This window comes from Rana temporaria, chromosome 3 (genome assembly GCF_905171775.1).
Source record: "Rana temporaria chromosome 3, aRanTem1.1, whole genome shotgun sequence".
NCBI lineage: Eukaryota > Metazoa > Chordata > Amphibia > Anura > Ranidae > Rana > Rana temporaria.
Genome location: NC_053491.1, coordinates 460,343,624 through 460,466,708, shown reverse-complemented (window position 1 = coordinate 460,466,708; position 123,085 = coordinate 460,343,624). Strand labels below are relative to the sequence as shown.

General features: G+C 45.8%; 2 protein-coding genes and 2 non-coding genes across 6 annotated transcripts; 3 read left to right on the top strand and 1 right to left on the bottom strand.

The window, feature by feature from the left end:
* Positions 1-12,178: 12,178 nt before the first annotated feature.
* TRNAP-CGG lies at positions 12,179-12,250 on the bottom strand. Its single transcript has one exon. It is a non-coding gene; the product is annotated as a tRNA-Pro (tRNA).
* An 11,405-nt stretch (positions 12,251-23,655) lies between these two features.
* On the top strand, positions 23,656-23,737 carry TRNAL-AAG. Its single transcript has one exon. It is a non-coding gene; the product is annotated as a tRNA-Leu (tRNA).
* An 861-nt stretch (positions 23,738-24,598) lies between these two features.
* SNAPC2 (small nuclear RNA activating complex polypeptide 2) lies at positions 24,599-35,812 on the top strand. The gene is made up of 6 exons (XM_040346764.1): positions 24,599-24,622; positions 28,052-28,255; positions 30,163-30,282; positions 30,381-30,449; positions 32,870-33,143; positions 35,363-35,812. The coding sequence occupies exons 2-6, from the start codon at positions 28,067-28,069 to the stop codon at positions 35,599-35,601; spliced, it is 891 nt and encodes a 296-aa protein (XP_040202698.1). The 5' UTR covers positions 24,599-24,622; positions 28,052-28,066; the 3' UTR covers positions 35,602-35,812.
* Positions 35,813-46,450: 10,638 nt separating this feature from the next.
* LOC120933518 (flavin-containing monooxygenase FMO GS-OX-like 2) lies at positions 46,451-101,153 on the top strand. Of its 3 annotated transcripts, none has more exons than XM_040346761.1 (8): positions 46,451-46,589; positions 63,359-63,448; positions 64,735-64,874; positions 66,757-66,968; positions 70,367-70,505; positions 73,252-73,391; positions 76,873-76,925; positions 99,823-101,153. In XM_040346761.1, the coding sequence occupies exons 4-8, from the start codon at positions 66,766-66,768 to the stop codon at positions 100,785-100,787; spliced, it is 1,500 nt and encodes a 499-aa protein (XP_040202695.1). In that variant the 5' UTR covers positions 46,451-46,589; positions 63,359-63,448; positions 64,735-64,874; positions 66,757-66,765; the 3' UTR covers positions 100,788-101,153. The 3 variants fall into 3 exon arrangements, with proteins under 3 accessions (XP_040202695.1, XP_040202696.1, XP_040202697.1); XM_040346763.1 differs by lacking the exon at positions 99,823-101,153 and adding an exon at positions 82,877-83,956 and having other exon boundaries at positions 46,461-46,589; XM_040346762.1 differs by lacking the exon at positions 64,735-64,874.
* Positions 101,154-123,085: the final 21,932 nt, after the last annotated feature.

Genomic DNA, 123,085 nt, shown 5'->3' with positions numbered 1-123,085 from the left:
AGGGCCTGATGGAGCACACGGGATTACTATAACAACCCCACTCCTAACACAGGAATTTAGTGGTAATCTATATATATAAAACTCAACGTGTGTGTGTGCATAAATGTATGTATGTATGTATGTATGTTCCAGCATCACGTACAAACGGCTAAAGATATTTATATGAAACTTGGCACACAGGTTACTTATATGTCAGCCACAAACATAGGATAGGTGGTTTAAACCTTACCCACCCCCACTTGCCATGGTCGGGGTTTTTCTTTAAAGTCCCATGCAAAGCAATGGGAAAATTATGTTCCCACATAACTTCTGTGTTCCTGTCTGCTGCCCCATGTCTTTTTTCAACAGTACTATGAATACCTTGGCCGGTGGTGATATATGTTAGCACAACATGGCATCTTGGTTAACAACATCTGACCTTACATGAATTACATATGACCTTACATAACTGTCACCAAAGGAGCTGCGGTGGCTCCACGCGATTGCCACTGCACTGACAACTGATTCACCTCTGCAGCTAGGGGTTCGGATCCCGCTCTCGGCTACCTGTGAATTGAGTTTGGTGGTCTCAGCCCCGCCACTGGTGGGTGTGCTATGCGAGGTTGGGTTGGGAGGACCCCCTCACACCCGCCATTGCCAACCGGGGCATGGAGAAAGGTGGCAGATTGCCTCTGGGGGAGGCCTCCCAACTCCTGCAGGCCGGCTCCTCTCTCTTTCGAGTTCACGCACAAAATACACTTTTTTAAAAAAAAACATAACTGTCAACAATAACTTACCTGGATGATATTTAGCCCGAAGACGTCTGACATTACCCATTTGGCGCCTCTTGAGGTCAGACCACTTCTTAACAATGGCCTTGTGGTCATGTTGGCCGCCAAAGTCAGCGATTAGGGCGCTGACCACAGCCCTTTTCTGTGGCTGCCGCCGCAGGTCATCATATCCTGTTTCCAGGAACTTCTGCAAGATGAAGAACAAAGTATATTGTAATACTTCTGTTGACAGCCTTATGGATATATGACGTAAATGTATGCTATTCAACAATTGGAAGCATTCTCGCCTTATTAATCAATGACAGGGGTAACATGAAAGATTTTATATCCTGCCATTTCGGTCGCCACCTTTTTTGCATAAATATAGCAGCCATTATCATTTGCATAATTATGAATATATTATTAACAACACAGGATACACGTATAGGGGAGATATGCGTTGCTAACTCTTTTCCCTGTCAGGAGCCTAACGCCCCGGGGGGTCAGAGACGGGACCTTTTTCGGAGGACCACTGACGTATGTACCAGTCGCAGTTTTTTGTGATGTCACTCTTTAGGTGTGTGCACATTTTTCACTGCATCCGGGTGGAGTTTTTGGGTTGTGTTTTGCACGCCACAGGCTTTTCAACAGGAAAAAAACAGCTGGAGGCAGAATGGTTGCAAAACACTACGTGTTTGTTACTTAACTCTGGGTTTCAAGACCAGTCCACCTCCAGCTGTTGCAAAACTACTACTCCCATCAGCCACGGTCTGTCAGTGCATGCTAAGAATTTTACTTTTGCTGCATTTAGGGTGCCACAGTTTAGAGACCCGTGCATAAAGGCCTGAAAAATGGGGGCCTGCAGAACTTACAATACTAGAAGTGCCAGCATTCCCAGGCATGCTGGAAGTTGTAGTTCTGCAACATCTAAAGGGCAATATGTATTCGAACGTCCTTGGGCCTTGAGGACACTGAAGTCAGGACGTTCGCATACGTCCTATGTCCAAAAAAATGTTAAATTCATTATGCTAAATAACAAGGAAAAGTGCCTAAATACACATTTACCAACCAGGGTGTCTGCAGCTGTCCAGGCATGCTGGGACTTGTAGTTTTGTAAAAGCAGGAGACACATTTTTTGTGAAATACTAATATATGATCATATATACTAACTTTTAAACTAGACTTAAATGCTGGGCTGGGCTGGGACTTGTAGTTTTGTAAAAGCAGGAGACACATTTTTGGTTAAATACTAATATCTGATCATATATACTAACTTTTAAACTAGACTTAAATGCAGTTGAAGATGATGAAATAACAGTGGTCAAAATACTTACACAAATCAGCAACTTTTCCTCAGACTTAGTGAAATTGCTTCCAACCATGTTGCTGTGTGATTGCGCTGCGATCATAAGTTGGAAACTGGCAAGGCTCCAGGAAATGGTCGCGTGTTGTTCGCGTGTTGATTGCGCTGCTTGGACCGAGATGGGTCCATATGGCTTCGGCTGTATGGACCACAGTAACTCTTTTCCCTGTCAGGAGCCTAGGAGCCTAACGCCCCGGGGGGTCAGAGACGGGACCTTTTCGGAGGACCACTGACGTATGCAACCGTCGCAGTTTTTTGTGATGTCACTCTTTAGGTGTGTGCAAATTTTTCCTTGCACCGGGTGGAGTTTTTGGGTTGTGTTTTGCACGCCACAGGCTTTTCAACAGAAAATAACCAGCTGGAGGCAGAATGGTTGCAAAACACTACGGGTTTGTTACCTAACTCTGGGTTTCAAGACCAGTCCACCTCCAGCTGTTGCAAAACTACTACTCCCATCAGCCACGGTCTTTCAGTGCATGCTAAGAATTTTACTTTTGCTGCATCTAGGGTGCCACAGTTTAGAGACCCGTGCATAAAGGCCTGAAAAATGTGGGCCTGCAGAACTTACAATACTAGAAGTGCCAGCATTCCCAGGCATGCTGGAAGTTGTAGTTCTGCAACATCTAAAGGGCAATATGTATTCGAACGTCCTTGGGCCTTGAGGACACTGAAGTCAGGACGTTCGCATACGTCCTATGTCCAAAAAAATTTTAAATTCATTATGCTAAATAACAAGGAAAAGTGCCTAAATACACATTTGCCAACCAGGGTGTCTGCAGCTGTCCAGGCATGCTGGGACTTGTAGTTTTGTAAAAGCAGGAGACACATTTTTGGTTAAATACTAATATCTGATCATATATACTAACTTTTAAACTAGACTTAAATGCAGTTGAAGATGATGAAATAACAGTGGTCAAAATACTTACACAAATCAGCAACTTTTCCTCAGACTTTGAGAAATTGCTTCCCACCATGTTGCTGTAATATTGGGAAACTGGCAAGGCTCCAGGAAATGGTCGCGTGTTGTTCGCGCAATTGCGCATGCGCGATCGAAAAATCGCAATCGCAATATGTATTTTGGTTAAAATATCATACATATTCGATTTCAGAGTGCTGCTACAGCAGTTTTCGAAATATCTGCAATAAATTTCGCATTCGCATGTTGCGATATTTCGATAAAATATCAGGAATATTCTGAGCCAATCAGAGCGCTCCTCCAGCATATCTCGAAATTGCGCAATAAATATCGCATTCGCATGTTGCGATATTTCGATAAAATATCACGAATATTCTGAGCCAATCAGAGCGCTCCTCCAGCATATCTCGAAATTGCGCAATAAATATCGCATTCGCATGTTGCGATATTTCGATAAAATATCACGAATATTCTGAGCCAATCAGAGCGCTCCTCCAGCATATCTCGAAATTGCGCAATAAATATCGCATTCGCATGTTGCGATATTTCGATAAAATATCACGAATATTCTAAGCCAATCATAGCGCTCCTACCGCAGTTATTAAAAAATCGCAATTATTTTCGCATTCGCAATAGCGAAAAATCGCATTCAATTAATTTCGATAAAATATCACGAATATTCGAATTTAGCGAATATATCTCGAATATTCGAATATATATTCGAGATATATCGCGAAATCGAATATGGCATATTCTGCTCAACACTAGTCTTAAGGGCTTTCTTATCTTTTTTAGTCAAGGGCGGGTGAGGAGGGGTCACTCCACCATATCTTAATCTCTTACGGGTAGAAATAGTCCCTGGGGTACTTAGGGGTCGTGTGCCACTAGTCTGGGAGGCCATGGAGGAAATTGATGAGTCAGATTCAACTTCGGTATTAAGGTTACCGGGATGTCTATTACGGTTCGGATTTCTCCTACCGGTTGGGCCGGAGGCCCACTTATAGGCATATCCCTCGGTATAAGCGGTCTTGTCTTTGTTGAACTTGGTCTGTTTTTGGCAGATAATTTCTTTGTTTAGAGTTTCCAAACGCAGTTTTAATTCTTTCCACTTATCGGCAAAAGCTTGATTGCCATTTAGGTGTGAAGATTGTATGTTCATGCCCTCAATTTCCTTGTCCAAAGTAGTCATATCTTGGGTGTATTGTGTCACTATGTCACTTACGGTAGTGTTTGATAAGAGCCAGGTCCCCTTTTTGGACCTGACTGTCATCAAACAGGCGGATGGCACACTATATACTGATCTTTACAGGAAGCCGACAGCGGGAAACACCCTCTTATGTGCCTCGAGTGCCCACCCTAGGCCCCTCATCCGAAGTATCCCATTTGCCCAATACTTACGACTGCGGAGGAATTGTACAATACCTACAGATTTTAAGAGACAGGCAGATGAATTACGAGATCGTCTCCTTGCTCGTGGATACACCCACACTAATCTGAAAAAGGCCTACAACAGGGCGTGCCTTCGACCTAGGCAATCCTTGCTGTATGATCCCTCTAAAAATATTAAAAAACGTATACATGAATCAGTACGATTCATCACAACGTACTCTGCACATCATAATGAATTACGCAACATATTGCAAGCTAACTGGCACATCCTCGCTGAAAACAATATTCTGAAGAAATATGTTAAACAACAACCCGAATTGGTATTTCGTCGGGCTTATTCATTACGCGACCGACTGACCAATAGTCATTACACTACGGAAGATACAACACACACATCACCCAGGGGCACCTACAGATGTGGCAGCTGTTCAAGATGCCCATGGGTGATGGAGGGCGATCATTTTCTGTTACCCAATGGCAAGGACTTTTACCCCCCCTTCTCTGCCAATTGTGGCACGAAGGGTATTGTCTATCTCATGATTTGTATCTGTGGAGCCTTTTATATAGGCAAGACCTTTAGAGAATTTCGGCAACGTATGGGTGATCACCTTTATGATTCAAATGTAGGGAAATTAACAACAGTAGGGCGTCATATTGGACTATATCATAGATATGACCTTTCTGTCGTAAGGTTTTTTATCTTGGAAATAATTCCACAACACCCACGGGGTGGAGACTGGAATAGGACTATTTTACAGAAAGAATGTCTGTGGATCGAGCATCTCGATGCCACAACCTTTCCAGGATTAAATGAAATGAACTCCTACAAATCTTTCTTACGCTAATATTGAGATCCTTTTCCAGCCCCCTAGATGGCGGCCCCTCTCCCCTTCCCCCCCCCTCCCCCTATCCCCTTTTCCCGTGTCTTTCCTTCCCTTTGGAAAAACACACTGATGTCCTAATTGCCAATTATCCCTAAATAGGTTGTGGCATTAATGCGGAGGCGTTTATCTGCCCCCAAAAAATATATACATACATATATGGACATTAGAGGGTAATTATGTGACGTTATCTCCATACCCTACTTTGGCAAAAAAGACCCTTAACTCTGAACTAACAGCCAAGCATTGTGATGGGGTAATCCCACGCTATTTATATATATTTAGTATTGAATATGTGTATCATTTTACATGCAATGCAAATGTCTATGTATTTTTGTTTACAATGCAGCGAATTTTCGGAGCTCAGACACCCTGGCTGGTTGATTGGGCCGTGCACCTGGTTTCCTTCCCTTCCTATTGGCGCGTGGTGTGTCGTCCCCGGCTGTGAGCACCAATTGGACCTCTCAGTTTGTAGCCTATGACCTGGCGCATTGCCATTGGGTCAGCAGCTACACACCCACGCACTCACGTGCAGGGGTTGGTGGGACGTTGGACGGCGGCGGCGTCGCAATCCGATGACGTCACACGCCGTCCAGGGATACCTACAAAAGCGGCTGACACAGCCGCTTCTGTGAGTTAGCACGGACGCTCTCCCTGGGGACACATGTGGATGTCCTGTATTCGAGGTGAGTAGACTTGATGCCTGTCACTAAGGCTGCTCTACCTTTGACCTGGTAATTGCTTCTATGGATAAAATATCTCCTCTTTTGGACTCCTCAGTTGGACCGACTGTATAGCGATTGCCCTTATCCTGGCAATGTAAGGCTATTACATAAGGCTGATTCTACCTTATTCCTTGTGCCCCAGTAATCTGCGTACTATTAATGTAGTGATGGTAAGGCCCCTTTGGGGAACTTTCCTATAATTGATTGGTTATCCTGGTGATGGGCGCTTTTAACCTTAGTAAGGTGCTTGGTGATAGATCCTTTTAATTTACCACTTTTTTACTGAATTTTTATTTTCCACAATCTTTCATGCAACACCGCACTCTTGGTGCGTATATGTTGGTGCTTCCCACTGGCCCCCCATTCTCCCTTTTCCTTCCCCTCCCTTTTAAGTTTCTTTTCCCCTTTTAATCTTTCTAATCCCCGATCACAGTCTAATCCCCCCTCTTTTTCCCCCCCAGCTCTCTCCCCCCCTTTTCACCTTTTTTACCTTCCTTACCCTTCACATCTCACCAATACTTTTGCTTTCTTTTTCCCCCTTCCCTTTCCCCTACATTCCCCTTTTTTTGGTCATTGCCTACCTCTCCCTTTTCAACCAATATCCTCTTGTTCCTTCACCACTCTTCCCCCCCCCCCCCTCCCCCTCTTTTCTTCTCTTCTTTCCCTCTCCTTTCCACTAATAACCCCTCTTTCCTCTCCCCCTCCCCCCCCTCTTCCCACTTCCCCTTTTCTCCCTCTCCCGTTCCAAAACTTCTTTCCCGTCCCTCTTTTTGTCCTCCCCCCCCTCCCTTACTTTCCCCTTTTCCCTTTCCCATTTCCCCCTCCCCCTTCCCTTTTTCCTTTCCCCATATCCCCCCCCTGCCCCCCTTTCTCCCCTTTCAACGTCACCCCAACCCCATACTAATATAAAGTCACTCCCAATCCATGGATGCTCCCCTTCCCTCTCCTTCTGGTCCCCCTTTTCTCCTAATTTTTCTTGTCTATTCCTTACCTCATTGACCTCCCCACTCAATCCTTCTCTCCCCCCAGTCTTTCTCCCCCCCCCCCCCTCCTTTCTTTTTCTTTTTTCTTCTTTTTTCCTTCCTTCTTCCTCCTTCCTTCCTCCTTCTTTCTTCATTCCCCTCCCCTTCTTTGTCCTCTTTGTCCTGTTTGGTCACTTACACACCTTCTTCACCCCCTGGTGACCCACACCTCAATAATTAACCGACCATCCCCTATACATATTACTCATTCTATTCCTTACCCCAATAGAACCCGTCTAAATAAAATATCCCCCTCCACGCGCCACAGAAGGCTTTTACCAGGCTCCACGTCTGATCATATGACCAACCTGGGTGAGTGCTTTGCTCCACTATACAATGCGCTGTTTTGAATTATACACAATGTATACATATTTTGTATATTCTGCTTGTTTATTCATCTGTTTATACATACCTTTTAGAACATAATCTCCTCCTGAAGAAGCGGTAAAACCGCGAAACCGGTCGAGGTCATCGACTCCACTAAGACACAGTCTGTTAATTACTTTCTGATGTATAATGTGGGGATTGTTCTTAAATTGTCTTTCGTATTATATTTGTATTTTCTTTGTTAAATAAATATCGATACCTTTTACCAGATTGTTTGTATCAGTGCCGCGAAAAGTCCCCCCCAAAATCCCTTTCCCCCCAACCCCTGACCCAAATATTGACCTTCATTGGCCCCAAGCACCTAAAAGTTGTCAAATTTTTGTGGTCATATCATTTTCTATATTCAATGGGATGTAGGCACACTTTTTACTCCTTGTACCCCTATTTTAAAAGAGGCGACACTCTCCCCTTTTTTCAAGTAGGTGGACATGGCCTTCTGGCTTAGTTCACTTGCTCTCATGGGGTCTCCCTTCGGGGGAGCCCCACCTAGTACTGGGAGGGTTCTGTTTCGGCAGTCCCTCCGAGGTAGTTGGGTCCGTGTCGGCTTCGGTTGCTCAGACCACAGTACCTCAGTCCCCAACTGGAGCCTAACGCCCCGGGGGATCAGGGTTTGGGTCCCTCTTCACAGGAGGACCACTTGACGTTGCACGTTTTTGTGAACACTCTTTATGTGTGTACACATTTTTTCTGCACCGGGTGGAGTTTTTGGGTGTGTTCACACGCCATAGGCAGTTATCGCTTCTCTTTCTCTTCAGAACGAAGGAAATCTTCTCGGCCCTTTAGCTAAGATCAATTGTTGTACCTGTTCTTATCAGTTGCCAGTAGGTGGTGCTATGCTGATCGTCCATAGTACTCTGCGAGGGGGAAAGGGATGGCGGTCTGCAGATGCTAAGCCTGCTGGCGTGGAGGTGAAAGCCTTCTGATTGGGACAGAAAAGCATGAGGTCGAAGCTGGAGGGTTGGGTCCCTGGCCTCTGGTCTGGTATTGGTGGTGCCTGCCCCAGTCAGTTGTTCGGGAGAGAACCCTTGCTCCTCTTTTCGCCGGGAGGAGCGGGTAGTATTTCCCGAATGTGATTAGGTGGGAGGGATGGGGGTTGTGGGTAGTAGCCTGCTTAGGTGGGCTCTCCCCGACCTCTTCTCCTACCTTCCTGGCTGGGAAGGGTGCTGCTGGTCCAGACCGTGGGTCAGGGACCGTTGAAAAGCCTGTGGAGATAGTGCCCCTGGAGTGCCATACATTGCACGAGTGTGTGAGGGGCACTCATTGTTTGGCACCATGGTCACGATCTCCACAAACACACTTTTTAACACCTGCCTCTAGGGCCGAGCCTTTTGGCTAGGACCAGAGGAATTTTTGTTCCTGGCCGGAGGGCCAGCCATCGTATTGCACGGTGTCCACTCACCATTCCCACCTTCCTTTTCCCCCACTTTCTTTTTTATTTTACCCCTGTTTGTCACGTTTTGTCTTCTTTTTGCTTGGTGCACTGCACTTTTAGTGTGATGAGTAGGGTGCTGGTCCCCGGGCCTGCTCTGAAAGTCTTGGGAGTGGGTGGACATGGCCTTCTGGCTTAGTTCACCTGCTCTCATGGGGTCTCCCTTGGGGGGAGCCTCACCAAGGAGGGTTCTGTTTCGGCAGTCCCTCCGAGGATGTTGGGTCTTTGTGGCTTCGGCTGCTTGGGCCAAGGTGGGTCTATGTGGCTTTGGCTGCATGGACCGCAGTTTACACTTTTCCCTGCCAGGAGCCTAACGCCCCGGGGGATCAGAGCTGGGCCCTTTTCAGAGGGCCACTTGACAATGCACCCATCACAGTTTTTTTGTGTTTCACTCTTTATGTGTGTGCACATTTTTTCCTGCACCGGGTGGAGTTTTTGGGTTGTGTTATGCATGCCACAGGCTTTTCAATTGAGCAGTTATTGCTTCTCCCATGTGACTCATGACACTGTTTCGTTGTCCATGGCCGTAGGGGCTCTTCACCATGAGATAATCCAATTCCAAGTTATTTCCTCACCTAAGTTTCCCCTGGTTATTGGTTATCCTTGGTTACAGAGGCACAACCCCTCTTTTGATTGGCTCCGTGCTGAGGTTCTGCCCTGGTCTCCACAGTGCATGCGAGCACACGGGGACAGGGGCGCTTTAAAAAAAATAAAGAATGTAAGAAAGTGTAGCGCTTAAACAATATATATCATGACAATAAACATTTAATATGTAATAATAAGATACTACATAAAATATTTATGTGTAACAAATATAATAAATATGAATATAGTCCATATGAATGAAGATTTCACCCAGTGATTAAGTGAAGAATGATCCTTCATTTCTATTGGTGGCGGGTCATCACCATACACGGAAAAAGTCAGCATTCCTATTATTTGATCATTCTTCACTTTTTCACTGGGTGGAATCTTCATTCATATGGACTTTGTTCATATTCATTATATTTGTTACACATAAATATTTTATGTAGTATCTTATTATCACATATTCAATGTTTATTGTCATGATATATATTGTTTAAGCACTACACTTTCTTACATTCTTTGCTTTTTGCTCTTTTATTCATAAAATTGTCGTGTTAGCAGCTGCACTTTCCAATGGCAGCGCAGTGTACACCACATTTAAAAAAAAATAAAAAAATGTATTGTTCATTTTACTTTATTTTAGGTTGACATCGAATTTCCATCGGACGAATTTGTGGATTTTTGTCCGGAGGGCGTTGTCTGTGAACTTGTTCTGCATACAGAGGGCAGAACTTTTTCAGCCAACAAACACAAAACTACGTGTTTTTTCAGCTCTTTAGCACCAGCCTTTGGGCAACTTCTGCTAATGTTGTGTTATGGTTAGCATTGGTTCGGAGCATACGGGTTTGTACTTTGGATTTTAGTCCAATGGATTTGTGTACACGCGATCGGATAATCCGACGGAACACATTTGTTGGGGGACAATTTGAGAGCATGGCTATCCAACATTTGTTGTCGGAAATTCCTACAACAATTGTCCGATGGAGCATACAGACAATTGTTGTCGGAATATCTGATCGTGTGTCCGGGCCTTAAGATTACTGGAACCTTCTCACCCCCTCGGATCACTAATCTTAATGCATTTGATCACAACAAATCCTTCCATTTCCAGGTGAACTGACATGCCTTCTCATCACCTTAGTATGTGCAAAAAATTATATTCAATTAGGCGAAAGCCTGTCCATGCAAATATTTGTACTTTCCTTTAGCGAAGCGAGCAAATAGAGCGAAAAGATTCTTCAAATGTACCGCGCTTGGCTGGATAAAACCGCTCCTCCTTACTGCCTCCGTGTACATCCAAATGCAGGATAAAAATAGGATCAAAATAGATAAAAAAGATAATAGAAAAGCAAACTCAGCTCTTTGGATCGCACACCTTTTAATAAATAAAATAGATTTAAAGAGCACAATAAATAATAAAATATATAATATATATAAAATAGATTTGAATAGCACAAAAAAATTATATAATATATATATATAATAGATTTAAAGAGCACTTACTTTTTTATTATATATAATAAATATATAAATAATAATAAATAAAAAAAAAGTGGATAAAAAGCTAAAAAGACACAGTAACAAATGATGAAATAGAAAAAAAGATAATAGAAAGGCAAACTCAGCTCTTTGGATCGCACACCTTTTAATAAATAAAATAGATTTAAAGAGCACAATAAATAATAAAATATATAATATATATAAAATAGATTTGAATAGCACAAAAAAATTATATAATATATATATATAATAGATTTAAAGAGCACTTACTTTTTTATTATATATAATAAATATATAAATAATAATAAATAAATAAAAGTGGATAAAAAGCTGAAAGACACAGTAACAAATGATGAAATAGAAAAAAGATAATAGAAAGGCAAACTCAGCTCTTTGGATCGCACACCTTTTAATAAATAAAATAGATTTAAAGAGCACAATAAATAAAAAAAAAAAAAAATATATATATATATATATATATATATATATATATATATATATATATATATATATATATATATATATATATATATATATATATATTAGATTTAAATAGTACAATAAATAATATAATATATAATATAAATAAAATAGATTTAAAGAGCACTTACTTTTTTATTATATTATATATAATAAATATATAAAAAATAATAAATTAATTCAAGTGGATAAAAAGCTGAAAGACACAGTAACAAATGATGAAATGGATAAAAAAGATAGTAGAAAGGCAAACTCAGCTCTTTGGATCGCACACCTTTTAATAAATAAAATAGATTTAAAGAGCACAATAAATAATATATATACATATATATATAAAATAGATTTAAATAGTACAATAAATAATATAATATATAATATAAATAAAATTGATTTAATATGTATATATATATATATATATAAATAGATTTAAAGAGCACTTACTTTTTTATTATATTATATATAATAAATATATAAATAATAATAAATAAATTAAAGTGGATAAAAAGTTGAAAGACACAGTAACAAATGATGAAATAGATTATATATTTTTTTTCTATTGGCTAATAAAATAACGCCAAAGCTCAAAAATACGCTGAACAAAAACACAAAAATCAGATGTGAATGTAGCTTTATATATACAGTATGCGATACAATTGTAGTAGATGAGCAGTGTGTTACAATGTAACCTGCTGTAGGAGAACATAGTTCGTATGTTGTCTGTATAAGTTGCACACAACTTACCAAAAGCAGGGCTCGTCCGGGATTTGAACCCGGGACCTCTCGCACCCGAAGCGAGAATCATACCCCTAGACCAACGAGCCATGTGACTATTGGCTCTGACACCTCATTACATAGATAACACGTCACACTGCTGAGATCACCAAGAGGCTTTCATCTCAGTACTGACATCTCCCTGCTATAGAGAGATGATTGTTCTGTGCGATCTATTGTATCCTATATAGAGAGATATGTTGTATCCTGTATAGAGACATCTACTGTATCCTGTATAGAGACATCTACTGTATCCTGTATAGAGACATCTACTGTATTCTGTATAAAGAGATCTATTGTATCCTGTACAGAGAGATCTGTTGTATCCTGTACGGAGAGATCTATTGTATCCTATATAGAGAGATGTATTGTAACCTGTATATAGATCTATTGTATCCTGTATAGAGAGATCTGTACATTGTCATCACACACAGTGCAGCTGCTGGATTCATATCATAAAGACACAGACCATTGTATGATCATTTTATAGATTGCAGTTGCATTATTCAGAGTGAATATCGTGTTCTTATAATACGGGACTGCCTTGCAGAGTTCAGGATCTGTGGTTGTTATACAGAAGGTGGATTATGATCATTTATTCTATAACAAAATAGAAAAAAAAGACCAAAAACAAGGAAAACCACTGCGCTAGATAATTGTCAAAGTGAAAATTCCCACAGTGATAATGGGATATACAGCTGCCAATACCAAAAAAAATTAAAATACCAAATTTTAGACAATAAATGAAACAAGGTACAACGCTACACAAATAAGCAATGACAAATCTAAAGTGCATCTAAATACTCAAAACCAAACGGTGATGAAAAAAAGAAGAAAAAATGAAAATTGAATAATGAAATGGAGAAAAAATAGTCCCACATTAATGATCGATAAACCATAAAAAAAGCAATCCTTGTAGTGTGATTCATAAAGGTGCACAAGGTTGAGTTTGTGAAAAGAGGAATCTTCTTCCACCAATGAGACACCCAATTAGTGGTATTGTAGTCTCCTTACCAAAAGTAGGTGACCGCTATCATGGCAGTCTCTCTAAGCACAGGGATTTAAAGTCTCCCAACACACTCACTGCAGATGATTTTCAAGCACAGGATGGTGTCTTAATGTCTCAAGAAATGAAAAACAGAAAGAGACCCCATAGCGTAATACTGCATATCAAAATGTTTAATCTGCTAAAAGTATTGCACTTACAATTTGGCTGTTAAAAATTTGCGATGGATTAAACATAAAGAGGCGCAATGACTTTGAATCGGCTGGCCACACCTATGCGTTTCGTCATCAAAAGGACGTCGTCTGGGATGATGACGAAACGCGTAGGTGTGGCCAGCCGATTCAACGTCATTACTCCTCTTTACACAGACTTACACTGATACGGAGCTTAACAGACAGGAGAAGCCTCGAGGAGACTCCGCGTCCCTCTATGTTTAATCCATCGCAAATTTTTAACAGCCAAATTGTAAGTGCAATACTTTTAGCAGATTAAACATTTTGTTAAGCAGTATTACGCTATGGGGTCTCTTTCTGTTTTTCATTTCTTGAGACATTAAGACACCATCCTGTGCTTGCAAATCATCTGCAGTGAGTCTGTTGGGAGACTTTAAACCCCTGTGCTTAAAGAGACCGCCGTGATAGCGGTCACCTACTTTTGGTAAGGAGACTACAATACCACTACTTGGGTGTCTTATTGGTGGAAGAAGATTCCTCTTTTCACAAACTCAACCTTGTGCACCATTATGAATCACACTACAAAGATTGCTTTTTTTTATGGTTTATCGATTCAATCATTAATGTGGGACTATTTATTCACCATTTCATTATTCAATTTTCATTTTTTCTTCTTTTTTTCATTACCGTTTGGTTTTGAGTATTTAGATGCACTTTAGATTTGTGCACTTTATTATTCTAAACACATTTATACTATACACCTGTGTTTACTTATCAGGTTTGCCATTGCTTATTTGTGTAGCGCTGTACCTTGTTTCAATTATTCTATAACACAGACAGGCGATAGAGGAATAATGATTGCGTTTATTTGCAGAAATCCACACTTAGCCCCCCACCGTTCACATTGACTTCATCTGAAATCGTACCATTTCAAAGCCGCATATCACTGCGACTTCAGGTGCAACTTGGAAAACATCTGTGCAGCTTCATGCACAAGATGTCTATGCAAGTTGCACCTGAAATCGCAAAAAGCAGTACAGGAACTACTTTGAACAGTGCGATTGCCGGCAAAAGGCTGTTACATTAGTTACATTGTGCTGTTTTTTTGGCCTAAAATGTGTGGCCTAAAATGTGTTACCACTTGTAGACCAGGCCTTTTTGCTCACATATAAAAATCTGTATTTTTTTGCTAGAAAATTTAAAAAAACACAGCATTATATATTTTTTAGCAGAGGCCCTAGACCTAGAATATGGGTGCTCAACCTTTGGCCCTCCAGCTGCTGCAGAACTACAAGTCCCATCATGCCTCTGCCCTTGGGAGACTACAAGTCCCACCATGCCTCGGCCTTTGGGAGACTACAAGTCCCACCATGCCTCAGCCTTTGGGAGACTTTTTTTTTTTTTTTTGAAAAGCCTATGGCGTGTGAACACACCCAAAAAACTCCACCCGGTGCAGAAAAAATGTGCACACACATAAAGAGTGTTCACAAAAACGTGCAGACGGGTGCAACGTCAAGTGGTCCTCCTGTGAAGAGGGACCCAAACCCTGTTCCCCCGGGGCGTTAGGCTCCAGACGGGGACTGAGGTACTGTGGTCCGAGCAACCGAAGCCGACACAGACCCAACTTCCTCGGAGGGACTGCCGAAACAGAACCCTCCCAGTACTAGGTGGGGCTCCCCCGAAGGGAGACCCCATGAGAGCAGGCGAACTAAGCCAGAAGGCCATGTCCACCCACTCCCAAGACGTTCAGGGCTGGCCCGAGGACCCGCACCCTACTAATCACACAGTGACAAAACGTGCACAACAAAAAAAGACAAAAAAGTGACAAACACAGGCTTAAATAAAATAAAGTGGGGGAAGGGATAGTGGAGAGAAGAGTGAAAGAAGTGGCCATTGTGGTGAAACAATGACCAGGCCCTCCGGCCAGGAATAAAAAATTCCTCCGGTCCTAGCCAAAAGGCCCGGCCCAGGAGGCAGGTGCTAAAAAAAGCGTGTATCTGGTGCAGTGACCGTGGTATCTTAAATTTTTGTAGACTACAAGTCCCACCATGCCTCTGCCTTTGGTAGACTACACGTCCCATCATGCCTCTGCCTTTGGGAGATTACACGTCCCATCATGCCTCTGCCTTTGGGAGACTACACGTCCCATCATGCCTCTGCCTTTGGGAGACTACACGTCCCATCATGCCTCTGCCTTTGGGAGACTACACGTCCCATCATGCCTCTGCCTTTGGGAGACTACACGTCCCATCATGCCTCTGCCTTTGGTAGACTACACGTCCCACCATGCCTCTGCCTTTGGTAGACTACACATCCCACCATGCCTCTGCCTTTGGGAGACAACAAGTCCCACCATGCCTCTGCCTTTGGTAGACTACACGTCCCACCATGCCTCTGCCTTTGGTAGACTACACGTCCCACCATGCCTCAGCCTTTGGGAGACTACAAGTCCCACCATGCCTCTGCCTTTGGGAGACAACAAGTCCCACCATGCCTCTGCCTTTGGTAGACTACACGTCCCATCATGCCTCTGCCTTTGGGAGAGTACACGTCCCATCATGCCTCTGCCTTTGGGAGACTACACGTCCCATCATGCCTCGGCCTTTGGGAGACTACACGTCCCATCATGCCTCTGCCTTTGGGAGATTACACGTCCCATCATGCCTCTGCCTTTGGGAGACTACATGTCCCATCATGCCTCTGCCTTTGGGAGACTACACGTCCCATCATGCCTCTGCCTTTGGGAGACTACACGTCCCATCATGCCTCTGCCTTTGGGAGATTACACGTCCCATCATGCCTCTGCCTTTGGGAGACTACACGTCCCATCATGCCTCTGCCTTTGGGAGACTACACGTCCCATCATGCCTCAGCCTTTGGGAGACTACACGTCCCATCATGCCTCTGCCTTTGGTAGACTACACGTCCCATCATGCCTCTGCCTTTGGGAGATTACAATATTACGGTATTTAAAAATCTCCATAGGTGTCGGTTTAAAATCCTTTATAGGTTACAGATGTGCGTAGTTCAAAATTAATCATTGGAGTTTGTTATAAACCACCCAATGTTAATGAGGAGGTGGAGACTCAGCTCCTTGCACAGATGGAAAGGGCTGCAAGGTCTGGGACGGTGATAATAATGGGGGATTTTAACTACCCAGAAATTGACTGGATTAATGGCACTTCTGGGACAGTTAAAGGACAAAAATTTAAAAACCTATTGCAGGACAATTTTATGGTGCAGTTTATTGAGGCGCCAACTAGGAATGATGCCCTGTTGGACCTGATAATTTCAAACCATGCAGAGCTTATTACTAATGTTCAGATAAAGGAACACCTGGGTAGCAGTGATCATAACATGATTTCATTTAATGTTAACTATAAGCAAGAAATACATACAGGAAATATTAAAACACTAAATTTTAAGAGAGCAAATTTTCCAAGGATGAGGGCTGCTCTCCAGGACTTGGACTGGGAGGGACTATTGGCACATATGAACACAGAACAGAAATGGGAATTCTTCAAAAAGACTGTGTGGAACCTCACTGCAAAGTATGTTCCCATGGGCAATAAGTTTAAAAGGCTAAAAATAAAACCTATGTGGCTCACGGTCAAAGTTAAAAAAGCTATAAACAATAAGAAAGTAGCTTTTAAAAAATATAAAAATGAAGGAACACTAGTGTTGTTTAAATGTTACAAAGAATATAACAGGATATGCAAAAAGGAAATCAAGGATGCAAAAATTCAAAACGAACGACAGATTGCAAAAGATAGTAGGACAAACCCCAAAAAATTATTTAAATATATTAATAGTAAAAAGGTGAAGTCTGAGCATGTAGGCCCCTTACAAAATAATCTAGAGTGGGTGACTGGGGACAAAGAGAAGGCAAATTTATTAAATGTTTTCTTCAGCTCTGTGTATACAATGGAGCATGGGGGAGCTCATGTCCAAAATGGGGGTGGGAGTGACACAGCCCCAAATCCACAATGGCTCAAAAGTGATATGGTCCAGAAATATTTAGACAGAATAAAGGTGGATAAAGCACCTGGACCTGATGGCATCCACCCACGGATCCTAGGTGAGTTGAGCTCTGTCATTTCAAAGCCACTGTATCTAATATTTAGGGACTCATTAAAGACAGGAATAGTACCACTGGATTGGCGCAGGGCCAATGTGGTGCCCATATTTAAAAAGGGAACAAAGTCTTTACCAAGTAACTATAGACCTGTTAGTTTAACTTCTATAGTTGGGAAGATACTGGAACGTTTAATAAAAGACCACATGGATGAGTTCTTGCTGGAAAAAAACTATTTAAGCAGCAGTCAACATGGATTCATGAAAGACAGAAGTTGTCAGACAAACCTGATTTCCTTTTATGAAGAGGTAAGTAAAACCCTGGACAGAGGCGTGGCTGTGGACGTGATATATTTGGATTTTGCAAAAGCGTTCGATACAGTTCCGCACACACAGCTCATGTGTAAGGTAAGGTCTACAGGATTGGATATATCAGTTTGTAAATGGATAGAAAACTGGCTGAAAGCCAGAATTCAGAGAGTCGTGGTTAATGATTCTTACTCTGAATGGTCCAATGTTATCAGTGGTGTACCCCAAGGTTCAGTGCTGGGACCCTTACTTTTCAATATATTTATAAATGATATTGGGTCTGAGATCAAAAGTAAAATTTCTGTCTTTGCAGATGACACCAAGCTATGCAGTGGAATAACGTCCTTACAGGATGTGTCCAATTTACAAGCCGACCTCAATGCTCTGTCTGATTGGGCGACTAAGTGGCAGATGAGGTTTAATGTAGATAAATGTAAAGTTATGCACTTGGGGGCTAAGAATATGCATGCATCATACATACTAGGGGGAGTACAACTGGGGGGGTCTGTAGTGGAGAAAGATCTGGGGGTTTTAGTTGATCATAAGCTCAATAATGGCATGCAATGCCAAGCTGCGGTTTCCAAAGCGAGCAAAGTCCTTTCTTGTATTAAGAGAGGTATGGACTCCAGAGACAGAGATATCATTTTGCCCCTGTACAAATCATTAGTAAGACCTCATCTGGAATATGCAGTTCAGTTTTGGGCACCAGTTCTCAAAAAGGATATCGGAGAACTGGAGAAAGTGCAGAGAAGAGCAACCAAACTGATAAGAGGCATGGAGGAGCTCAGCTATGAGGAAAGATTAGAGGAACTAGATTTATTCACTCTTGAGAAGAGGAGAATAAGGGGGGATATGATCAACATGTACAAATATATAAGAGGTCCATACAGTGAACTTGGTGTTGAGTTATTCACTTTACGGTCATCACTGAGGACAAGGGGGCACTCTTTACGTCTAGAGGAAAAGAGATTTCACCTCCAAATACGGAAAGGTTTTTTCACAGTAAGAGCTGTGAAAATGTGGAACAGACTCCCTCCAGAGGTGGTTCTGGCCAGATCAGTAGATTGCTTTAAGAAAGGTCTGGATTCTTTCCTAAATGTACAGAATATAACTGAGTACTAAGGCCGGGTACACACGGACAAACATGTATGGTGAAAGCGGTCCGTCGGACCGTTTTCACCATACATGTCTGCCAGAGGGCTTCTGTACGATGGTTGTACACACCATCGTACAGAAGTCCGCGCGTAAACAATACGCGGGGCGTGTCCGCGGTGTCGCCGCGTCGATGACGCGGTGTCGCCGCGACAATGACGCGGCGACGTGGGCGGCCCGCCTTTAAAATGCTTCCACGCATGCGTCGAAGTCATTCGACGCATGCGAGGCACGGCGGGCGGCTGGACATGTACGGTAGGTCTGTACTGACGACCGTACATGTCCGAGCGGGCTGAATTCCAGCGGGCTGTTTTAAAACAAGTCCAGGAATATTTGTCTGCTGGGAAAAGGCCCGGCGGGCAAATGTTTGCTGGAATTCGGCCCGCTCGCGCCCACACACGACCAAACATGTCTGCTGAAACTGGCCTGCGGGCCAGTTTCAGCAGACATGTTTGCTCGTGAGTATGGGGCCTAAGATTTGTAGGTAAAGTTGATCCAGGGTAAATCCGATTGCCTCTCGGGGGATCAGGAAGGAATTTTTTCCCCTGCTGTAGCAAATTGGATCATGCTCCGCTGGGGTTTTTTGCCTTCCTCTGGATCAACTGTGGGTATGAAGTTGGGTGTATAGGATTTTACTGTGTTTTTTTATTTTGTTTTTTGTGGTTGAACTGGATGGACTTGTGTCTTTTTTCAACCTGACTAACTATGTAACTATGTTACATGTTTAGAGTTACACAGGAGGTCTGGTGCTAGAATTATTGCTCTCGCTCTGACGTTCTTGTCGATATCTCACGCGTGTAGTGGTGCAATCACCGTTTACATATGTGTGCAGGACCAACGCGTGAGCACGGTGGAACGAGGGTACTTTAAAATGTCCTTATCTTTTATTATTAAGTGTTCTTGCATAGCAAGACCACTTACTGTTAGCTCACATATATTAAAGCGGTTGCCTTACACCTGCAAGGCAAAAGCCATAATGAGCTAGTATGCACCGCATACTAGCTCATTATGAAATACTTACCTCGGAACGAGGTGAAGAGAACCTACCTGGTCCACGCCGAGCGAGATATCATCTTGCCTGGCATGTCTTCCGGGTGTCTCCCGCGTGTCTTCCGGGTGTCTCCCGCGCGACATCGCCGCTCCAGCCAATCACAGCGCTGGAGCGGCGATGTCGCGCGGGAGATTTCATTCCGGCAAGGTCCAGCGGCTGCCGGCCCTTTCGCCGAGGATCCCCCCTGCGCATGCGCCGCTGCAATCAGCGGTGCATTGCGAGGGGAATATCTCCTAAACCATACAGGCTTACCTGTAGGTAAAAGTGGTAGTATAGAATAAACTACCACTTTAAGTGTTCTTGCATAGCAAGACCACTTACTGTTACCTCACATATATATTATTCTTATTATAGCCAAATTTACCACCCCCACAGTTTTTACACTACATAGACAAGTAATATACCGAAAAGTGCGGATTGTTCCCGATTGGTTTTTGGAACGTTTCGCCGAATCGTTCACAAAATATCGTTGTTTTCGCGGCAAAATTTTTCCCATAGGAATGACTGTCCCCCCCATATGCAGCCATGTCCCACCCATATGCAGCCATGTCCCCCCCATATGCAGCCATGTCCCCCCCATATGCAGCCATGTCCCCACACATATGCAGCCATGTCCCCACACATATGCAGCCATGTCCCCCCATATATGCAGCCATGTCCCCCATATCCCCCATATATGCAGCCATGTCCCCCATATATGCAGCCATTTCCCCCCCATATATGCAGCCATGTCCCCCATATCCCCCATATATGCAGCCATGTCCCCCCATATATGCAGCCATGCCCCCCCCATTTTCTGCAGGAAATGCATAGCAAGACCACTTACTGTTATCTCACATATATATTATTATTCTTATTATAGCCAAATTTACCACCCTAACTCCTCCCACAGCTTTTGCATTACATAGACAAGTAATATACCGTGCGGATTGTTCCCAATTGGTGTGCTATTTTTGGAACGTTTCGCCAAATTTGTCCCATAGGAATGAATGGCAAAACGGGAATGTGAGTTGACAAAAGCTGAAAAATCAGCACATGATTTCTAAACTGCCACCACTCCCTCATTTTCAAGCCCACATACACAATACACATCTTATATCAAAACGTTCAGCTATCCCTGCTGCCACTACACATGTCCACGGCTAAGCCATAGTCCTGATAGTTTTCACAATATGACCATTTGTTTGCAACTCACGCCATCCATTGACATTCATTGAAACTCCATTGTAGCCACTCCATAAAGTTACTCTGCCCAGTCCAACCTTTCCACAGTTACTCCAGTCACTCCAACCACACAATAGTTACTCAAGCCACTCCACCCAGTTACTCCACCCACTCCAGTTGTAGACTACTGGTGGAGGCAAGAACACTTCACACAATTTCCCCAGAAATTGTAGCTTTTCTATTTTATTTTATTTTTACACTGTTTCTTTCTGTTCTTTTTTAATCACTTTTATTGCTGTCACAAGGAATGTAAACCTCTCCTGTGACAGTAGTAGGCGGTGACAGGTACTCTTTATGGAGAGTTGTGGAGTTTATTAGATCCCAGATGTCTCCACTGCCCTTAAAAGCATCTGATCACACCAGGATCGGTTTGATCAGATGATTTTACTATTTAAAAAACAGCGCAGTGTACATCTGGGGAAACTGGAAGTGACAAAATACCTGTCGCTTCCGATTTCCTATACTATAAAGGTGATTGGTGACGTTTCGATCCTCAATCTGCTCTATGGTAAGCCGGGGGAACAGCCAGGACAGGAGAGTCCAAAGAGGCACTGATGGGTGTCGGGAGGAGGAGGAAACCTGTAAAAGCAATACAGCGGCTAATTAGCTGCTAGGATGGCTTTTACAAAAAATAAATAAATACTGGGATGATGCCTGTAGCTGCAGACACCATCCTGGTATACCACCGACGTACATGTATGTTAGGCAGTCTTCAATTCAAGTGGAACTTCACTCATTTAAGAAGCTCCTCTCTCTTACCTCCCTCCCCCATCTCACATTTGTTGAAAGAAAATATAAAAAAAAAAAAAAAAACTTCATTAAAAATACATTTTGTCTGTGTAAAAACTGGGGGCTTCCCTCAAGCATGACCCATGGTATCACCAAAGGGTGCAGACGTGTTACAAAAGATGGTCAGATGCTATAGGCATTCTACAGGAGATAGAGACTGGACACATACTACAGTAGAATCAGTAGATGGTCAGAGACTGCAGACATGATACTGGAGATGGTCAGAGACTGCAGACATGATACAGAAGATGGTCAGAGACCGCAGACATGATACAGAAGATGGTCAGAGACTGCAGACATGATACAGGAGATGGCCAGAGACTGCAGACATGATACTGGAGATGGTCAGAGACTGCAGACATGATACAGAAGATGGTCAGAGACTGCAGACATGATACAGAAGATGGTCAGAGACTGCAGACATGATACAGAAGATGGTCAGAGACTGCAGACATGATACAGAAGATGGTCAGAGACTGCAGACATGATACAGAAGATGGTCAGAGACTGCAGACATGATACAGGAGATGGCCAGAGACTGCAGACATGATACTGGAGATGGTCAGAGACTGCAGACATGATACAGAAGATGGTCAGAGACTGCAGACATGATACAGAAGATGGTCAGAGACTGCAGACATGATACAGAAGATGGTCAGAGACTGCAGACATGATACAGGAGATGGCCAGAGACTGCAGACATGATACAGGAGATGGTCAGAGACCGCAGACATGATAGAGGAGATGGTCAGAGACTGCAGACATGATACAAGAGATGGTCATAGACTGAGGACATGATACTTAAGATGGGCAGAGACTGCAGACATAATACAGGAGATGGTCAGAGACTGCAGACATGATACAGAAGATGGTCAGAGACTGCAGACATGATACAGGAGATGGCCAGAGACTGCAGACATGATACAGGAGATGGTCAGAGACCGCAGTCATGATAGAGGAGAAGGTCAGAGACTGCAGACATGATACAAGAGATGGTCATAGACTGAGGACATGATACTTAAGATGGGCAGAGACTGCAGACATAATACAGGAGATGGTCAGAGACTGCAGACATGATACAGGAGATGGTCAGTGACTGCAGACATGATACAGGAGATGGTCAGAGACTGAGGACATGATAAAGGAGATGGTCAGAGACTGCAGACATGATATAGGACAGGAGACTGTTAGAGAGCACAGCTGGTGTAGACGAATGCCCTGTAGACACGTCCGGTTTTCCCGTCGGAATAAACTCCAACGTTTTTTCCGACAGAATTCTGCTCAAGCTGTCTTGTATACACACGGTCACACTAAAATCTGACCGTCAAGAACGCAGTGACGTAAAACACTACGACGAACCGACAAAATTAAGTTCTATGCTTCCGAGCATGCGTCAAATTGTTTTCCGAGCATGCATGGTTTTTAGTCTGTCGGAATTGCATCCAGATGAACGGACATTCTCGATCTCTATGTTCTCTATCTAATTCCGTTGGAATTTCCGATGGAAAAAGTCAGATGGGGCATACCCATGGACGGAATATCCGATGAAAAGCTTCTGTATGAGTTTTTCCCGTCGGAAATTCTGCTCGTGTGTACGCGGCATTACAGGTGAATGTTCTCATTACTTGTCCACACTACACAATTGGTAGGTATGGTAACCAACTCAATGGAACAACAGGTAGCGTGGCCGAGCGGTCTAAGGCGCTGGATTAAGGCTCCAGTCTCTTCGGAGGCGTGGGTTCAAATCCCACCGCTGCCAGTTATTTTTTATTCCCACTGATCACATGATATATTCATTTATTCCCACTGACAGACCACATCATATATTCATATATCCTCCCATGTGCACACCTTATTCTCCGCGTAATAGTATTTCTAATGAGTGAAGACCGACTCACACCGCTGTTCTGACAATATGGGTCCCCTATCAGATAGTGCCCGGCCTGCAGTGCGCAAGCGCAATCGGAGATCACGGAAATCTCAGAGAATGAGTATCTGTTCCATCAGCTGAAGTTGGAGCATGCGCAGTTAACACGCCGCTCGCTCTGGGACCCATCAGGATAGAACAGCGCTGGCCGCGCTGAAATACAGCAAGCGGCGGATGTTTTTTTTCTAAGGGGCGGGTCTATTATGCTTATCCACGCCCCTCGCTGATAGAACAGCGCTGGCCGCGCTCACTTACATACAGCAAGGGGCGGATGGTTTTATCAAAGGGGCGGATATGATTATAAGAGGCCGCGCTCCCTGAATAAGCATAATACACCCGCCCCTTAGAAAAAAACATCCGCCCCATTGCTGTTCTATACTGATGGGTCCCCCATCTGATAAAGCGAGCGGCGTGTTAACTACGATAGGATACCGCCTCTCCAGTTCAACTTCCGCCCTCAGCTTTTCAGGCTTCCTTACCCTTCCTTGACGTCACATCGAGCGCCGTACAGGAGAAGAGGACCCGTTCTCCTCAGGAGGGAGGATCCTTGGAAGAAATACATGCTGGGTGAGGCTAGGGACTGTGTGTGATGGAGGTGGGGGCTGGGCATACGCTGTGTATCCTGTCATAGGGGGGAGCGTGTAGGACTACAATATTCAGCATGTCCATGGAGGAGGAGCTCTTAGTGTGGGGCTGGAGGTGACATCACATGTGTCTGTATGTATGACTGTATAGTGAGGAGGAGGAGAGCTGAGCATCCTGATATGTATACAGAGGAGGAACGCTCTCCATACATCCCACCAACCCAATTATACCATGTCATCCTCTCTCTCCCCCCTCTTCTCATCTCCTCCCCCCTCTTCTCATCTCCTCCCCCCTCTTCTCATCTCCTCCCCCCTCTTCTCATCTCCTCCCCCCTCTTCTCATCTCCTCCCCCCTCTTTTCATCTCCCCCTCTTTTCATCTCCCCCTCTTCTCATCTCCCCCTTTTCTCATCTCCCCCTTTTCTCATCTCCCCCTCTTCTCATCTCCCCCTCTTCTCATCTCCCCCTCTTCTCATCTCCCCCTCTTCTCATCTCCCCCTCTTCTCATCTCCCCCTCTTCTCATCTCCCCCTCTTCTCATCTCTCCCCCCCCTCTTCTTCTCCCCCCCCCTCTTCTCATCTCTCCTCCCCCCCCTCTTCTTCTCATCTCCCCCCCCCCCTCTTCTTCTCATCTCTCTTCCCCCCCCCCTCTTCTTCTCATCTCTCCTCCCCCCCTCTTCTTCTCATCTCTCCCCCCCCTCTTCTTCTCATCTCTCCCCCCCACTCTTCTTCTCATCTCTCCTCCCCCCCTCTTCTTCTCATCTCTCCTCCCCCCCTCTTCTTCTCATCTCTCCTCCCCCCCTCTTCTTCTCATCTCTCCTCCCCCCCTCTTCTTCTCATCTCTCCTCCCCCCCTCTTCTTCTCATCTCTCCTCCCCCCCTCTTCTTCTCATCTCTCCTCCCCCCCTTCTTCTTCTCATCTCCCCCCCCCCCCTCTTCTTCTCACCCCCCCTCTTCTCATCTCTCCTCCCCCCCTCTTCTTCTCATCTCTCCTCCCCCCCTCTTCTTCTCATCTCTCCTCCCCCTTCTTCTTCTCATCTCCCCCCCCCCTCTTCTTCTCACCCCCCCTCTTCTCATCTCTCCTCCCCCCCTCTTCTTCTCATCTCTCCTCCCCCCCTCTTCTTCTCATCTCTCCTCCCCCCCTCTTCTCATCTCTCCTCCTCATCTCCCCCCCCCTCCTTCTTCTCGTCCCCCCCCCTCTTCTTCTCATCCCCCCCCCCTCTTCTTCTCATCTCTCCTCCCCCCCCCTCTTCTTCTCATCTCTCCTCCCCCCCTCTTCTTCTCATCTCCCCCCCCCTCTTCTTCTCATCTCTCCTCCCCCCCCACTTCTCATCTCTCCTCCCCCCCCCCTCTTCTTCTCATCTCTCCTCCCCCCCCTCTTCTTCTCATCTCTCCTCTCCCCCCCTCTTCTTCTCATCTCTCCTCTCCCCCCTCTTCTTCTCATCTCTCCTCTCCCCCCCTCTTCTTCTCATCTCCCCCCCCCTCTTCTTCTCATCTCTCCCCCCCTCTTCTTCTCATCTCTCTCTCTCTCTCTCTCTCTCTCCCCCCTCTTCTTCTCATCTCTCCTCCCCCCTCTTCTTCTCATCTCTCCTCCCCCCCTCTTCTTCTCATCTCTCCTCCCCCCCTCTTCTCATCTCTCCCCCCCCCCCTCTTCTTCTCATCTCTCCTCTCCCCCCCTCTTCTTCTCATCTCTCCTCTCCCCCCCTCTTCTTCTCATCTCTCCTCTCCCCCCCTCTTCTTCTCATCTCTCCTCTCCCCCCCTCTTCTTCTCATCTCTCCTCTCCCCCCCTCTTCTTCTCATCTCTCCCCCCCTCTTCTTCTCATCTCTCCCCCCCTCTTCTTCTCATCTCTCCCCCCCTCTTCTTCTCATCTCTCCCCCCCTCTTCTTCTCATCTCTATCTCTCTCTCTCTCTCTCTCTCTCTCTCTCTCTCTCTCTCTCTCTCTCCCCCCTCTTCTTCTCATCTCTCCTCCCCCCCTCTTCTTCTCATCTCTCCTCCCCCCCTCTTCTTCTCATCTCTCCTCCCCCCCTCTTCTTCTCATCTCTCCTCCCCCCCTCTTCTTCTCATCTCTCCTCCCCCCCCCTCTTCTTCTCATCTCTCCTCCCCCCCCTCTTCTTCTCATCTCTCCTCCCCCCCCCTCTTCTTCTCATCTCTCCTCCCCCCCCCTCTTCTTCTCATCTCTCCTCCCCCCCCCTCTTCTTCTCATCTCCCCCCCCCCCCCCTCTTCTTCTCATCTCTCCTCCCCCCCTCCTCTTCTCATCTCTCCTCCCCCCCTCCTCTTCTCATCTCTCCTCCCCCCCCCTCTTCTTCTCATCTCTCCTCCCCCCCCTCTTCTTCTCATCTCTCCTCCCCCCCCTCTTCTTCTCATCTCTCCTCCCCCCCCTCTTCTTCTCATCTCTCCTCCCCCCCCCTCTTCTTCTCATCTCTCCTCCCCCCCCCTCTTCTTCTCATCTCTCCTCCCCCCCCTCTTCTTCTCATCTCTCCTCCCCCCCTCTTCTTCTCATCTCTCCTCCCCCCCCTCTTCTTCTCATCTCTCCTCCCCCCCCTCTTCTTCTCATCTCTCCCCCCCCCCCTCTTCTTCTCATCTCTCCTCCCCCCCCTCTTCTTCTCCTCTCTCCTCCCCCCCCCCCTCTTCTTCTCATCTCTCCTCCCCCCCTCTTCTTCTCATCTCTCCCCCCCTCCTTCTTCTCATCTCTCCTCCTCATCTCTCCCCCCCTCCTCTTCTCATCTCTCCCCCCCTCCTTCTTCTCATCTCTCCTCCTCATCTCTCCTCCCCCCCCCCTCTTCTTCTCATCTCTCCTCCCCCCCCCCTCTTCTTCCCATCTCTCCTCCCCCCCCCCCTCTTCTTCTCATCTCTCCTCCCCCCCTCTTCTTCTCATCTCCCCCCCCCTCCTCTTCTCATCTCTCCCCCCCTCCTTCTTCTCATCTCTCCTCCTCATCTCTCCCCCCCTCCTTCTTCTCATCTCTCCTCCCCCCCCCCTCTTCTTCTCATCTCTCCTCCCCCCCCCTCTTCTTCTCATCTCTCCTCCCTCTTCTTCTCTTCCCCCCCCCCCCCCCCCCTCTTCTTCTCTTCTCTCCCCCCCCCCTCCCTCCCTTTCTTCTTCTCTTTCCCCCTCCCCCTTTTTTTTTTTTTTTGTGTGAAAAGGGAACTTACCCTTTAAGCCTTCCAAAGTATATTAGGCACGAAAAGAGGTACCGATGGGTGCTGCATACTTTCCCGGTGAAACATTCAGTAGACTGGAATCCCAGAGAGCTCTATTATATACAGATCTAGACCAGCCAGAGGAAGTGGTCAGGCTCCAATGCTTGTTATTGGTTCATACCTTTTGATGGATGGCCTCCCTTACCAGTAGCATGGAGAGGGCGGGCCCAAGTAGTCTATAACTGTGGCTGGTCAAGATTTGCATAATGGAGCACCCAAGGTTTAGGAGCCCGCGAGCTGACATAAGAACACTGGCAATTGCCAGCTATCACCAGAGCAGTGGGTTAAGCCCAGCTTTAAGGGATTGCAGTACATTTTAACTGGAGACCCCCATTAAAATAAACATGATGTTCTTTATGGCAGGATCCACCCAGAAAAATGAAGCCCCCTGTGCGCAGACGCACTGCTCCCCAACGCTTTGTGGTGTTGGACTCTGCCCCAGCCCGTGTGGCCCCGATACGCCTGGCGTGGCTATGCAAGGAGAAAATGGAACTTCTGAGAGGTCTCAAGGCCCAGGTGGGCCAAAAAGTCCCTGACCCGCCGGTCCAAGGGCGGAGCAAATCAGAGGTCAGTATCTGTTGACATTCTCTTCGTCATTGGTTGGTATTCTGTATCCGTATCTCTAGGTGTCCCCTTATTTCAAAGGAACGCAGCAGAGCAGAATATTAAACTTTCCATGTTCTTCCTCCCGAAGCAATGTCCAGATTAGGACGTTCAAGTCATCTGACCCAAGAGTGCTGCACAGTACAACTTCTCTTGTCCTATATGCAATTCTCAGTATCTCTTATTCTGTATGTATGGACTCTGCACAGTACAACTTCTCTTGTCCTATATGCAATTCTCAGTATCTCTTATTCTGTATGTATGGACTCTGCACAGTACTACTTCTCTTGTCCTATATGCAATTCTCAGTGGGCTGGATTCAGATACATTGGCGTATCTGTCCGCCCGGCGTAACGTATCTGAGATAAGTTATGCTGCTCTAACTTTGGGCGCGAGTTCTTTATTCAGATAGAACTTGCGCCCTTAGTTAGAGCGGCATAGCGTATGTGTTGCGGCGTAAGGCCGCGTAATACAAATGGGGATGTAGGGGACGTGTTTTATTAACATTTTTGTTGACCCCGCGTTTTTTACGTTTTGTTTGAACGACACATGCGCCGTCCGTAAAATATCCCAGTGTGCATTGCTCTAAATGACGTCGCAAGGACGTCATGGGTTTCGACGTGAGCGTAAATTACGTCCAGCCGTATTCGCGAACGACTTACGCAAACGACGTAAAATTTCAAAACTTGGCGCGGGAATGACGGCCATACTTAACATTAGCTACCCCTCATATAGCAGGGGTAACTATACGCCGGAAAAAGCCGAACGCAAATGACGTAAAAACAATGCACCGGGCGGTCGTTCGTTTCTGAATCGGCGTAACTCCTCATTTGCATATTCCTCGCGTAAAAGATACAGAAGCGCCACCTAGCGGCCAGCCTGGAATTGCAGCCTAAGATCCGACGGTGTAAAACGCTTACACCTGGCGGATCTTAGGGATATCTATGCGTAACTGATTCTCTGAATCAGTCGCATAGATACGACCGTCGGAACTCAGAGATACGACGGCGTATCAGGAGATACGCCGTCGTATCTCTTTCCGAATCCGGCCCAGTATCTCTTCTTCTGTATGTATGGACTCTGCACAGTACCACTTCTCTTGTCTTGTATGTCGGGTGTAATTCTCAGTATCTGTTCTTATTCTGTATGTATGAACTCTGCACAATACTACTTCTTCTCTTGTCCTGTATGGGTAATTCTCGATATCTGTTCTTATTCTGTATGTATGGACTCTGCACAGTACCACTTCTCTTGTCCTGTATGGGTAATTCTCGATATCTGTTCTTATTCTGTATGTATGAACTCCTCTTGTCCTGTATGGGTAATTCTCGATATCTGTTCTTATTCTGTATGTATGAACTCTGCACAGTACCACTTCTCTTGTCCTGTATGGGTAATTCTCGATATCTGTTCTTATTCTGTATGTATGAACTCTGCACAGTACCACTTCTCTTGTCCTGTATGTTGGGTGAAATTCTCAGTCTGTTCCTATTCTGTACGTATGCCCTCTGCATTAGTGGACTAAGTACACAATGCACACCACGTCCTTATGCAACCATGAAGTGATCTTTCTGTGTTGCGCTCCTGGCCCTGCCACCTCCTGTGCGTCAATATTGGCCCATTGTGATGGGAAACCTCACTGTCCAATAGCTAGGCTTAGGAGGTGTGGCCTGGTGCCCATGGGACACGGGTGTTGTGGCACAGGAAGGACTGAGAGAGAATCTGACGGCTGGAGGTGTCTGTTATGGGAGACAGGACTGGCTCAGGTAAGTATATTCCACATCGGGGTCTGCAGCCTCTACATACCAGGCACAGCGCACTCCATATTTAGTGTTTCCGGATCTTCATATAGCTTCTCTGTCCTCCCTCAGGTATCCTCGTATATAGCTTGGTTGCGTAGCCGCGCTGCCCGGGAGGCCGTCCAGACCGTCTACGAGAAATGGGTGCAGGACAGGAAGGCTGAAGAGGCCGAAACCCCGGTGCCCATTGAGGTAAAAGGAGGAGGCCTCATATACAGCTTCCAGAAATGTGGTTATCGTCTTGATCTGTAATATTAATACATATATTATTTTCTCTTTTATGTTTCAAGTTATGGACGGATTTAGTGTACCGGATGTCCAAGCCAACAGAAGAAGCCTTGACTGCTGCCTTCTCACAGGTAATCGAATCTGATCTGTGTTTTGTAGGAGGCACCATAAACCCTCTGGCCCCGTACACACGTCCGAGGAACTCAACGTGCCAAACACATCGAGTTCCTCGTCGAGTTCAGTGTTGAAGCCGCCGAGGATCTCGGCGAGCCAACTTTCCTCATTGAACAACGAGGAAATAGAGAACATGTTCCTCGTCGGCTTCCTCGCTAAAAAGTGTACACACGACCGAGTTTCTCGGCAGAATCCAGCTCCGATCGAGTTTCTGGCTGAATTCTGCCGAGAAACTCGGTCGTGTGTACGGGGCCTAACTAGGAACTCGACGAGGAACTCGATGTGTTTGGCCCGTCGAGTTACTCGGTCGTGTGTACGGGGCCTCAGTGACATTCAATACCCTCTCTGCCCCAATCTACCATTAGAGTAATACAATTCTAGTGCAAGTGTGGCCCTTGACATTGCTGTGTGGCCCCCACACAATATTGAGTCAGTTATGCAACAGAAAGTTGTCAGAGACTGCAGGCATGGGCTCGCTACACTAGATGGCCACCGATCATGGACTTACTACAAAAATGGCCACAGGGAGTGGGCTCGCTACCGTAGATGGCCACAGGCAGTGGGCTCGCTACCGTAGATGGCCACAGGCAGTGGGCTCGCTACCGTAGATGGCCACAGGCAGTGGGCTCGCTACCGTAGCTGGCCACAGGCAGTGGGCTCGCTACCGTAGCTGGCCACAGGCAGTGGGCTCGCTACCGTAGATGGCCAAAGGGCAGTGGGCTCGCTACCGTAGATGGCCACAGGCAGTGGGCTCGCTACCGTAGATGGCCACAGGCAGTGGGCTCGCTACCGTAGCTGGCCACAGGCAGTGGGCTCGCTACCGTAGCTGGCCACAGGCAGTGGGCTCGCTACCGTAGCTGGCCACAGGCAGTGGGCTCGCTACCGTAGCTGGCCACAGGCAGTGGGCTCGCTACCGTAGCTGGCCACAGGGAGTGGGCTCGCTACAGTAGCTGGCCACAGGGAGTGGGCTCGCTACCGTAGCTGGCCACAGGGAGTGGGCTCGCTACCGTAGCTGGCCACAGGGAGTGGGCTCGCTACCGTAGCTGGCCACAGGGAGTGGGCTCGCTACCGTAGCTGGCCACAGGGAGTGGGCTCGCTACCGTAGCTGGCCACAGGGAGTGGGCTCGCTACCCTAGCTGGCCACAGGGAGTGGGCTCGCTACCGTAGCTGGCCACAGGGAGTGGGCTCGCTACCGTAGCTGGCCGTGGGCTGGCTACCGTAGCTGTCCGCGGGCTCGCTACCCTTAGCTGTGCGCGGGCTCGCTACTGTAGCTGGCCACGGCCCGTGGGCTCGCTACCGTAGATGGATAGTGCTGAGTAAGCTCCTTCCCCCTCTTGTGAATGGCTGCTATTCATTTATACTTAATCCACAAACTAAACTATACTATATATGCCTGTTGCTTGGTGTCACCTTGAGAAAGATTCATTACGGATTTGAAATGTTGGTGAATTTTTTGTTTGGTTTATTTCCTTTTTTTTTTTTTGTATTATGACTTTATTAAATATTTGATGTTCATTGTCAGTATGTTGGCTCTTTTGGTTGATCTGAGACTTATTGTGATTTCCCCACACTTACCATCCAAGGTATAGTTATTCCTGTGACAGGAAGTGAGGGGAAATCTTCCTAAGGGGTGTATGGACAACGATCTTTTGAAAGTCCCCTATTGCTTCATGGCTGTGATGTCAATCCACTGGCTTCCAATATTTTTTTTGAACCTCTGAAACAAGGAACCCCTTCGGATTGCGAGTAATGCGGTTAACAAGCGTTTCCCAATACAAGCACTGTATTTTTTACAAATCCTGGCTCCGTTTGCGAGTGTTGTCTCGCAAAACAAGCAGGATTCAAGCCACAGCGGTGTGCAGTACCGCGTTTGGCCAGAGGTGGGGGGGCAGAGCAGATCTGATCGGAGCCGTTCGGAAAAAATGCTCGGAAAACTTCTGAAATACTCAGTTCCCGAGCCTTTCTGAGGTTTTCCAAGTTCAGCTGAGCTGTCCTCTTTTTTTTTTCGAGTGTTTGCGAGGTTCTCCAGCGCACCCCCACCTCTGGCCACATGCGGTATTGCGTGCCATTGAAGTTGAGGCGCAATTAATTATTTTTGTTTCCATTGACCTCTATGGGGAAACTTGCTTTGATATGCGAGTGCTTTGGATTACAAGCATTCTCCTGGAATGGATTATGCTCGTAATCCAAGGTTCCACTGTACCCAGATCAGAAAAGTCAGTACAAACCCCTAATCTGTAAATTTTTTATGGGCCTGTCACAAAAATTGCATTGAGACCAATGGATTAGGTTGTAGTAAACCAAATGCAGTATTTCTGTATTTGGGATCTGTTAGTCCATGTACTAAATATATAGTTTGCCTTTTGAAAAATTTCAGATGTTGACGATCGCGTCCACGGAACCGTTGACTCTCCGGCATTCCATACCCTGTAAAGAGCCCCGGAAGCGCGCTTCCCGCTCCAATAGCCCTGCCATGAACAGCTCTCAGCAGGAAAAGCCCTCAGGGGAGGGGCCTGCTCCCTCGGGGGTTGAGCCAGTGGCTGTGGAGGAGGCGGCTGATGGTCGGTGGAAGAAACTAGACTTTGAGAAGATTTATAAATACCTTTCTAAGGCATCTATGGGGGAGACCCTTCCGAAGCTGTCTGAATGTGGTAGGTAAAGCAGCTTAGTAGAGTGGGGAATATAGTTTTTAGTTTTAGGGATTTTTTCTCACTTCCTGTTCATGTGACACTCATACAGGAAACTCAGGGTGGTACGGGTGTCACCAGGACATGCAAGAGAACCTTGTCAGAAGATGTAACCCGTCCCAGTTCTACCAAAAGAAAATGTTTTTTTTTTGGGGGTTGTGTACTCTGGAGAGATTTCCTATAACATTCAACCTGTGATCCTTCCCCACCCTATCCAAAGCAACAATCAATTTCTTTTTTTACTGGAGTTGGGCTTGATGGTTGCACTTTTATGTACCTGAGATAGTTTAACCACTTCAATACCGGGCTTTAAAACCCACCTCTATACTGGGCCTATTCTGGCACTTCTCTCCTACATGTACACATCATCATTCTTTTGCTAGAAAACTACTCAGAACCCCCAAACATTATATATGTTTTTTTAGCAGACACCCTAGGGAATAAAATGGCGATCATTGCAACTTTTTATCTTGCACGGTATTTGCGCAATAATTTGCACACGCTCTAACGCAAGCGGCGACACCTCACATGTGTGGTTTGAACGACGTGTACATACATGGGCGGGACTTACGTGTGCGTTCGCTTCTGAGCGTGAGCTACCGGGGACAGGGGCGTTTTAATTTTTGATTTTAATTTTTTGTTTTGTTTTTTTTACACTTTTTGACTTTTTTTTTTTTTATTCGATCGCTTTTATTCCTATTACAAGGGATGTAAACATCCCTTGGAATAGGAATAGTGTGTGACAGGTCCTCTTTAAGGAGAGTTGCGGGGTCAATAAGACCCCACATCTCTTCTCCAGGCTGGAAAGGATGAGATTGTGAAAAAAAATTCACAAATCTCATTCTTACAAGCTGCAATTGCGGTTTGTTTACTTATGGGTACCCGGGCGTGACGTCATCACATCACGCCTCGGCCTCCGACGGTCATAGAGATGACTGGTGACCATCTGGTCACCAGTCATCTCTATGCTGCACATCCGGCGGACGGCGATCATCTCTCTGGCCCCCGATGGGACGGGAGAGCCCGGAGAAGCACCGGATGGCGGCGGGAGGGGGGGGATCAAGCGGCAGAACCACCGCTATGATCGTTCTTACGGTGCGCAGGATCACCACTGGAACAAAATGATATCTGAATGATGCCTCTGGGTGCAGGCATCATTCTGATATCACCGCACCAGTAGATACGCCGTCGTAACCCTCAATCTACGCCGATGTAAATTTAAGCATATTCTGGAAACCAGATGCGCTTAAATTAGGCTAAGATACGAGCGGCGTAAGTCTCCTACGCCATGGTATCTTAGGGTGCATATTTACGCTGGCCGCTAGGTGGCGCTTCCGTTGAGTTCATGGTAGAATATGCAAATGACTAGATACGCCGATTCACGAACGTACGTGCGCCCGTCGCAGTAAAGATACGCCGTTTACGTAAGGCGTTTTCCGGCGTAAAGTTATTCCAACAAATAGCTGGCCTAGCCAATGTTAAGTATGGCCGTCAATCACGCAATAATATTTGAAAATTTTATGTCGTTTGCGTAAGTCGTCCGTGAATGGGGCTGGACGTAATTTACGTTCACATCAAAACCAATAAGTCCTTGCGGCGTACTTTGGAGCAATGCACACTGGGATATGTACACGGACGGCGCATGCGCCGTTCGTAAAAAACGTCAATCACGTCGGGTCACCAATCATTTACATAAAACACGCCCCCCTCATCCTCATTTGAATTAGGCGCGCTTACGCCGGCCCCATTTACGCTACGCCGCAGTAACTTAGGAGGCAAGTGCTTTGTGAATACAGCACTTGCCTCTCTGACTTACGGCGGCGTAGCGTAAATACGATGTGCTACGCCGCCTGAAAGATGCGCCGCCCTACCTGAATCTAGCTATTAGTGTGAGATTTGTCCTCCGCAATGTCGCCGTCCCGCTTTAAGTTGCTGATCGCCACCATTACTAGTAAAAAACAATAAAAAATTATAAAAAGTTAATCTAAAATATCCCATAGTTTGTAGACGTGATAATTTTTTCGCAAACCAATCAATATATGCTTATTGGGATTTTTTTTACCAAACACATGTAGCAGAATACATATTTGGCCTAAATTGATGAAGATTTTTTTTTTTTATTATTATTGGATGTGTTTTATAGCAGAAACTAAAATATATATATATTTCTTGTGTCTTTTCAGAATCGGCAGTCGTCCTTAATCTCCTGTACTGCATCCCAGGCCAGCTACAGACTCTGAATGCTCAGGCTTTATGCGACGCTCTGCGTGATACCTACACAGATATGAACAAGCCAACCAAATCGGAGAATTCAGAGCAGGAAAGTGCCGCGCTGGGCTCACAGGCGGCGGACTGGAAAGAATTGGGCTTTTGCCCCTTAAATCCTTTAATGCTGCCTCTTGAAGTTTTGAAACCTAAATAGGAAACTGTGGCGCCTCCTTGAAACTCGGCTCTCTGGTTTGAGAGTGTTTTGCAAGACGAGCAACATTTTTTTTTTTTTTATAAATTTGGACTTGATATACAAGCGATGTTTTGATATGTTTTGGTATGTTTTGATATGAGTAGCGTCATGTCACAACTGAGTATAAAGAGAAGAGAGGCGCCTCTAAGTGTAGCAATATGGTTACATTTAATGAAGGTACAACATTTAGCAACTCACATGGTTGATGATTAAAACGGGCAGATCTAAGTATGCTGGGATCCGGGGTAAAGCCGTCCACATTGATCGTCCTCCTCACCGCCATTGATGTCGTCCCTTCCACGAGCGGTTCAAGCCTCGCTTTCAGATCCCTCTACGGTGAGAGCTGGCAGTGCGGAGGACTGTCTATGTGGATTGCTTTACCCCGGATGCCTGCATACTTCGATGTGCCTCTTTTAATCATCAACCATGTGAGTTGCTAAATGTTGTACCTTCATTAAATGTAACCATATTGCTACACTTAGAGGCTCCTCTCTTCTTTTTTATATCCTGTAGCTCCTGCTGGAGTTTGCGTCTAATCCCCTTGTGGAGGATTCCATTTGTGGATGGACATTTTATGGTTACACAACTTATCACATTGCTATAATCTTTAAACTGAAGGACTTGTCAATAAATGGTTGTGGAACGAATCATTTGAGTTTCCATTATTTCTTATGGGAAAATTCACTTTGATATGCAAGTGCTTTTGGATTACAAGCATTTTTCCGGAACGAATTATGCTCGCAATCCAAGGTTTGACTGTATTTAACCACTTAAGACCCGAACCTTTAGGCAGCTAAAGGACCTGGCCAGTTTTTGCGATTCGGCACTGCGTCGCTTTAACTGACAATTGCGCGATGTGGCTCCCAAACAAAATTGGCGTCCTTTTTTTTCACAAATAGAGCTTTCTTTTGGTGGTATTTGATCACCTCTGCAGTTTTTATTTTTTGCGCTATAAACAAAAATGGAGTGACAATTTTGAAAAAAAATCAATATTTTTTACTTTTTGCTATAATAAATATCCCCCAAAAATATATAAAAAAAAAATGTTTCCTCAGTTTAGGCCGATACGTATTCTTCTACCTATTTTTGGTAAATAAAATCGCAATAAGCGTTTAACGATTGGTCTGCGCAAAATGTATAGCGTTTACAAAATAGGGGATAGTTTTATTGCATTTTTATTAATTTTATTTTTTTTTTTCTTGACTGCGACATTATGGCGGACACTTCGGACAATTTTGACACATTTTTGGGACCATTGTCATTTTCACAGCAAAAAATGCATTAAAAATGCATTGTTTACGGTGAAAATGACAATTGCAGTTTGGGAGTTAACAAGGGGGCGCTGAAGGGGTTAGGTGTGACCTCATTTGTGTTTCTAACTGTAGGGGGGTGTGGCTGTAGGTGTGACGTCATCGATCGTGTGTTCCCTTTTATAGGGAAACACAATCAATGATGGCACCACAGTGAAGAACGGGGAAGCTGTGTTTACACACAGCTCTCCCAGTTCTTCAGCTGCGGGGACCGATCGCGGGACTCCAGCAGTGATCTGGTCCGCGGTCACTGAGCTTCGGACCAGGTCGCGGGCGCGCACCCATGACCCATGGCTGGGCACTTAAAGAGGACGTACCTGTACGTGCTTGTGCCCAGCCGTGCCATTCTGCCGACGTATATGTGCAGGAGGCGGTCCTTAAGTGGTTAACACATCACCATTTTTCCTAGGCAAATGAATTTCTAAAGGTGCTATTGACATGAAATATTCACCACATATCGGTACCAACCCATGTAATCCATACATACAAAGACACCAAATAAGTTCAGAAATGAAGTTCTGTGTAATAAAATGGAAGGACACAGGGAAAAAGTATTGAACACGCCAACTGAAATGTATTTAATACTCCATACAAAATCCTTTGTTGGTAATGACGACCTGAAGACGCCTCCTGTATGGAGAAACTAGTCGCATTCGTTGCTCGGCTGGGATTTTGGCCCATTTCTTCCACACAAACCTTCTTCAAATCTTGAAAGTTCCATGGACCTCTTCTATGAACTCTGATCTTTTAGTTCATTCCATAGATTTTTCTATTGGATTTAAGTCAAGTGATTGGCTGGGCCATTCTAGCAGCTTTATTTTCTTTCTTTGAAACCAATTGAGAGTTTCCTTGGCTTTGTGTTTGGGATCATTGTCTGGCTGAAATGTCCTCCCTCATTTCATCTTCATCACCCTGGTAGATGGCAGCAGACCCACACATAGTTACATAGTTAGTCAGGTTGAAAAAAGACACAAGTCCATCCAGTTCAACCACAAAAAATAAAAAAACAAAATAAAAAACACAGTAAAATCCCATACACCCAACTCCATACCCACAGTTGATCCAGAGGAAGGCAAAAAACCCCAGCAAAGCATGATTCAATTTGCTACAGCAGGGGAAAAAATTCCTTCCTGATCCCCCGAGAGGCAATCGGATTTACCCTGGATCAACTTTACCTACAAATCTTAGTACTCAGTTATGTTATGTACATTTAGGAAATAATCCAGGCCTTTCTTAAATCAATCTACTGAGCTGGCCAGAACCACCTCTGGAGGGAGTCTGTTCCACATTTTCACAGCTCTTACTGTGAAAAAACCTTTCCGTATTTGGAGTTGAAATCTCTTTTCCTCTAGACGTAAAGAGTGCCCCCTTGTCCTCAGTGTTGACCGTAAAGTGAATAACTCAACACCAAGTACACTATATGGACCCCTTATATATTTGTACATGTTGATCATACCCCCCCTTATTCTCCTCTTCTCAAGAGTGAATAAATGTAGTTCTTCTAATCTTTCCTCATAGCTGAGTTCCTCCATGCCTCTTATCAGTTTGGTTGCCCTTCTCTGCACTTTCTCTAGTTCCCCAATATCCTTTTTGAGAACTGGTGCCCAAAACTGAACTGCATATTCCAGATGAGGTCTTACTAATGATTTGAACAGGGGCAAAATGATATCTCTGTCTCTGGAGTCCATACCTCTCTTAATACAAGAAAGGACTTTGCTCGCTTTGGAAACCGCAGCTTGGCATTGCATGTTATTGAGCTTATGATCAACTAAAACCCCCAGATCCTTCTCCACTACAGATCCCCCCAGATCTACTCCCCCTAGTATGTATGATGCATGCATATTCTTAGCCCCCAAGTGCATAACTTTACATTTATCTACATTAAACCTCATCTGCCACTCGCCCAATTAGACTGAGCATTGAGGTCGGCTTGTAAATTGGCGACATCCTGTAAGGACGTTATTCCACTGCATAGCTTGGTGTCATCTGCAAAGACAGAAATGTTACATTTGATCCCAGACCCAATATCATTTATAAAGATATTGAAAAGTAAGGGTCCCAGCACTGAACCTTGGGGTACACCACTGATAACATTGGACCATTCAGAGTAAGAATCATTAACCACGACTCTCTGAATTCTGTCTTTCAGACAGTTTTCTATCCACCATGATGTTCCCACCTCCAAACTTCACTGTTGGTATGGGGGGTATTTTTTGGCATGATTAGCAGTGCCTTTTGGCCTCAAAACATGTTGTGTTTTGTGGCATCCAAAGGATTACATTTTGGTCTCATCTGACCAGACTTTATTTTCCAGGCTTATTTCACAGGCTTGTCTAAAGTGTGTGCACCAAACTTTAAACGAGCTTCGACATGCTTTTTTCTTCAGCAATGGAGTCTTGCGTGGTGAGCGTGCCTACAGGTCGTGGCGGTTGATTGCATTTCTTATTGTTTTCTTTGAAACGATTGTACCTGCTAATTCCAGGTCTTTCTGAAGCTCTCCACACGTGTTCCTTGGCTCTTGGACAACTCTTCTGATAATTCTTTTCTCTCCTCTGACAGAAATATTGTGAGGAGCACCTGGTTGTGGCCGGTTTATGGTGAAATTATGTTCTTTCCACTTCTGGATTATGGCCCCAACAGTGCTCACTGGAACATTCTGAAGTTTAAAAATCCTTTGGTAGCCAATGCCATCAGTGGGCCGGATTCAGAAAGAGATACGACGGCGTATCTCTGAGTTCCGACGGTCGTATCTATGCGCCTGATTCATAGAATCAGGTTACGCATAGATATCCCTAAGATCCGACAGGTGTAAGTGTCTTACACAGTCGGATCTTAGGCTGCAATTCCAGGCTGGTCGCTAGGTGGCACTTCCGTATTATTACGCGACAAATATGCAAATGAGGAGTTACGCCGATTCAGAAACGAACGACCACCCGTCGCTTTTTTTTTTACGCTGTTTGCATTCGGCTTTTTCCGGCGTATAGTTACCCCTGGGTCTATGAGGCGCAGCCAATGTTAAGTATGGCCGTCGTTCCCGCGACGAGTTTTGACATTTTTACGCCGTTTGCGTAAGTCGTTCGCGAATACCGATGGACGTAATTTACGTTCACGACGAAAGCACTGACGTCCTTGTGACGTCATTTAGAGCCATGCACACTGGGAGATTTTACGGATGGCGCATGCGCCGTTCAAGTAGAACGTAAAAAACGCGGGGTCAAGGGAAATTTAAATAAAACACACCCCCTACATCCCCATTTGAATTACGCGGCCTTACGCCGCAACACATACGCTACGCCGCTCTAACTAAGGGCGCAAGTTCTTTGTGAATAAAGAACTTGCGCCCAAAGTAAGAGCGGCGTAACGTATCAGAGATACGTTACGCGGGCCGGACAGATACGCCAATGTATCTGAATCCGGCCCAGTATGTTTTGCAACAATAAGGTTGTGAACCCATCATGAGATGTTTCTTGTGTGACACCTTGGTAATGAGACACCTTTTTATAGGCCATCAGTTGAGACTGAACCAGCCGATATTAATTTGCACTGACAAGGGGCAGGATTGCTTTCTAATTACTGATAGATTTCAGTTGGTGTCTTGGCTTTTTTTTTTTTTTTTTTTGCATCTCCCTTACTTCATGTGCTCCCTTCCTGGGGCCCTAAGCAAAATGACATGTCACATTAAAGTTGAGAAGCGGGGGGCTGCCGAAAATGACGAAATTACATCTTTCATTAAAGAGAGAAGCAGGGGTTGCTGACGTCTTACCCTCTTCTCCCATGCAGCCAGCGAGTTGAGAAGTGGGGTGAGGGGCCGAAAATGACTTCTCACCAGGCGGGGCCTCTAGTAATTCGGGGGGCCCTCCACAGCTTTGCGGGGCCCTAAGCGGCTTGCATAGTGAGCCTATAGGGCGGATCGGCCCTGATTACATCCGTCCTTTGTGAGAATTCATTTGGCTATTTGGTTTCTTTTAATAAACCTTGGGTAATGCACTAGGCGTTTGCGCACCCGGTGTGTTCTTTTACAAATGCCCAGTGCTGCAAGGAAGGCAGAAGTGCTAACCACCGGGTCGCTGTGCTTAGTACATAGTTATTGTTACTGTCTCTTCTTTTTCTGGGAGACGTTTCCTTTGAAGACCTAATGAGAACATGCTGAAATACAAGGTCCTGTCTTGGTTGCACTGAGATATCTTGGCCACTGGATGGCGATATGTTAGTAATACATTGCTTGCATTGCAAGATTTATTTAACTGCTTCTGGACCGCCCACCGTCATCATATATTCGTACTTTGACGTTGAATACCATTGTTATGGCAGCAGTCGGTTTTCAGAAAAAAGCCCAATTTGTCCTTAATGCATACTTTTTTTTTTTGTTTCTTTAACATTTTTTTACCCTTAGGCACGAAGGGGTTAAAGTGATTGTAAAGTCTCCTTTTTTCCCCCCTATAAAAATAACAAACCTGTCATACCTCCTCTGAGTAGTGGATTTGCACAGAGCAGCCCGAATCCTCCTCTTCTTGGGTCAATCTTCTGTGATCCTGACCCCTCCCTCCTGTTAAATGCCCCCCCCCCCCCAGCAAGCAGCTTGCTGTGGGGTCAGCCATGGGCATCCGCTGAAATTTTTTCAGGGGGGGGGGCACTTCGGCAACGGCGATACAGTCGCATTTAACCCTTTCTTCAAACGCAAGCGGGGGTTAAAAGTGCCTCGCTAATGGCCGAATAGCGCAGCTAAAACGATGGTAAAATGACGCTTTTTAGCTGCGCTTTACCGATAACGCAGCCAGCTGGCAGTGTGAAATAGCTCTTGAGATAATTCAGCTTCACTCAATGCCCATATAAATATAGCCTTGAGAATGTACAGACCCCCCTTCAGCACAGACCCCACCATTCAGTACAGATGGACCCCCCCCATTATGCACAGACCCCACCATTCAGTACAGATGGACCCCCCCCATTATGCACAGACCCCTCCATTCAGCACAGATGGACCCCCCTTCAGCACAGACCACCCCCATTCCGCACAGACCCCCTTTAAGCACAGACCCCCCTTCAGCACAGATGGACCCCCCATTCAGCACAAACCCCCCCTTCAGCACAGACTCCCCTCCCCCATCCCATTCAGTACTTCAGATCAGCCATCAGCGCAGAACAAGCAGCAGGTTCCCTCCCCTGTGTACACATAAACACAGGAGGGGAGGCGGCTTCACTCTGCTCGCTGTGCCTGTGTGACATCCGGCCCAAGACTGCTCAGACAGCCCGCAGCCATGAGACTCTTAAACACCTTCTTTATTTTCCAGGGGGGATCATTTGCCCCCCCTTGCCCTATGGAGCGGACGCCCATGGGGTCAGCCGAGCTGCAGCTCTGTGTGTCCATTCACACATGGAGCTGCAGTTCGGCCTCGCCCCCCCTCTCTCTCCTGATTGGCTAACTGACTTCCCGGGTTGGCTGAGGCACTCGTGGACATCGCTGGACAGAGAGGGACCTCAGGTAAGTGTTAGGGGGGACTGCTGCACACAGAAGGCTTTTTATCTTAATGTATAGAATGTACAACCCCTTTAAAAATTCTGTACCATAGAAAATATTTTGTTATATCTATTCGAATACTGGTTGATTGTTAGCACTGAGCACTACACAATCACACCCCTATGCTATAGGTAATTTAAGAGCAGGGAGGGGTTATGTAGTCCTATCCTGTTTCTGCTGTCTTGATACAGAAGGGTGCATTGTCATCCTAGGACAAAATGTGTGGTGGGGGGGGGGGGATATACAATCGTCTTTTCCACAACACTGGTGTGGACCCTGTGATTGCAGGTAGACGTGTACAATTCATTTATTTCCGAATTCGTTTTTGAATGAATTTTAACAAATTTGTTTATCCCGAAATTTTCTAATTTTTCCATTTCCGAATTTGGGAAATTCAAAAATTTGAAATTGAAATTTCGGAATATTTAACCACTTAAGGACCGCCTCCTGCACATATACGTTGGCAGAATGGCACGGCTGGGCACAAGCACGTACAGGTACGTGCTGTGCTATTGTCCAGCCGTGGGTCGCAGACCCGATCGCCGCTGGAGTCCCGCGATCGGTCCCCAGAGCTGAAGAACAGGGAGAGCCGTGTGTAAACATAGCGATCACTATAAAAATGCATTGGATTACTATAAAAATGCAACTGGCAGTGAAGGGGTTAACACTAGGGGGCGGAGAAGGGGTTAAGTATGTTCCCTGGGTGTGTTCTTACTGTGGGGGGGGGGTGGCCTCACTAGGGGAAACACTGATCTTCTGTTCATACATTGTATGAACAGAGGATCAGCGTTTCCCCCCCCTGACAGGACCGGGAGCTGTGTGTTTACACACACAGCTCCTGTTTCCCGCTCTGTAACGAGCAATTGCGGGTGCCCGGCGGCGATCGCGCCTGCCGGGCACCCGCACGGGAGTCACGGACGAGCGGGGGGCACGCGCGCTCCCCTAGTGGCCACTAAAAGAGCTGACGTAGAGCTACGGGCTCTCGCCCAGGAGAGCCGACCTGCCGCCGTAGAATGACGGCGGTTGGTCGGCAACTAGTTAAGGACTGGTTTTGGTGTGCTTCTTGCTCTAGTATATAGGTGTCTAAGGCTCGATTCACACTAATGCGTTTTTTGGTGCATTTTGCATTTTGCAGAAAAGCAGGGAAATTTTTTAACATGGGTTCCTATGGAACATGTTCACATCAATGCTTTTTTGTGCCTCTGCATTTTTGGAAAGGGTCGGGGACTTTTTCCCCGCAAAAAGCAGCGTTTTGCATGTAATAGAATTCAATGGACCCGCATCCAAAACGCAAGTACCACGTTTTTACCACTTTTTGCGTTTTGTTTTTTTAACCTGTTTATAGCTGGTTGTTAAAGGAATTGAAAAAAAAATTAAATTGATGTAAAAAAAAAAAAACGCAAATCGCGGTAAAAACGCACATCAAAAAACGCAGCAAGCACCACAAAAAGCACTGCAAAAACGGACAAAAGCAACATGTATAGGTGTGAATCGAGCCTAACTGTCTAATACATTCATTTACTTTTTGTCAGTGTAGGGACAGGGTGCTGTTTGGAGCAGGGACAGAGTTTAGCAACACAAATCGCTACCTAACAGGTCCACAAAAGTCCTTTCAAGCACTGGTATAGGTGTGCTACTTGCTCTAGTACAGTGGTTCTTAACCACTTAAGCCCCGGACCAATATGCAGGCTACAGTTCGGGACTGCGTCGCTTTAACAGACAATTGCGCGGTCGTGCGACGTGGCTCCCAAACAAAATTGGCGTCCTTTTTTCCCCACAAATAGAGCTTTCTTTTGGTGGTATTTGATCACCTCTGCGGTTTTTATTTTTATAAACAAAAGTAGAGCGACAATTTTAAAAAAAATTCAATATTTTTTACTTTTTGCTGTAATAAATATCCCCCAAAAACATATATAACATTTTTGTTTTCCTCAGTTTAGGCCGATACGTATTCTTCTACCTATTTTTGGTAAAAAAAAAAGCGTATAGCGTTTACAAAATAGGGGATAGTTTTTTTGCATTTTTATTTTTTTTATTTTTTTTACTAGTAATGGCGGCGATCAGCGATTTTTTTTCGTGACTGCGACATTATGGCAGACACTTCGGACAATTTTGACACATTTTTGGGACCATTGTCATTTTCACAGCACAAAATGCATTTAAATTGCATTGTTTATTGTGAAAATGACAGTTGCAGTTTGGGAGTTAAACACAGGGGGCGCTGTAACATTTTGGGATCACTGTGTATGTGTTTACTAGTGTAGGGGGGTGTGGCTGTAGGACTGACACCATCGATCGAGTCTTCCCTATAAAAGGGATCACTCGATCGATTCGCCGCCACAGTGAAGCACGGGGAAGCCGTGTTTACATACGGCTCTCCCCGTTCTTCAGCTCCGGGGAGCGATCGCGACGGAGCGGCTATAAACAAATAGCCGCGCCCGGTCGTCCCGGATCGCTCCCCGAGCGGACCCGACCTCCGCATGTACCGGGGGGGGGGTCCCGATCGGACCCCCCACCCACGTCTAGGCAGGCACGTACAGGTACGTTGAAAGTATTTGATTTTTGTATATTTGCTTTGCAAAATAAACTTAAATATTGCCTGTCCGTGCCATTCTGCCGACGTAAATGTACATGAGGAGGTCGGGAAGTGGTTAACCTGGGTTCGACCGAACCCCAGGGGTTCGGTAAGTGAGTCTCGGGCAGAGGTGTTGCTAAGGGGGGTGCGGGGGTGCGGCCCGCACGCGGCTCTGGGGGGATTTCACTTAATGGGAAGGGGGGGGGGTGTTTGCACCTGGGGGGATTTCACTGGGGGGATAGCGCAAAAAAAAAACAAAAAAACCCAATGGTGATCAAATACCACCAAAAGAAAGCTCTATTTATGTGAAAAAAAGGACAAAAATTTCATATGGGTACAATGTTGTATGACTGAGTAATTGTCATTCAAATTGTGAGAGCACCCAAAGCTGAAAATTGGTCTGGTTAGGAAGGGGGTTTAAGTGCCCAGTGGTCAAGTGGTTAATGTACTATTATTATTATTATTATTATTATTATTATAATTGCTATTATATTATTACCATTATATTATAAAAATAAATATATACATATATATTACTACATTATATATTATATTTTTATACTATTTTATTATTGGATACTATTATTATTAATATACTATTATTACTATTATTATGATATATATATATATATATATATATATATATATATATATATATATATATATATATATATATATATAATTATTATTATACTATTATTATTATTATTATTTCTATTATTATTATTGTTGCTATTGTATTATTACTATTATACTATAATATAAATATATACATATATATTACTACTATATTGTACATAATATATTATATTTTTATACTATTATATTACTGGATAATATTATTATTAATATGCTATTGATATATATTATTATTAATATACTATTATTATTATACTATTATTGTATTTTATTATATACCAATATAGTATATTATATAGTATTACACCAGTACTTTTAGGAATATAGTATATGTGTGCGATGTGAAGAGCAGCCCGTTCATTTTAATGGGCTACCCTACCTGCGAGAAACAAAATCCCCCGACCCTTTTTTTAAATTGTGCCGATGTGGGGGTGCCATTAAGAACCGTCTCATGTCTGCTAACGAGCAGCGAGTTTCTGTGCGTGTTGGAAACGCATGATTCTGCCCGCGTTCGTGACACGCATGACGGAAAGTCTTGTGTTATGAAGACCTAATCTATCCAACCAATTTGGATCTGACCCCTTGCTTTAAATAGTTGTTGTTAGTATGGTAGATCTAAAGGAGACGGTACAATCACATTGTAACGTGTGCGATGAGCTTTTAGGTCCCTTTAAGATTTAAAGGGCCATGTGGCATAACATGGGAACAGTTCAGGTCCTGCATACTGAGCCCTGGACTACGACTCCCAGACTGCCTTACAGCAGAACAGCTGACTTCCTTGCATGGCTGCAGCCAATAGGAAGCCTGCATGTGACTCTGCTGTGTGCAAAAGTCATTCCAGGACTGGAGTTGTCAGTAGCAGCGAAGATTTCCCCCTACAGTGCAGAGATCATCAGGAAGGATTCAGGTCAGTCTGCCTTTAGAGTCCGTTTATAAATAAAGTTTTCCCTCCCAGGTGATGCCATTTAGTAACTTTTCTAGTTTAGTTTTTATACAAATGTTTGCAGTGGGAGTGATTGCAACTTTGTATATTATTGTATCATCATAGGTAAAAAATATTACTGTGCAAGGGAGGAATCTTTCATTTCTGATAATGATACAATGAGTTCACCAATGAAAGATGTTATTTCCTACAAATTGAGAATTTATTTTATTTTATGGGCTCTCCCACACTGGCATTGGAGTGCGGGTTCCCTCTGAAGAGTGATTTGTGCTCAATTCACTGTTCAGAGGACATTTGACAGGCAGTGAGGAGGCGTTATTTCACCTCCTCGCCATCTGATTTAACCCTATAATGCTATAATATATTATTAACCACTTCATTACTGGGCACTTAAACCCCCCTTCGTGCCCAGACCAATTTTCAGCTTTCAGCGCTGACGCATTTTGAATGACAATTGCGCGGTCATACAACACTGTACCCAAATTATATTTTTATTATTTTTTTCCCACAAATAGAGCTTTCTTTTGGTGGTATTTTATCATCTCTGCGATTTTTATTTTTTGTGCTACAAACAGAAAAAGACAAAATTTTGAAAAAAAACACAATATTTTTTACTTTTTGTTATAATAATATCCCATTTTTTTTCTTTATATTTTTTTTCCTCGGTTTAGGCTGATACGTATTATTCTACATATTTTTGTTAAAAAATCGCAATAAGCGTTTATCGATTGGTTTGCGCAAAAGTTATAGCGCCTACAAAATAGGGGATAGATTTATGATTTATTTTTTATTTTTAATTTTTTACTAGTAATGGCGGCGATCTGCGATTTTTTTTTTTTTATCAGGCCTGCGATATTGCGATATTGCGGCGGACATATCAGACACTTTTGACACAATTTTGGGGCCATTCACATTTATACAGCGATCAGTGCTATAAAAATGCACTAATTACTGTATAAATGTGACTGGTAGGGAAGGGGTTAACACTAGGGGGTGGGGAAGGGGTTAAATGTATTCCCTGGGTGTGTTCTAACTGTGTGGGGGGAGGGGGGTGACTGGGGGAGGTGACCGATGCTGTGTCTCTATGTACAAGAGACACAGATCGGTCTCCTCTCCTCTGACAGCACGTGGAGCTCTGTGTTTACACACAGAGCTCCACGTCCCTGCTGTGTTCCCGCCGATCGCGTGTACCCGGCAGACATCGCGGCCGCCAGGTACACGCATCGGCTTCCCAGCGATGCGCCGGGACAGTGTTTACCCGCTGCACGCCCCCCAGCGGCGCGCGCGGGTAATGTAAACAATAGGACGTCCAAAGACGTCCTCCCGGCACTTCAGGTCCGCGCTGCAGACGTCTTTTGACGATAGCGCGGATCTGTAGTGGTTAATAATAATAATAGTATATTATTATTATTCTTTTTTTTTTTTACAGTAAAATTATTATTATTATTATTATTATTATTAATAATATATAGTAGAAATATTTTATATATATCCAGTCTTTGGAGGCACTGCAGGCACTGCCATTTCGTGGGCTAAAATATAGGCGAGAACTAACCCCGTCAATGATAACAACAGTAAAGTCATGGAAAGTCGGTATGGCAAGGGAGAGTAATTTAAAAACAGACCTGTCCCCAAATACTCCATTATGGAGAAATCCTGAACTTACACATCTAGGGGCAGATCCACGTACCTTTGCGCCGTGCGCAGCGTATCTAAGATACACTACGCCGCCGTAACTTATCTTTTTTTTTTAATCCACAAAGAATTCGCGCCGTAACTTATTTACTTACTTACTTGTATCTCTTGCGGCGTAAGGGCGCGGAATTCAAATGGATGTGATGGGGGCGTGTTTTATGTAAATACGTCGTGACCCGACGTAAACAAAGTTTTTTTTTTTAACTGCGCATGCGCCGTCCGTGGGGGTATCCCAGTGCGCATGCTCGAAATTAAACCGGAACCAGCCAATGCTTACGACGGTGACATCATTCTACGCAAATTCCTATTCGCAAACGACTTTTGCAAACGACGTAAAACATTTTACGCGGGAAGGACGGCCATACTTAACATTGAGTACGCCTCAGAACAGCAGCTTTAACTATACGCCGGAAAAAGCCGAACGCAAACGACGAAAAAAAATGCGCCGGGCCGACGTATGTTCGTGGATCGCCGTAACTAGCTAATTTGCATACTCGACGTGGATTTCGACAGGAACGCCACCTAGCGGCCGCCGAAAAATTGCAGCTTAGATCCGACGGCGTACTAAGACGTACGCCTGTCGGATCTAGCCGAGATGCCGTCGTATCTTGTTTTGTGGATACAAAACAAAGATACGACGCGCAAAATTTGAAATTACGCGGCGTATCAAGAGATACGCCGGCGTAATTTCTTTGTGGATCTGGCCCCTAGCATCTATTCAGGATCCTAGAGCATGGACAAAATTTGAAGTAAAAAAAAATATCACAAGTAATATTTGAGGGGAAAATAGCCTCATTTGCAGAAATGAGACAAAAATGGAATGTGCCTGAAAACGACTTTTTTAGACATATGCAGTTGGTACACGCCCTGTCAGCTCAGTTCCCTGAGGGTATTCCACAGATAATAGAAACAGGTTTAGAACAAATGGTGAGAAAGAAAAAAGGGAAAAAGGGAGCATTTCAACTATAAATACTTATCTAGTAAAGACGGAACCATCAGATATGAATAAATTGTGTGAATGTTGGGTAAGAAAAAAAAAATTATCAGTAGAAAACTGGGGGGAGATATATAAATTTCCATTCCAGATATTAGTCTCGCTTTGAGACAAATGAATTCAATTGAACCACTTAAGGACCGGACCAATATGCTGCTAAATGACCCAAGGGGTTTTTACAATTCGGCACTGCGTCGCTTTAACAGACAATTGCGCGGTCGTGCGACGTGGCTCCCAAACAAAATTGACGTCCTTTTTTCCCCACAAATAGAGCTTTCTTTTGGTGGTATTTGATCATCTCTGCGGTTTTTATTTTTTGCGCTATAAACAAAAATAGAGCGACAATTTTGAAAAAAATTCAATATTTTTTACTTTTTGCTATAATAAATATCCACCAAAAACATATATAATTTTTTTTTCCTCAGTTTAGGCCAATACGTATTCTTCTACCTATTTTTGGTAAAAAAAAATCGCAATAAGCGTTTATCCATTGGTTTGCGCAAAATTTATAGCGTTTACAAAATAGGGGATAGTTTTATTATTTTTTTTTTTTACTACTAATGGCGGCGATCAGCGATTTTTTTTCGTGACTGTGACATTATGGCGGACACTTCGGACAATTTCGACACATTTTTGGGACCATTGTCATTTTCACAGCAAAAAATGCATTTAAATTGCATTGTTTATTGTGAAAATGACAGTTGCAGTTTGGGAGTTAACCACAGGGGGTGCAGTAGGAGTTAGGGTTCACCTAGTCATGTTTACAACTGTGGGGGGGTGTGGCTGTAGGTCTGACGTCATCGATCGAGTCTCCCTATAAAAGGGATCACTCGATCGATGCAGCCGCCACAGTGAAGAACGGGGAAGCCGTGTTTACATACGGCTCTCCCCATTCTTCAGCTCCGGGGAGCGATCGCGAGGGGGCGGCTAGAAACGAATAGCCACGCCCTCGTCCCGGATCGCTCGGACAGCCACGGGAACCGCCGCATGTACCAGGGGGGGTCCCGATCGGACCCCCGACCCACGTCTAGGCAGGGACGTACAGGTACGCCAATGTGCCTGTCTGTGCCATTCTGCCGACGTATATGTACATGCGGCGGTCCGGAAGTTACTACACACCGTATAAATTGTTCAAAATATTTCCATCAAATTCCATCAAAAACTTTATTCATGTCTTTTGGTCCTGTCCGAAGATAGTGGGGTAGATTCAGGTAGCTGCGCTTTATGTTACGGTGGCGCAGCGTATTGTATTTACGCTACGCCGACGCAACTTACAGAGCAAGTGCTTTGTGAATACTGCACTTGCTCTGTAAGTTGCGGCGGCGTAACGTAAATGGGGCCGGCGTAAGCCCGCGTAATTCAAATGTGGAAGGGGGGGCGTGTTTTATGCTAATATGTGATGACCTGATGTGATTTACGAAACGGCGCAATGCGCCGTCCGTGTACATGTCCCAGTGTGCATTGCTTCAAATGACGTCGCAAGGACGTCATTGGTTTCGACGTGAACGTAAATTACGTCCAGCCCTATTCGCGAACGACTTACGCAAACAACGCAAAAAATTAAAATTTCGAAGCTGGAACGACGTCCATACTTAACATTGGCTGCGCCACCTAATAGCAGGAGCAACGTTACGCCGAAAAAGCCTTACGCAAATGACGTAAAAAAACTACCGCCGGGCGCACGTACGTTTGTGAATCGGCGTAACTAGGTAATTTGCATACTCTACGCCGAAAATGACGGGAGCGCCACCTAGCGGCCAGCGTGAGAATGCACCCTAAGATACAACGGCGTAAGAGACTTATGCCAGTCGTATTTTAGGCTAATGTCGGCGTATCTTGCTTTCTGAATACAGAAAGAAGATACGCCGCAGATTTGAATTTACGCAGCGTATCTATGGATACGCCGGCGTAAATTCTCTCTGAATCCGGGCCACTGTCATTTTGGAGAGAGGTCTTGAGAGTAATAGACAAAGTAACATCAGTTCAGCTTGACCTGGAGGCAGAGATCTGCCTATTGGGATTAGTAGAGGAAAACAAGGCCCCTATAGAAAGAAGAACACAGGTGGGCCTGTTGCTCTTCTATGCAAGAAAGGCAATAGTATTAAACTGGAAGAGGGTGGAAGCTCCCTCGCTGGTGCAGTGGGGAAAATTTAGTAAATAGCAATCTGTCACCATACAAGGAGACATACTGTAATAGAGGAAACGGGGAGAAATATGGAAAGGTATGGGCAAACTGGATAGAGAACGTAGCAACGGCTTCAGGGTAGGGGGGTATGGAAATGGGATGGAACTACACGAATGGAAGAAAGGGTTAAGAAAGAGGTCAAATGTATGCAATGTACGAATATAATGTATGTAATTGTAATGAAATGATTTGTATGGTTTTTGGAGAAAGCTGATAAATGTGAAAGTTACATTTGGATATGAAAAAGAAAAACATGTAATAAAGAGATTTATAAATAATAATAAAAAAAAAAAAAAAAAAAAAAAAAAAAATATATATATATATATATATATACATATACCGTATTTATCTGGCTATAGCGCGCCCCAGCTTATAGCGCGCACCCCTAATGTAGAAGGGAAATTCCTGGGAAAAAAAAATGAATTATTTACAGTTTTGGTGTCTTGCCCGGCGTCCACCGAAGGCCTTGTCCGGTCCGGCGTCCGTCTGCGGCCCTGGTGGTGTCCTCCCCGTATCTCCCACGCTGTTTTTGAGCCGATCCCCGCTTCCCGCGCTGTGTTTGAACGCCGCCGCCGACATATACTGAGCGCAGTACACTCGGGCACGCTCGGCTCCTCTCACATAAAGGCTAGGAGGCGGCACAGGGCGTCGGCAGCGGCGTTCAAACACAGCGCGGGTATCGGCGTATATTGCGCACCCATGATTTCCCCCTGATTTTAAGGGGAAAAAAGTGTGCGGTATACGCCGATAAATACGGTATATAAACCAGGCATACAGCTCACAAAAAGCACCGTTCCCCCAAATGCCAGGGCCCATAATCGCAAGGCAAGAGGCTAGCATTCAGTCCCCTCCAAAAGCCTCTGTACTGGGTGAGTCTGTCACAGGCACCCAGCTGGCCACCACGTCTGCATAAGTAGGACCGCTGTCTTCTATTGCAACAATCTTGAACAGTTTCTAACAAAGATTGCAATGAACGCTTTCACTTCCTCCACAATCTCCTTATTAGATCCTAAATGAGTTGTAAAGAATTTTTTTTTCTTCACCTTAATGCAATCTATGCATTAAGGTGAAAAAACATTGAATGCTGCAGCCCCCCCCCCCCGTGCCCGCGTTATACTTTCCTGACCCCTCGAAAGTCCCACGCGGTCCCGATATCCTCTTTGCCAATCAGCCTGGCCACTGATTGGCTAGAGCGGATGGATTGAGAGCAGCGCAGCCATTGGCTGGCGCTGCTGTCAATCACATCCAGTGACGAGGGGCGGGGCCGAGTGATACAGTGAGTGGCTATGGCCGCTTGCTGTATCACGGGAGCGCGCCCACAATTACTGACCACCATGCGAGCTCTCGCATGACTGTGGTGAGTAATTGCGGGGAGGACCAGAGACAGCCGCCGAGGGACCCCAGAAGACGTGGATCGGGGCCACTCTGTGCAAAACAAACTGCACAATGGAGGAAGGTATAACATGTTTGTTATTTTAAATGAAAAGAAAAAATTCCTTTACTAACGCTTTAACTCAGCTGAGCTCCCAGTCTGTCACTTGGTCCCACTGCCACTGGATCTCCTGAGCTCCTCCGATCTTCTCACTGAGTATCTTCCTCAAGCGTCACCCCAACTTCCCTTCTGGGTCCCCAGCTTGGCACTCGTATATAGTCATCAAGGGTCACCCCACTGGCCAGCTCGGTCACCCCACTGGCCACTGGCTTGACACGTCTCCTCCGCTGGCTGGGTCCCTCGCTTGACACCTGCTGAAGTTTCCCTGATTCCTCACCGTCCCCCGTTGGTGAGAATACGGCTCTGGTACTTGCTTGAGCTACTCACTGTGGTCCCTGGTAATAAGGTGGTTGGTCCCTTAGTGGCAACGGCTTCCTCTCTACCTCCGATCGTGACAGGTACTGTAACTTCTGGTTGGACTGCAAGCCGCAATCCTAACCCTGCGCTGCACTACTGCTTCTGAATAGGCCCTTTAGACAGCCTAGCAGCCAGATGTCCCCGGGATAGGCCTCAGGCTCTGGTTTAGCAGTCCAGGCAATACAACACACGTCCACCCAGACAGCCGTCCAGGTGGCACAAAACCCTGATCACCCGACCTCCAGCAGGCCAAGTGTAGTGCTCACCCCCGAAGGAGCCGCTGGTTATAGATTGGGATGGCGTGTTACCTCTGTGAGCGTCTAGGGTAGATGATGAAAGAAGCAATGATGGAATGTCCAAACAGCAGGTGTCTTTTCTTGTGCTTTATTTTACCCAACACGGTAAACAATAAACATGAGGTAGATAGCAAAGATGTATGAGGAGAAGAAATAGCAGATTCTGGCTTAACGATACGGAAACAATCCTGCTTCCAACGACACTCTACCTTCGTCGCCACTCCAGCCGGAGTGGGTATAGTGTACCTGGACAGGCCTCTCACACCGACCTGGCAGCCAGGGTATCACTCGGAACTTTGAGAGGAACAGGCCTCAGCCACAGACCTGGCCTCAGCCACAGACCTGGCCTCAGGACTTGGGTTATGGAGACTATTCTCCTCAGTGAACTTCTTCTTGCCTAGATCTTTCTCAGGTAGTTTCAATTAGGTTACCGACTGACAGGTGGCCAACAGGGCCGGACTGGCCAAGCGGGAGACCGGGAAATCTCCCGGTAGGCTGCCTGCCCTGAGGCTGCTTTGGGCTAAGCTGTGGCTGCATTGCAGCGATCCGCTCTCTCCTCCTCCTCCACTACACGTCACACTCACACAGCGGGCATCTCCTGCTGTGTGTCTGCAAGCTGCGAGTGTGAAACTTTAGCCACGCTGCTGATTAAAAAGTCCCCCCCCCTCCTCCTAGACCAGCACGTGTCTGCTGTGGAGGGGGGGGGGGGGTGTGTGGGCAAAAGCTAGTGTAATGTGGCTTCAGTTATGAGCAGAGTGTGTATTCTCTGTCACTCACAACACTGCTCGAACCCCGCACTGACAGCCCGCCCTCCCCATCCTTACATGGACGTTGGACAGGAGAGAAAAGAAAATAAAGATAGCAGAATCTTCTCCTCTCACTCCTCGTGTGTGTCCTCGTGGCCCCGCCCACATTTAAATCCTCTGCAGCTCCTCCAAGTCCATGCTTCCCAAAGAGAAACTTGAGCAGCCTGCAGAAGGTAGATAGTGGAGGAAAGGCCAGCTTGTAATATGGATGCTGCCTGCAACCCTCCACAGAGGATCCACAGCTCTCCAGGTCAGCTAAAATCCTTGCTTCCTAATGACACTTTCCAGTGATTGAAAAGAAAGCAGCACACAGGTGGGTCAGTCATTGATGGGGCTGAACAGAGTGTGTTGTCACCTCCAGAGTCCCTCAACCAACACAGCAGCCCACTAGGGTTTCCATTGTGTGGTGCACTACAATCCCCAGCATGCTCTACCAGCCTATGTATAGCACAGGCTAGTAGGCCTTGTTTGCTGACCAATCCAGGGCCCAAGCCTTCATCGTTGGTAAGGGAAATCCCCCCCCCCCCTCCTCTCATCTTGCCAGCCTCTAAACACAGAGGCTGGCAAGGGAGAGCTCCGTGGACTGTGATGTAAAAGGGGACTCCGATGTATGTGGGGGCTTTGGATGATGATTAGAGACCCCCTTACATCAGGATTCCAAGAGTACCTCTTTGTGCCAGTTCACTCCAGACGCAGTTCTGTATGCTTTTTTTTATACACAAAATGCATGCATTTCAATGGCTCTGTTTGGCTCTAGTTCACACCATGCAGTCAGTTTTCAGTCAGTTTCTGCACCGGAAACTGCATGGTGTGAACTAGAGCCATTGAAATACATGGAAAACACAGTGCATGCATTTTTAGCGCAGTCAAAATGCGCACAAAACTGTACGGAACTGTGTCTGGTGTGAACTGGCCCTTACATCAGTTTCCCTTTACATTACAGTCCACAGAGCTCTCCCTTGGAGCCTTTTCACATGGGCAGACTCTGACAAGCAAATCCACCTGCTCAGTGGGGGAACTCCACTGGATGACAGATCCGTGCCTGCTCCACTTGTGCAGAGTGGACACGGTCACAGACTGCTGTTCTCTATGGACCGGTCTGACTGTCATCCAATCTGCTAGACGGATGGGGAATCTCCATCCATCTTTTTCATTGGAGTGGATGCAGGCAGGTGTAAATGGACACGTCTGTTTACATCCACCTCCCCATACAAAACAATGGGTAGTCCAATCAGTTCAATTGTGTAAAAGGAATCCTTCTGCAGGACCAAAAATTAAGGGCCCCATGATGGGAGAAAAGGACACCAGGATCATTCGAAAGGGGCCCTTCATGGTTTCTTGGGGGCCCTGAAGGTTCTAGCTACGCCTCTGGGCACAGACACTGACTGCAGTGAGACTGCATTATGGGCACGGTCAAGCTGCAATGATGGGCACGGTCAGGCTGCAATGATGGGCACAGTGAGGCTGCAATGATGGGCACAGTGAGGCTGCAATGATGGGCACAGTGAGGCTGCAATGATGGGTACAGTGAGGCTGCAATGATGGGCACTGTTGAGGCTGCATTGATCTCTTGTATGTACCATGCCTGCAGCCCCTGAAATCTCCTGTACCATGACTGCAGCCCCTGACATCTCCTGTACCATGCCCGTAGCCCCTGATATCGTGAAATCTTCTGTACTATGCCCACAGCCTCTGACATCTCCTGTACCATGCCCCCTGCCTCTGACATCTCCTGTATCATGCCCACATCCTCTGCCATCTTGACATCTTCTGTACCATGCCCAAAGCCTCTGACATCTCCTGTATCATGCTCACAGCCTCTGACATCTCCTGTATCATGCCCACAGCCTCTGCCATCTTGACATCTCCTGTACCACGCCCACCGCCTCTGACATCTCCTGTATCATGCCCACATCCTCTGCCATCTTGATATCTTTTGTACCTTGCCCAAAGCCTCTGACATCTCCTGTACCATGCCCACAGCCTGTGACATCTCCTGTACCATGCCCACAGCCTGTGACATCTCCTGTACCATGCCCACAGCCTCTGACATCTCCTGTACCATGCCCACAGCCTCTGACATCTCCTGTATCATGCCCACAGCCTCTGCCATCTTGACATCTTCTGTATCATGCCCACAGCCTCTGACATCTCCTGTATCATGCCCACAGCCTCTGACATCTCCTGTATCATGCCCACAGCCTCTGACATCTCCTGTATCATACCCGTAGCCCCTGATATCTTGAAATCTTCTATCTATGCCCACAGCCTCTGACATCTCCTGTACCATGCCCGCTGCCTCTGACATCTCCTGTATCATGCCCACATCCTCTGCCATCTTGACATCTTCTGTACCATGCCCAAAGCCTCTGACATCTCCTGTATCATGCCCACAGCCTCTGCCATCTTGACATCTCCTGTACCATGCCCGCAGCCTCTGACATCTCCTGTACCACGCCCACCGCCTCTGACATCTCCTGTACCACGCCCACCGCCTCTGACATCTCCTGTACCACAGCCTCTGACATCTCCTGTACCGCGCCCACCGCCTCTGACATCTCCTGTATCATGCCCACATCCTCTGCCATCTTGACATCTCCTGTACCTTGCCCAAAGCCTCTGACATCTCCTGCACCATGCCCACAGCCTCTGACATCTCCTGTACCATGCCCACAGCCTCTGATATCTCCTGCACCATGCCCACAGCCTCTGACATCTTGACATCTCCTCTACCATGCCCACAGCCTCTGACATCTCCTCTACCATGCCCACAGCCTCTGACATCTCCTGTATCATTTCTGCAACCTCTGACCATCTCTTGTTTTATATCATGTCTGCAGTCTGGAGATGTGTCAATGGTGGGAGAACTGCTGGGATGTGGGTCAGGGGAGAAGTCAGACGTGTGTGGACTGTGGAGAGGAGACCATAAGAAAACCAGAGCCACCAACCGGGAGCCGACTGACTGATCCCTGCACAGTGCACCTAAGGCCCGGTACACACAAGCAAACATGTACGATGAAAGCGGTCCGTCGGACCGTTTTCACCATACATGCCTGCCAGAGGGCTTCTGTACGATGGTTGTACTAACCATCGTACAGAAGTCCGCGCGTAAACACTACGCGGGGCGTGTCCGCGTCGCGGCGATGTGGGCGGGCCTGCCATTTAAAGGCTTCCAAGCATGCGTCAAAGTCATTCGACGCATGCGAGGGACGGCGGGCGCTCGGACATGTACGGTAGGTCTGTACTGACGACCATACATGTCCGAGCGGGCAGGATTCCAGCGGACGGTTTTAAAACACGTCCAGGAATATGCTCGCGGACCAGTTATAGCATACATGTTTGGTCGTGTGTATGGGGCCTAAGAGGTGGTCAGTGACAGCGCCGCCAGGCCAGTCTGAGGAGGGGGGGGGGGGGGTAATTGATGTAAGGGGGAGTTGATGTAAGGTGTCCCCCTTGATGATTGCTCCACTTTTACCACTTTTAACTGTAATTTGCTGTTATATATCCCTAGCCCTATGTGCTTTCATATCTGTCTTACCTATATATAATACGCTCTTCAACTGTGCTTTACAATGCATAATTTTCCCTTTTATGAACAAGAAAATAATGACGTTATGTTGTTGGGCTGGTATAATAATGCTATGGGGCTGGTATGACATTTTTTCCAGGGCTGGTTTTTACTCCCAGTCCGGCCCTGGTGGCCAACATCCACCCCCTCAGTGTCCGGTTACCTCGATCCCCGGTGGATTGTTTAGGCCCTGTTGGACCGCCAGCCTCTCATTGGCGCTCCTCAGACAGACTCCCCACCGAACATTGCTTGCTTGGGATCTCCTCAGAGTTGGGGCCCAGTCGATTACTGGACCCCCGCCACAGCTTTAAATGTTCCGGGCCAACATGGTCCCGGAACCAGGAACACCGCGTGGCACGCGCACCCCGGCCTGGTAGGCCATCTCGCCGGGGAGCCGCGATGTGTGGTCACCCTGAAGGTGGGTGCCACACCAGGAACAAGACCACGCCCCATGGCGTCTGCTCCAGAAGTACCCTCTCCCAGCATGCCCCGCAAGGGAAAACTCCCTCCTGATTGGCTGCTGGCAAGAGGCACCCTAGCCTGGACCCAACTGGTGCCACCTGTCGTTCCGGGGTGGTATAGTACCCCAGCAACAACAGATTGAGCCCACAGTACAGCCCAGCTGAAGCAGAGACCCAATTTAAACAAATCAACTGGATGAGAGCTAACTAACTCTCTCATCCCCCTTAAATTTAGAATAGCACCTGTACTGAAAGTACACAGGCGCTACACAAGGGACCCAAGAAAATCCCCACCCATTGGCTGAGACACCATGTATTCCTAATCTGTCCTTGCATGCAGGGGCGTACCTAGAACATTTGGCACCCGGGGCGGATCGAATATCTGGCACCCCCCCCCCCACCCACGGTAAAATGTAAAAACACCCCACTGTGCCCCCTGCATCCTTCAACATCTCTTTGTCACTACTGTGTACCCCCTCTCCACAACTGCACCACGGGACCCCTTTACATTACACAGCACCCTGCAATTCTGGACCCCTTTACATTAAACAGCACCCTGCATCTCTGGACCCCTTTACATTACACAGCACCTCTGGACCCCTTTACATTACACAGCCCCCTGCATCACTGGACCCCTTGCATTACACAGCACCCTGCACCTATGGACCCCTTTACATTACACAGCACCCTGCACCTCTGGCCCCTTTACATTACACAGCACCCTGCACCTCTGGAACCCTTTACATTACACAGCACCCTGCATCACTGGCCCCCTTTACATTACACTGCACCCCTTTACATTAGACTGCACCTCTGGACAGTCCAGACCCCTCCCTACAATACAGACCCCCCTGCAGAACCCCCTTACAATACAGACCCACCCCTACAGTTCAGACCCATCCCTACAATACAGAACCCCCCTACAATATAGAACACCCCCACAATACAGAACCCCCCCTCATATACAGAACCACCCCCTATACAGAGAACACCCCCCCAGAATACAGAACCCCCCCAGAATACAGAATCCCCCCTCATATACAGAACCACCCCCTACAATACAGAACACCTCCACCCACAATACAGAACCCCCTCAGAATACAGAACCCCCCCTATACAGATACCACCCCCCTACAATAAGGAACACCCCCCCACACAATACAGAACCCCCCCTATACAGATACCACCCCCCTACAATACAGAACTCCCCCCACACATTACAGAACCCCCCTCACCTACATAACCCCCCCTATACAGATACCACCCCCTACAATACAGAACACCCCCCCCCCACAATACAGAACCCCCCCTCATATACAGAACCACCCCCTATACAGAGAACACCCCCCCAGAATACAGAATCCCCCCTCATATACAGAACCACCCCCTACAATACAGAACACCTCCACCCACAATACAGAACCCCCTCAGAATACAGAACCCCCCTATACAGATACCACCCCCCTACAATAAGGAACAACCCCCCCCCACAATACAGAACCCCCAGAATACAGAATCCCCCCTATACAGATACCACCCCCCCTACAATACAGAACTCCCCCCACACAATACAGAACCCCCCTCATATACATAACCCCCCCTATACAGATACCACCCCCTACAATACAGAACACCCCCCCCCCCCACAATACAGAACCCCCCCCCCCCCAGAATACAGAACCCCTCTCATATACAGAAACCACCCCCTACAATACAGAACACCCCCCCCCCCCCAGAATACAGAACCCCCCTATATAGATACCACCCCCCTACAATACAGAACTCCCCCCCCCCCCCACAATACAGAATCCCCCCTATACAGATACCACCCCCCACAATACAGAACCCCCCCAGAATACAAAACCCCCCTCATATACAGATACCACCCCCTACAATACAGAACATCCCCCCCCTCGAAGAATACAGAACCCCCCTCATATACAGAACACCCCCCACCTCATATACAGAACACCCCCATTACAATAGTGCACACACCCCCCTTGCCTTCAGACCCATAATGCCGTCAGACAGATGATCATCAGCGCGCCGCGTGTTACACTACACACACAGGCAGCACAGCACAGGGGGAGGCGGCTGCAGCTTCACGCTCCTAGGCTGTGTGACTGTCAGTGTCAGCCAGTCACAGCCGTATCTACCAGAGCCGCGGGCGCTGCGCTGCCACAGAGAAGGGGATAATTGCGGTCTCGGGTATGGGTACGGGCGGCTCGCACGAGTCACACCCCCTCCCCCCTGAAAAGCCTTACCTAGACTGCCGCTAGCGCTGCCTCCCTGTTACCGCGCTATCATCATGCCGCACGCTACAGTCCTCTTCATTCTCGGAGGGGGGGCGTCGGCCTGACACCCCTCCAGGGTGTGGCACCCGGTGCGGCCCGCCCCCTCCGCCCCATGCTTAGTACGCCTCTGCTTGCATGGCCCTTGTCTTATCCAATGTCACCAGATACCTGGCCATCTAGTGACAGAAGAGAGAAGTGCAGCAAATCCAGAATTAGGGTGGAATCAATTGATCTCATATCAATTGGCCAAGGCAACTACACTTGGCAAATACATTTACTAGCAACCCTGCCTAAACATCAGGGAATGAACATCAAAAGAATCCAGCGATGTCCCCTGTGTAGGCAGTGTCCACCTTCTGGCCCCTCTTCCTTCTGGGCCACGATTTACGGCACAGGCTAGGGAAGAAATGGCACTTCGTTTCATTTCTTCCCCGCGCATGCGCCGTTGGAATTTTCGGCGGACTACAAGTGAAATATCTCCTAAATGGCGCACATTTAGGAGATATTTCCACTACCTATAGGTAAGCCTTATTCTAGGCTTACCTATAGGTAGAAGTCGAAAAAGTGGGTTTACAAGCACTTTAATGCCGCACTTGTGGGACATGAATATAGAAAATAGAAATTCCCCTCTAGTGGGACTTTGTAGGCACTACAATCATGTAACAATTCCACTCATGAGTGCTTATAGCTTTATGCACACCCAGACCCCATGATACTATGTGCAAGTATACACCTTATATGGGGATACAGTCCCAATTATCTCAGGGTCCTATATAAGACCTGTTTACAACTGGCCATGTTGGATGTATGTTTCACATCCATAGAAATTATGCATTTATCTCACCTTACGTGCATATATACTTGTATATATCTCGTCTTGAGGTATATATACATGTGTGTACATATATATGTTTACAGGGCTTTTTTTCTCAGAGAATAGGTGCAGGAACTCCCTCCATCTGAGTCACCTCTTGTGTCCACCCCCTACCCACTTCCAAGCACCATTCATTCGTTTCACCCCCTACCCACCTCTGAGCACCATTTTTTGGTTCCACCTCCCAGGCACCATTCTTTGGTTCCACCCCCTCCCCACTTCCGAGCACCATTCCTTTTCTCCACCCCCTACCCACCTCCGAGCACCATTCCTTGGTTCCACTCCCTACCCACCTCCGAGCACTATTCCTTGGTTCCAACCCCTACCCACCTCCGAGCACTATTCATTGGTTTCACCCCCTACCCACCTCTGAGCACCATTCATTGGTTCCACTCCTTACCCACCTCCGAGCACCGTTTCTTGGTTCCACCCCCTACCTACCTCCAAGCACCATTCATTGGTTTCACCCCCTACCCACCTCCGAGCACCATTCCTTGGTTCCACTCCCTACCCACCTCCGAGCACCATTCCTTGGTTCCACTCCCTACCCACCCCCGAGCACTATACTCTTGTTCCAACCCCTACCCACCTCCAAGCAGCATTCATTGGTTTCAGCCTCTACCCACCTCTGAGCACCATTCCTTGGTTCCACTCCTTACCCACCTCTGAGCACCATTCTTTGGTTCCACCCCCTCCCCACTTCCGAGCACCATTCCTTTTCTCCACCCCCTACCCACCTCCGAGCACCATTCCTTGGTTCCACTCCCTACCCACCTCCGAGCACTATTCCTTGGTTCCAACCCCTACCCACCTCCGAGCACTATTCATTGGTTTCACCCCCTACCCACCTCTGAGCACCATTCATTGGTTCCACTCCTTACCCACCTCCGAGCACCGTTTCTTGGTTCCACCCCCTACCTACCTCCAAGCACCATTCATTGGTTTCACCCCCTACCCACCTCTGAGCACCATTCCTTGGTTCCACTCCCTACCCACCTCCGAGCACCATTCCTTGGTTCCACTCCCTACCCACCCCCGAGCACTATACTCTTGTTCCAACCCCTACCCACCTCCAAGCAGCATTCATTGGTTTCAGCCCCTACCCACCTCTGAGCACCATTCCTTGGTTCCACTCCTTACCCACCTCCGAGCACCATTCCTTGGTTCCACTCCTTACCCACCTCCGAGCACCATTCCTTGGTTCCACTCCCTACCCACCTCCGAGCACTATACCTTTGTTCCAACCCCTACCCACCTCTGAGCACCATTCCTTGGTTCCACTCCTTACCCACCTCCGAGCACCGTTTCTTGGTTCCACCCCCTACCCACCTCCGAGCACCGTTTCTTGGTTCCACCCCCTACCCACCTCCGAGCACCGTTTCTTGGTTCCACCCCCTACCCACCTCCGAGCACCATTACATACATTCAGAGCTGGAGGTGCCGGAACTGCGTTCCCCCGCGTTCCTGCTGAAAAAAAGCCCTGTATGTTTATACATATACAGTGCCTTGAAAAAGTATTCATACCCCTTGAAATTTTCCACATTTTGTCATGTTACAATCAAAAATGTAAATGCGATTTATGTGATAGACCAACACAAAGTGGCAAATAATTGTGAAATGGAAGGGAAATGATAAATGGTTTTCAACATTTTTTACAAATAAATATGTGAAAAGTGTGGCGTTTACAGTGCATGCACTACTTTTGTTGCAGTGCGATTTCAGCCCATTCAAAATGAACCGCAAAGAATTGCATGTGAATCGCACAGGAAAATGGAGTTCCGTTGTGATCCAGCCCTAAAAGGTAATTCCACTCTAACACCTTCTATCCCCCCTCCTTTTCCACATTTGGAGTTTTTATTTCTTTGGAGGGGGGGGGGAGTGGGTACCTAACATTAGCATGTTCCTGCTTAAACTTCTGCTCCAACTGCCTAGACCAGTGGTCTCCAAACTGCAGCCCGGGGGCACTGACACCAATGACAGGGCACTATATCTCCCACTGACACCAACTATAGGGCACAGTTTACTTCCACTGGCGGCAGTCCTGTCCCCCTAAAGTCTGAAGGATACTAAACTGGCCATTTGTTTAGAAACACACACACACATACACACTCCCTGCTTGCAACCTTCTAAGACACATCACAGGTGCCAGGAGGCTGTGGGTCCATTCACAGGTCCCAGTAGGCTGGGGGTCCAATCACAGGTCCCAGGAGGCTGGGGATCCATTCACTGGTCCCAGTAGGCTGGGGGTCCATTCACAGGTCCCAGTAGGCTGGGGGTCCATTCACAGGTCCCAGTAGGCTGGGGGTCCATTCACAGGTCCCAGTAGGCTGGGGGTCCATTCACAGGTCCCAGTAGGCTGGGGGTCCATTCACAGGTCCCAGGAGGCTGGGGGTCCATTCACAGGTCCCAGTAGGCTGGGAGTCCATTCACAGGTCCCAGTAGGCTGGGAGTCCATTCACAGGTCCCAGTAGGCTGGGGGTCCATTCACAGGTCCCAGTAAGCTGGGGATCCATTCACAGGTCCCAGGAGCTGCAGGTCCATTTACAGGTCCCAGGAGGCTGCGGGTCCAGTCACAGGTCCCAAGAGGCTGCGGGTCCAGTCACAGGTCCCAGGAGGCTGCAGGTCCAGTCACAGGTCCCAGGAGGCTGCGGGTCCATTCACAGGTCCCAGGAGGCTACGGGTCCATTCACAGGTCCCAGGAGGCTGTGGGTCCATTCACAGGTCCCAGGAGGCTGTGGGTCCATTCACAGGTCCCAGGAGGTGGTAGGTCCATTTACAAAGCACAGTGTGAATCTGCAAGGAGTCACAGCAGGCTTCCCTTAGTAAACATGGCAGAGCTGGGAACCCTGCAGACTGGCTAAGAATTGACCTGGGTGAGGACAGCCCTGGATCCTTGGACAGGTAGGTGTCCTTTTTTAAAGTCAGCAGCTACAGTATTTGTAGCTGATGACTTTTATTTTTATTAACTCCTTGAAATCTAAATTTTCTTGCACTTTGGCATGCCTGCCTTGGGTGTTGGAGGACCTTGTCCCGGCACTAATTGTGACTCTTGGCTGTACATTGCTGCACTTTTTCTACCATTAACAGGGAGGTTTCACCAATCAGTCACAGAGGAGGCACAAAGTTCACTGACTGCAGCTGTCCTGTGAGAGAGAGAAAGAACGTTCTGAGAGAAGAAAAGTAACTCAGGATCTGTGATCAGCTGTAAGAGATCCTATATTTTATATGTAAGTACAAGCCATTCCTATGGTATAATCTATATCAGTAGGTGTCAGATGAACAGCCCAGGGGTTTATAGATGCCCACTCCGGGGTTTATAGATGAAGCCCCCCAATATATGAGCCAAGCATATATATTGATTGGTTTGCGCAAACGAAAGTGCCTACAAAATAGGTTGATTTATGTATTTTTTTTTTTTTACTAGTAATGTCGGTAATCTGCGATTTTTATCGTGACTGTGACATTGTGGCGGTCAGATCGGAAAATGTTGACAATATTTTGGGTCCATTGACATATATAGTGATCAGTGCTAAAAAATATTCACTGATTATTGTATAAATGTCACTGGCAGGGAAGGAGTTAACACTAGGGGGCAATCAAGGGGTTAAATGTATGATGCCCCTTCCCAGGATAGGAGATCCCACCTGCGGATGTCATTTGACAATGGGCGGGATGGGAAGTGGTTATTTTTTATTTTTTACAATTTATTTATTTTAACAATGTCTTATTTTTCTGGGGGGGGGGGGGAGGAACAGTGTCAGTGTTTTTATTTTATTTTTTACAGTTTAACCTTTTAAATATTTTTTTATTACAATACTTTATTTTTTATTTTTATTAGCCCTGTTGGGGGGGCTTTGGTGAGATAGCCCCCCAACCCCTGACATCTCCCCTTTGAGACAGGGAAAGGGGCTGAGGACACAGATTCCTCAGTCCCTTTCTCTGCAGCCTCAGTTGCACTGAAGATGAATAGAGAGGAGACAGAGGCTCCTCTCCATTCATAAATGGAAGCAGAGTAAACACAGGTTACAATGCTCAGTTATGAATGGACAGTCAGTGATTACTTATTCTGTGCATTCGTAAAAGGAGGAATCCGGTAAATGACAGATTTACTGGCTCCTTCCTCCGCTCTCCTTCCTGACAGATCTGGGACGGGGGGGGGGGACCAGAGGAGCACAAAGAGGGAGGGGGGCACAGAGGGTGGAGGAGCACAGAGAGAGGGACGAGCACAGGGGGGGCACAGAGGGGGGAAGGAGCACAGAGGGGACTGAAGGAGCACGGAGGAGGATCAGCGCATACTTAGGGAGCCGCAAGAGGATACATGGGACAGTCACGACAATCGGTGTATAACTTTTAATAAAGCAGCTTAAAGCCGTGGGAGGGAGAGAAGGAGAAGCAGCTGTCAGCTGCTTTATTAAAAGGTAAACAGGGAGATCGGTGCTTGTAACTGCCTGCATCGATCATCTGTGAGGCTGCCACCCCCCCCCCCCCTGCTATGCTGAGGGCGCAGGTATCGGTGTCAAGTATCCGAGCATTTGCACAAGTACAAGTACGGTGCAACCCTAGCTATAACTTTCACGCAAACCAATTACACTTATTAGGATTTTATTTACCAAAGACATGTGGCAGAATGGATTTTAGCCCAAAATTATATAGAAATTCAATTTTTTTTTACTATTATTATTGGATATGTGTTATAAAAGAAAGTAAAATATATATATATATATATATATATATATATATATATTTTTTTAAAAAAATTTCGGTCTTTTTCCATTTATATTGCAAAAAAAACAGTGGTGACCAAATACCACAAAAAGAAAGCTCTATTTGTGTGAAAAAACGTATATAAACTTAATTTCAGTACAGTGTTGCACTACCGCGCAATCACCAGTTAAAGTAGTGCAGTGCCCAATAGCAAAACATTTCTTGGTCATGAAGGGAATAAAATCTTCAGGAGCTCAAGCAGGGCCGGGACAAGGAGTGGGTGGGAAGGGCGGTAGCACTGGGCGCAATGGTTTAAAAAGAGGTTTTTGTGGCCGGGGGTTTAGCTTTGAAACTTTTATTTGTCTTTGTATAATTATTATGTTTCTGTTCTCATTTTTCCAACAGAAAACCATCATGGCGTCCAGTAGGTTACGGGTGGCGGTGATCGGCGCTGGAGGGGCTGGACTCTGTAGCGCCCGTCACATCCTCTCCCGGCCTTTGACTTTCGAACCTCCCGTGGTGTTGGAGATGACGGGACAAGTGGGGGGGACCTGGGTTTACACGGAAGAGGTGGAGAGCGGGGCGCACATCCACTCCAGCATGTACAGAGACCTGAGGTAAGAGCCCATGAAGGCCAGAATGTGCTATAGTAGACATGTGGTATTCGTATCGTAACGAATCGAAATTCAGACACATTTTGTATCTTTCAGACATTCGGATGCATCCGAACGTCCGAAGAAAAAAGTAACGAATTTCAACTAATACGAAAGAAATTATAATGAAAATATCAAATGAATTTGGCATAATTCATTAATTCATTAAAGGTCCAATGAAACAGCAGGTCAACTCGTAATGGCATAACGAATGTCCCGAATTTAATCGTATCGATTTATTTTTATTCTATTAGTGAACAACTGAGCAAGTGGAAAGGAATAGATCTATCCGAATTACAATTTTCTAGTCCAATCAGTTCATTCCTTTTGTGTTAGGGTCTGGATTACTGGCATGGAGTAAATCGATTCACTTTCCGTATTACCAATCGTTATCACAAATATATATATATATGTGTGTGTGTGTATGTGTGTGTATATATATATATATATATATATATATATATATATATATATATATATATAGTGGGTGGTTGCTACGAGTTGCTACGAGTTACAACATCCACACATTTCACCCTGCTGCCAGACATCCATTAGACACAGTCCTTTAGTCAATGAACAGTCTCTTGCTTGTTTTTGTTATTTTATTAGGGCATTGAACTTGGTTGGGGAAGGGACATGGGATGCCCATAGAACAGATTAGTACTTGAAATGATATAGCAATTGATGCATTACACTTCTTAGATAGGACAAGATGGCTGACCCTAAACTTGACAGACTTTTACCTCAGAACACTTCTCCCTCCAGCACACACCTTGACCGACTTTTACCTCAGAACACTTCTCCCTCCAGCACACACCTTGACCGACTTTTACCTCAGAACATCTCCTCCTCCAGCACACAGCTTGACCGATTTTTACCTCAGAACATCTCCTCCTCCAGCACACAGCTTGACCGACTTTTACCTTAGAACACTTTTTCTGTCACAGTCTTAGTAATCCTGTCACACCATCAGAATATGACTAGGCCTCACTCTGAATAAGTCCCAGTTTAACCACTCAAAGACCGCCGCATGACTAAATACGTCGGCAGAATGGCACAGCTGGGCACATGGACGTATATATACGTGCCCTTTAAGAGCCCAGTCGTGGGTCGCGAGTGCGGTGCCAGCGGCACGTTCGCATACTTCCCAACCCCGCCTGGATTCTGCGGGAACTTCACGCACAGACTACATCCTTCCGCAGTCCCGCGAAGGGGTTAACTTTCCCGCACATGAAGGAGAAGAAAAAGTTCTGACGGGAGACATACAAGGAGAACTGACAGGCTGTGTAGTGGCAAGAACTCCACATCTATCCACGGCAACCCCCCCGCTCTCACCCACGATTGTCCGCTCAACAAAATCCAATTGACCGCCCCCCCTCCGCTCAACATCTCTGATCGTCCGACCCCCCGCACAACAACTTCGATCGGCCAACTACCCCCCCCGCTCAACAAAAATGTCCCGCTGTGGATTTTTAAATTGTTGGGAGGTATGCGTTCGCGACCCGGTCCGAAGCTCCGTGACTGCACTCTCGGGACCCGATCGCGGGTGTCCCGCAATCGGGTCACAGGAGCCGAAGAACGGGGAGAGGTAAGTGTAAATACACCTTCCCCGTTCTTCTGTGTGGCAATGTCGGTGATCGTCTGATATAGGGAACGACGATCACTGACGTCGCACATCCGCCCCCCTACAGTAAGAAACACACATTAGGTCACACTTAACCCCTACAGCGCCTCCTAGTGGTTAACCCCATTCACTGCCATCGTCATTTTCACAGTAATCAGTGCATTTTTATAGCACTTTTCGCTGTGAAAATGACAATGGTCCCAAAAATGTGTCAAAAGTGTCCGCCATAATGTTGCAGTATTAAAAATTAATTATTAATAAAAATGCCATACAACTATCCCCTATTTTGTAAGCGCTATACATTTTGCGCAAACCAATCAATAAACGCTTATTGCGTTTTTTTTTTACCAAAAATAGGTAGAAGAATACGTATCGGCCTAAACTGAGGAAAATAAATGTTTTTTTATACCTTTTTTTTGAAGGAAAAATAAAAACCGCAGAGGTGATAAAATACCACCAAAAGAAAGCTTCATTTGTGGGAAAAAAAGGACACAATTTTGTTTGGGATTCACGTCGCACGACCACGCAATTGTCAGTTAAAGCGACGCAGTGCCGAATCGCAAAAAGGGGCAAGGTCCTTAACCTGCATATTGGTCTGGGTCTTAACTGGCTAAGTAGTATATGAAACCCTTGGGCCTGCAGTACCCCCTCATGGCATCAACTGGTTATTTATAGAAGATTTAATGATGATGAACTACTAATCCCAGCAGTCCGACTTGCAAACCCTGCCCGCCCTCATGCCTGCATCGATTTGACACAAACTCCAGTCTCTCCCTCTGGCTCTGCACCAAGACACCTATCCATGACTGTGTAAGGAGAGGCTCCCTCCCAGCCCCCAAGCTCCTCTGCTGGAGTTACACCCCCCCAGATGGGGGGGTTCCTCCTGCATGACAGTCTAGCACTCCATCCTTCAGTTCACCCAGCGGACAACTCCTGGCCTTCCCCCTGCCTATCCTAGTTGGGGATTGGTCAGAGCTCCTCACATGTACCCCATGTCACTCTAGCTCTCAGCCCTGCCCTTTTCCAGAACATTCTCCCTGGAAACAGAGGAGGCGCCCAAGAACCAAAGTACAAGTCAGTCACCCACTGCTACACTAAACCACTCCCCTGCCCCCAGATCAAAAACAAACAGGCCTTGCTTGCAGCATAGGCCTGCTTAAATTTACCTGCACTGGCAGCTAACACACAACCCTACACTTGGCACCTACCTAAGGTAGAGGGTGCTACATATACATACATAAATAAACAAATTATCGGAAAATGAAACAAATAATAAAACGCATAACATTTTTTCGACTTGCTACCCAACAATGACATGTATGGCAGAGCAATCCGTAAGCTACTATATGTTGCCACTGTGACAAGACCAGACATAGCCGCAGCAGTGGGCATACTATGCAGGAACGTTTCAGCTCCCTGTTAGTGTGACTGGAATGTGCACAAGGCAATATTCAACCCAGGAAGAAAAAGGGCCCTCCCACCACCATCACCATTCCTTACCAAAGGGATACTCGCCAGCGCCCCCCTCTGTACAAGAGGCACTGACATTCTCCCTTACGAAAACCGATAAGAACTGATTCTACACTAGATCTTAGCCAAAATATTTCTACCTTCTTTATAGAACCTAGAGCTAAATTACAGAACATCAATCCAGCACATTACCCACCATTTAATAATAGAATGTCATTTTCATGATGTATTATTTTCATCTGTATTATCAATATGTTTTCACTTACAGTACCAACCTCCCTAAAGAGATCATGGAGTTCCCTGATTTTGCCTTTGACCCGTCCCTACCATCCTTCATCCACCACTCCGAAGTCTTGAAATACCTGGAGGATTATACGGACAGGTTCTCCATCCGACCCCACATCAAGGTGAGAGTGTTAAATGTTTCAAGGATTATATTGGACAGGTACTTGGCACACATACTTAACCACTTCAGCCCAGGAGGATTTGGCTGCCAAATGACTGGGCCACTTTTTGAGATTGGGCACTGCATCGCTTTAACTGACAATTGCGCGGTCGTGAGACGTGGCTCCCAAACAAAATTGACGTCCTTTTTTCCCCAGAAATAGAGCTTTCTTTTGGTGGTGTTTGATCAACTCTGCGGTTTTCATTTTTTGCGCTATAAACAAAAATAGAGCAATTTTTTTTCAAAAAAAGCTATGGGCCAGATTCAGGTACAAATACGTTGCGCTGCGGCGGCGTAACGTATCCCATTTACGTTACACCGCCGCAGGTTTACAGCGTAAGTGCCTGATTCACAAAGCTCTTACCTGTAAACTTGCGGCGGTGTAACGTAAATCCGCTCGGCGCAAGCCCGCCTAATTCAAATGGGGCGGGCACCATTTACATTAGGCGCGTTCCCGCGCCGAACGTACTGCGCATGCTCCGTCCGTCAAATTACCCGAGGTGCATTGCGCTAAATGAAGTCGCAAAGACGTCATTGGTTTCGACGTTAACGTAAATGGCGTCCAGCGCCATTCATGGACGACTTACGCAAACTACGTGAAATTTCAAATTTCGACACGGGAACGACGGCCATACTTAACATTGGCTAGACCACCTAGAGGGCAGCCTTAACTTTACGACGCGTATCGCTACGGAAACTACGTAAATTTAGATCGACGGGCAAAGCGGACGTTCGTGAATCGCCGTAACTAGTCATTTGCATATTCTACGCCGACCGCAATGGAATCGCCACCTAGCGGCCGGCCTAGAATTGCAGCCTAAGGTCCGACGGTGTAAAATAGTTACACCTGTCGGATCTTAGGGCTATCTATGCGTAACCTGATTCTATGAATCAGGCGCATAGATACGACAATCGTATCTCAGAGATACAACGGCGTATCAGGAGATACGCCGTCGTATCTCTTTTGTGAATCTGGCCCTATATTTTTAACTTTTTGCTATAATAAATATCCCCCGAAAATATATAAAAAATATATTTTTCCTCAGTTTAGGCAAATACGTATTCTTCTACATATTTTTGGTAATAAAATCGCAATCAGGTCTGGGCTCTGGCTGGGCCATTCCAAAACTTTAATCTTCTTCTGGTGAAGCCATTCCTTTGTTGATTTGGATGTATACTTTGGGTTGTTGTCATGCTGAAAGATGAAGTTCCTCTTCATGTTCTGCTTTCTATTAGAAGCCTGAAGGTTTTGTGCCAATATTGACTGGTATTTGGAACTGTTCATAATTCCCTCTACCTTGACTAAGGCCCCTGTTCCAGCTGAAGAAAAACAGCCCCAAAGCATGATGCTGCCACCACCATGCTTGGTGATGTGTGGTGTTTTTGCGGCAAACATATCTTTTGGAATTATGGCCAAAAAGTTCATCCTTGGTTCCATCAGATCATAACCCATTTTCACACATGCTTTTTGGGAGACTTCGGATGTGTTTTTGCAAAATTTAACCGGGCCTGGATGTTTTTCTTGGTAAAAAAAGGCTTCCGTCTTGCCACTGTACCTCATAGTCCAGATAAATAAAGAATACGGGAGATTGTTGTCACATGTATCACACAGCCAGTACTTGCCAGATATTCCTGCAGCTTTTTTAACTAGTTGCCGTTCTTGTTCTGGGACGCCGTCATATGATGGCGTCCCAGAACGACCACTCTCACGCACCCGATGGCAGCCGTGCCGTGTTGCTAGGAGTCCGCGGCTCTTTAACTAAGTGATCGGCTGTGTCCAATCACAGCCGGTCACATGTAAACCCAGAGATGCCGGTAATCGGTGCTCCTCGCCTCACACTGACAGAGTGTGTGGCGAGGAGAGCCCATCAGCGGCATCTCCACGCAAGGGGACATCTACGCATGTAATCAGGGCGCTGATCTTCAGTGCCCTGATTACAATATAGCGTCAACAGTGTCACCAATTGTGCCCAAAATTGCCCACCAGTGGCAGCAATCAGTGGCCACCACTGGCTATAAGTGCCACCAATCAGTGCTCATTAGGGATGCCAGTCAGTGCTGGCTATCCGTGCCGCCTTGGATCAGTTCTGCCCATCAATGCCCATCACTGCTGTTGATCAGTGTCGCCCATCAGTGGCCATTAGTACCGCCCACCAGTGTCGCCTATCAGTGCCGCCATTTAGTGCCCAATGCCATCAGTGCCACCTAACAGTGTCCATGAGTGCCGCCTATCGGTGCGGCATATTAGTGCCTTCTCATCAGTGCCACCTAATCGGTGCCTATAAGTGCCACCTCACAGTGCCCATAAGTGCCACCTCATCAATGCCCACAAGTTCAGCCTATCAGTGCCCATCAGTGCAATCTCATCAGCGCACATCAGTGAAGGAGAAAAATTACTTTGTAAAAAAAAGGACATCAATTTTACAGTGGATACAGTGTTGCATGGCTGTGCAATAGTCAATTAAAGTAATGCAGTGCCGTATCACAGAAAATGGCCTGGTCATGAAGGGGGGTAAATCTTCCGGAGGTCAAATGGTTAATACAGCTTTAATATTTTATGTGACTTTAGAAGCCTTATTTCGAAGAATTCTTTATTTAAAGATTTTCATTCAGTAAAGTCCATTCTTTCCAAAATCGAAGATACAGTATCGGTAAGCTTTTGTGTTTTCCATCACTCTTTAAGCCTTTGTCCTTTTTGTGCTTTGCAGTTTAATACCCGGGTGGTGTCGGTCACTCCTGTACTGGGGGAAGGGAAGAACTCCGAGATTTCCTGGGATGTGACCTTCCAAACTCAGGAAGACGGTGATCCTGTGACAGAACGGTTTGATGCCATCATGGTCTGTGTAGGGTAAGAAACAGAAATCCTCTAGATGTCCAAATCTAGGTCTGGATGTCTCATCCCTCTTTCCTCTTCATTTGGGTTCAGAAAGACTAATGCCGCGTACACACGACCGTTTTTATGACGTGAAAAATGCATTTGTTTTTAAATGTGTGTAGGCTCCAGAGCATTTTTCATGACGTGAAAAATGGCCATTAACCACTTAAGGACAGAAGGTGTTTTTCAGATTTGGCGTTTACAAGACTAAAACATTATTTTTTGCTAGAAAATTACTTAAAACCCTGAAACATTATATATATATTTTTTCTAACACCCTAGAGAATAAAATGGCGGTCATTGCAATACTTTTTGCCACACCGTATTTGCGCAGCGGTCTTACAAGCGCACTTTTTGGGGAAAAAATTCACTTTTTTTAATTAAAAGACAACAATAAATTTGGCCCAATTTTTTATATATATTGTGAAAGATAATGTTGCGCCGAGTAAAATGATACCCAACATGTCACGCTTAAAAATTGCGCCCGCTCGTGGCATGGCGTCAAACTTTTACCCTTAAAAATCTCCATAGGCGAGGTTTAAAAAATTCTATAGGTTTAATTTTTTGAGCTACAGAGGAGGTCTAGGGCTAGAATTATTGCTCTCGCTCGAACGATCTCAGTGATACCTCACTTGTGTGGTTTGAACACCGTTTTCATATGCGGGCGCTACTCTCGTATGCGTTCGCTTCTGCGTGCAAGCTCGTCGGGACGGGGCGCTTTAAAAAAATGTTTTTTTTGTTTTCTTATTTATTTTTATTTATTTTATCATTTCTTTACACTGAAATAAAAAAAAATGTATCACTTTTATTCCTATTACAAGGAATGTAAACATCTCTTGTAATAGAAAAAATCATGACAGGTCCATTTAAATATGAGATCTGGGGTCAAAAAGACCATTATATCTCATATTTAGACTTAAATGCAAAAAAAAAAAAAAAAAAAATGGAAATTTTGTCATTTGAAAAAATGACAACAAAAAAATGTCTCTTTAAGACGCATGGGCGGGACTGACGTTTTGACGTCACTTCCGCCCAGCAATGCTATGGGGACGGGTGGGGGCCATCTTGCCCTCACTCGCATCCCCACACATCAGCTGAAAGGACCCGATCGTCTCCGCCGCTACCGACGGCTCCGGTAAGCGGCAGAGGGCGCGGGAGAGCGGCGGGAGGGGGGCCCTCTCCCGCCACCGATAACGGAGATCTCGCGGCGAATCTGCCGCGGAGACCGCCGTTATCGTTGACAGGACCGCTCACTGAAGAGATGGATACCTCGGTTGTGGCAGCAGCTGCTGCCGTTACCGAGATATTCATCTTTAAAAACAGGACGTATATATACAGTGGCGGTCGTTAAGTGGTTAAAAATCTAGAACATGCTCTACGTTTTTTACGTTGTCGTTTTTAACGTCGTGAAAAAAACGTGCATGCTCAGAAGCAAGTTATGAGACGGGAGCGCTCGTTCTGGTAAAACTAGCGTTCGGAATGGAGATAGCACATTCGTCACGCTGTAACAGACTGAAAAGCACGAAGACTGAAAAGCGCGAATCGTCTCTCACCAAACTTTTACTAACACGAAATTAGCAAAAGCAGCCCCAAGGGTGGCGCCATCTGAATGGAACTTCCCCTTTATAGTGCCGTCGTACGCGTTATACGTCACCGCGCTTTTTTCACGATCGTGTGTAGGCAAGGTAGGCTTGACAAGAATCACGTCGAAAAAAAACGTTGTTTTTTCTAGACCATTAAAAATGGTCGTGTGTACACGGCATAAGAGCCTTTTCATGCATGTCACTGATGAATCACCCAATCTCTATATCATTTAATGCCATCATTTGTGTACATTTAAAGTGGATGTAAACCCGAAATTTTTATTTTATTTTTTTGATGTCACAATGTGCAGGGATATGCAATTAGCGGACCTCCAGCTGTTGCAAAACTACAAGTCCCATCATGCTTCTGCCTCTGAGTTATGCTTGTGGCTGTCAGAGTCTTGCTATGCCTCAATGGGATTTGTAGTTCTGCAACATCTGGAGGTCCGCTAATTGCATATCCCCGATGTAGAGTATAAGATTTCCTATCATCTGTGCCCAGTCTTGCCACACAGAGTTAATCCAGCTCTGAGCAATCCTCTTTTATTGTTCAGTGAAATAAAACGGACTTACAGAGAAAAACCTTGGCCCATTCCGCCCCCTTGCTGTGAATGACAGGCTATTTACATATCTCATACACTAGCCTGGAGACAGGCATTATTTTTTAATTCCCACCCCCACTCCTTTTCTGAAGTCATGTGGTTACTTTTCTGGATTTTGACTGGATGTTAGTGATCATAGCAGAATTTGGTGAAAGAAATACATAGGAAAAAATGCATGTTGACAAGGGGAGTGTAGAGGTGGGCGGAGAGTCTACTGACATCACGACTCCACCCACAGAGCTCCAGACAACAGATGCACCCACAGAATCTGCAGTGTTTCAGTTCTTATAACAGACAGAGGGGAGACATGTGACAGGTAAGGATACATGCAGGAGGCGTCTATATCCTTATAGATCAGCACTATGGAAGTAGTTTAGATAGGATGAGAGTGGCTTTACATCCACTTTAAGTACTTAAAGAGGAATTTCACTCAGCCCCCTGTAGGCAGGTGCAGTCTGTTTCCTCCACTGCAGGTGGTGCTAAACCGCAGTGGCATTGCTGAGTCAGGAAGTCAAGAGGAACTTGGTTCCTCTATGTTTTTTTGGGTCACATGGGCAGACATCTGATTGGATGCTAGCACCCCATGTGACTTTGGTGGCCATCTTGGGTCAGACAGAGTCTATTTAAGACCCTGGCTCCTGTGCTTGTGACTAGAGTAGGGGCAGGTCACACATCTGGCAGGGAAAGTACCTGGCATCAGGAAAAGGTTCCAGAGGAGTAGGGAAAGTGCTCCTTAAACCTCCTGGGGCATAAGACGTTGATACCCCAGGAGGCTTCAAAGAAGAGAAGATATCATTCTTGCCCAGGTAGCTGGGAGTGGGGCATACAGAAAAGGTTCATAGTGCTCCTGGAGAGTGCTTATACATCAAAAAGTAGCCCCTGTCACTTGTCACTGCTGAGTAATTACCTGTTATTCTCCTGACATTGGCGTTACCACTGTGAACTCATCTTCTGGATTCTGAGAGGACTCCACCACTAGACAGCTAATAGGAAGTGTCCACATCAAGCAGGTGGTGACATGGACACCCAACGAAGGATGCTATCTCCTGTAGAGTGATGAGAAGACTTGGGACTGGGACATCATGTGACCATGGGTTTAGGTTAAAAATAAAAGGGCATTTCAATTTTTTTTTTTTTTTTTTTTTATAATGCCAGTGGTCAGTTAAAGGGGTTGTGGGGGTAATATATCACCTTTAACCACTGCCTAAAGTATCCAAAAAAAAGCATTACTTAGTAAATCTGACACCTCCTTTTTCTTTTGTTCTGTAGACACTACTCCGATCCATTTGTGCCAGACATTGAAGGGTTGGAGCAGTTTCAAGGTGAGAAAGTTCTCAAATTATCAGGTTCTAGGGCAGGGATAGTTGGTGACTTAAAGCAATTTATTGTGGTAAACTGATTTCAAAGTTTGGAAGATGAAGTAGTTAAAGCGGAGGTTCACTCTAAAACAATTATATACCATTCCAACCAGCATTACAGTATGCTGTTTTTTCTATTTTTTTTTTCGCTGTACATACCGTTTTATACTTCTTTTGTTTTTCAGTCTCCCGCGGGGAATAGGCGTTCCTATGAAGAGGCGTAGATGATTGACTAGGAGCTGACTGCACAGGCGCCGTATATAGTCCCAGTCTGGCTATTTTGGGAACGCGTGACGCGCCTTGGCCGCACGTCAATCATCTACGCCTCTTCATAGGAACGCCTATTCCCCGCGGGAGTCTGAAAAGAAAAAGCATAAAACGGTATGTACAACAAAAAAAAAAAAAAAACAGCATACTGTACATGTCGGCAGTATGCTGGTTGGAATGGTATATAATTGTTTTAGGGCAGGGGTGTCCAAACTTTTTTCAAAGAGGGCCAGATTTGATGAAGTGAACATGCGTGAGGGCCGACCATTTTGCCTGACATTCTTTGAACCATTAAAATTAAATGCAAATTAACTGATACACTTCCCAACAAGAATTCTATTTCCTTTGTGGCTGTGTGTGTTGAAGAGTCTAAGGATGAGCTTGGGCATTTCATTTGGATATACTGTATGTATCGGCCATTGCCATTGCCATGAATGCAGCCTCACCAGTACCATGAATGCAGCCTCACCATTGCAATTAATGCAGCCCCACCATTGACATGAATGCAGCCTCTGAATGCCCGGCGCTCGTAGATTCATTGGGGGCTACAAAAGAGATATATATCAAAATTACCAGTGGGGCCACATTAAAATGAAACGAGGGCCGCAATTGGCCCCCGGGCCTGACTTTGGACATGCCTGTTTTAGGGTGAACCTCCGCTTTAAAACTCAGAATTTCAATCAAGTGTTTATAGGTCTCTGCTCATTGGGGAGATTTTCTCTGACTTCTCTCGTCTCCTGTCCCCGTGATTATCCCCCAACAAAAAACAGGGGTGGAGCCATGGATGTCACCGGGACAGGGGGGCCCAGAGAACAATAAGAATATTAATCAGATGTTCTAATTCTTACGAACACTATAAATGTGGGATTTTTTGGGGGCTTCAAACCTATTTGCAATAATTCTAATCACTTTTTGTCCTGATGAAGTTTAGGAAATTCTCTCTAATAAGGACAATATCAATAAATACTTGGCAGAGGCCCTTCCACACTCTGTTTAAAATTTAAAGGTGAACTCTATCGCTCCTTCCAGTCTTGCACAGTTGTACCGGCTCCCCTTCTGTACTGAAATTGTTTACTCTGATTTCACTGCACACTGTGAGCTTCTCCGAGAGAAGCAAAGAGATGAGAAGCAGTGAGGATCTCACTGGGTCAAAAATGATTTATGTAATAAAGGCAAAATGTCAGCAGGTAGAACTTTTTCTTTAATTACATTTCAGCCGAATAGTTTTAAGTTTGTTCTAAGTGGGAGGGTCTGCTTGCTTTAATCACACACCAGTGAGCAAGTCATATGATATGCTTAGGAAGTAAAATGTTGCTGTAGTTACCAGATTTGCTAGGTAGAAACATTAGATTTTTTTTTGAGGGGGGGGGGGGGTAGATTTTAAGCCCTTTAACAGATAAAAAAAATATATATAATTATACCATTAAATAGCAGACTTCATTGTATAGCTGCGAAAGAGGGGAGCATGTCCTATGCTCACTATATTAATTAACTGTACAGGATGTTCTTCCTGTCACAGCAACCCATTAGTTGCGGACTCACCAGTTAAGGTGCGGTGTCCATTGGCAGATTTCAATGCAGTACAAAAAGACCCCCCCGGGGGGAAAAACAAAAGAAATGTATCCTCCCGGAGATAAAGATGCCAAAAGTGGGCCGTGCCGCATAAAAAAGGGGTTTATTGATACAAAAATTTAGCAATCACATAAATTCAGACACTTTGACACCCATCACCAACACCCAATATAAAAATTAAAATAATTAGATAACGTTATCTAAATAGACACTGGGGCAGATCCACAAAAGAATTACGCCGGCGTATCTATTGATACGCCGCGTAATTTTAAAGTTCCCGCGTTGTATCTTTGTTTTGTATCTACAAAACAAGATACGACGGCATCTGGGATCGATCCGACAGACGTACGTCTTAGTACGCCGTCGGATCTTAGGTGCATTTTTTCCGCCGGCCGCTAGGTGGCATCTCCGTCGAATTCCGCATCGAGTATGCAAATTAGCTAGTTACGGCGATCCACGAACATACGTCCGGCCGGCGCATTTTTTTACGTTGTTTGCGTTCGGCTTTTTCCGGCGTATAGTTACTATTATGCTATTATGAGGCGTACTAAATGTTAAGTATGGCCGTCCTTCCCGCGTCAAATTTTGAATTTTTTACGTCGTTTGCGTAAGTCGTTCGCGAATAGGGATTTGCGTAAAATGACGTCACCGTCGTAAGAATTGGCTTGTTCCGGTTTAATTTCGAGCATGCGCACTGGGATACCCCCACGGACGGCGCATGCGTCGTTAAAAAAAAAACTTTGTTTACGTCGGGTCACGACGTATTTATATAAAACACGCCCCCATCACATCAATTTCAATTCCGCGCCCTTACGCCGGCAAAGATACACTACGCCGCCGTAACTTACAGCGCAAATTTTTTGAGGATTCGAAAAAAAAAAAAGTTACAGCGGCGTAGTGTATCTTAGATACGCTACGCCCGGCGGAGAGAAGCGCCGATCTACGTGGATCTGCCCCACTGACTACATACGGGATGCATGCATGCAAATTACTCAGACTGGAAAAATCAGCTGGAATTTGTCCAGCTGACTACCCAGCATTAGATTGGATGATCAGCCTCTAAGCTGATCAAGTCCAACCAGGACATATATCAGGGGAATTCAAAATAGAGAAGTTAACTATGCGCTGTGGCTGACCAATATATGATGTCGTGACCTGAATATCACAGCTCAATAACACACGGTTCAGTATGAGAGGGCTATCATGGTATAACATTCATGAAGGTCAGGGACACTGTGGAGCCAAGTCATATAAGCAGAAAGCAGGTTAGCAATATAGCAGCATAAAGATCAAGTTCATCAGCATAGCAATTTGATGATCAGCTGAATGCAGAAACAGTCACAAAGCAGTGTAGTTATGTGCAAAGTGCCAACATAATCAAATGAAAGGAGACACAGATGGAAACCGGACTGTAAGTCCGCTCACCAGACCAGGTTATATGTGGAGATCATCTGATGTTGCAGAGTCTTCCTCTCTTCTAATAGAAAATCGTACCGATTGGAACACTGCCATTGCCTCCAATAGGCTGCAACTTGTCATGCGATTTGATTTCTCGGGTCACATGACGAATCGCTCCAATGTGAACCTAGGCAAAATGGTATTTGTTAATATTAGAGTTCTGGATTTAATGTCAACTAGTGTCTGCGATTTGGATGGTAGAGCGCGATGCAACTGGTGAATCAACAGGACTTTAAGAGTTTGTAGGAATCTGACATCTAGTGGCCTTTTTGTGTAAATGCAATGTCTATGATAGACGACAGAATTGATATAAATATAGGCTCACCACATGCCCCTCCTTATCCCTTGGCTTCAGAAGTCACCTAATTAATAGAGTCCACCTGTGTGTAATTTAATCTCAGTATAAATACAGCTGTTCTGTGAAGCCCTCAGAGGTTTGTTAGAGAACCTTTGTGAACAAACCGGATCATGGAGGCCAAGGAACACACCAGACAGGTCAGGGGTAAAGTTGTGGAGAAATTTAAAGCAGGGTTAGGTTATAAAAAAATATCCCAAGCTTTGAACATCTCACGGAGCTCTGTTCAATCCATCATCCAAAAATGGAAAGAGTATGGCACAACTGCAAACCTACCAAGACATGGCCGTCCACCTAAACTGACAGGCCGGGCAAGGTGAGCAATAATCAGAGAAGCAGCCAAGAGGCCCATGGTAACTCTGGAGGAGCTGCAGAGATCCACAGCTCAGGTGGGCGAATCTGTCCACAGGACAACTATTAGTGGTGTTCTCCACAAATCTGGCCTTTATGGAAGAGTGGCAAGAAGAAAGCCATAAGAAGTCCCGTTTGCATTTTGTGAAAAGCCATGTGGAGGACACGGCAAACATGTGGAAGAAGGTGCTCTGGTCAGATGAGATCTAAAAGCAAAACTCTATGTGTGGCGGAAAACATGAAACATGGTGGTGGCAGCATCATGTTGCGGAGATGCTTTTCTTCAGCAGGGACAGGGAAGCTGGTCAGAGTTGATGGGAAGATGGATGCAGCCAAATACAGGGCAATTTTAGAAATTGCCTGCTGCGTACAGACAATCGGAAATTCTGACAACAAAACCGTCGATTTTTTTCCGATGGATGTTGGCTCAAACTTGTTTTGCTTACACACGGTCACACAAATGTTGTTGGAAATTCCGAACGCCAAGAACGTGGTGACGTACGACGGCACCATTAAAGGGAAGTTCAATACCAGTCATGTTAGTAGAAGTTTGGTGAGAGACGATTCATGCTTTTCAGCCTTGTGCTTTTCAGTCTGTTACAGCGCGACAAATGTGCTATCTCCATTCCGAATGCTAGTTTTACCAGACCGAGTGCTTCCCGTTGCGTACTTGATTCAGAGCATGCGTGGAATTTTGTTAGTCGGAATTGTCGGAATTTACGAGAACGGATTTTGTTGTCAGAAAATTTCCGACAGCAAATGTCCGATGGTCACGGTCGGAATTTCCAACAAATAGCTCCCATGGAACATTTGTTACGGAAATTCCGACCGTGTGTATGCGGCATTAGAGTCTGCAAAAAACTTGAGACTGGGGTGGAGGTTTACCTTCCAGCAAGACAACGACCCTAAGCTACAGCCAGAGCTACAATGGGATGATTTATGCCCCGTACACACCATCACTTTATGTGATGAAAAAAAAACGACATTTTCTGTGAAGTAAAAAATGACGTTTTTGAAACTTCAATTTTCAAAGACGAAGTTGCCTACACACCATCGTTTTTCTCACAATGTTCTAGCAAAGCGAGGTTACGTTCCACCACGTTTTTCCATTGAAGCTCGCTTCATAACTAGCTTCTGGGCATGCGCGGGTGTAAAAACGTCTTTTTAAACGATGTTTTTTGCTACACACGGTCAATTTCTGTGAAGTAAAAAACTACGTTTTGAAAAACGACACATAAAATTGAAGCATGCTTCAATTTTTTTTGGTCTTTTTTTAGAAGACATAAAACGACGTTTTCCCCCACACACGGTCAATTAAAGTGACGTTTTTAAAAACGTCATTTTTTTTCATCACATAAAGTGATGGTGTGTACGGGGCATTAGAATTTAGAGCAAAGCATAGTCATGTGTTAGAATGGCCCAGTCAAAGTCCAGACCTAAATCCAGTTGAGAATCTGTGGCAAGACTTGAAAATTGCACATTCCATCCAATCTGACAGAGCTTAAACTATTTTGCAAAGAATGGGCAAAAATGTCACTCTCTAGATGTGCAAAGCTGGTAGAGACATCCCCAAAAAGACTTGCAGCTGTAATTGGAGCAAAAGGTGGTTCTAAAAACCATTGACTCACGGGGACTGAATAGAAATGTACGCCACACATATTTTTAAAACATTTTGAAAATGATTTATAATTTTTCTTCCACTTCACAATTATGTGCCACTTTGTGTTGGTCTATCACATAAAATCCCAATTAAATACATTTATATTTGTGGTTGTGACATGACAAAATGTGGAAAATTTTAAGAGGTATGAATACTTTTTCAAAGGCACTGTATGATGTGCACTACTGTGTATCAATGAAAGTAGATTTTATTGTGAGGCCAGTGGCTAAGTCGTTTCCGCATCTCTTCCAGGTCATGTGTTTCACAGCCATTATTACCGCTACCCAGAGGTCTTCTCTTCCCGCTCAGTTGTCCTCCTGGGTGCAGGACCATCTGGAATTGATATTGCCCTAGAGCTGTCTTCACATGCTAAGCTTATCAGTCTGAGCCACCGAGGTCCTTCTCTACCATGGACCCTACCAGAAAACATCTCCTTGGTGCCTCCAGTAGTTCGGGCTACCTCCACTAGTTTTATTTGTGAAGATGGAACAGAAATTATGGCAGACACTATGATTTTCTGTACCGGTTATAAATATGACTACCCATTCTTGTTGACTGGCAATGAAGTCATGGTCAACCAGAAGACAGGCCAGAGAGAGAAGTTGACAAGAAAAAATGTGGATAAACTTGAAGAACTAGCATCTGAGAAACTTAATGTGAAATCAGCCCTTCCTAGCATGGACTTGTTGGAGGATGAAGACATTGTGGGAACTAATGGGGGACAGGGTCATCTCCCTCCACTCTACAAGCATCTATTTCATGCTCGCTACCCTACTCTGGGCTTCATTGGAGCTGTTAAAATTGTGCTCCCTTTCCCATCGTTTCATTGTCAGGCACAGTTTTTTCTTTCTGTACTGGAGGGTAAATTCCAGCTGCCTCCTCCAGAGGAAATGCTTTTAGAATCCCGTGAAGAAGTCTTAAAAACCCAGAATTCTGGGATACCCTTAAAATATCTTCACCGTCTTGCAATAAACCAGTGGGAGTACAACCAATGGCTTGCAGATACAGCAGGCTTTGAGCCATTGGCCCCTGTGCTTGCCAAAATATTTGAGGCCTCCCAGGGCTTCCGGAATATCGACCCTGCATTATACCGTAGGCTTAACTTCCAGATCTTGAACAGAGAGGAGTTTGAGATGAAAGGAGAAGTTCCATTTTCTTTTTTGAATGCTTTGTGAAGTTACATGCTTACAAGTTGGCATGTAGTACTAATTGCCTGCAAGATCACATCAGTGCCTTCTATGCTGACAGTGATAACATTCACTAATGCCACGTACACATGATCGGAAATTCCGACAAGAAAATTCTGATGTGAGCTTTTTGTCGGAAATTCCAACCGTGTGTAGGCTCCATCTGACTTTTTCTATCGAAATTTCCGCCAACAAAAGATTGAGAGCAGGTTCTCTATTTTTCCGACGGAATATCAGCTCGTCTGTATGCAATTCCAATGCGCAAAAAAACATGCATGCTCAGAATCAAGCAGAAGTGCCAAACTGCCTATTGAACTTCATTGATCTCGGCTCATCGTACGTGTTGTACGTCACCGCGTTCTTGACGGTGGTCGGAATTTCCGACAAGATTTGTGTGACCGTGTGTATGCAACAAAAGTTTGAGCCAACATTCCGCCAGAAAAAATCCACAGATTTCTTGTCGAATTTCCGATTGTGTGTACGCGTCATAAGATGAACAGTATTATGTAGAGTACATATTGAAGTGTACTGCTATAAACTAGAAAAGTTAAAACACCATCAGTGTTAGGTTCCAGCCTGAAACTTATAGGAACTAACTCTTAAGGCCCCTTTTACACCTGCGAACCGTATGTCCGCTTTTTCATCCATCTGTGTGCGGATGAAAAAGAGACATACATTGGTCCCTATGAGATCGCGGGTGTCAGCGGATGAACATCCGCTGACACCCGATATCGCCCGCTTTCGTAATGCTCCGATTCTGCAGACAAAGAAAAACCCTATTTTTCCTTACGTCATCGGATCGGGTGAACACGGACATACGGTCCGCGTTTATCTGATTCCCCCTATAGGGGAGAGCGGAGAAAAGACAGGGCGGTCCCTGCACAGCGTGCGGGGACCGCCCTGTGATCCGCCGGCTTAGCAGGGTTCAACGGAGCGATCCCCGCTGAGCAAGCGGATCATTACTGATCCGCCCTGTGTGAAAGGGCCCTAACTCCTTAGTGGGTTTTGCTCCAAGGACATTGCTGCTACAATTTTTTCAATAATTGGACTAACCGGTCGCGGGCCACAATGAGCGGAGTGGGTGGATGGCAGCCCACTCTACTCTATAGAGCCCACTCGACCGTGTCAAAGGGGCCTATGGCTCAGTGCAGGTAACCTGCAGGTGCACTGCTCTGCACCAGCGAATCAGTTTGTAAGCAGCCCGGTAACCACTGCAGAACAGATATGACCATATAATATATACACTGTGATTTTAGTAATAAACTTGCCTTTAATAACAGTATTCTATTCTATTCCATCCCGGAGCAGGAGGTCGCGGGCCACATTGGAGGGCTCCGCGGGCCACTGGTTGGGCACCCCTGCCCTAAACAGTTAGAACACACCCAGGGAACACAGTTAACCCCTTGATTGCCCCCTAGTGTTAACCCCTTCCCGGCTATTGTCATTCCTTCCTCCCCTGCCTTGAGGGGTCTCTCTTCTGAAGAGCCCTCCACCTAGTACTTATTAGTCGGCTTTGGCTTATCATGAGGAGAGGGGGTCTGCTGGGCCTTTTGGCAAGGTGGACCTGAGTGTGCCTTACTCCTTCGGGAGTCTTGAAACCTGGGGTGTGAAGCAGGGGTCCAAAGACACACCCTAAAAGCACTTTTTTGTTAATTTTTGTTGTTTAGTTTTTGCACAGCGAGCTCAAGAAAAAGAAATTAGACTGTGTCAAGCCTGTTGGTGACTCCCTTAGAGATTCTGCTACCTTAGTGTGAGTGCTGCCCATTATGGCATGGTCAGAATTTAGAATGGGATGTATATTATGATAAGGGAGTCTTGTAAACTGAATTAGAGGCAATGTACAAAGTAAGGATACAAAATCTGATTTAATATGAAAATCTAAATTGTGAGACATTTCGTCTTACTTCCTATTGTGTCTCTGAGAAACAATCTCCCCAAATACCTGAAGTTTTTTTAGCTATTCTCTACTCCATGGAAAACAAAACCGTGTCGACCAGCCACAGTATATATACTGCGGCAGGTCAGCTCTCCTGCGCAAACTGATGTACCCGTACATCGGTCTGTGCATGTTAAAATGCGGGCCTTGCGCGTTGCCGGTGGAGCGCGAGCATGCCCGCTGCACGCCGCGAGAGCGATACTCGTGATCGAGGTGCGGTGTGGCAGAACAGGGATCTGTCTATGTAAATAAGGCGGATCCCCATTCTGACAGGGGACAATTCTGCTGTTCCTAGTGATCAGGAACAGCGATCTCTTTATTGTCTCATGCAGCCCAGCCCCTACACAATTGGAACACAACTAGAGAACACAGTTAACCCCTTCCCTGCCAGTGCCATTTATACATTGATCAGTGCATTATTTTTAGCACTGATCAAGGTAATAATGTTGCTGGTCCCCAAAAAGTGTCACTTGGGGTCAGATTTGTCCTCTGCAATGTTGCAGTCCCGCTAAAAATTGCAGATCGTCACCATTACCAGTAAAAACATTCCGTAAATCTATTCCCTATTTTGTAGAATGCTATAACTTTTTCATAAACCAATCAACCTATGCTTTTTGTGATTTTTTTTTTTTTACCAAAAATATGTAGCAGAATACATAGTGGCCTAAACTGATGAATAAATGAGTTTATTTTTATTTATATATATATATATATATATATATATATATATATATATATATATATATATATATATATATATATATATATATATATATATATATATATATATATATATAATATATGGATATGTATTATAGCAGGAAAAATAAATATTGTGTGTTTTTTTTCAAAATTGTCAGCTTTTTTTTGTTTATAGCGCAAAAAATAAAAAACGCAGAGCAGTGGTGTATTTAGGTTTTGTGCTGCCCTAGGCCTGACTGAACTTGTGCACCCCCTAATTTAAACATGATAAACCCCTTCCTGTTTAAGACCTGCCCTGAAATTTTCCAGCGGGGACACTAGTTCTGAGGGCCTTGTAGGGGGAGAGATTCCCTTAATCATCAAAGATTTCCTCTCATTTCCTGTTTGGCTATGGGGCACGAAATGAAGGGAAATTAACAGATGGCAACAAAAATAATTAACAGGGGCTATAACCATCCCTTACTCTATCCAAAATGGAAAAAAAAGTGTTGTCTATAGTTCTACTTTAAGCACAAATGTCTGCTAAATTTATGAAGGACTAAGAGGATATAACCATGCCAGTGGTGCAGCAGAAAACATGTAGCACAATGATGTGGTCCAGGCAGTGAGCAGAGGAAGGATTAAGGGCAGGAACAAATAAATCCATCTGTTTATTTTTCTCATCAGCAATCAACAGAAATAAAATTAAGATTCCTTAATATGTACAACTGATACAAGCAAAGAATTGCAGGAGAGTCCTACTACCTACCTGCCAGGTATAGGTGGGTGACCATGTGTCTGTGCCATCCCTATCATACCGCCAACAGTGCAGCCGCTTTATGGGGACGCCAGACCATTTTGGGGCGGCCCAGTCCACCTTATAAGACTGGCATTACACTAAAAGTGTAGCGCAAGCCAGCGGGTACTCTTTTCATGCTGCCCCCCTGCAAAGTGCAGCTTGCCTTATGGGAAAGGGGGCTGCTATAGCTGAAGAACACTGAAGCTAGCTATAGGGGCTGATTTACCAAGCCTTTACTCCATGACTCATGGAGTAAAAGCAGGAGTAGCAGCCGTTTGGCCATTTACTAAAGAAATACGCTGCTAGTGCAGTGTATTTCCCTAGTTACTAATGTGCTCCGTGCGCCCAGGAGAGGGTGCATTGTGCACCAGTACAGACCTGGCGCACGGCACATTAAACTGTAAATTGCGGGGGTTTGGGCGGGAGTTTATTAGGGGGGGAGGTGGGGGGATGCAGGGGAAGTGAAGTGACATGTGTTTTGAAGTGTTTGGCGGGCCGAATTGAAAGGGAAAGTGTTTTTTGAAAACAGATCCCCGTACGCTTGCACAGTGCGCCTGAACCTCGGGAGGTTCATTTGCATACTGGGCATGCGCAGAGAGAAAAGTCAGGGATTCCCGTGCGCCTTGTCAGTACGCCGTGAAAATCTTGGTAAATACCAAGCGGCGTACCCGTGATTGCGCTGCGTGACGCGGCGCACGGGAATCTCCGAGCTGTTTTCAGCCCTGAAGGGGAACTCGGCGCCAAATTTCAAACTTGAAATCGGCGCGGGTCCCCCTTCAGGGCTACATTAGGCTCTTAGGCTTGGTCCGGAACGTGAGGGGTTAAACCCGCGCCGATTCGGCGCTGGGGTCCCCCCCAGATCCAAACCAAGCCCTCATCCCAAGCATGCAGTCTGGCCCGGACAGGAATGGGGGAGGGGACGAGCGAGCGGCCCCCCCCCCCTCCTGAGCCGTACCAGACCGCATGCCCTCAACATGGGGGAGTGTGTGCTGTGGGGGAGGGGGGCACTGCCCCCCCACCCCACAGCACTCTTGCCCCCATGTCGATAGGGACAAGAGCCTCTTCCCGACAACCCTTGCCATTGGTTGTCGGGGTATGCGGGCGGGGCTAATCGGAATCTGCGAGCTCCCTTTAATAAGGGGGGCCCCCAGATGCCGGCCCCCCACCCTATGTGAATGAGTATGGGGTACATCGTACCTCTACCCATTCACATGGGGGAAATGTAAAGTAAAAAAAACACACCACACAGAATAAAATATTTTATTAATCTGCTCCGGAGCCCCCCCTTTCTTCTTTAGCTCTCTTAGAAGGGGGGGTTTCTTCTCTCCCGATCTTCCGCCGGGACCCTGGGCTTCGGTGATTTCTGCCGGGGGAGGGCGCCATCCCTCGGTCCTCTCCGGAGCCTTCCGCCGGATGCCCCCACCCCATTTAAGCTCTTTTTCATTAGGGAGGGGCATCCGGACTTCGGGGTCTTCTGCCGGGGGATGGCGCCTATCCCCCGGTCTTTCCGGTGCCTTCCGCCAGGGTTCCGGTCTTCCTGGTCTTCTGCCGGGGGTGCGCCAACTCCCCGGTCTTTTCTCTGCTCCCTCTTCTGCCTGGCTCCCCCGCGGAGCCAGGGCTTTCTTCCGTCTTCTTTCTTCTCTCTTCCTTCTTCTGCCTGTCTCCTCCGGGAGCACAGGGCTTGTCTGCGCTGTCCTCTCCCTTCTCTTCCATTGGATGTTGACACGACGAGGTTCCGCGCTGACATGCCGTGTCAGCGGCGGGCATGGACTTATATAGGGCAATGCCACCATGTGACCTCAACCCATGTGACATCACATTCCCTGGGCATGATGGGAATGTGATGTCACATGGGTTGAGGTCACATGGTGGCATTGCCCTATATAAGTCCATGCCCACTGCTCAGACGGCATTCCAGCGCCGGACCTCGTCGTGTCAACATCGAATGGAAGAGAAGGGAGAAGACAGCGGAGACAAGCCCTGTGCTCCGCGGAGGAGACAGGCAGAAGCGGAAGGCATCGCAGAAGCCCGGAGAGTGGCGCCCTCCGGCGGAAGACACCGTACAAGCCCGGGACCCTCCCCCAAAGGCAGGAGCCTCCCTGGTGAAGGGGGTCCCGGTGAATTACGTCGCTGAAGACGGGGGTGGGGTGCCAGTGCACCCCCCCCGCAGAAACCGTCGTGGAAGCCCGGGACCCTCCCCCAAAGGCAGGAGCCTCCCTGGTGAAGGGGGTCCCGGTGAATTACGTCGCTGAAGACGGGGGTGGGGTGCCAGTGCACCCCCCCCGCAGAAACCGTCGTGGAAGCCCGGGACCCTCCCCCAAAGGCAGGAGCCTCCCTGGTGAAGGGGGTCCCGGTGAATTACGGCGCTGAAGACGGGGGTGGGGTGCCAGTGCACCCCCCCCGCAGAAACCGTCGTGGAAGCCCGGGACCCTCCCCCAAAGGCAGGAGCCTCCCTGGTGAAGGGGGTCCCGGTGAATTACGTCGCTGAAGACGGGGGTGGGGTGCCAGTGCACCCCCCCCCGCAGAAACCGTCGTGGAAGCCCGGGACCCTCCCCCAAAGGCAGGAGCCTCCCTGGTGAAGGGGGTCCCGGTGAATTACGTCGCTGAAGACGGGGGAGGGGTGCCAGTGCACCCCCCCCCCCCCCCGCAGAAACCGTCGTAGTAGCCCGGGACCCTCCCCCAAAGGCAGGAGCCTCACTGGTGAAGGGGGTTCCGGCAGAAGATGGCGAAGCCCGGGGCCTAATGGGGTGGTGGTGGGGGGCCCCGGCAGAAGACCCCCGGCTGACTAATAAATTAATTTATTCATGTGTGGTGTATTATTTTTTTCCATTTTTTTCCCCAGGTGAATGGGTAGGGGTACAATGTACCCCCATACTCATTCACATAGGGTGGGGGGGCCGGAATCTGGGGACCCCTTTATTAAAGGGTCTCTCAGATTCTGATAAGCCCTCCGCCCGCATACCCCGACAACCAACGGCTAGGGTTGTCGGGAAGAGGCTCTTGTCCCTATCGACATGGGGACAAGAGTGCTTTGGGGTGGGGGGGCAGTGCCCCCCTCCCCCACAGCACACACTCCCCCATGTTGAGGGCATGTGGTCTGGTATGGCTCAGGAGGGAGGGGGGCGCTCGCTCGTCCCCACCCCCATTCCTGTCTGACCAGACTGCGTGCCTGGGATAATGGCTTGGTTTGGATCTTGGGGGGGACCCCACGCTATTTTTTTTTGCGCGGGTTTAACCCCTTATGTTCCAGACCAAGCCTAAGAGCCTGGTATGCACCTGGAGGGAACCCACCTTATTTTTTTGGGGGGGGTCTGGAGTTCCCCTTCATGAACAGCGATCTGTCATTTACACATGTCAGTCCCACCCCCCCCCCCTACAGTTAGAACACACCCAGGGAACATATTTAACCCCTCCCTCGCACCTAGTGTTAACCCCTTCCCTGCCAGTGGCATTTTTAGAGTAAGCAATGCATTTTTTACAGCACTGATCGCTAGAAAAATGCCAATGGTTCCAAAAAAGTGTTCGATGTGTCCGCCATAATGTCGCAGTACCGATAAAAATCGCTGATCGCCCCAATAACTAGTTAAAACAAAAAAAAAAAATATTTTGTAGACGCTATAACTTTTGCAAAAACCAAACACTAAACGCTATTTGCGATTTTTTGGAACCAAAAAGATGTAGAATACGTATCGGCCTAAACTGAGGTTTTTTTTAGTTTTTACAATATATATTTTTGGGGATATTTATTATAGCAAAAAGTAAAAATAATTTTTACATATGTGGGCGGGACTTACGCAAGTCCCGCCCACATATATAAACATCGTTCAAACCACACATGTGAGGTATTGACGCGTGCCTTAGAGCGAGAGCAATACTTTTACCACTAGACCTTCTTTGTAACTATAAACTGGTAACCTGGAAAAAAAAATAAAAGGTCGCCTATGGGGATATTCACGGAATTCATTTTGGCCCCATTGCAGGAGTGTTTCCAATAGTAAAGCGTGACATGTAAGGTATCTATTTACTCAGTGTAACATCATCTTTCACATTATCCCCAAAAATTGGGCTCACTTTTGTGTTTTGTTAATTTTTAACCACTTGAGCCCGGACCATATTTCTGGTCAATGACCGGGCAAGTTTTTGTGATTCGGCACGGCGTCGCTTTAACTGACAATTGCGCAGTCGTGCGACGTGGCTCCCAAACAAAATTGGCAACCTTTTTTTTCCCACAAATAGATTATTAAATGTGCGTGTTTACTTCTGTCTTTAACACCTCCCCTTCAGGCTGGAAAGCATCAGATCAGGGGAAACAAAAAAAAAAAAAGCTCTCATTCCATTGCAGCTTGGTTCCTACATGTGTGATGAACTGAGCATGCTCAAACACTTAGAAAAAAAATATCCTTTCTTTTTAAAAGGTGAAAAACACTCATTGGATGCTCATAGAGCGTGGTTTGGGTTAATTGCAGGTGTGCCCAATTACAAGCTCACCCAAACTAGAGACTGCAATTTGGTCATGTGATTTCAATTGCTTCATTACTAGCACTGTTATAAAAAGTCTGGCAGGCTGGCAGAAATGCTGTTGCTAAACACAAATGTGGTTTGTTGCTTTTTGCCAATGGTTTTGGTTTATTTTTAAATGATGTTCACTTTGATGTATTTGTCTATGTGGCCTTATTTTATGAAAAATGTGTAAAGCTATGGTTGTTTAGAATTTTGAAATGTATTTTTGTTTGTTTGTCTTTTTTGCTTTCCTTGTTTTGTTGACCAATAAAAATTACTTTAAAATTGTTAAGTTTGTCTTTTGTTACTTTTTCATGCTACATATGTTGACAGCTGCAGCTGAACTAGGTTAGGGCCTAACAAATTATGTGTGATTTTTGTCTAAGCTTCTTTCCTGGTGTGTAATCCTGAAATGTTTGCCATGTTTATTCTCCCTGACTTTAAAGACAAAAACTGGTAAGTATTTTATTTTTTCTGCAGTGGTCCTCAGCCCTCAAGTACCCCCGACAGGACATGTTTTGTGGATTTCTCTTATCAAGAATTGCTGTCCAGACTGTATTTTAAAGCACATGTGCAAGATGAAGGAAAACCTGCAAACATGGCCTGTGGGGGGGGTTTGCTATTGGTGGACAGGCTTGACGTGCTGATTTACAGCACTGTGCTTAAATCTAGCGCAAGGCAATCCTATTCAAATTGTGGGTGTTTGAGGGAAGCCAAGTGAGTGTTAGAACCCCTGCTTTGTGTTTTTTATTTTTGTGTTGAGCTTTGTGTCCCTTTTCTTAAAATTGGCTTCACTTCCTGTCACACAGCTGAACAGGAAGTGAGGTTAAAACCCTACCAGTGTCATTTCTTGGGGACACAGGTCAATCTAACTAGTGTCCCCATTAAGCAAATTGCACTCCAGCACTGCTGTGTACACCCCAAATCATGGGTCTTCAAACTACGGCCCTCCAGTTGTTCAGGAACTACAATTCCCGTCATGTCTGTGAATGTCAGTGCATTACAAGGCCTCATGGGATGTGTAGTTCTAAAACAGCTGGAGGGCCGTAGTTTGAGGATCCCTGCCCAAAATGATTATTTAGTTTGGGGTTTAGTAAAGGCAAAGCCACTCTGCAGTACAAGCATAGTTGCTAAAAATCAGAGAGGAAGCACTGATGGTTTTAACATCCAATCCTGTAGAAGCAAAGTTGTTTTGTTTTCTTTCTTCCTTGCTTTGCACTTGTAGTGCAAAGTGGATTTGCCTTTAGTCAATGGACCCCAAAGTCCAAGATCCCTAATAATTTGGGGTGTACACAGCAAAATGCTAGAGTGCAATTTACATAATGGGAAACTATTTAGATTGATCTGTGTCCCCAAGAAAAGATATTAGTAAGGTTTTACCCTCACTTCCTGTTTGGCTATGTGACAGGAAGTGAATGAATTAGAAAGGGTGAAGACACCTCACAAATGTTGTCACTATCAGGGGTGCAGACATCCCCAAAAAAATGAGCAGATAATACTTATTTGCAAATTAATAATTTTTTAGTTAACATTGGGTGGGGTGCTCTAACACACACATTCATACATATTAGCCACGCTGTATCCTGGCCTATTGGCATGGTTATATTTTCTTAGGGCTCTCAATAAAACTCTATGAAATTTGTGCTTAAACTAGAACCAGGGGCGGACTGACAACTCATGGGGCCCCTGGGCAATAGAAGATTATGGGGCCCCTCTGGCTTACAGATGACCACCACGCCAGGAGGTAGTGCAGAGGCGGGCAGCTAAAATCTTGGGATATTCACATTAAAAGCATGTCATTTTCGGACATATCGGGGACAGATCTAAAAAAAACACAGATTTTTACATACTGTCCCTGGTTTTACTGAGCCTGGCAACCCGGATGGGGCCCCCTAGTGGCATGGGGCCCTCGGGCAGTGCCCGAGTGACTCAATGGTCAGTCCGCCCCTGACAAGAACTATAATCAACAAGTTTTATTTTCTTTAATTTTGGATAGAGTGAGGGAGGGTTATAGGCCCTGTCAGTTTATTTTGTATTATCTGTGTCCAATTGGGGAGATTTGCCTTCACTTCCTGCCCCATAGCCAAACAGGAAGTGAGAGAAAAACTATGCAAATTAACCACTTCCCGCCCAGCCTATGGCCGATTTACGTCCGGGAAGTGGTTACACAATCCTGACAGGACGTCCTGCAGGATTTCATGCCGCACGCGCCTGTGGGGGCACGCAGCGCGGCGATCGGTGATGCGGGGTGTCAGTCTAACACCCTGCATCTCCGATCTCGGTAAAGAGTCTCTCACGGAGACGGAGACTCTTTACCACGTGATCAGCCGTGTCCAATCACGGCTGATCACGATGTAAACAGGAAGAGCCATCGATGGCTCTTCCTCACTCGCGTCTGACAGACGCGAGTATAGGAGAGCCGATCGGCGCCTCTCCTGACAGGGGGCGTTCGCGCTGATTGTTTATCAGCGCAGCCCCCCCTCGGATCACCACACTGGACCACCAGGGTGTGCAAAAACAAAAAAAATATAGAACAAAAAAACAAAAAGCATTAAAAAATAAGAAAAAAGATGCCAATCAGTGCCCACAAATGGGCACTGACTGGGAAAATCAGTGCCACCCCACAGTGTCCATCAGTGCCACCCCACAGTGCCCATCCATGCACAGTGCCCACCTATCAGTGCCCACCTGTGCCACCCATAAGTATCCATCAGTGCCACCCATAAGTGCCGCCCATCTGTGCCGCCCATGAGTGCCCATCAGTGCCGCCTATGAGTGCCCATCAGTGCCGCATAGCAGCGCCGCCAATCAATGCCACCTCATCTGTGCCCGTCAGTACTACCTCATCGATGTCCATCAGTGCCATCTCATCGGTGCCCATCAGTGCCGCCATATCAGTGCCCGTAATTGAAAGAGAAAAACTTATTTACAAAAAAATTAACCTTAAAAAATAAAAACGTTTTTTTGTTTCAAAATTTGCAGTCTTTTTTTAGTTGTTGCGCACAAAAAAATAACCCAGAGGTGATCAAATAACAACAAAAGAAAGCTCTATTTGTGGGGAAAAAAGGACGCCAATTTTGTTTGGGTACAGTGTTGTATGACCGCGCAATTGCCATTCAAAGTGCGACAGTGTTGAAAGCTGAAAATTGGCTTGGGCGGGAAGGTGCGTAAGTGCCTGGTATGGAAGTGGTTAAGGGAATCCAGTGCCCCCCCCAGAACTAGTGTGTGGGTCCCCTGAAAATTACTGGGCGGGGTTATACAAAAACAGGGTGTGACCTTGACAGGAAGGGGTGGGTCATTTTTCTATTAGGAGGTGCAGATATGTAGTCAGGCCTAGGGCAGAACCAAACCTAAATATACTACTGCATATTAGGGCTTATTTAGACCGGATCCAATTTACAGCGTGTTTTTATATTGTGGGAGGAAACCCACGCAGGCACAGGGAGAACATGCAAACTCCATGCAGATGCTGTCACGGGCGGGATTCGAACCAACGACTCTTTTGCTGCTAGGTCAAAGTGCTATACACTACACCACTGTGGTGAACGAACATGATTGCAGCTGAAAGCATGAGATCTTTTATTTATTTTTTCAATACCATGCTTTCCAGCCTTATTGACCCCGCCTCTCTCCATAAAGAGGACCTGTCACACACTAGTCCTATTACAAGGGATGTTTACATTCCTTGTAATAGGAAGAAAACTGATCTTTTTTTTTTATTTTTTTATTTCAGTGTAAAAAATTATAAAACTAAATAAAAATAAATAAGAAAACCCATTAAAAATTTTTTAAAGCGCCCCGTCCCGACGAGCTCGCGCACAGAAGCAAACGCATACGCGAGTAGCGCCCGCATATGAAAACGGTATTCAAACCACACAAGTGAGGTATCGCCGCGATCGTTAGAGCGAGAGCAATAATTCTAGCCCTAGACCTACTCTGCAACTCAAAAAATGCAACCTGTAGAATTTTTTTAACGTCGCCTATCGAGATTTTTAAAGGGTAAAAGTTTGACGCCATGCCACGAGCGGGCGCAATTTTTAAGCGTGACATGTTGGGTATCATTTTACTCGGCGTAACATTATCTTTCACAATATATAAAAAAATTGGGCAAAATGTATTGTTGTCTTATTTTTTAATTCAAAAAAGTGATTTTTATCCAAAAAAAGTGCGCTTGTAAGACCGCTGCGCAAATACGGTGTGACAAAAAGTATTGCAATGACTGCCATTTTATTCCCTAGGATGTCTGCTAAAAAAAAATATATAATGTTTGGGGGTTCTGATTAATTTTCTAGCAAAAAAATTTTGATTTTCACATGAAGGAGAGAAGTGCCAGAATTAACCCGGTGGGCAAGTGGTTAAAGTACTCATGGCTATAAAGAATAGAGTCATTGCTCATTAAAAAAAAAAAAAAAAAAAAAGGGGGTCCCTCCAAATTAAATTACCAGGCCCTTCAGGTCTGGAATGGATATTAAGGGGAACCCCGCCGTAAAAAAAACCCCAAAAAATGGCGTGGGGTCCCCCCAAATATCCATACCAGACCCTTCAGGTCTGGTGTGGATTTTAAGGGGAACTCCACCCCAAATTGAAAAAAAAATGGCGTGGAGTCCCCCTAAAAATCCACACCAGACCCTTATCCGAGCACGTTGACCTGGCCGGCCGCAGAAAAGGGGGGGGGACAGAGTGCGGCCCCCCCCCCTCTCCTGAACCGAACCAGGCCACATGCCCTCAACATGGGGAGGATGTCCCCATGTTGATGGGGACAAGGGTCTCATCCCCACAACCCTTGCCCGGTGGTTGTGGGGGTATGCGGGCGGGAGGCTTATCAGAATCTGGAAGACCCCTTTAACAAAGGGGACCCCCAGATCCTGGCCCCCCCCTATGTGAAATGGTAATGGGGTACATTGTACCTCTACCATTTCACCCCAAAAAAAATGTCAAAGTGTTAAAAATGACAGTAGCCGGTTTTTGACAAATCTTTTAATAAAATCTTCTTTTCTTCTTTCCTTCGGGTTTCTTCCGCTGCTTCTATCTTCTCGTCCACATCTTGCCCGACGTCTTCTTCTATCTTCTCCGTCCGTCCTTCAGCCTTCTGGTCACGCATCTTGCCCGTTGTCTTGTCCTGTCTTCTTCTCCGTCCTTCCGCCAGCCTCCTCGCATCTTGTGTCTTCTCCGGTCTTCTTCTCGGTCCGCCAGCCTTCTCGTCCCCGGACTCAGCGTTTGAATTTGAATTGGGCCGTCGTGTTCCCGCTCCTGGGACCCGCCCCCCTCTGACGCCACAAGTAAACTCCTTAGAAGGTCATGTGCGTCAGAGGGGGGCGGGGTCACATGAGTGTGACACGGCGGGAACTTCTTCTCCGGGCGGCGCGATTGAAATTGAATTCCCCCGCTGTGTGACGCTCTGTGACCCCGCCCCCCTCTGACGCACATGACCTTCTAAGGAGTTTACTTGTGGCGTCAGAGGGGGGCGGGTCCCAGGAGCGGGAACACGACAGCCCAATTCAAATTCAAACGCTGAGTCCGGGGACGAGAAGGCTGGCGGACCGAGAAGAAGACCGGAGAAGACACAAGATGCGGGACCAGAAGGCTGAAGGACGGACGGAGAAGATAGAAGAAGACGTCGGGCAAGATGTGGACGAGAAGATAGAAGCAGCGGAAGAAACCCGAAGGAAAGAAGAAAAGAAGATTTTATTAAAAGATTTGTCAAAAACCGGCTACTGTCATTTTTAACACTTTGACATTTTTTTTGGGGTGAAATGGTAGAGGTACAATGTACCCCATTACCATTTCACATAGGGGGGGGGGCCAGGATCTGGGGGTCCCCTTTGTTAAAGGGGTCTTCCAGATTCTGATAAGCCTCCCGCCCGCATACCCCCACAACCACCGGGCAAGGGTTGTGGGGATGAGACCCTTGTCCCCATCAACATGGGGACATCCTCCCCATGTTGAGGGCATGTGGCCTGGTGCGGTTCAGGAGAGGGGGGGGGGGCCGCACTCTGTCCCCCCCTCTTTTCTGCGGCCGGCCAGGTCAACGTGCTCGGATAAGGGTCTGGTGTGGATTTTTAGGGGGACTCCACGCCATTTTTTTTTTCAATTTGGGGTGGAGTTCCCCTTAAAATCCACACCAGACCTGAAGGGCCTGGAATGGATATTTGCCGGGAACCGCACGTCTTTTTTTTTTTTGGTTTTTACGGCGGGGTTCCCCTTAATATCCATTCCAGACCTGAAGGGCCTGGTAATTTAATTTGGGGGAACCCCTACACATTTTCTTGTTTGTTTTATGAATGAATCCCTTTAGAATTGTCAGAGCCGACAATTCATTATAGCCGCGAGTGAATTTTTAAATGACTTTTTTCCTTCTGAATGTCACTTTGTGCAGGGGGAGTTCTAAGTGCGGGAAAAATGCGCTATTTCACATGCTGACATTACACCCCCCCTAGGTACGAAATTTAAAGGAATATTTCACTTTTATTGTTTCACTTTAAGAATTATTAATTTCACTGCTCCCGAAAAAACGGCCGTTTTAAAAAATAAAAAAAGCATTGATACATGTTCCCTGGGGCAGGACTGAGGTCCCCAAACACTTTTTAGGACAAAACTTGCAGATTAGCCTTTAAAATGGACACTTTTGATTTCTCCCATAGACTTCTATAGGGAGTTCAGCGCGGCTTTTCATATTAGTTTCAATGCGCCGGCTGCTGCGCTGGTTCATGCGCCCAATTAAGCCTCCACCCGGAGTACTAATTAACGCATGAACCAGCGCAGCGCACAGAGCATAGTAAATCAGGCCCACTGTGTCTGACCACCAGCATTAAGTTTAGGTGTGACAACCTCAAACACTTTCATTAAGACGGTCTTCGGGCCGCCTCCCAATGCATACAATCGTATAGAGAGGTGTTAGGAATGAAGTTTATGTAATCCTAAAGCTTGTGTGTTTGTCTTGCTGACCATTGACACTGAGATGGAATGTGATGTAAATTCAATCTTTACAGTTGTCACTGAAAAAAGGTACAGTGGAGACATTTGATCTAGTGACCACTAAGATTAAATTCCCTCTTATTTTGGAGTGATTTCCTCTCACTTCCTCTTGTGTCTCTGGGAAGAAACCTCCCCAAATGCCTGAAAGTTTTTGTTGTGGCCATTCCCTGCTCTATGTAAAACAAAACAAAAAAAGGTTTTGACTTTACATATACTTTAAAGCGACGTTCGGCTTCTTTCGGCAACTCGTGATGCGCTGTATGCGACGGTCGGAAGCCTGTCAATCAATTCGGAACGCCCAGTCCCGCAGATCATACCCGGAAGCCGCGGAGAACATCTATCTCTAAAACGGTATGTACTGCAATGATTTAAAAAAAAAAAACACCCGATTGTGCTTCCCACAATTAGCCTCAATCTAATGTTAAAAATTTGTTTTTTTGGTGAACCCCCGCTTTAAGTGACTATTTCTTTTGCCAATGCTCGGCAAAGTTAGAGGGTCACTTGCATCTCTTCCTACTTAGCACTACATATTTTTTTATTTCCTTTCCATCATTCCTTGCACACCAGCTGAAATGTGAATTTTACTGGCTGCTGGAACAGTAAAGAAGGTTCAGAGTGCATAGGCTGGGGGTCAGGTGGATGTTCCCCCCTCTGGGCAGTGCAAATAATCTAACTTTGAATGTAGACTTTCCCCTATTCAGACCTCAATTGGAGTGGGAACCACGGTGAGTGAAAGCTGCTGGTAGTTTCGCCTCAGTTCCTAGATTTCTGCCATTGCTATCAATAAGGGTATTTCTCTTTGGGGTACTCAAAGAGAAGGGTGTAGAAATGGGGTAAGCTTGTCCATAAAACTATGATTAAGACCCTGTGAAGATTTTAAGGATTTGTGTTGTGCCAAACACTTTTCCTGTTACATGGTATCTTTGCCGAGAAGAAGTCCTTGAGCACCACATGGGTTGGATTTCCATACCCTATCCAGTCTGTGCCCTTTTTACTGTACAATTGAGATAGATGATTATTAGAAACTTATATAACAGACTAGCAATGATTATATCATTTTTTTCTTAAAGTAAAATTTTATCTGTAACCAGGCACTAATTTGTTCCCACACTTTTTTCAGGTCAAGTGTTGCACAGTCATTATTATCGCTACCCAGAGGTCTTCTCTTCCCATTCAGTTGTCGTCCTGGGTGCAGGACCATCTGGAATTGATATTGCCCTAGAGCTGTCTCCATATGCTAAGCATGTCAGTCTGAGCCACCGGGGTCCCCCTTTACAGTGGACCCCACCAGCGAACCTCTCCTTGGTGCCTCCAGTGGTGCGCGCTACTCACAATAGTCTGATTTGTGAAGACAAGACAGAAATTATGGCAGACACTATGATTTTCTCTACCGGTTATAAATATAACTACCCATTCTTGTTGACTGGCAGTGACACAACAACCAAACAGAAGATAGACCAGAGAGATAATGTGGTGAGAAAAGATGTAGATGGACTTGAAGAACTAGGATCTGGGAAAGGGTTTAAAGAAAATGAAGAAAACCCTCAGGTAAATGGAACTCTAAATGTGAAATCAGCCCTTCCTAGAGTGGACTTGTTGGAGGATGAAGACATTGTGGGAACTAATGTGGAACAGGGTCACCTCTTTCCACTCTACAGGCACCTCATTCATGCTCACTACCCTACTCTGTGCTTCATCGGAGCTGTTAAAATCGTGATCCCTTTCCCATTGTTTCATTGCCAGGCACAGTTTTTTCTTTCTGTACTGGAGGGTAAATTCCAGTTGCCTCCTCCAGAGGAAATGCTTTTAGAATCCCGTGAAGAAGTCTTAAAAACCCAGAATTCTGGGATACCCTTAAAATATCTTCACCGTCTTGGAACAAACCAGTGGGAGTACAACCAGTGGCTTGCAGATACAGCAGGTTTTGAACCATTGTCCCCTGTGCTCAGCAAAATGTACGAGGCCACCCGAAACTTCCGGAATATGGACCCTTCATTATATCGAAGACTCAACTTCCGGATCTTGAACAGAGAGGAGTTTGAGATGAAGGGAGAGGTTCCACTTCCTTTGTTGAATGCATTATGAAGTCATTGCCTACTAGTTGGCATGTTGTACTAAGTGCCTACTAAATCACAGTAGTGCCTTATGTTCTGAGGGTGATAAAATCACTAAAATAAGCAGTGTTTAGTGTATGTAAAAGAGCACATATTGAGGCATACTGCTATTGACTAGAAAGGCTTCATCGGCAGTGATAGACTGAAGCTTAAAACTTGAGGTACTTGGCTCTATAGATGCTATTGTTCCATGTGTATTACTACTGCAACATGGTCAACAAATTAGTTGTGGCAAACCTGTCAGTGATTTGCCTAGAGATGCTGCTGCTTTAGTGACAGTCACACCTATTATGGTATGGTCAAAATTTAGAATGGGATATACAGTATATCTTGATTACGGGAGTGTTGTGTACTCATTAGGGGGACGTTCCAAAGTCTGATACAGAGTCAGAGGCTGAGGCCTCATACACACGACCGTTTTCCTCGACAGAATCCATCAAGAAACTTGGTGGCAGAGCTTATTTGCCGAGGAAAACGGTTGTGTGTATGTTTTTCATCGAGGAAACTGCCGAGAAACTCGACGAGAAAAAAAGAGAACAAGTTCTCTTTTTCCTCGACGGGAGTCTCAATTTCCTCGTCGTGTTCCTCGTCGGGCTGGTTTTCGACGAGAAACACGTTCGTGTGTATGCTAAGAAACCCGCGCATGCTCAGAATAAAGTATAAGGCGGGAGCGCACCTTCGGTAAAAGTAGCGTTTGTAATGGAGATAGCACATTTGTCACGCTGTAACAGTCTGAAAAGTGAAAATTGTCTCTTACCAAACTTTTACTTAACACGCAGTAACATGAGATTAGCAAAAGCAGCCCCAAGGGTTGTGCCAGTGGAATCGAACTTCCCCTGCCGTTGTATGTGTTGTACGTCACCGCGTTTGAGAACAATGAGATTTGGTCTTGACAGTGTGTACGCAAAGAAAGCTTGTCAAGTTTCTCAACAAGCCTAACCAGGAACTCGTCGAAGAAAAACGATGTGTCTTTTCCGACGAGTTCCTCGGTCGTGTGTACGAGGCCTTAGAGTTGAGCATTCTTTTTAAAATGCAATTGTGGATCCCTTTATTCTAGAAAACAACCACTGCCCCTCCATTATCCTTGTGGGTTTCTACTGTAAATGATATCATGCGAATCGAGGAGATGCTGGCTCTAGGTAACGTCATGTTTGAAAAGTTTAAGGTTCCTTGGCTTATTTGAATAGAATTTTCCACTTCAAAGTCCCTGAACTATATGTTATTACCCGACTAATATGATACCACACCTTGACCACTACTTCTAGGTCAGACCTCCAAGGTTCGCTCAAATCCTCTTCTCACGCCTTCCCCCGACCTCATTGGGATTCTTTTCCTCTCCTCTCATTTTTCTTTCTTTTTCTTACGTCTCTTTTTTTGCTCCTTCCTTGAAATATTCGAATGTATCACCCTCAGGTTTTGGTCCCCCTTACCCTAGGTCAGGGATATGCAATTAGCGGACCTCCAGCTGTTGCAGAACTACGATTCCCATGAGGCATAGCAAGACTCTGACAGCCACAAGCATGACACTCAGAGGCATGATGGGACTTGTAGTTTTGCAACAGCTGGAGGTCCGCTAATTGCATATCCCTGCCCTAGGTTATATGTTTATGTTCTTATTTTGCCTGATATACCTTTACTGGTACGCTACCTTGTAAAGGTGTATAAATGGCTTAGAACCTCGGCCAAGTTTTTTCAATTACATGGGAAATCCAAAATTTTAGAGTTCCTACTGAAACAGAATGTGATGGGAAATCCAAAATTTTAGATTTGTCACTGGAACAGGAGTAACCACTACAGCCCGGAAGATTTGGCTGCTTAATGACCAGGCATTTGTTTGCGATACAGCACTGTGTCGCTTTAACTGACAATTGCGCGGTCGTGCGACACTGTACCCAAACAAAATTGTCGTCCTTTTTTTCCTACAAATAGAGCTTTCTTTTGGTGGTATTTGATCATCTTTCCGTTTTTTATTTTTTGCGCTGTACACAAAAGAAGAGTGACAAACCTCCAGTAATACTATAGGCATAAAGACAATGGATTATTCCAGTGGCAGCGTAATCTTATAAGAGTACAAACCTCAAAACACACTAGAAGCCTTTAATCCAGGGGGAGGCAACCTCTGCCCTCCAGTTTGGTGAAGCTATAACACCCATCATGCCTCTGCCTCTAGGAGTCATGCCTGTGATTGTCAGGGTCTTGCAATGTCTCATGGGACTTGTAGTTTCACCACAGCTGGAGGGCTGAGCTAGAGCCCCATCTTTGGTGTCATTAGGAGGAATGCGTTATTGGTGTGAGTGGGGGGAATTGTGCCCTATTGAACGTATTTTGCATGGGGTCACGCCTCATTTGCATGGCTCACGCCCACTTCCACCTACGCAGACTTATGCCTTCGAAACCCAGCGCAGTATTGTCAGCATTGGCTTTGTGAATTCCATGCTTGTCTTTCTGCGCTGCGTCGGCGTAGCGTATATTATTTGCACTACAGCGGCGTAATGTGTGCCCGCTCTCTGTGAATCCGGCCCAATTGTGTTTTTCTTTTAAGACAAAAGCTGTTAATTCGTTTGGACAACTGTATGAGTTGTTTTTTCTAAACTAAAAACTCAGTATTCAGGTTTAATTGCAGTGTTGGCACTTTGAAAAGAAATAAGTTGGTTTTGTGTTGCAGTTTGGGCACTCTGGCTCAAAAAGGTTCACCATCACTGCTCTAGGAAAACTGAACATTTAATAAGTGAAAATGTCTGACCAGTGTAGCATGCATAATGAAACACTCCAAATAGAAAAAAGAGTTCTTCAAATGAAATAAAACACCCTTCTTCTTTCAGAGGAGATTAGGAAGCTAAAGACATACAGTATTCAGGTACTTGTAGTAACTGTTTTTTAAAAATACATTATTAGTGAATACTTACCTGTAATAATACAACAGTGGCGGCTGGTGTTTTATTTTTGTTTTTTTCGAGAGCGGCACTACAAAGCCCCACTGGGTGGCCGGCGGTCCGGCACTTACACTATCTAAGTGGCGGGCTGCGGGCAGCGGCTATGAAGTCTTCCAGCATGGTGGGCAGACCCCATCTAGGTGGCAGGCGGCGGGGTGCGGGCAGTGGCTCCAGTGTCTGATCCTCCAGCGCAGGCCCGGACTTGCCATAGGGCACACCGGGCATATGCAGCCAGGCCGACAGTTAACATTTCCCCACGCTCAGCTGCTTGGCCGACCTCTCTGTGCTAAGATCGCGGCCGAATTCGCGGCCGATTTCCGCGGAGATGGCCGCATTTCTATTAGGCAGGTGTCCGGCCGGGTCCCCCCCACACTCTGAGGCAGCGGCTGGGCTTCTCCCTGTGCTGGCATGGCTGCGCCGCTCACCACGGCAGGCTCCACAGCTGCCTCCACGGCCGCCGGCCAGCCTTCTGTTCTAGGCTTAGAAGGAAGGAGCAAGGAGGGCTTCATTACGTCAGGCCGGTCATGTGACCGTGAAGGGGGAGGAGCTGCTGGAGGAGGCCTGGTGTCTTAAAGGGAGCTCGACGTCTAGAAAGGTAAGTGACACAGTATGGCAGCCTGCGCCAATGTTTTTTTTTTTTTTATAGCTTGCCTGTCGATGTTTTTAATGAGCAGTTAAATAAAAATGCCTAAACGACCCTGAAATAAGAATCTGATTGGCAGCTGTGGAGAAATACCTCCTGCTAGTAAATATATATTTTATTTCATTGATATCATGAGACTTTCAGACTTCATCAGCTTCTTCTTGCTAGTTGGATCACTAGCAAGAAGAAGCTGATAAAGTCTGCCAGTCTCATGATATCAATGAAATAAAATATATATTTACTAGCAGGAGGTATTTCTCCACAGCTGCCAATCAGAACTAAATGCAGTTCTTTAACAGTGAAAATGCAGTGATTCATAGTACACAACTATGAATCATTGCCTAATAGGTCTATTGCTACTATCACACTGGATCGGTGCACTGTCGGCGGTAAAACGCCGCTGTTATTAGCGGCGCTTTACTGTCCTTTTTGTGGCGCTATTCGGCCGCTAGCGGGGCACTTTTAACCACCGCTATCAGCCGAAAAAGGGTTAAAACCGCCAATGGGCAGGAGCGCTTTAGGAGCGGTGGATACACTGCTCCTACAACGCCTCAAAAGATGCGGCTGGCAGGACTTTTTTGAGCGTGCTTCCAGCGCACCGCTACAGTGTGAAAGCCCTGGGAGACACTTTTTCAGGGCGCTTTGCAGGCGCTATTTTTAGCTCTTTAGCGCCCTCAAAGCACCCCAGTGTGAAAGAAGCCTAAGTGCAGAATCATGAAATCTGGTTGTTACAGGTTACGAAACTCTCCAAACCAACCAGCAATGCTCTTGTACCCCTTTCACACTGGGTTACTTTGCAGGCACTATACCGCTAAAACTAGCACCTGCAAAGCGCCCTGAAAGAGCCGTTCCTTTCACTCCAATGTGAAAGCCAGAGGGCTTTCACACTGGAGCGGTGCACTGCCACTCCTTACAGCGCCTCAAAGATGCTGCTAGCAGGACACCGCTCCTAAAGTTCCCTTGACCATTGAAATCAAAGGGGCAGCGCCGCCGAACCGTCGGCAAAGCTTTGCAGCAGCGCTTTGCGGCCGGTTTTAACCCTTCCGCGGCCGCTAGCGGGGGTTAAAAGCACCCTACTAGCACTTTTCAGGCACTATTTTTAGTTCTAAAACGCCTGAAAAGGGCTGAAAAGCGCCTCTAGTGTGAAAGGGACAAAGTTATGGTGTCAGAGATTGTGTGAGAGAAGGACAGTTCTTGTACCCAAAAGGCGTCCTGCATTCACATTGGGCCGATTTGGCATGCGATTTGACATGTCAAATCGCATACCAAATCAGCGGCTATAGCCGGCAATAGCACTGTCCGAATCAGTGTGTCATTGACTTTGCAGCGCCGCACCAATTCCCAAAAGAAGTTCCTGTACTACTTTTGCCGACTTCGGGGGCAATTTGAATAGACAAATCGTCCCCCAAAGTCAGACTGCATTGCCGGTTTGAAATTGTGCGAGTTCATCTGAACTCGCATGGTTTCAAACCGGCAATGCAATGCAGTCCGACTTTGGGACACCTTTTGGGTGTGTGTGTGTGTGTATATATATATATATATATACACACACACATACATATACACACATATATATACCCCCTCCCACCGCCGCCTTCACCAGGCTCCTGTGTGAGTGGGCAACCCAGTAAGGATGCAACTGGTGCCATCCAGCTCTAGGCACACAGTGAGAGGAACTGATCTTATTCCTCTTACCTTGTGACGTCATAAACAAGGAGCGAGGATTTAGTCACTTCCTGTTCTGGCTCTTTGGTTACCTGGCCATTACCGATCAGACTGATTGGCTCCATTGGAGGCCAGAGGACAGATTTGATGTCTAATAGACCCCAGATCTCTCCATAAAAGAGGAACTGTCACGGCCCATGCTATTACAAGGGATGTTGTTCATGCCTTTGTAATGCCATTTTAACAGCAATAAAGTTTTTTTTTTTTTTTTTAAAGCCTATGGCGTGTGAACACACCCAAAAACTCCACCCGGTGCAGAAAAATGTGCACACACATAAAGAGTGTTCACAAAAACCTGCAGACGGGTGCAACGTCAAGTGGTCCTCCTGTGAAGAGGGACCCAAACCCTGATCCCCCGGGGCATTAGGCTCCAGACGGGGACTGAGGTACTGTGGTCCGAGGAACCGAAGCCGACACGGACCCAACTTCCTCGGAGGGACTGCCGAAACAGAACGCTCCCAGTACTAGGCGGGGCTCCCCCGAAGGGAGACCCCATGAGAGCAGGCGAACTAAGCCAGAAGGCCATGTCCACCCACTCCCAAGACGTTCAGGGCTGGCCCGAGGACCCGCACCCTACTAATCACACAGTGTCACAAAACGTGCACAACAAAAAAAAGACAAAAAAAGTGACAAACACAGGCTTAAATAAAATAAAGTGGGAGAAGGGATAGTGGAGAGGAGAGTGAAAAGAAGTGGCCATTGTGGTGAAACAATGACCAGGCCCTCTGGCCAGGAATAAAAAATTCCTCCGGTCCTAGCCAAAAGGCCCGGCCCAGGAGGCAGGTGCTAAAAACAGCGTGTATCTGGTGCAGTGACCGTGGTATCTTAAATCAATGTGTCCCTAACAGCAATAAAGTTGATCAAAAAAAAAAAGTTGAAAAAATGACAAAAGGAAAAATAAATAAATGCCAATAGCACCACACATGTAAGGTATCGCCGCAAACATAGTGAGAGCAATCATTCTAGCACCAGACCTCCTGTGTAACTCTAAACTGGTAACTGTAAAGACTTTAAAAGCGTTGCCTATGGAGATTTATAGGTACTGTAATTTGGCCGTGTTCCATAGGCGGACGCAGGGAAATTGCCACTTCCGAGAGAAATTAGTTTTAGTTGCGGAATTTGGCGCCAGAGAGTCTGAGCGGGGCGGTTCAGCAGCGAGTGAGAGTCAGAGAGTGGGCGGTCAGCTGCTCGTCTCTGTGGGTGTGTGGGTGGCTGGCCAATCAACAAGCCAGCGGCCGGGGGAGCAGAGAGATGACATCATCTCTCACCGCCCTGTGCCCGCCTTGCATACCGGCAGTAATTTTCGCCCTCACTGTGCAGGCAGCAGGGAGATTACATCATCTCTCTGCTACCTGACTCTGACAAGCAAAACACCACCTTAGCAAGTGACAATCCGCAAGGTGTGGCAGGTGAGGTGGCAAGTGACAATCTGCATCTGGTGGCAGGCAAGTGACATTCCGCGAATTGTGGCAAGTGACAAGTGGCAGGTGACATGGCAAGTGACAATCCGCAACATGTGGCAGGTGACGTGGCAAGTGACAATCCGCAACTTGTGGCAGGTGACGTGGCAAGTGGCAATCCACAATGTGTGGCAGGTGATGTGGTAAGTGACAATCCGCAACTTGTGGCAGGTGACATGAAAGGGACAATCCACAATGTGTGGCAGGTGATGTAGTAAGTGACAATCCGCAACTTGTGGCAGGTGACATGAAAGGGACAATCTGCAACTTGTGGCAGGTGATGTGGCAGGTGATGTGGCAAGTGACAATCCGCAACTTGTGGCAGGTGACGTGGCAAGTGACAATCCGCAACGTGTGGCAGGTGACATAAAAGGGATAATCCCAAATGTGTGGCAGATGATGTAGTAAGTGACAATCCACAACTTGTGGCAGGTGACATGAAAGGGACAATCTGCAACTTGTGGCAGGTAAAGTGGCAAGTGACGTGGCAAGTGACAATCCGCAATGTGTGGCAGGTGATGTGGCAAGTGACAATCCGCAACTTGTGGCAGGTGATGTGGCAAGTAACAATCCGCAACTTGTGGCAGGTGACGTGGCAAGTGACAATCTGCAACTTGTGGCAGGTGACGTGGCAAGTGACAATCCGCAACATGTGGCAGGTGACGTGGCAAGTAACAATCCGCAACTTGTGGCAGGTGACGTGGCAAGTGACAATCCGCAACGTGTGGCAGGTGATGTGGCAAGTAACAATCTGCAACTTGTGGCAGGTGACGTGGCAAGTGACAATCCGCAACGTGTGGCAGGTGATGTGGCAAGTGACAATCCGCAACTTGTGGCAGGTGACGTGAAAGGGACAATCTGCAACTTGTGGCAGGTGACGTGAAAGGGACAATCTGCAATGTGTGGCAGGTGACGTGAAAGGGACAATCTGCAACTTGTGGCAGGTGACGTGGCAAGTGACAATCCGCAACGTGTTGCAGGTGATGTGGCAAGTAACAATCAGCAACTTGTGGCAGGTGACGTGGCAAGTGACAATCCGCAATGTGTGGCAGGTGATGTAGCAAGTGACAATCCACAACTTGTGGCAAGTGACGTGGCAAGTGACACACTCGGGGCTCCCACTGATTCGATATTATGGTGAGTTGAACCAATTAATTTTATATTACAAGGTAATAATAGAAATAATGCTCTTCAATCATCCTGATACCATAACAACCATGGTGCCGTGATCATTGAAGCGCTAACACTAGTCATTTCCCTGATAAATTGCCCCCCCAAATTTTTTTTATGGTAGTGACCCTCCTGAGACTAGACTCTGGATCCGCCCCTGCGGCTCCCAGACTGGTTCTCCCTTCGGCCTCACCACAGAACATGATGACACCACTTAGTGGTAGCTGCCTGTAAAAATCCAGTGGTGGAAGACAGAAAACAGAATCTGTTACGCGTAGCCATGTTCTGTTTTATACTTCTATAGTGAGTCTGATGTGGGCCTCCAGGGAGGGACTATGGCATGGGTAGGAACTTACTCTGCTTGAGTAATGCTCCGCTGCAATGGGTCACCTCTTGTGGTGCTCAATAGAGAGTCAGCATTCAGAGATGGGCATTAGGCTGCTAGCACAGACAACCCTTTGGACGCGGAATAAAGATGTATCAGGTAGGATACACACGGGCCCAGATTCAAGAAGCTATTGCGCCCGCGCAACCTATGGGCGCAATAGCTGTTTTGCTCCCGCGTAGCGAATGCCCCTGATTCAGGAACATCGCTACGCGGACTGCAGCCTAGGATGTGACAGACATAAGCCTCCTTATGCCTTCATATCTCAGGCTGCATTCTTGCGTTGGCCGCTAGGGGGCGTGGCCATTGTGATCGGAGTATAGTATGCAAATTGCATACTACCACCGATTCACAAAAGTTGCGCGGGCCCTGCGCACGCAAGGTACGGAGTTTCCGTACGGCGACTTTAGCGTAAGGCTGCTCCTACTCATAGTAGGCGCAGCCAATGCTAAAGTATAGCCGCCCTTCCCGCTCGTGAAATTTAAATTTCACGTCGTTTACGTAAGTGATTCGTGAATGGCGCTGGACGCCATTCACGTTCACTTAGAAGCAAATGACGTCCTTGCGACGTCATTTGCCGCAATGCACGTCGGGAAAGTTTCCCGACGGAGCATGCGTTGTTCGCTCGGCGCGGGAGCGCGCCTAATTTAAATGATTCCCGCCCCGGCGGGATCATTTACATTAGGCGCCCTTACGCAGGGCAAATTAGCATAGCGCCCGCGCAATTTACGGAGCTACTGCTCCGTGAATCGCGGGCAAATCGAAATATTTGCGTGGGCGCAGAGCAAAAATCGTTGCCCTTTGCCCACGCAAATATTGCGCGGTTCTACCTGAATCTGGGCCACTGTGCTTAGAATACACTATGGGTGCCGCCAGATACTGTCTTTATTCTTCTTCTCTGGTGCTGTGCTGGTTTGCTGTCCTCCAATAAGCTGACAGGGGGCTTCGTCCTCCTCCCACCGTAAGTTTGTGAAAAAATGATCTTCACTGCCAACTGCCCAGAATTAGTGACACTTTTTTTCTTTATAATTTTATATTTTACTTAGATGCCTCCAAAAAAAACAGAAAGGGGGAGCAGAAAAAATCAGAGAGAAACACAAGAAGTCTTTGGAACTTGATGCTCAGAAATGTGCTAAAATTTCTGATATGTTCAGTCCTCATGCACAGAGTTCCAGTTATCCCATGGCAGGGCCCAGTAGAGAGGCGACAAACATAGAACAAACAACAATAGAAGATGATTTAGTGGAATCTGTTGATGAAATATCAGAATTATCCACTGAAGAACATAGAGAATTGGGGCACACTGAATTACCAAGTAAACAAGTTATTATGGATGTTTCAGAGTGCCAAACTGAAGACATAGATACATCATTTAACTATTATGCACGTCCAAATAAAAATGAGCTTGCTGTCTTTTTCAAATATCATCCACGGCAGGATATTCCAGATCCAGTGTTAAAAAAGGCTACAAAACGTAAAGATGGAACAAGTCGCAAATGGCTCGCCTACTGCAATGAAAAAAATTCTATTTTTGCTCTGTTTGTCTGGCTTTTTCAAAGTCACAGGAAACAAATTCTTTTATTGAAGGAATGACAGATAGGCGTCTTGTTCATCAAAGAATCGAAGAGCATGAGAAGAGTGTAATGCACAACTTGTGTGCCGAAGCATTTTTTGTGAAATCCAGCAGTGCTGGAGTTGATGATCTACTTTTGTATAAGCAAATGTCTGTAAGGCGAGAACAAGTGAGAAACAGGCAGCAAGTACTACAGCGGGTTGTAGATGTAATAAAAGTTATAGGAAAGCAAGGTTTGAGTTATAGAGGAGATAAAGATGAGGCTGCCTATAATTTAGAGGACATAACGAAAGACCATGGAAATTTTTTAGAGCTTATTCTTCTCGTCAGCAAGTATGACATTTGTCTGAAAGATCATGTAAACAAATGTATTGAAAACAGCAAGAAACTGCAGTCTTCTGGAGGAAAAGGAAGAGGATCTTTGATAACCCTGCTCTCAAAAACGACTGTGAACAAAGTAATACAAACTATTCGGATGCTTATTCAAGAAAATATCTCAAAAGAAGTAAGGGAAGCCGGGATTTTTTCAATTCAGATTGATACAACGCAAGACATCACTTCAAAAGATCAATGCTCCATAATTGTTCGCTATGTGACTGATTGTATCAATGAAAAGCTTCTTGCAGTTGTTGAATGTGAATCTTCAACAGGGCAAAACCTTTTTAAGTTACTAATGGAAGTCTTAAAATATTGCAAACTGAATATTACAAATTGCATTGGCAATTCAACGGACGGAGCAGCAAATATGCAAGGCCAATACAATGGTTTCTCTTCCTGGCTGTCAACTGAATCACCGGGGCAAATTCACATCTGGTGCTATGCACACATTCTAAATTTAGTACTTGCAGAGACAACAAAGGTGGTAGTTGAAAGTGCATCACTGTTCAGTTTGTTGAATCACATTGCTGTCTTTATTCGTGATTCTTATCAGCGCATGAATACCTGGGAACAAGTTAGCCAGGACCCTCACCATCGAAGAATTTCTGTAATTGGGGAAACGCGTTGGTGGTCAAAAGATGCTGCTCTAAGAAAAGTGTTTAGGGAATTTTCAAGTCCAGATTCTGCTTTGTTTCTTAGTCTACTGTACACTTTGAGCAGAATCGAAGACAGCGCATCATCGAAACCTGAGGTGCGTGTTAGAGCAAAGTCTTATGCAGAATCCTTGCTCAAATATGAAACCATTCTTACAGCTGTTTCTGAGAATATTTGAATTGACAACACCATTGTCCAAATATCTGCAAACAACTCAGATGGATATCTCAAAAGCTATTCAAATGGTACAGGGAACTTATGAAAAACTAAAAACAATTACACAAGATTTTGATTACGTACAAATGACTGCTGATAAGTTTGTTAAGTGGGCAAATGACAAAATTCAAGAAGAAGAAGAAAGTTACCACCTAGAAGTACAGACCACTTTGCCTAAAAAAAGAATAAGAAAAAGAAAGCGAATGGCTGATGAGACTGTTGACGATGTAGCAGTTTCTGATGCTGTTTCACCTTATAAAATACGTGTGCACAATGTAATCTTGGATACGGTCACAGAGAGCATGAATCAACGCTTTCTCTCCTGTGGGACTCTCTATGCCGACTTAGCTTGCTTGGAGCCAAACAGCTTTTCTGATATAAAAAAATCTGGACTTCAGGCACCAGCAATGGAAGAACTCAGCAAACGATTAGTTCGATTTGATGAGGGAGCAACATCAGAAAATTTGCGTTCCCAACTGGCAAATTTTGCAATGCAGTGGGACAGGCTGAAGTCATCACCTCTTGAAGAATTTTGTATTGTAGAAGATGTATCTATGGAAAACCCGGAAAGCAAATTAACTGAAACAGAACTGGTCAACAAATCTTGCACGGCATGTAAGAACTGTGCCATTTGCTGCTATAAGATTCTGCAGCGCTATAATTTGTTAACTGATGCCTATAATGTCATTGGTTTAGCCTACAAATTTTTGCTTACACTATCGTTTACTCAAGTCGCCTGTGAAAGAAGTTTCTCCACATTGAAGTTTATTAAAAACTGTCTAAGAAGTTCTGTATCTCAAGAGCATTTGAGCTCTTTGATGCTGATGGCAATCGAAAAGGATATCCTAATGAACCTTGATTCTGATGATGTCATTGACAGAGTTGCAGAAACCAGTGAACTTCTACGAAACTTGCTGAATCCTTAGTGTAGTTATTTTGTTCTGTGAATTTGAATATAAAACAAATATATGCCAAAAAAATTTAATATATTTTTCTATTTGTTATTGTATTGAATCGTTCATTAAAGATGTTTCACCTTATATATTGCATTCATTCTATCATTTATTATCATATATTTACATAATTCCAAATGATTGACAAGATACAGTGACTGAAGCAGGCTAAATATAACTAAAATACATAGAGAAACCGGTAGCCATGATTTGTAATTTGGTTTTTAACAAAATGGGCTGCTCAGCTTAGAATGCCCGGGCCTATTTTTTGTCCCAGTCCGGGCCTGCTCCAGCGGCTTCCTCTATGGCTTCTGCCGTGCGTCTCCACTCTCCTCCTCCTAAGTGTTGGCATCCAATAGGATCGCCTGATGTTTTGGCTAATCTGGAAACGGGTCTCACGACCCGCCTCCTGATTGGCGGGGAGGAAATTTAGTGTGAAAATAGCAAATGTTCATTCGCTATCGCCACACAACTAGGTGGGATCGGGGAGCAGTGCTCTGTGCCCCGAGCCCACCCTTTTTGAAGCATATTAGAGCATCTGGCTCTCATCACATGCTTAAAAAAAAAACACCCCCTCCCTCCCCATTGGAATCTATAGCTAGGCGCCCTGTATGTAGATCAGGGGGTCGGATGCAAAGACGGGCGCCACTGATAGTACAGTATTTCCAGTATCTGCATTTTTAAGGTGAATTCATTTTTCTGAGCCCTTGTTTGCCCTATGCATGGTTCTGGCCCATTTCTGTAGAAACCAGAATGTGTATTGGGGTACAAATAAAACCCCTGTGTTTGATGTTTCCTCGAAGTTAACTGGGCCCCGATCCCACCTAGTTGTGTGACGATATCGAATGAACATTCGCTATTTTCACACTAAATTTCTTCCCCGCCAATCAGGAGGCGGGTCTTGAGACCCGTTTCCAGATTAGCCAAAACATCATGCGATCCTATTGGATGCCAACGCTTAGGAGGAGGAGAGTGGAGACGCACGGCAGAAGCCATAGAGGAAGCCGCGGCTAGAGAATCAGACACTGGAGCCACTGCCCGCACCCTGCCGCCCGCCACCTAGATGGGGTCTGCCCACCATGCTGGAAGACTTCGTAGCTGCTGCCCGCAGCCCGCCACCTAAGATGGTGTAAGTGCCGGACTGCCGGCCACCCGGTGGGGCTTTGTAGTGCCGCTCTCAAAAAAACAGACGCCACTGTTGTATTATAGAGAAGCATTTACTGTGAGCATTGATCTACAGTACATCACACCTTATCAAACCTTTATCAGAGTGTGAAATAATGTTTATTTACTTTTCTCCAGACACTAAAATAAAAGTGATTACTAATATAAAATACATTTATTTGACTAGAAATGATGGTCTGATAGTTTTCCAATTTTTTATTTAACCACTTAAGCCCCGGACCATTTTGCTGGTCAAAGACCAGGCCACTTTTTGCGATTCGGCACTACGTCGCTTTAACTGACAATTGCGCGGTCGTGCGACTTGGCTCCCCAAACAAAATTGACATCCTTTTTTCCCACAAATAGAGCTTTCTTTTGATGGCACCTCTCCGGTTTTAATTTTTTTGCGCTTGAAACAAAAATAGAGCGACGATTTGGAAAAATTATCAATATTTTTTACTTTTTGCTATAATAAAAATCCCCCCAAAATATATAAAAAAACTTTTTTTTTTCCTCAGTTTAGGCCGATACGTATTCTTCTACATATTTTTTGTAAAAAAAAAACGCAATAAGCGTTTATTGATCGGTTTGTGCAAAAGTTATAGCGTCTACAAATTTATTAATATTTTTTTTTTACTAGTAATGGCAGCAATCAGCAATTTTTATCGTGACTGCGACATTATGGCGGACACATTGGACACTTTTGAGACATTTTTGGTTGGGACCATTGTCATTTTTACAGCGATCAGTGCTATAAAAATGCACTGATTACTGTAAAAATGACACTGGCAGTGAGTGGGTTAACCACTAGGTGGCGCTGTAGGGGTTAGGTGTGCCTAGGGATGTGTTCTAACTGAAGGGGGGGTGGGCTGTGTGTGACAAGACAGTGATCACCGCTTCCGATTACAGGAAGCAGTGATTGGTGTCATTGTCACTAGGCAGAGGGGAGGTGCTTGTTTACATCAGCATCTCCCCATTCTTCCTCACCGTGAGACGATCGCGGGTATCCCTGCAGCGATCGAGTCCTTGGTGCCCCGCGGTCGGGCTCACGCAGCTTGCGACGGGCACGCACGTCCACAATGCCACTTTCTTAAAGGGGACGTATATATATGTCCTTCTGCCCAGGAGTGCCATTCTGTCGATGTATAAATGCGTGCGGCGGTCGGCAAGTGATTAAATAAAAGATTATTTTGCACTATTTGACTTTTTTTGTATATGACACCATCAATACTCCTTTAGGCCCAACATAAAAATATACATTTTAAATTAATTGTTTAAGATGTCTTTATTAACCATACATTAAATGTGTCTTTTTTTCTTAATTTGTATTCAAAGTAATGAATTGGATTATATTTGAATAGACATGATGGTCTAATAGTTTTACATATTTTTAATTAAAAATAATGTTTTACTTTTTTTGTATTTGACATCGTCATTACTCCTTTATGCATAACTTAAAATACATCCAAAACAAATGGTTTAATATGTCTTTATTAATCATTCATTAAATGTGTATTTAAAAAAAAAAAAAATTAAAATAACATATTGGATTTGAAAAAATAAAACTCTAATTAACAGTTGTTTAATGTACTTCAGAACTTTTTATAGTTAAACCTGAAATATTGTATAGTCTTTTAAAATAACATTCCATCTTAAATAAAAAATACTTTTTACAAACATAGTTATTACTCCTATTTTATAATATTTGAAAAAGTTTCTAATTTTATTTGATGTTTGTTCTATTACCATATATGTCATACCTTGGTGTATTGCCTTTGTTTTTGTTTTTTTCTTTATACATACAGAATCCTCATCCTCACACTGACCTACATACACTGACGGTAGTGACCTACATACACTGACCTACCTGACATACATACATGCACACACACACACACACACACACACACACACACACACACTGACCTACCTGACCTACATACACTGACGGTAGTGACCTACATAAACTGACCTACCTGACATACATACATACATACATACATACACACACACACACTGACCTACCTGACCTACATACACTGACCTACCTGACCTACATACACACACACACACACACACTGACCTACCTGACCTACATACACTGACCTACATACACTGACCTACCTGACATACATACCCTGACCTACCTGACATACATAAGGGAAGGGAGTTTAACAAGACACGTGGCCACTCTAAAATTAGAAGAAAATAGGTTTAACCTTAAACTACGTAGAACAGGGGTGCCCAACCTTTTGAAGAGCGAGGACCAGTTAAGCAACTTGGTAACCAGTCGCGGGCCACAATGAGCGGAGCGGGCGGATGACGGGTCACTGCTACTCTATAGGCCCTCCGATCCGCCCAAATTGAATGGGACGAAAATCCCTTCTATTATTTTTTTAGAGGATTGGATTGCAGGTAGGCGGGCGTAAACGGACAAAAGTCTGTTTTCATCTGCCGCTCTGTAGAGGTGAATTGAGGGTCCGATTGGGTAGGGCCGATCGTGTGAAAAGAGCCTTAGACTGCTTTCGTAGTGCACCTGTGTCTATCCTGCGGGTTTGCTGAACTTTGCCATAGACTCCGCCTATGGCAAAAGCTGGCACTGTACAGGAAGCATCGGCTTATGGGGCTCTGCTCCGCAGTTGTTTTCTTCCGCTACCACCGGTTTCATTCACAACACTGATGCTGTGGTATGACTGGTCGGCAACGAGTCACATAGGCATGGGTTGGGAAACCTCTAATAAGGAACCAAATATTACCTGCGTTCTCTATGGATGAACCAATCCCCAGATTTTTGGTTTGCGCGGATTCCATTGACATTAGCCGTCTTTCACAGACAGTGCAGGGATATGGCAACACACCCAAAAATCATACATAGTGTAAAAACCATCAAAAACAAATGTATTAACATGTACAGAACACTTACAGGAATAAGAAGTATACAGTGCTGATAAAATGACAATCCAAATGGCATGCAGTGACCTTGATGGGAGCTAGAAACTGACGCGTTTCGTCAAAACTGACATCCTCTTAGTGAAAGCCCCCTCAAATAACTGAATATATAGAGACCCCCCTCCAAATGAAACAATTATAATCCATTCCTGAAAACAGCATTGTGAGAGTGATGGTGGCGACAAAATGGCGCCGGGCGTGCGTTCCAAGCCTCGTTTCCGCCAAAGACTATCACGACCGCCGCAGCTCAGGCAAAATGGCACCGGGCATGCGCTCCAAGCCTCGATTGCGCCAACCACCCTTGATACTGGGCGTGCGCCACCGGAAACATTGATCTCAGATGTCCGCGTCCACATAGCACTGTCAAAACCCGCCCATCAATTGCACCCATCCCACAATGAAACTTGGGAAGGCACCAAAGCCAAACCAAGCCTCACTGTGGGTACAACAGAAGGAATGGGCCATAAAGCTCCTAGGATGGCAAAAGAGAAGCAAGTCTTTTCGCCAAACTATTCAATCGGGAAGGAGCGTGGGGATCCACGGATTGGTGAGATACCGCTAGCATCTCGGTCTGGCAGTGATTATCTGGCGTATACATGTGACAAAAGCAAATAAGCGCTGTTTGTTTGTGAGTGAAGTTTAATGGACATTTTCTAGAAACATGTGACACAGGATCACGCTATGTGTGCTGCCTTGTAATTCTGCCTTGCAGCAGAATAGCTGACTTTGCAGCAGCCAATAGGAAGCCTGCATTGGAACTCTGCTGTGTTCAAAAGTCATGTCAGGACTGGAGTTGTCATCAGCAACGAAGATTTCCCCCTGCGCTGCAGAGATCATCGGAACGGGTTCAGGTCAGTTTTAATTTTTTTTTATTTAGCTGTCTATTTCTCGCTATTACCATAACCAACCACCACAGAACAACACAAAATAAATTCCGTTGCGGTGCATTTTTTGATGCATCACAGTGCATTTTTTCTTCTTTTTCTCTTCATCTCTACTAAGGACATGTGCGAACGCGTTTTTTGTTGCATTCCAGAGCATTTTTCCCCCCCTCTTTTTTTTTCTCAATTAAGGACACGCGCATTCCAGTGCCTTTTTGATGTGTTTTTGTGCGTTTGAGACACGTTTCAGTGTTTTTTCCCCTCAGTTGAGCAAATGTTAATTTTTGATGTGTTCCGGTGCATTTTTTCCCCCTTTTTTTTATTATCTCAGTTAAGAACATGTGTTTTTGAGGTGTTCTGGTGAGTTTTTGATGATTTACAGTGTGTTTATTTCCCCTCAGTTTTTTTCCCTCTCAAGTGCGTCCTGGGACATTTTTGATTTGCATTTTTTTCCCAGTTAAGGACATGTGCCTTCCAGTGCGTTTTTTGTTTCATTCTGGTGCGTTTTCAACATGTTCCAGTACATTTTTCGCCTTTTTGTTTTCCTCTCAAATGGTGACATGTACATTCCAGTGAGTTTTTGATGCGATTTGCTGCATTTTTGACACATTTCAGTGAGTTTTTTCTCTCTTTTTACTTCATGTCAATTGAGGACATGCATTTTTTTCTCCTCGTTTTTTTTCTACATCTTAATTAAGGACATATGCGTTCTGGTGCATTTTTGATGCGTCTGGTGCGTTTTTACAACACATTCCAGTACGTTTTTGGTCTTTTTTTTCTTCATCTCAATTGGGGACAAATGCGTGTTTTTGATGCGTTCTTGTGCACTTTCAGTGCATTTCAGTGCATCTTTTCCCCTCTTTTTTATCTCATTTGAGATTAGGTGCGTTTTTAATTGTGTGAGTTTAAATGGCAACTTTTTGCCTTGTACACACGATCAGAATTTCCGATGGAAAAGGTCAGACGGAATTTTTCCATCGGATATTCCGACCGTGTGTGTGCCCCATCTGACTTTTTCCATCGGAAATTAGAAAGAGGAAATGTTCTCTTTTTTTTCCAATTAAAAAAATTTCTATAGGAAATTCCGTCGTCTTTATGGCACTCACACAGAGAAGAAAACATGCATACTCAGAATCAAGTTGACGCATGCTCGGAAGCATTGAACTTTATTTTTCTCGGCTCGTCGTAGTGTTGTACGTCATCGTGTTTTGGACGGTCGGAATTTGGCGTGACAGTGTGCATGCTAGACAGCTTGAGTGGAATTCCGTTGGGAAAATCCGTCAGAGTTTATCCGATCATGTGTATGGGGCATAAGTCTCCATTGGAAGCCCATGTGACAGGGGTGACAACACAGGAGCACATTTGGCAGACAGGGACTTAGGCCTTGTACTCACGACCGGATCTGTCCGCTGTAAACTGTCTGACGGACAGTTTCCGGCGAACAAGGCTGATTTTTGTTTTGTTCCGCTGGCTTGTACACACCAGCAGACCAAATTCCCGTTGTACCGGAACGCGTGCACGTAAACCACGTACGACGTCCCTATAAAGGGGAAGACCAAAGTTAATGGCGCCGCCCTCTGTTCCTCTTTTGCTAGTTACGGGTTTGCTCGTGTTAGTGAAGGTTTGGTTAGAGCTGATTCGCGCTTTTCGGTCTCCACGCTTTGACAGCTTGTATTCACGGGTTCAGTGCGTGTGCTTGCGGGATCGTAGTTGTCATTCGGCTATAGGCTTGCAGGTTGTTTCTGCTTTTGCAGTTGCGTCCTGTGCACTCGTATCTGTTTGTCACGCGTTCCTCGCAGGTAGTGCTGGATTTGCGAGTGCTTTCTGTTGGAGTGTGTTCTTGACTGACCAGCCGGCCGGTTTGAAGCCATGACGGAGCAGTAGCGTCAATTTTCGCGAGTTGGTGCTGTTTATGGGATGGCTGCTGGATATGTTCATCATTCCAGTACTTTGGCCAGAAACAGGGGGCGGAGGCGTTTCTGGACCAAGAATTGGTTGCGCCAGCGTGACCAGTTCTCACATATGCCTCTGCTTAGGGAACTCCAGGAGAATAATCCTAATGACTATAGGAACTTTCTCCGCATGACGGACCCCGTATTCAACCGTCTGCTGGATCTTCTGTCCCCCTATATCACGAGGCAGGACACTGTGATGCGCCAAGCCATCACGGCCGAGCAGAGGCTTATTGCCACGTTGCGGTACCTGGCGACTGGGAGGAGCCTGCAGGACCTCAAGTTCTCGACAGGCATCTCTCCGCAGGCGCTTGGGGTCATCATACCGGACACGTGTGCTGCCATCATCAAAGTTCTGCAGGAGGAGTATATTAAGGTAAGTTTCCTCATTTTAACCTCACAATCTGGCTGTAATAATGTGGGCAACTAACTTTTTATTTTATTTCCCAGATATGCTGTGTTTTTAACTAACGTTCCCTTTTCTCCCTATGCATGTTGATATAAGCTGTCCATGTTTTTTTCTTGGCCTACCTGCATATTTGTCCCTTACCCAATATTAACCTGTCCAGCATGCTATCCTAGGGACAAACCCACCTTGCCAATTTTTAAAACAGGAGTTTTGGGTTTTTCTGTTCCAACCCCCCCCCCCCTTAAAACTTTTTTAGTCCCCATCAGAGGGCTGTGGAGTCTCTTAATTAAGTGTCCCTATATATTTCATTACCCAAATTCTCCCTGCACATTTTCTAAATGCAATTTTAATACTGTGAAGTAGCACAAGGATGCTTGTAGGATTATGTTTGCAATGTGTATGTGCCAAAGTTGTTCTGTATCAGCATCGGTTGTACCTGTGACAAGCTTCTTGTAGACCCAGTCTGTAAGGATGTATGCAGCAGGTTGAATGATGACTTTAACAGACAGCTTACTCAATGAATAAAGACTCCACAGGTGTTTTCCAATGCTTCTTTATGCTTCAAGATAACAAGGATATAAACAGAGGCTTTTCCATAGGTAAATTTCCAATGAAGTTACACAGCTCCCACACTCTGCAGACTTTTCAAGCAACTAAGACAAAATGGGTTTAGAGCAGGAAATGGTGGGTGGGAGCAACCAAACTAGCCAGAACAACAGGGGGGTAAGGATCATACCAAATAACATAATAACATAACATGTAATAACTGCTAGACAGTAAAAGCTGCGTGACAGCACACTCCCCGCCTGGTATTGTGAGATACCACTATACTCTACATTGTTTTTCTTTTACATATTATTAACATTGCATACAGTAACATGCTATCTAGCTTTCTCAAGTCTAAAAGCTAGCTATATTAAAGGTCTTAAGTGGCTCCTTCACATAACACTGAATCACAATTTTTGGAAGCAGGCATTATTAGGACTGTCTCTGTGACTGGTCTCAGGAAGGTTTTTGAAGCCCCATCCTTAACGATCCTGACTTCCACACTTCGGACTCTTCCATCATCACTGGTGATGGCCTTTGTAATAAGTCCAACCGGCCACTGAATTCGGTGAACTTGCTGGTCTTTTAGCAGCACCAGGTCTCCTTCCTTTAAGTTAGGCTTCTGAGTTTGCCACTTTTTACGTCCTTGAAGAAGTGTGAGGTATTCCTTCCTCCATCTGTCCCAGAAACAATCTGCAAGGTATTGAGCGTATCTCCACTGACGTTTATATATGTCCTTTTCATCGAAGATACCCTTTGGCGCTGGAATCTGTCCAATCTTCCGGCTCAATAATGTAGCTGGAGTTAAGATAGTCAGAGATTCTGGGTCTGTAAATACGGCAGTCAATGGTCTTGAGTTGATTATTGCTGCAACCTCAGCAAGCAATGTGGTGAGCACTTCATGGGTAAGGCGTGAAGAACTCACATCAAGCAACATTGAATCCAGTATGCGCCTTGCCATCCCAATCATGCGTTCCCACGCTCCGCCCATGTGAGAAGAGTGTGGTGGGTTGAATTTCCACACGCAGCCTTGATCACTCAAATAACTTCCAACTTGTTGTCGGTCTATCTGTAACTCTCTACAAGCACCAATGAAGTTAGTTCCACAATCCGATCTCAACATCTTCACGGGACCTCTTAGAGCGAGGAATCTCCTTAGAGCATTGATAAAACTCGAAGTGTCCATTGACTCGATCACTTCGATATGTACAGCTCTTACACTTAAGCAGGTGAACATTACGGCCCATCTTTTGCTATTGACTTGACCACCACGAGTTCTTCTTGCCGTTACTGTCCATGGTCCAAATATATCGATTCCGACATATGCAAAGGGTGTATCTTTACTCAGTCTGTCTGCGGGTAGGTCTGCCATCTGTTGACTCTGCTGTCTACCTCTTAACTTCTGACATTTGACACAGTTGTGAATGATGGTTGCTATTTGTCTTTTCACTCCAACTATCCAGAACCCTGCAACTCTAATAGCACCTTCTGTGTAGTGTCTTCCTTGATGTCTGACTCTCTCGTGGTAGTCCCGAATAATCAAGGTTGCCAAATGGTGGCTTCTTGGTACTATCAAAGGGTTTTGTTCTCTTTTTAGCAAGCTTGACTTATTTAGTCGTCCACCGACTCGAAGCATGCCTTTATTGTCGATTATTGGATTCAGTTTGAATAGTGGGCTACTCCTTGAGACTGGTTTATTGCCTCTCAAGCATTTAATCTCTTCTGCAAAGACTTCTTCTTGCACAAGACGTATGATGAATAATTCTGCGTTCTCATACTCTAACGCATTGAGTGACTCCTTGCAAGTGTGCCATCCATGACAAGACGATGTCTGATTTGGCTTGCGGAAAGTCTGGGCAATATGACTCAATCTTGCTATAGTCTTCACCAATCTTTTCCAAGAAGAGAAACGTTCAAAGCGTCTTGCTTCCAAGTTTCTTCTTGAGCAGATGTTGGAACTCAATGTTATCACTTCAGGGCGGATTTCTGGATCGGTATCTGGATCCACCAGGTGGAAATCGATATCTTCTTTTGAGTTTGTAGAAGACTGGTCCGATAAAAACTTGGGTCCTGAAAACCAAATGGTTTGCGTGAGGACACCTGCTGGCACTGACCTCGTTGCAAAGTATGCGGGATTCAAACCAGTTGGGACATAGTTCCATTGTTCAGGTCTACTGACTTTTCTTATTCGTTCTACCCTGTTAGCCACGTACACATAGAACCTCCTTACGCTGTTGCATATGTAGCCAAGTACGACCTTGCTGTCGGTGTAGTACTT

What these genes read in the sequence shown, in the direction of transcription:
- SNAPC2 (XM_040346764.1), top strand. Translation starts at nt 28,067, where the DNA reads ATGAAGCCCCCTGTGCGCAGACGCACTGCTCCCCAACGCTTTGTGGTG. An exon ending in AAGGGCGGAGCAAATCAGAG is followed by an intron (nt 28,256 to 30,162) that starts GTCAGTATCTGT and finishes GTCCTCCCTCAG; the next exon opens with GTATCCTCGTATATAGCTTG. An exon ending in TCCGAAGCTGTCTGAATGTG is followed by an intron (nt 33,144 to 35,362) that starts GTAGGTAAAGCA and finishes GTGTCTTTTCAG; the next exon opens with AATCGGCAGTCGTCCTTAAT.
- LOC120933518 (XM_040346762.1), top strand. Translation starts at nt 66,766, where the DNA reads ATGGCGTCCAGTAGGTTACGGGTGGCGGTGATCGGCGCTGGAGGGGCT. An exon ending in CCATCCGACCCCACATCAAG is followed by an intron (nt 70,506 to 73,251) that starts GTGAGAGTGTTA and finishes TGTGCTTTGCAG; the next exon opens with TTTAATACCCGGGTGGTGTC. An exon ending in AGGGTTGGAGCAGTTTCAAG is followed by an intron (nt 76,926 to 99,822) that starts GTGAGAAAGTTC and finishes CACTTTTTTCAG; the next exon opens with GTCAAGTGTTGCACAGTCAT.